Source organism: Euleptes europaea, chromosome 1, assembly GCF_029931775.1.
Source record: "Euleptes europaea isolate rEulEur1 chromosome 1, rEulEur1.hap1, whole genome shotgun sequence".
Taxonomy (NCBI): Eukaryota; Metazoa; Chordata; class Lepidosauria; order Squamata; family Sphaerodactylidae; genus Euleptes; species Euleptes europaea.
Genome location: NC_079312.1, coordinates 170,571,263 through 170,715,441, shown reverse-complemented (window position 1 = coordinate 170,715,441; position 144,179 = coordinate 170,571,263). Strand labels below are relative to the sequence as shown.

General features: G+C 47.9%; 2 protein-coding genes across 2 annotated transcripts in view; both read right to left on the bottom strand.

Moving 5' to 3' along the window:
* Nucleotides 1–1,161, bottom strand: part of PDE1B (phosphodiesterase 1B) — a 152,207-nt gene extending 151,046 nt beyond the window's left edge. The window contains exon 1 of the mRNA XM_056849515.1: nucleotides 1,045–1,161. Within this exon, the coding sequence (XP_056705493.1) occupies nucleotides 1,045–1,151 (107 nt within the window). The 5' untranslated portion in view covers nucleotides 1,152–1,161. The remainder of the gene's footprint in view (nucleotides 1–1,044) is intronic.
* A 48,315-nt stretch (nucleotides 1,162–49,476) lies between these two features.
* NCKAP1L (NCK associated protein 1 like) lies at nucleotides 49,477–141,435 on the bottom strand. Its single transcript, XM_056858405.1, has 31 exons — nucleotides 141,334–141,435; nucleotides 135,431–135,541; nucleotides 134,284–134,376; nucleotides 131,157–131,213; nucleotides 129,347–129,489; nucleotides 127,988–128,078; nucleotides 122,810–122,947; nucleotides 121,597–121,645; nucleotides 115,417–115,573; nucleotides 114,343–114,399; nucleotides 111,303–111,399; nucleotides 108,100–108,209; nucleotides 107,334–107,466; nucleotides 105,097–105,178; nucleotides 103,534–103,592; nucleotides 102,379–102,524; nucleotides 102,091–102,223; nucleotides 101,113–101,232; nucleotides 100,047–100,186; nucleotides 98,745–98,876; nucleotides 96,172–96,390; nucleotides 94,408–94,538; nucleotides 93,107–93,204; nucleotides 91,659–91,752; nucleotides 88,343–88,425; nucleotides 87,931–88,011; nucleotides 65,584–65,677; nucleotides 61,214–61,330; nucleotides 58,845–58,954; nucleotides 53,932–54,021; nucleotides 49,477–49,602 (listed from the first exon to the last, which is right to left on the bottom strand). Exons 1-31 carry the CDS (start codon nucleotides 141,433–141,435, stop codon nucleotides 49,477–49,479), a joined length of 3,393 nt encoding a protein of 1,130 aa, XP_056714383.1.
* Nucleotides 141,436–144,179: the final 2,744 nt, after the last annotated feature.

Genomic DNA, 144,179 nt, shown 5'->3' with positions numbered 1-144,179 from the left:
TGCTCTAGGAAGTCCCCAAACAAGACGCCTGCAGCAGCATTATCCTGCCTGTGTTCAACAGCACCTAATATCATAGGCAGGCTCCTCTGATCCTGGAGAGAACAGGTGTGCATCCTGACTAGGTATGCATCATGATAAATACTTCCCAGGTTTCTAGACATAAGAGAGGCCATGATGGATCAGACCAAGGTCCCTCACGTCCAGCAGTCTGTTCACGCAGTGGCCAACCAGGGGCCTCTAGGAAGCCCCTATCATAAGAACATAAGAAAGGCCATGCTGGGTCAGACCAAGATCCATCGCATCCAGCAGTCTGTTCACACAGTGGCCAACCAGGGGCCTCTAGGAAGCCCACAAACAAGATGTCTGCAGCAGCATTGTCCTGCACCTAATATAATGGCCATGCTCCCCTGATCCTGGAGAGAACAGGTGTGCATCCTGACTAGGTGTGCATCCCGACAAATACTTCCCAGGTTGCTAGCCCTCACAGCCACAGCAAACCCCGTCCATAAAAGGTGCGTTGCTCCAGAGACAGAGGACCTGATCTCACACTCACCGCCACTGACACATCAACAAGCGGCGGGGCAGGCGGGGAGGGGGGGGGTCGCACCAAAAATAAGCTCAAGACGGTTCCTATTAATTGCTGCGGCAAAAAATTAGCCCCCCAGCGGCGGAGCGCAGTAGCAGCCGACGACAATAACACGGCCTCATGAACTTGCTTGGGTGATGGGGAGGTGGGGGGGGGGATGCTGAGCCCGGCTAGCCAGCGGATACATACAACCCTGATCGGAGTTGGCAGGTGAGGGGGGGGGGAACCGCAACACTCCAAAACATAGGTCCCATATATGGACCCCAAATCCCATCGCTCCAGGAACCCAGCTGCAAACACACACCCGCACACCGCCAGGACTGATGGGGCTGCCAGATGTGGGGATGCAGGAAACGCCGGGAAGGGGGGAGAAAGAAGGGGTGGAAAGAGAAGGCGAGACGGGGAGGAATGAAAGCTCTCCCCCCCCAATCGGAGGGGGGGCGGATGAGGTTACTCACAGTGCCCGGAGCTTGACCCACATCTTCTTACTGGGGGCGGACCTCAGCTCCAGGGGGGAGGGGCAGCCCTCCGGGGACTCCAGGAGGTCGAGCTGCGGGGCGTCCATGGCTGGTTCTTTTGGGGGGGGGGAGAGAAAGAGACACGGTCAGCCCTCCAAGGTAGCAAGCCCCCGCCTTCCCACCCCATGGGGCTCCCTCTGTATTGGGGGGGGGGAGAGATTCCTCTGCTCCCTTCCGTCCCCTGCCCCCCTGCAGTGAGCCCCCCGGTCCTGTTGCTCCATCTCCCCCCCCCCAGTAACCCCCCAGTCCTTTTGGTCAATCTCCCCCCCCCCAGTGATCTCCCCAGTCCTGTGGCTCCATCTCCCCCCCCCCTCTCCAGCGGCCCGCGCGTTACCCCGAGCTCGCCTCCCGTTCTCAGCCCTACCTCGGGGACTCGCCGGTGTTTGTGTAAAAGGAGGGGAGGGGCTGGGAAACGGGGGGGGGGAGAGGCGGGATCGGGCTGGCGAAGGAGCCGCCTCGATCAGCCCCCGGCCGCGGCGAGCGGCGCCGCCAGCAGCCCGGCCGTGCGCGCACCGGCCCGGGGAGGGGGGGGGGCTGCCCCCCCTCCAGCGCCCACGCGCGGATCCGCGGGGGGGGGGAGGAGGGAAAACCCTCCTCCCCCCGCGGAGGAAGAGGAGGAGGGCGCGCCGGCTCTGCCTCTCCAAAGACAGGTGCCGGAAAGCGGCCGGGGGGGGGATCGGCTAAGATGCCCCCCCGTTGGGCCAGAAACCCCCTCCCCTATCTCGCCCCCCGCTATCGCCCCCCCCACTATCTCGCCCCCACCATCGCCCCCCCACTATCTCGCCCCCCCACTATCTCGCCTACCTATTATCGCCCCCCCACTATCTCGCCCCCCCACTATCTCGCCCCCTTACTATCGCCCCCCACCATCTCGCCTACCTATTATCGCCCCCCCACTATCTCGCCCCCCCTACTATCTTGCCCCACTATCTCGCCCCCCCACTATCTCGCCCCCCCACTATCTCGCCCTCTTACTATCGCCCCCCACCATCTCGCCTACCTATTATCGCCCCCCACTATCTCGCCCCCCCACTATCTCGCCCCCTTACTATCGCCCCCCACCATCTCGCCTACCTATTATCGCCCCCCACTATCTCGCCCCCCCACTATCTCGCCCCCCCACTATCTCGCCCCCCTACTATCTTGCCCCTCTATCTCGCCCCCCCACTATCTCGCCCCCTTACTATGCCCCCCCACTATCTCGCCCCCCCACTATCGCCTCCCCACTATCTCGCCCCCCCCACTATCTCGCCCCCCCACTATCGCCCCACTATCTCGCCCCCCCCCCCGGTTCCTTTCCGCCCGCTTCGTGGCTCCCGGGCCCTGGCCGGCCTTGGCTTGGCTTGGTTTGGCTTGGCCGGGGGGGGGGGGGCTGCCCATTACCCGGCTCGGCTCGCCCTCCCTGCCTGGCCAGAGCCCTGGGCGGCGGCGGCGGGGGCCCCACGCGGAGCGAGCCTGCCTGGCCGGGCGCTGCTGCGGCCGCCGCCTCCTCGGAGCGCATCCGGAGCCCGTCTGCAGGCCGGCCGGCCCGCGCAACTTGCGCCCAGCGGCCGCGGGCGGGGAAACCGCGGCTGGAGGGAGGGAGGGCGGCGGCGGGGAGAGGGGAGCCGCCGCTGGGGGAGCTCTTGGAGAGACCCGCCCCTGGCCAGAGCACCCCTGAGCATGTGCAGAGGTCTGTCCAAGGCGGAGAGTTTGGGGGTGCAATCCTCCACACGCATCCCCTTGGGATGCAAGTAGGGTTGCCCGCCGCCGGGTACCTGCTGGAGATCGCCTGCTGTTACCACTGACCTCCACCTGATACAGATCAGGTCCCCTGGAGAAAAGGGCCGCTCTGGCAACTGGACTCCCTGGCATTGAAGCCCCAACCCTCCTCAGGCCCCGCCCCCAAAACCTCCCGCCCCTAGGGAAGAGGGACCTGGCGACCCTAGACTCAAGGGAAGGACCTGATCAGAGCACCCCTGAGCATGTGCAGAGGTCTAGAAAAGGCAGATACCCCTTCGACCTTGGGGATGCAATCCTTGCTGGCATCTTCGACCTTGGGGATGCAGTCCTCCTCTGCACACATCCCCTTGGGATGCAAGTTTACTTCTAAGCAAACGGCCTAGAACCCGCCTTCATGAGAACATAAGAAAGGCCATGCTGGATCAGACCCAAGCCCATCCAGTCCAGCAGTCTGCTCACACAGTGGCCAACCAGGGGCCTCTAGGAAGACCCCAAACAAGACGACTGCAGCAGCACCATCCTGCCTGTGTTCCACAGCACCTAGTATAATGGTCATGGTCCTCTGATCCTGGAGAGAACAGGTATGCATCATGACTAGTATCCATTTGGACTAGTAGCCATGGATAGCCCTCTCCTCCATGAACATGTCCCCTCCCCTTTTAAAGCCTTCACATGGTTCCTACCCATGAAAAGACCTTTGCACGACAGGGAAATCCCTCGCGTGATGATGGTGGTGGTGAAAAGTGCAGTCAGGTCACAGGTGACTTATGGCGACTGCCTCCCACATTGGGGTTTTCAAGGCAAGAGACGTTGGGGAGGTGGTATGCCATTGCCTGCCTCCTCAAGACTGCTTATGATTTTTTCAAGGGAAACTACCCACCCCATAGCAGGTGAGTGGTCTCTTCACTGGTCTCCCTTGGATGTGAAATTGACATTTCATCTTGTGAGCCTCTTGGCCCTGCAGGTGGGCTGGTTGATTCTCATACCACTGCATTAAAATGACTATACAGTGAAGGTCCGTAGTGAGGGCGGCATGGTGTAACCTGAGATGGGGAGATCTCGGAAGCTAAGCAAGGACGGTCCTTGGATGGGAGACGGCCAAGGAAAAGTCTGCAGAGGCCAAAAACCATCTCTGCTTCTCACGTGCCTTGAAAGCCCCTTGCAGGAGTTGCCATAAGTCAGATGCAACTTGACGGCTATCCATGGATACTAATCCGAATGGATACTAGTCATGACTCATACCTATTCTCTCCAGGATCAGAGGAGCATGCCTGTTATATTAGGTGCTGTGGAACACAGGCAGGATAATGCTGCTGCAGTCGTCTTGTTTGTGGGCTTTCTAGAGGCACCTGGTTGGCCACTGTGTGAACAGTCTGCCGGACTTGATGGACCTTAGTCTGATCCAACAGGGCTTCTCTTATGTTCTTATGAGCTAGGTACAGAGGAAGGGACTGCACACTGAAAGGATCCTTTGACATCTTTGCAAGAAAGGACGAGAATACCCATTGTAGGTAGGTTTTTGCCTGGCTTAGTAAGGCATAGCAGTTTGTTTCTTCCTATGCAGAAGTGCTTGGTTGACCACTGTGTGAACAGACTGCTGGACTTGATGGACCTTGGTCTGATCCAGCAGGGCCTTTCTTATGTTCTTATGATAGGGCTATCCATGGCTCCTAGTCAAAATGAATACTAGCCATGATGCATACCTATTCTCTCCAGCATCAGAGGAGCATGCCCATTATGTTAGGTGCTGGAGTACACAGGCAGGGTAATGCTGCTGCAGTTGTCTTGTGTGTGGGCTTCCTAGAGGCCCCTAGTTGGCCGCTGTGTGAACAGACTACTGGATGCGATGGATCTTGGTCTGACCCAGCATGTCTTTTCTTATGTTCTTATGATTGGAGCTTCCTAGAGGCACCTGGCTGGCCACTGCGTGAACAGACTGCTGGACGTGATGGACCTTGGTCTGATCCATCATGGCCTCTCTTATGTCTAGAAACCTGGGAAGTATTTATCATGATGCATACCTAGTCAGGATGCACACCTGTTCTCTCCAGGATCAGAGGAGCCTGCCTATGATATTAGGTGCTGTTGAACACAGGCAGGATAATGCTGCTGCAGACGTCTTGTTTGGGGGCTTCCTAGAGCATGGGTTCTCAAGGGAATTCCCCCCGGGGGAATTTTAGGGTTACGGGGGGGGGGATTAGGACCACTACTCAGCATAGTGTGATGTCCTGTAGATTATGTACAATCTGTATAATTTTAGGGGTGTTTTTTTAGTTAGGCTATTTTGGGAAGGGGGGGAATTATATTTTGAACAATGGTGAAAGGGGGGAATGGAGCAAACAGGGTTGAGAACCACTGTCCTAGAGGCACCTGGTTGGCCACTGTGTGGACAGACTGCTGGGCTTGATGGGCCTTGGTCTGATCCGAACAAAAAGGAAAATCTATGCTGAATGTATTACCTTGCTCTAATCCAGCATGGTTTTTCTTATGCTCTCATATATGTATAATGAAGGGCTACTCACAGGCTAAGAGCACCGTGGAGCAGCAGAGTGGTAAGCTGCAGTCCTGCAGTCCAAGCTCTGCTCACGACCTGAGTTCGAACCTGAGGGAAGTCGGTTTCAGGTAGCCGGCTCAAGGTTGACTCAGCCTTCCATCCTTCCGAGGTCGGAAAAATGAGCACCCAGCTTGCTGGGGGTAAAGAGAAGACGACTGGGGAAGGCACGGGCAAACCACCCCGTAAACAAAGTCTGCCTAGTAAACGTCGGGATGTGACGTCACCCCATGGGTCAGGAATGACCCGGTGCTTGCACAGGGGACCTTTACCTTTTACTCACAGTGTATCTGAAAAAGGGGCTGGATGACGGGTGTGCCAAGTCGCATGTCACTAGGGGCTTGGGCTTAGTCATCAGATAGGTTAAGGCGGGAAATGGGCAGAGGAGGAGGGGAATTGTCCCTTCTAGAAGCTTTCCAAGGAAGAGTTATCCGTGGCTGGCCTGCGCATGTGCAGTTCCCCATGTGGGGCTGCGCAGAAGCCACGACAATGAAAAGCAGGGTATAAATATCTAAATAAATACAAAATAACATGCTGGAAGTTACTATTAGTCTTGGAAGGAAGAAGAGAAGACCAGCATGCTCTCCCCTCCACTGTTTTATTCCCACAACAACCCTGTGAGATAGGTTAGGCTGAGAGAAAGTAAGTTGCTCAAGGTCACCTAGCAAGATTCATGGCAGAGTAGGATTTGAAATTGATCCCTAGCCCAACACTTGAACCATTACACCACTTTTTTTCTCTTTGTTAATATCTGCCAATCATTCAGGTTTTTCTCCCTCTCCCATAATACTAGAACGTGAGGTCATCTGTTGAAGCTGGAGGGTGACAGATTCAAAACAGATAAAAGGAAGTATGTTTTCACACAACGCATGGTTAAATTATGGAACTCCCTGCCTCAGGATGGGGTGATGGCTTCCAACTTGGAAGGCTATAAGAGGGGAGTGGACATATTCATGGAGGAAAGGGGTATTCATGGTTATTAGTTAAAATGGGTACTAGTCATGCTGCATACCTATTCTCTCTAGTATCAGAGGAGCATGCCTATTATATTAGGTGCTGTGGAACACAGGCAGGATGGTGCTGCTGCAGTCGTCTTGTTTGTGGCTTCCTAGAGGCACCTGGTTTGGCCACTGTGTGAACAGACTGCTGGACTTGATGGGCCTTGGTCTGATCCAGCAGGGCCTTTCTTATGTTCAGGTTGCTGATAAAAACACAGGAGCAAGGCAGGCTGGGTTTTTGTCCAATCAGCTGGCAACACTACTTTGGAATGCTTGTTATCCTTTTCAGTTGAAGGCCTTTGGAGGAATGTAAGCAAGCTCCCTGCCCTTCCCGTCTTCCAGAGAGCAGAAATGACACGTTTTCTGACCATTTGTAGCTACATCATACAGGGTTGCCACCTTTTCCCAGGGCCCTGCTCCTGTGCCTTTAGCAGCAGCCTAGCATGCAGAATTGAAATACATGAACGGGGCAGAGATGACCAGCCTCTAGTCTGGCACAGGAGCAGAGCTGACGAAACAGCTGTCATGTAACTAGGGTGGGGGGTTTAAAAGATCTGCGCCTGGCACAGCCCACAGCAGATGTCAAACAGGCACTGAAGTTGTGCCCAATAAATGTGATACTTAAAATATGCAGTGCTTTCTTATCAGTACAAAATATATTCATGTTGGTAGAGGAGGACTAACATCTTTGTTCAGAGGCTTAGTGAGGGCAGCAGACCGGGCAGGGAACACTTTCTCATTGCCCCTGCAGCCTGAAACGGTCAGGCACATTCAGCTACTAGCAAGAAGGGGAAACTTAGAGGCTTATATCTTTGGCTAGGTGTTACTAGGGTTGCCAGTGGGGTTGGAGAAATGTGTCCTGGCCCCATGGCACAGAGTGGTAAGCTGCAGTACTGCAGTCCAAAGTCACCCACTTTGACTGGAAAGGGACTGGTGGTTATGGGTTGGGGCTGGGGTGGCCATCAGGCCCGGATAAAAACGTTCCATCCCTTTAACAGAGGCTTAACCCGCCCTGAGCCAGTTTGCTGGGGAGTCTAATTAATAAATACATAAATAAATTAACATGCATAAAATGGGCAGCTGTAGGTTTTCATGGCATGGAGGTAAAGAACGTCCCATTCAAGCCTCTATTAATAGAATAGGACAATTTTTTGTCTCCAGGTGGTTGGCAACCACATCTGGGGCTGAATCTCTAGCTAGGAAGAGGAGTAGGGTTGCCAACCTCCAGGTAGTGGCTGGAGATCTTTTGCTATTACAACTGATCTCTAGCTGACAGAGCAGAGAGCACTTTCCCTGGAGAAAACGGCCACTTTAGCAATTGAACTCTATGGCATGGAAGCCCCTCCCCTCTCCAAACCCCACCCTCCTCAGGCTCCACCCCCAAAACCTCCAGGTATTTCCCAACCCGGAGCTGGCAGCCCTAAAAAGGAGCTATAAACCAGGGAAAAAATTGGGCTGTCCAGATCTCAGCCAGGACTGTTCAACTTGCAGAGAGAGAAATGCCACCAGATGCAAACCAAACGTTTCCGTTGCAACACTGTGAAAACCATCCACATATCGAACCAGCACAATATTCTCATGCCTGCTCCTTGATGCTCTGTGAATTTTCGCCACGGACCTCAGGAGGGCATGAATTTGCAGAAGGGGGGGGGGGCGTAACACTGCTTCCAGGAATGAGCCTGTTAGCAGATTCCCGTTCGATTTCCTTTGGGGTGAATTCACAGCTCTCCCCTTCTTGGGTTTTCTCTGGGCCCCGGGGTTTATGTAACTTGTTTATGTAACAGGAGGGGTGGCTGGCTGGCTGCTTTGCCTCGCGTCACAATTGTGCTGTCGCTAGATCGGCCTCAGCCTGGCTACATCCATCTCCGCTGGTCTACAGGCATTAACTGACCCACACCCCCTTACAAAACCCAGTGGTTGCTTTGAATTTTTTTTCCAAAGAAAAACAAAAGAGTACAAAAATGTTCCAAAATAGGGCACACTATTGTCAGGGTTTTGCTTTTTAAAAAATATATTTTAAGCTGCCTCACAACCTGGAGAGTCTCTCTTTCACCTTTTCATCAGCTGCTGAAATGGAACAGCTTTAGTTTCCCTTCCTGGTCAGAAGAAGAGTTGGTTTTGATATGCCGACTTCCTCGTACTCTTAAGGAAGAATCACACCAGCTTACAATCCCCTTCTCCTCCCTACAACAGACACCCTGTGAGGGAGGTGGGGCTGAGAGAGCTGTGACTAGCCCAAGGTCACCCAGCTGGCTTCAAGTGTAGGAGTGGGGGGGGATCCAATTCACCAGATTAGTGTCCACTACTCACGTAAAGGTGTGGGATCAAACCCGGTTCTCCAGATCAGAGTCTACCGCTCCAAACCACCTCTCTTAATCACTACGCCACGCTGCCTCTCAGGTGATCCACTTTCCGTTTTTAAAAAAGTTGGTTCCTATAGCCTGCTGATTTTGTTACACTTCTTTCTGCTAAAGGGGCCAGGACCTGACTTGGATGGCTCAGGCTAACCTGATCTCATCAGATCTGGGAAGCTAAGCAGAGTCGGTCCTGGCTAGTATTTGGATGGAGGACCTCCAAGGAATACCAGGGTAGCCGCCCAGAGGCAGGCAATGGCAAACCACCTCCCAACGTCTCTTGCCTTGGAAACCCCGTGGGGTTGACAGCAAAAAAGGAGAAGTGCACATGTGGTCGGTGACCAGAATTTCCTTCCACGCCTGTTGTAATTCACTTGAGCAGCGAAACACAAACAGAAAGGGTAAGGGGCGGGGGAGGGAAGAAAAAAGAATTTAAAAAAATTAATCCACATCCAGATGGGAAACGCAACAATGTGCGGAAGTTGCAAGATGGGTGGAAAGTAGATAGGAGAAGCTGCAGCATCCGCATCTTCCAGTTCAGCAGCAGATTTAATAATGGGGAGTGGGGGACTGCCCTCTGGCAAGACTTTTCCACTGTACATTGGGGCAGAAGAAGAAGAGGTGGTCTTTATATGCCAACTTTCTCTACCACTTAAGGAAGAATAAAACCGGCTTACAATCACCTTCCCCTCCCCACAACAGACACCCTGTGAGATGGGTAGGGCTGAGAGAGTGTGACTAGCCCAAGGTCACCCAGCTGGTAGGAGTGTGTAGGAGTGGGGATCCTTGCTCTGGAGCAGCCGGGTGGAACTGCGGGCAATCGCCTGCCGAAACCACCCACGTGGCAACCCTATACAGGAATACAGTACTGCCAATGGGAAAGTATGGCGGGTGATGGATAGGGTTTCCAGGTCCCTCTTTGCCATCAGCGGAAGGATTTTGGGGTGGAGCCTGAGGAAGGCGGGGTTTGGGCAGTGGTGGTTTGGAGCAGTGGACTCTGATCTGGAGAACCGGGTTTGATTCCCCACTCCTCCACTTGAGCAGCGGAGGCTAATCTGGGGAACCGGGTTTGATTCCCCACACCTCCACACACAGTTGCAAGGATGCTGCTGGGACTGACGTGATGTCTTGCTGATCGGGAGTGCCGCCTGCTTGTTCTTCCGTGCAGATCATTCAAGGACCTGAGGGTCTGTGGGTGTGCACAGAATTTGGGAGCAAGTTAGATAGGACCTGGCAATGTTTCCCATCTCCACCTAGAACCAGCGTAGTGGTTAAGAGTGGTGGTTTGGAGCAGTGGACGATAATCTGGAGAACTGGGTTTGATTCCCCCACTCCTACAAACAAAGCCAGCAGGGTGACCTTGGGCAAGTCGCAGCTCTATTAGAGCTCTCTCAGCCTCACCTACATCACAGGATGTCTGTTGTGGGGAGAAGGGAAGTCTCCCTTAAGTGGAAGAGAAAGTCGGCATATAAAACCAACAACTCCTCCTCCTCCTCCTTCTTCTTCTTCTGCTCCTCCTCCTCCTCCTCCATAGAGTCCAATTGCCAAAGCTGCCATTTTCTCCAGGTGAACTGATCTCTATCGGCTGGAGATCAGTTGTAATGGCAGGAGGGCATCTTGGCCATCTTCTGGGCGTGGAGTAGGGGGTCGCTGGGGGTGTGGTGGGAAGGTAGTTGTGAATTTCCTGCATTGTGCAGGGGGTTGGACTAGATGACCCTTGTGGTCCCTTCCAAGTCTATGATTCTATGATGCTAGGTATTTTGCAACCTGGAGTTGGCAAGCCTAGATTCAAACCTGGGTCTCTCAGAGCCTAGTCCAACACTCTGACCATTGTACCAAACTGCCTCTCCGCACCATGCTGGTTGTAGTCTTCCAGCAACGTAAACTTGCTTCTTCCCAGTTCTCTTCTCCAGCCCATATGGCTGCCAACGTTGTTACCAGCCTTTGCTCCCATGTCTACCATAGCAGCCTGTTCCACAGCCATTGGCAGGTGATAAGCTTTCCTTACTGCAGAAAATGTCCCTTGCCAATCGGGCTGCTGTAGATGGCACAGGTGCCGATCGAACCACTCTTCCCCAGGTGAGTTGGCAGGTCTCCCAGCCTTCTGGCTCCTGCTCCGTGCAAGCTCTCAAGAGCTGTGCTAATAAGTGTACTCAGGCCTTAGGCTATAAGGAAATCGAGGTGCTTAAGAGGAATGATTGGTGTGTCCTTTTTTTCCTGTTTTGCTGATATCCCCAGGTGGGAAAGAGAGACTGAAACCTAAAAGCCATTTCCTCCATTTGTCAGGTACATTACCTCCTGGTGCTATTTGGTGCTACTTCCTAACAGAGCTTGAAATTAGCAGCTTCTCTCGCCTGGATATTCTTAGTTATTGTAAAAAAATAGAAAACCTCTCTGGGGAATAACCGCCTCAATTAATGCAATCCATCCTCTCGCTTTCTTTTCTGCAGGGTGGAGAAGCCAAACCATCCCAGCTCTGAGTCAACAGTAGGCAGACTCTCTCCACTGTTATTTATTAACCGCCGGTGGAAGAAATATCAAAAAGAGTGTTCAGCGGAGAGCTCAGCAGAGGCAAGAGGAAGGGCAGCCGGCTCCGAGTTCCTGTGCAGTTGAAGAAAGATCTAGGAGAGATCATCGCCCTGGTTAGAAATAGCTAGGGGCTTTAAACTATGATTTACTTTCGCACAAAAAACTGGCAGCAGGTGTGAGCCGAAGTTAAATGGGCTCTCGGGCACCCTCCCTTCCTCTCAGGAGTTCAGGCCGAGTCGGAAAACTGGCCTCAAAATCGAAATAGTGTTTCTTCAAAAGTCAGAACCAGTATCAAAAACTGTAAAAAAGTATAGGCTCTGCTTTGAGCCAGAGCGGTGTAGGGGTTAAGAGCGGTGGTTTGGAGCAGTGGACTCCGATCTGGAGGACCGGGCTTGATTCCCCACTCCTCCACATGAGCGGCGGACACTAATCTGGTGAACCGGCTTGGTTCCCCCACTCCTACACATGAAGCCAGCTGGGTGGCCTTGGGCTAGTCACAGCTCACTTAGAGCTCTCTCAGCCTCACCTACCTCACAGGTTGCCTGTTGTGGGGAGGGGAAGGGAAGGTGATTGTAAGCCAGTTTGATTCTTCCTTAAGTGGTAGAGAAAGTCGGCATGTAAAAACCAACTCTTCTTCTTAGCAGGGATAGTCCCTGTTTTCTGACCTTGTGAAACAGCTGTTTTGTCTTTTGAGAAGATTTTTGGGACACCTTTTTAAAAATGAGGTCAACCTGGACTGTTTGATTATTACATATTTATCTTACTGTTGCTCCATGGAGCTTGAGCGGGGCTCGTGAGGTCTCGCCTTCCTCCATTTTATCCTTCCAACAGCTCTGTGAGGTAGGTGAGGTGAAGAGCGCGTGACTGGCCCATGATTACCCACTGAAATACAGGGCAAAGTAGAGGTTTGACCCGGGTCTCCCTGGTCCTAGTGTGTCACTCCAAACACTGGCTTCCTTTCCATATCTACTTGTTTAGACAGTAAATGTGACTGAATGTTTATTGGATGTTAAGTACCACCAGATCCAATTTGAGATAAAGCTGCCTACAAGAAAAGCCCCGTGATGCTCATGGGAGGGGGGAATTCCATCCTCCCCCACCCCTCCTCTTTCTAGCTGCCCTGCCCATCTTCCAAACTGCCCTTCTGCACATAATAATCATCTGCTTAGCCCCATTCTCTAGGTTTATCAATCTGCAAGGGGGGCAGGTTCAGCTTTTAATATAGGATTAAAAATTCAAGAAGAAGAAGAAGAAGAAGAAGAAGAAGAAGCAGAAGCAGCAGCAGCTGCATATTCCATGATTCTTTGGATCATTTTGATTTGTTTTGACATCTGGAACTTTTTTTTACCACAGGTGGAAAAGGGGAATACGAAACAACACGAATGTCACATTATTTTCTTCTGCAAGCCCTCAGGACAAGGAAATAACACCTAGCATCCTGTTTGTAGGAGCAATCATTCTAGTTCAGATTGACAGGTGACATTCTCCCAAAGGAGGAAAAAAATATTGCTCTACTTATTGAAAACGGTTGCTGAGCTCCCTCCCTCATTGCCCCAACCAAGGGGGCTGCTGTTGGATCATTGCAAAGATGTTCTGAATGCATGCCATCCAGGACCTAGAAAAGAGCAGGCTGAACCACAAAGTGGAGCTTAGGGGTTTTATAGATGGCATAAAGAGGCTTGGAGATAATCTTTAGCTATTGAAAAAATGCCATAACCTCCGAAAATGAATGCAGGGGAATGCACGCATACCCAGGCCCTTGAAATAGCTAGATGTAAAAATGAGACCAAACTAATGACGGATCTAGCCTTTTTTAATATGAGAGGGAATCCATGCAGCTAAATATGTTGACCAAAGCTAAAAGAAATGTATGGAATGAGGGTAGGGTTGCCAAATTCTAGGTAGCACCTGGAGATCTCCCATTATTACAGTTGATTGCCAGATGACCAAGATCAGTTCCCCTGGGGAAATGGCTGCTTTGGAGGGTGGACTCTATGGCATTATACCCTGCTGAGGTCCCTCCCCAAACCCCGCCCTCCCCAGGCTCCACCCCCAAAATCTCCAGATATTTCCCAACCCAGAGCTGGCAACTCTAAATGTGGTAGATCCCCCCCAATTTTCTCATTTAACATTTGAATTTGGTTTTCAATTTGAACATATATACTATGTATAAGGTGCTTTAGATCCCTGGGTTGTTTTGTGGGTTCTAATATGAAGTCTTGCATGCTGTCAATCTGCAAATACTACATAGTGCTTCATGTTAATTGTCAGACACTAAATGCCATTGCATGTTACCTATCAAATGTCCTTATTTTTTTTAAAAAAAAAACAACAACAGTATATGCAACTACAGGGGCACATTAGTGTTTTTTTAATTCATAGTCTTTGATGTGAAGCCAAACAAAACCCCTTATGAACATATACCTGGGTTAAGATTGCCAACTCCAGATTGGGAAATATCTGGAGATTTTTGGGGGCGGAGCCTGAGGAGGGCTGGCTTTGGGGAGGGGAGGGGCTTCAATGCCATAGAGTCCAATTGCCAAAGCAGCCATTTTCTCCAGATGAACTGATCTCAATCGACTGGAGATCAGTTGTAATAGCAGGAGATCTCCAGCTAGTACCTGGAGATCTCTCACGTATAGCAAACATTCTAGCGCCATACAAAAAATTATCAATAGACACTGGCACCTTTGGCTTATGCAGAACAGCCTCCTTGCAATACCAACTGGTGCATTCTGACGTAGCGATTCCCCCGCCCCCTCCGCCAGTCGTCGGACACTTTAGATGCGGGTCATGTTCTGTGTGCATTAAGCTTACCCATGAAAGAATTTCACTCTCCCTCTTCTAATTTTCGTTTTAAATTAAAGCATTTTTCAAACTGTGGCACTAACAGGGTGGTTTACGCCATTACCTGCACATGCACAAAGCATCAGCAGTACGCTTCGACCCGTACGACTTCGGATCGGCGAGCAGGGCCCATACACTCGACGCACCACTGGTCCCCCATTTTCTTGAAAAAAAGCATAATGAGAATGATTTACAGTTTTTCGTAGTTTGGGCATACAAAGGTCACCGATACAACTCTAGCAATATACAAGAAAATTTATTACAACAAAAAATTAAATATATACATCTCTTTAAAACATTGGCACCTTTAGGCTTAAATACAGATTTTGATTTATCATGTTATTTATAAAACCCTCTTTATATTACTTAACATTCATCATAGTTATTTTTAGACACTTAAAAAGGAAACTTTTAATGATCTTTGCATCTTTAATGATTTTTCACATAGATACAGTATTCAACTAATAGGCTAACGAGTTACACCCACAAGCTAGACTTATGTACTAGGAAAGCACAGGCGTGAATAGAACAGACTATAATCATTTTGTAGACTGCATAGCAGCAAAAGGTAATATATACATTTTTTAAACGATAGCGTGTTTGGTTATGGGATATTTTATGCTTTGCACTTAGAAAATTATACTACTGAGTTGTTATAATAGAATTCAGAAAATGTGTGTTATTTTGGCACTTTAGGCTGAAGAAGCCATTATTGGTGAAAGTGTCTATTACCTGGAAGACATTTCCGTTCATTGTTTAGCACCAGCTTTTTTCCCCCCAATATCTTTTTATTGATTTTCAAGAAAGAAAAAACGGAAAACAAAAATTGATAGGTATATATGTACAATTGATACATAGATAGTAACATTAAAAAAAAACAGAACAAGACTGGGGAATGGAACAGATCCAACCTATCATACAATAATAATCTTAATATCTATAGCTATAATTATAACTATATTTATAACTCTGCCAGTTCAAACCTTTCTAGCCTGTTATACTGACGGTAAAATAATCTCTTAAGATTGTTAGATAGTCTAACCCAATATATATTTGAGATGTGCCTTGATTTATAGATTGTCACGCGCCTTGTATGTTAGCAATCACTTAGTCTTATTCTGTATATGATTGCTGGTGTTCTTTTTTTATTTTTCTCTTAAAAAGTTGTCGCAATAAACGTATAGAAAGGCTTCCAATTTTCTTGATAATGTTCTTGCGTTTTATCCATGAGATAGTCTGTCAATTTTGCCATTGTTATATAATCCAATGATTTTTCTAGCCAAGTTTGCACGTCTGGTATAGTCTCCGTCTTCCAGGTGAATGCTAACATTGTCCTTGCTGCTGTTACTAAATATTTAATCATGTCATGATACTCGTTTTTTATAGTGTCGGGAACTTTATTTAGAAGAAATAGTTTTGGGTAAAAATCAATGTGTCATTCCAAAATGTTTAGTGCCAGCTTGGTCCCTGTTGGAGAATGTCCGCAGCGCTTTTGGCTAGCGGTTTGCGATATCCGCTCGTTGGCATGGACCTAAGATAAGAGAAAGAAGGACTTGCTTCCTCATTCACGTGGACCAGCTCTTACAAAGACTGTTACTATACACGGAAAGTCCCACGGACTCATAGGGAAATGTTGAACATAGATTTTTGTACATTTTTGTCATTGAGTTTGTATTAATGTTTCCCTGTTTGACAATTGTTCACTTGCAGATATTGTAGCACTGTCTTTTGTATTGATTGTCTCTCTATATAATATATGTTCAGAATAAGAGCCGAGTGTTGATAGCTTTTGCATAGCCACTTTGCATCGCACAGTGATTAATTTTGGAGTACCTGGAGATTGGCAACCCTAACCTGGATCCTCTGCAATGTATAGAAGTTACGTAGGAGATGCACGGGTATCTTCTGGCAGCTATTATTTTGGACCTTGTTCCCTAAATGTAGAAATATTTAAAACCACTAGAAGAAAAACTGCATGCAAGTGTAGTCAGATATTAAATGCCACTCCAAAGAGATAGATTACCCCCTTTTATAGCAAGGCCTGGGCTGTGCTGCAAACAGGAAAAGAAAAGTGATGTTATCTGTGCAAAAAGGTGGCATGTAGCATTTCAAAGCCTGAATTATGACACGTGCTTGTTTCCCAAAAGGACCCATATATTTCAAAGCAATTTCAAATACAAGAAGGTGTGACTTTTTTTGTCTTGTATGCTTTTGAATGCATTAATGTGCATAAGGACTGAGAGCTGTACTGAGGTGATAAAAACATCAGCTTATAAATGGAATTTTTATCCCATCTTTCCTCCACGGAGTTCAGGACAATGTTCATGGGCCTCCCTTCCTTCAGCTTGGCCTCACAACAGCCCTGTGAGGTAGGCTAGGCTGAGAGTGAGTGACTGGCCCGAGATCACCCGGCAAGTTTCATAGCTGAGTGGGGATTTGAATTCAGATCTCCAGGGCAGGGATGCCAACCTCCAGGTGGTAGCTGGAGATCTCCCACTATTATTACTGATCTCCAGGCGATAGAAATCAGTTTTCCTGGAGAAAATGGCCACTTTGGCAATTGAACTCTATGGCACTGAAGTCCCCCCCTCCCCAAACTCCACCATCTGGGGGGGGGATAGAATGGGGGGACACATTAGGCTACTGGGAAAGGCAGGCAAGATCAACTTGTTCAAGTTTCTTACACCCACACATTCGGAGGATGCAATTCATTGTATCTTGCTTCAATAAAATTATCTTGACAGACACTGGGACAGCGTTGCCTTTATCCGTTTCTCAGCATGGTCGAGAACATTACAAAAGGAAATAACATACAGTTGGTACCCACTTATATCTCTTTATGTGCATCATCCTTCAAATGCAGTCAGGCATCAACAGGGAAAAATACCTTTTTGATGTCAAATGCAACACCCCCTCCCATGCAGAACGACTGAAAAAAAAATATATTCAACTTGCAAAATACAAAGGAAGATCTTGAGAAGAAAAGCAGGAAGCGCCTTTGTTCCGCTCTGGTTTTGTCACTTTGGCGAGGGTCACGTACGAATGTCCCGACGGGCCGTACCCAGGGCAGCTCCGAACCCCTTCCACGTTTTAATTGCCAAGCGGGCAAAAACATGGCCTTGAATTTTAAACACAAGAAACCGTGTGGGAGTGAGAAGGGGGGAGAAGTAACAGCAATTCTAGCGGGAAACGGAGGAGTGGAGGACAGCCACAAAGCCATGATTGACAGCTGTCTCTAAAATCATACGGTTAAATCAAATGGAAAAGGTGCAGGGAGGGAGAGCGACCGACACCCTGTAAGCCTGAACGCCTCCCGCTTCACAAACAGCAGGCGAGGGAAACAAACAGGATCACCCCACGACTTTGGTGGCTCTCGGGGGTTTCGACAAGTAAATTAATTGCGCCGGCTCCTGTACAAGCAGAAGGGGAGAAATTGCTAATACAAAAGGAAACTGTGAACACAATAGGGAAACGCAGTCCCGGCTCCACTACTGAGCCCACGCAGGCCTGCAAATTAGAAACATGGAAATGCCAAACACAGGGGAACGCACTGGCTGCGGCTACTCTCTTTTGTTGCAGGTTGGGTCATGCGCTTCCCACACAGGTTGAAAGTTCTCTATAAAAATGTACAAAGAGCCCCACTGGGTCACTCTGAAGGCCTCTCTATCTCAGCTGGGATGAATATCCCCCAAGCAAGGCTTTGTTAATCTGGTCCCTAAAGCTGTTCTGGGAACCCTGAAGAAGCCCGATCCGATTATTCTAGGGTTGCCAGCCTCCAGGTAATTGGGCTGCAATATTATAGTTAATCAAAAGTATGCAGTCACTATGGCTCAAGAATTTTAAAGAAATACAAACCAATAACACGAAAGCACAAAGAAGTTTATAACTGTTATGTATTAGTCATTTGTTACTTCACAAAGACTATGCAATTTGTAAAGATTCTAGTTGCAAGAAATTAGGCACAGCCGCTAATATTCTTATAGGCATATATAGCAACAGTTATGGCAAAGTACAATAAATAATAAGAACACAACAAGACAGGATTCCGGTATGTGTCCTGTTTCAAAGCAAATTTCTTCAGTTGGTAAGTATAATAGTCCCGTTAATTATAATTAATTTTCTTTTGAAGATTGCTTGTTTTAGCGTTGCATCTTGCTGTAGCCGTTTGAAGATTTTCAAAGCTTTTGAAATTTCTTTTAAGTAGTATATTCCAACGGTGATTCTATTATCAGGTAATTAGCAAACAGATCTCCTGCTAATACAACTGATCTCCAGCCGAGAGAGATCAGTTTCCCTGGAGAAAATGGCTGCTTTGGCAATTGGACTCTATGGCATTGAAGTCCCTCCCTTCCCCAAACCCTGCCCTCCTCAGGCTCCACCCCAAAAACCTCCCGCCGGTGGCGAAGGGGGACCTGGCAACCTTAACAAGTCAACTGTGACTTGACCAGCCTGGGCTTAGTGCCGGCGAGCACGCCGAGGAGGAGGAGGAGGCCTGTGGAAGCAGACCACAGCCGACTCCAAACACCCCGCCTGAAGAACAAGTACGGGCATTCCCAGAGACACAGCCACCTGCGAGCTCGGAGGCACAGCCAGAAGACCAAACGCCGGCCATCCCAGACACACAGCAGCCTGATATCTTGGAGGTACCCCCTGACCTCAGGGCAGTGGATCAGCCCCTGAGCCCCAAGTCCCCAACACCCCTGGAAGCACGCAGGAAGCAGCCGAGAGAAGAACTGAAAGGTAGACGATGCAGCCCGCGCTTGGCTGCGCACCAGGGACTGCAGCTGGAGAGTGATTGATTACAGAACCAAGCCAGAGACGCAGCTGGCACGTTCCTAGGGCATGGCGTAAAAGGCGTTGGGCAAAGAGCACTGGGTGTGGACGCAACCAGTTCGCTTCACTCTGACCTGTCTGATCCCTGACCTGATTACCCAGGTGAACTGATCTCAATCCTGACCTTGAACTGTCTGTGACTGACCTTGCAAATCTTTCTGGCTCCCTTTCAACTCCGGCACTCCTGACCACGTTTATCCTGAAGAGAGACACACATGAACACACACGAAGCTGCCTTCTACTGAATCAGACCCTTGGTCCATCAGGATTGCCTACTCAGTATTGCCTACTCAGACCGGCAGCGGCTCTCCAGGGTCTCAGGCAGGGGTCTTTCACATCACCTCCTTGCCTAGTCCCTTTAACTGGAGATGCTGGGGATTGAACCTGGGTGCTTTTGCATGCCAAGCAGAAGCTCTACCACTGAGCCACAGCCACACTGAACCCTGACACCGGAGACAGTGGTAACATACACACAAAGCTCCCCCCATTCCTACATCCTCATGTCAGAAAAACAAGCATCACAGGTTTTTGTTTTAATTGCTGATGGGCTGGTCTCAAAGGCACAGAATCCCTAGCAAGAGGACTCCCCTGGGTGATATCTCACATAATGGGAGATATTCACCCTGATAATACTAGTTCGGTTGCAAGATTTTTGGCGGAGGTGATGTCGCTTAAACATCAAAATAAAATAAGTGTGTAGGACAGTGATGGCGAACCTTTTAGAGACCGAGTGCCCAAACTGCAACCAAAAACCCACTTATTTATCGCCGAGTGCCAATGCGGCAATTTAACCTGAATACCACCCCCAGAGGGGGCCCAGAGGGAGAGGCTAGGGTTGCCAAGTTCCTCTTTGCCATGAGTGGGAGGTTTTTGCGCCTGAGGAGGGCAGGGTTTGGGGAAGGACTTCAGTGCCATAGAGTCCAATTGCCAAAGTGGCAATTTTTTCCAGGGGAACTGATCTCTATTGGTTGGAGATCACTTGTAATAGGAGGAGATCTCCAGCTAGTACCTGGAGATTGGCAACTAGTTCCTTAGTGTTTTCTCTCTACATATCAAGACAAATGGAAAGGTGTTTGGAGGATGGCTTGTGGGCACTTCAAAGGTGGAATAGGACTGCACGCCCCTCCGCCCGCACAGACCCAGAGGGCGCCGGAGAAGCCGCTGGAGGGAAAGAAGGAAGGAAGGAAAGAAGGGAAGGGAGAAGGAAAGGGAAGGGAGGGAGGGAGAGAAAGAAAGAAAGAAAAAGAGAGAGAAAGGGAGAAGGAAATGGAGCAAGGGAGAGAAAGAAAAGTAGGGAAAGAAAAGGACAGAGGGAGACAGAAAAAGAAAGAAGCCATTTATGCATGGGAGGTTTTGCCTTGTATTTGCCACTCGGTGGGGCGTGGCGGCGGCAGGCTAGTGAGAGGCGAGCAGGGTAGGGCAGAGGACACCTCCTTCGCACCCACCGGCCAGCCACGCCCCTCCACCCGCACAGGCCCAGAGGGCGCCGGAGAAGCCGCCGGCCATGCCGAGTGTGGGCGCTCGGCTTCTGTTCCCCGCTCTCCCACCCACCTGGCCGGCCACGCACGCTCCAGTGGCGGCAATGGCGGCAGCTTCTGTGGGAGAGTCCGGGGGCCACCGCCAATGATGTCGGAGGTTCCCCACCCCTGGGCTACAGCCTCCCCCATCCGGGGCAGGGCAGAGCCGGAAAGGCCAGCGGCTTGGAGGAACCGCGCGTGCCGGCAGAGAGGGCTACGAGTGCCGGAAGTGGCACCCGTGCCATAGGTTCGCCAACACGGGTGTAGGACAAGCTGAACGTTGGATCAAACTTTGTTATTTGAATGATCTCAGTTCCATGATATATTCAGGGGAATATATTGATTGTTATAGTTTTAATGATGTTTAGTAATTATGCTTAGTAATTATATTTTACTGTGTTTTGACCTTAAGTATATGTTCGGTATTGTAAATTGATTATTTGCTGTTGTATTGTGTATTATTGTCATGGTTAAGCTCAAGACCTTTGGTCAAAGGAGCTAGTAAATAAATGGGAAAAAAATGGCAAGAGGACTCTACTCCGCTAATCATGGAGGGCCCTAACCTTCAACTGACCTTAGGCTGGAGATACGGCCCACTGAGGAGGGGGGGGCAGCCCACCAGTTGAAGGTCAGTGAAATCCAGGATGCAGCTCCAGGGCAAAAGCCCCTGGAAATTCTCCTGTGCCAGGCCCCCACCAAAATAAATGACGCACAAGAATCTGCGATGTTAAGTAATGCCAGTCCAAAGCATTGGACCATAAAAGAATGAAAACATAAGAGATTTAGCAATCTGCTTTGTGTACCATTGGCAGCTGTGCCTTACTTAAGCCAATTGTCTCTTTGTAGAAAATATTACAGTCCCATGGAACGGAGCAGACGTCCTTTCAGGAGACGGCAGCTCCCCGGGCCTCTGCGGAACAGACATCCCCGGCTCTATAGTCATGTCTCATTGTGAATTTGATCTGAGCGCTCGGGCCCCAGAGGTCAGCACCGCGCTTTCCGTTCGGCTATGCGGTTATATATTACCAAACGCACGCGCACTAATGCTAGTTTGCACGCTTGCAATGTCTCAAAGCCGCAAAAGCGTTGCTCCGCCATGCCTCGCTGCTGCCTTCAGAAGCGGTTGGAGAACAGAGAGGAAGATTCGGGAACGGACTGTCGATGAGTCGGTAGAAGTCGGCCACTGCTGCCGTTCGCCAAGACTGGCAAACCCCTGAAGGAGGACCGCCTCGGCTTGCCAGTTTGATTTGCGCGAGTATTTTGGTGGATGGTAAACAGACTTGAATGGCGCATTGTAAAAACTGCACAGACAAAATACAGTGTGGTTGAAGAAGAGAACACCCTCCAGCGCTCCACAGGGGCGCGTGTCAAATTGCAACATGACAGGGGCCATTCCGAAATGGCTCTACTCAGAAGTCTCTCTTGCCTTGTTGGCTTGCTCTCAGGAAAGTGGCCTCATGTATGTGTTGGGAGCAGTCAAGTCGCTTCCAACTCATGGCGACCCTATGAATCAATGTCCTCTAAAATGTCCTATCTTTAACAGCCTTGCTCAGGTGTTACAAATTGAGGGCCGTGGCTTCCTTTATAGAGTCGGTCCATCTCCTGTTGGGTCTTCCTCTTTTCCTGCTGCCTTCCACTGTTCCTAGCATGGTTGTCTTTTCCAGTGACTCTTTTCTCATAATGTGACCAAAGTACGACAGCCTCAGTTCAGTCATTTTAGCTTCTGGGGTCAGTTCAGGCTTGATTTGATCTAGAACCCACTGATTTGTTTTTTTGGCAGTCCACGGTATCCGTAATACTCTCCAACACCACATTTCAAAGGAATCTACTTTCTTCCTATCAGCTTTCTTCAATGTCCAGCTAGGCAAGTAGGTGATGTTAAAGACCTCTAACCTGAGACCCTGGAGAGCTCAAAGGAATCTACTTTCTTCAAAGGAATCTACTTTCTTCCTATCAGCTTCCTATCAGTGGCCTTAGGCTTGAAGAATTATTCTCTTATCAAGGATTGTCCATGGAGCCCACCTCCCAAATGGTCCTCTATTAAATCCTCTGCCCCACTTGCCTTTCCATCACCTTGATCAGGAACCCATCCTGAACAGGCTCCCGAAGCCAGGAGGGCGTCACTAGACTGGCTGTAACAATTTCCCAAGAATATTTAATTGCACAGCGGATGGGGAAGTACTTAACTTCTAAACAGTCATCACATCTGGCAGATGAGATGCTCAGAAATCTGTGACCAGATCTTTCCAGCGAGTAATTGCCAGAAACGCCTTGCCCTGAAGCCCAGCCCCACGCAGAGCGGCAAAGGGTTGTCTTCCGTCACTGTGCTGCTTCACTTAACAGGACAAAGTGGCCATTTTCTCCAGGGTAACTGATCTCTGTCGACGGGAGATCAGTTGTAATAGCAGATCTCCAGCTAGTACCTGGAGGTTAGTCAAACAAGAACAGCACGAAGGCTCAGTTTCTAACAGAATACTGTTTACTAGAAGTCCTCCTTTATCTTTGAGAACTTATATACTACTAAGATGCTATTAATTCAACCATCAAAGGAAACTTAACACTCTAACAGTGCATTTTTGAAAGGAATGCCCACGCTAGGCTTAGGAGGCAAACTGGCAGCGTTGCCCAGCGCCCAAAACCCGTGCAACCCTCCCGTGCACGGGAGATACACCAGCAAAAGCTGGCATGTCTTTGCAAAAATAAAAAGGGGCATTCCCGAGCCGAAAGTGCTCAGGAGACCGACTAACGTCAGCCCCGCCCCACGGCCGGCGCTGTTACACCCCGGGAACGCCTCCCGGGATGCCAGGACGCCTCCTGACTCACCGCGGCGGCCTGTGAGCAGCGCCCAGCCCTGCACGCCGGCGTTGGGACCACTAACGCCGGCGTGCGCCTTCCAGGCGCCGGCGGTGTGGGCCCCTGCGCCGGCGGAGGCCGTAGTCGGCCTCCTAAGGGCTTTGGGCCCAATCTTCAGGAATGGGCCCTAAGTGCTAAAGGCATCAACTGCATGCCTACTCTTCACAACTCTTCCACAGTAACATTACAAATATTAAGAGTCCAAGTATTTCTTACAACAGTAAATAAACACAAAAATCCAGAAAGGACGGGTGTCCAGTGGTCCTCAGTCACGAGTGGCTGGTAGACCCCAAATCCTAGAAGACGCTTCTTACATCAAGGTAACGAACCCGGAGGGAAATCAGTCTGAATCTGAGCCTTCGTGCTGTTCTTGTTAGACTGGCCACTTTGAGTTTGCTCAGCGTAGGTTTTTTCGATTTGTTCTAGGTACCTGGAGGTTGGCAACCCTAGCTAGAAAAGTAACACTCGGAAAGGCCTCTTGACTTCTCTCATATGTTATTCACTCACTGAGAGGAGTGGGAAACGGAGTCCAGTATATATATTTATGATTACAGTCCTTTGACCAAACATAAAATGTTTGCAGGTACATTGCCTGGCCCAAACTGGCAGCATAAAACAATACCTTTTGGTTAAAACGCTATACAAAATAACACTCTCTTTAAAAACGGGTGGGAAACGGCATCTAATCAGCCTTCCAAAGAAGGGAACCATCTGACACAGGAAATCCCAGGATGTAGGGTTGCCAACCTCCAGATAATAGCTGGAGATCTCTTGCTATTACAGCCGAACTCCAGCCGATATAGATCAGTTCACCTGGAGAAAATGGCTGCTTTGGCAATTGGACTCTATGGCATTGAAGTCCCTCCCCTCCCCAAACCCCACCCTCCTCAAGCTCTGCCCCAAAAACCTCCCGCCGGTGGTGTAGAGGGACCTGGCAACCCTACCTGGATGGCTCCAATTTTGGCTCTCGGGATAGTTCCACTTTTGCTTTAAAGAGTCCACCAAAGGGGAGGGGGTGGACTAGAGAAACGGCTCCTAGGGAGAGAAGATTAATCCTCCCTCTTCTAAATCTCTCTCTCTCTCTCTCTCTCTCACACACACACACACACACACACACACAAATAGCTGCTCTTTGCCCCCAATGTGGGGCTAAGAGCTCTGGGGAGGATCAGGAAAATCACGCAGGGTAATGGATTAGTTCCCTCCTGCTCCTCCTGATCGCTACGGCTTCAGTCCCACTTGCAGCCACCAACATCTGCTGTAAAGTAAAAACACATGCACACACACAAAATCTTTTCAATTGTGTTTAGTTTGCCCCAGAATGAAAGAGGGGAAAGTAGACAGATGGGCATTTATTATCATCTTTGAAAAGGACGTCCTCGCAACATTGCAGATGAGGGCTGGGGATGTGTGTCCTGAATTTGAAACTTGGACTGCAGTACTGCAGGCTGAAGTGCCCCACATATTTTTTAAAATTTCTTCATGCTGAACCGTCACTCCAGACGTCACTGCAAAGCCGGCACATAGCTGCTTCACTTTTCTTAAGAGCCCCTTTAACGCGACCTTTTGTATTTGCTCCGCCCCCGCCTCGAAGCATTCACTGAAGGAAGCATGCAGAATCACAGCCTTGGCTTAGCTATGCAAACGACTATTGCTAATGGCTATGCAAACGAAGGAGCAGGTGAGGGGGGTGGAATTTGTTTGACTTTCTCCTCTTACATCGGGACTGTGAATAGGCATTGTAAAGGTCAAATTTTAAAAAGGAGCTTTGAGTGGGCATCAAAATCAACCCTGCATAAATGGCCTTAGTATGGAACGTGCCCCGGACTTCTGTTTTGCTTTGTTACAATAAGCTAATATGGCTACCTCTCTGCAATAGCAGTTGTCTTTAAAGAAAAAGAAAAGGGGGGAAAGGCCCTGCTGTGAGACAGCAGGAAAACAATGTTGGGAAAATGGCACTCATAAAGGGTCGACAATTGCACCAGTGTAGACTAGAGCTTTGCAGCAGGAAAATATACTCCCTCCCTTCCACGTAACCTGAAAATGCTCTTGGACTGAGTTCTTTCCAAAAAGAACACCTGGAAAGAGGATCATTATAGCATCTTTGTCAGGCTGATGCTCCAAAAACCCAACGTGCTCCAGTTTCAAAACCATAGCAAGAGGAAAATTCCACGCAGAAGCAGCCTAAGTCTGCAACAAGTCCCTGTTTCACATGAAGCTGCCTTATACTGAATCACACTCTTGGTCCATCAAGGTCAGTATTGTCTACTCAGACCGGCAGTGGCCTTCCAGGGTCTCAGGCAGGGGTCTTTCACATCACCTACTTGCCTGGTCCCTTTAACTGGAGATGCCGGGGATTGAACCTGGGACCTTCTGCATGCCAAGCAGAGGCTCTACCACTGAGCCACAGCCCCTCCCCAATCTCATTTCTGCAATGGCCTCCTTAGGTGACCTTGGACAAGTCTCAGTCCAAAGCTGCAAGGTTTTAAAGATCTCTATACTAATGTCCAATAAAAGTACTACAGGTTGAATACCCCTTATCCGGACTGCTGGGGACCAAAAGGGATCCGTATTTGTTGAATGGCTCAGGTTTAGAACCGCCACCCTTGGTAGTTCCAGGTTCTGACAGTTTTCCATGTCGGAATCAGCATGAAGTCCACAAGTAGGTAGTTGCTTGAGATGCACACATGTTTTGCTGCCATGGAGGCTGCCATGCACACATGTTTTGCAGCCCACCGGAGGCTGTCCAGTAGTATTGCCAGGTCCCTCTTCGCCACCGGCGGGAGATTTTTGATTAAAAGGGAGAAGCTTTTTCTCCCTTTCTCATAATACCAGAACGTAAGGTCATTTTAGGGTTGCCAGCTCCCGTTTGGGAAATACCTGGAGATTTTGGGGGCGGAGCCTGAGGAGGGGAGGGTTTGGGGAGGGGAGGGCCCTCCATGCCATAGAGTTCAATTGCCAAAGCGGCCATTTTTCTCCAGGTGATCTGATCTCTATCGGCTGGAGATCAGTTGAATTAGCAGGAGATCTCCTGCTACTACCTGGCAGTTTAATTATCACAAAATTCCACTGATGGTGCTGGTATAGTTATTTCAAAAGTAATACAGCACACTTGCTCAACTCTTATTCCAAGAAAAAAAAAATAAACAATTCTTTTCAGACCACAATCTTTGGCTGTTATTTGTCAATAAGTTCAAAGCACAACAGTGTTCACATTACACTTCCAATCATATATACTTATAGATGAAACGAAGCAAAACAAAACACAAGGAAAAAACCTTTCTGGTTATTATGTTATTTTTCAATGAAACCACAACACAGCAGTGTTAATGTCACACTTCCAATATCATATACATGTAAATCAAATCAACAAAATATACCCCAAAATATTCCAGTCTGTCCTTTATCAGTCTGTCCGTTATAATTCCAAAGGTTCCCGTCTGGAGATTCCACAACAGTAACAGCTTGTCGATTTCATTCATTCATGAATTGCAAGTCGCACATGTCAATTTCCTTTGTGGATTGCAGACAATGTATACTAGTGCTAAATGCGCTTTGTGTCCCCGAGCACGGGGATGCAACAAGGTTGCTAACTCTTATCTAATTCATCCAAAATGTTGAAAAAAATGAACCTTATCCCGAAAGATACCAGGTGTAATAAGGACGTGTCCTCCGGATATCAAACAGTTGGCAACCCTACTGTCCAGGCCAAAGAAAGTGGTAGAATGAAACCGTTTAAGTAAGATTGTACGAGGCGACGCAGCTGTTCCAGTGGTAAAAGGTAAAGGTCCCCTGGGCAAGCACCAGGTCATTCCTGACCCATGGGGTGACGTCACATCCCGATGTTTACTAGGCAGACTTTGTTTACGGGGTGGTTTGACAGTGCCTTCCCCAGTCATCTTCCCTTTACCCCCAGCAAGCTGGGTACTCGTTTTACCGACCTCGGCAGGATGGAAGGATGAGTCAAATTTGAGGCAGCTACCTGAAACCGACTTCCATCGGGATCGAACGCAGGTTGTGAGCAGAGCTTTTGACTGCAGTACTGCAGCTTAACACTCTGCGCCACGGGGCTGTTATGCTGTTCCAGTGGGCCCTAAATAAAAAAGGTGGCCCATAGTTTAATTTATGCAGTTGCGGCAATACAGGTTGAGCATCCCTTATCCGCACTGCGTGGGACCAGAAGAGGTCCGAATTTCGGATCTTTCCATATATCGGAATATTTTGGAATTTTTGCATCTACATAATGAGATATCTTGGGGATGGGACCCAAATCCATTTGCGTTTTAGATACACTTTGTACACATAGCCTGAATGTAATTTTAAACAATATTCCTAATAATTTTGTGTACATTGAACCATCAGAAGGCAAAGGTGTAACAAGCTCACCAGAATACCTGCATCAGTAGGGTTGCCATGTCCCTCTTTGCCACCGGCAGGAGGATTTTTGGGGCAGAGCCTGAGGAGGGCGGGGTTTGAGGAGGCGAGGGCCATTTTCTCCAGGTGAACGGATCTCTATCGGCTGGAGATCAGTTGCAATAGCAGGAGATCTCCTGCTAGTACCTGGCGATTGAAAAAAAGGAATATGCTTTGGAGACCTATACAGAAATCCTCTCGGTCCCTCTTTGAAATTGATATGATTGTTATAAACTTTTCTGATATGTGTAGCTGATGAAGCCATGTGCGAAACGTGTGCATGAACTAGACGACACGTCCGGGCACCTCCTCTGGCACCTCCTCGCTGTGGTCCTCTTTTTTGACATTTTGTGTCCAGCTACCGAGAAATACAGGAAAGTCTTTCATGGACAGCTATATTGTTTTTATGTGATCCATTGGACAATTTTTTTTGTCATATTGCATATCTTGCTGGACTATTTATGCTAATTGTTTAAAAAAATCCTGATTGTGTTTCCCTTAATCTTTGTACATATGTTCACTCCTTGCACTTACCTGCACCTTTATAAATTTATCTTGTGTTGATATTACTTTGTAGTGCTGTTTGGATCTTTTCCATCATCTATACAGCACTGAGCCTTCATTCTCTCCAGTACCTGGCGATTGGCAACCCTATGCATCAGCTGTTGAACAAGAGCAACAACAAACAACAAACTAACAATGGCAGGCTTTCAGTCTCCACCTATGATGCGGTGTACACTGTATTTGGTTTGTTTAGGTGAGAGGAAACATTGAAAGCAGGCAGCGCGGATCTGCTTGCATGCTGGCTCAAAGAGTCTGGTTTTCAGATCACTCTGGTTATTGGATGTCCAGATAAGGGATACTCTACCTGTATAGCAAAGCTAAATGTTTTTATAGAATATCTTTTTTTTTTAAAGGGAATTCATGCTAGCAGCAATCTCAGCATCCCAAGGTGACCACATGAACACACGAAGCTGCCTTCAACTGAATCAGACCCTCGGTCCATCGACGTCAGCATTGTCTACTCAGACCGGCAGCAGCTCCCCAGGGTCGCAGCCTGCAAGAGGTCTTTCACATCACTGACTTGCCTAGTCCCTTTAACTGGAGATGCCAGGGATTGAACCCGGGACCTTCTGCATGCCAAGCAGATGCTCTACCACTGAGCCACGGCCCTTTCCCAACAATGCAAACAGTTAAGGGTGCACAGAACACATAAAGGTATATTTTAGCAGTAACACACATGGGCCTCTCGCCTATGTATTTGTGGGGCCGCTCCAGAGGACCTAACTCATTACACCTTAGTCTGTCCTCTTTATGCAGAGCCCAGACTTAAATTCCTCGGAGCGTTTCTAAAGGGCCTAAATCTTTCTCTAGATCCAGAGAAGCTGCTCTTTCTACTATCAGACGCCAATCCTGAAGCTTCCCACAAAATTTCACTCTGTGCTTTAGCAGCCAAGAAAATCCGAGCTGAAGCTGTTTTTAATCAGGGAATTTAGCATATTTAATTACTAGCTTCTTGGGGTTCAGACTGTTTTAAAGTTATTTCAACGTTATTTAATGTTATTTTAATGATTTGTATGATAGATTGTGATGGCCTTCGGCCACAAACTTACTCATCATCATCAGTAGTAACACACAACGCACATGCACACTCATGGATTGCATACGCAGATGGCAGAATAATTCCCGAAGTCAGGCAGGGCTTATTCTTTCCCTGCTACGCCGTGGAAAGGTCACTGCCGGACGACGCTGTCAAGCCGACCATACACCTGCTTTGCAATGTGACCGAGGGAATCAGAAAGCCGGTTCTGCTTCAGGAGAGATACGCCACTGCGGCTTGGAAAGGGCAAGCTCACATATCACCGCGCGTGGACCCGGGGTCTCTGGCACAAAGTCGTGCGCTGAAATGGTAGGAGGCAGGGGGGAAAGGGGGAAGGCCATGTTGGAAGAGTTGCAATGTCTAGCATGCAAAGGAACTGAGAAGGAGACCCAGCAGGGGGAGGGAAAGGGGTCAGCTAGTTAGGGCTGTAAGGTTAGAAACCTTTCCACCCTTTTCCCACACCTCTGGTCTGTCCTTAGGCTGATATTCTTAGGGGACAATTTCATCCTCCTTCTCAGAAGTCCTTCTACCCATTCTCTCCCTACTTAGCTAGATAGACAGCCAGAGGCTCTGTCTCTCAGCTTTCCTATCCTAAAAAGTAGTTCCTCAATAAAGGCATCTTTGGTCATTTATGCATAGTCGCTTTAACCTCCTTTGCTCCCCGTTTCAGCCAGGATCAAATTTTTAAGTATGCACGATACCTCATTCCTTGGAAGCTCAACGCTGTTTCGACACAAAACGAACCCGGCTTTCCCCATTCCTCTTCTGGCCCGAATTAAACCATTCATCCTGGCTCATTCTGGAGTCACAGAGCGTGCATGCTCCGTTCTGGGGTGGAGCTTCCCCGCCCCACCCTTTCCCAACCCCCTCCTCAAAGCAGCATGCAGGGGAAAACAGAAGATTGGCTTCTCTCACAGCCAATCACAAAGCAGTGTGTAAAGAGGCGGGGATTCAAGTGCTTCCTGCTACCTTGGAGCTCTTTCTGAGCAAAAGAAAGGCTTTTTAAAAACGAGGCTTGGATTTCTCTCTCTCCCCCCCTTCTTTCAGATTGCTCCGTTTTTTGTTCTTAAAATACTTTTTTATGCGGCAGTTGGGTTTGGGGGGAAGGAAATCTTCTCTCACGAGGTAAGCCAATTACAGAGCAGCATTTAAAGGGGCAGGACTTGATTTGAGCTTGGGAGATTGCTTTTCTGTATTCATGGCTCGATTAGCACACAGTTTCGTCCCTGATCATTCAAGCCAACGCATACAGTTTCCCCCAACCCGGGTTACTTTAATGTGTGATGCACCCAGGTCCAAGCAGGGAGATCCAACCCATGCATAAAAGACCTTTATTTTTAATCAGTGAGACTGAACCTTCACTGCATACTTAGCATACTCTGCCAACATGCCATTTCTCTCCTTTTGATCCTGCCAGAATCTTGGGATCTGTGGTGCACGGAGAAGGGAATCGGGGAAGCATCTAAGCAATGGGCTTCACCCAGGCGGTGCCACTCGATTCAGGAACCACCAGGCCCAGCTTCAAAGGAGAACAGCCCAGGAAACGGGAAGATGCAAACAGAAGACAGGTGTGTCCACTCCGGCTGGGGAGATCTACAGTTTTCCTCTCTTCCCTGGGGGTTAGTTTCCAAGTCACCCTGTGCTAAGATGCACAGAAGCCGTGGTGACACAGAGGCACTGTGCAGCAATCCAGAGACAATCTCCTCTCCGAGCAATCTGCAGGTTCATTTTAAAAAATGGTTCCTGCAACCTGTAATAAACATCGTTATTCTCCCTGGCTTGATGCTTTCAGTCCCTTGGGTATTTTTTCCCCTGCTGGTTTCTAATGGCAGAATCCTGTTTTAAAAAAAAATCTGTCGAGCTTTCTGTTATCTTATTGCCAGTGTTCAATGTAGAACATTGTGGCTTTTATCTGTTCTTATCTCCTTCTCTTTCAGTGGCGCTTTTAACAGTAATTGCCATTTTTATGCCTCTGGGTTTTTTTTTATTTAAGCTATCGTTGCTTTCACAAATGTGTAAGCCACCTCACCAATACCTTTAATGAAAGTGCAGGTTACAAATATTGTAAATAAATAAGTAATTTAAAGAAAGAGGCCTTTTCTGCCATTTAATACGCGAACACATCAAGCTGCCTTATACTGAATCAGACCCTCGGTCCATCAAAGTCAGTATCGTCTAAGACTGGCAGCGGCTCTCCAGGGTCCCAGGCAGGGATCTTTCACATCACCTACCTGCCAATCCCCTTTAACTGGAGATGCCGGGGATTGGACCTGGGACCTTCCGCATGCCAAGCAGATGCTCCACCACTGAGCCACGGCAGTGCCCAGATTCTCAAGATGGCCTATATCCTACCATGCCGCTGAGCCAGGTTGCAGATCTTCTTCCAGCCGAAGTATCTCTTTCAGCAGTGAAACAGTCCTTTAAGTTAAAGGAAGGCTTCAGACTCAAATGAGAGCCAAACAACATAAGGTGTGTCTAACATGTAAGGAGGTCCAGGGGGAGAGGATATGGGGGAGACCCATCAGGTGATGGTGTTAAGTCACTTCCAGGGAAAAAGCCAGAAGTGATATGAGGCCTCTCTAGCAATCTCCAGAAACTCTATGGTGAAACCACAGAGTTTCTACCAATTCCTAGAACGACGTGACAGGAGAAACCTGGAAGTGACTTAACACCATCTCCCGAAAGCAATTGTTTTCCCCTCTCGCCAAGCAATGGGACCTGGGAGCAGGAGATATCCTGCTCGTTCCTGGAGGTTGGCAACCCCGTTACAGGCTGATCACAAAAGTATTTGCTAACATCAGTAAAATTATTCATAATACACATTCATCCAGAGCCATGCAGAAATCAAAGTAAGCTGGTACAGGATGGTAGGGAGTACTGATAAGAACGTAACCAAAGCGATACCTCCCTTCTTCTGAGCTCCACCCACCCAGAGAGAAAGAGTACCGGTACGAAATTTAAGTTACTTTCACCTCTTCATCCAAGCCTTCCCCTGCTAGGTAGACTACGTTTAATCAAGATCTAACATCTTTCCTCTTTGTAACGGTAAGACAGATAACGGCACAAAACTGGAAAACAGAACCTGTTTTCACTTTTCAGCCTAAATATCCAGCTCTTGACGATTTGGCAGCTAATCCTAATGTGAAAATTAACATTTCAGAACAAGCTAACCCCCAATCATGTTGCACCAGGTAAATTTTTCAGAACACGGGGACCACTGTTAGCATAAGATAACCACAATCTCCATGTAACGATGCCAGAGTAATGAAGCAAATTCTTCTCGAGAGAAATATTCTAAGGAACATAGCTGTACTGGCGGCATATTTATAGATCTCTTGTTATCATATGCAGAACACATTAATAGCAGCGTTCTTTATTGTTATATGTAAGAATATATTTGTACTGGAGCCAATGTGGTGTAGTGGTTAAGAGCTGTGGTTTGGAGCAGTGGACTCTGATCTGGAGAACCGGGTTGGATTCCCCACTCCTCCACATGAGCGGCGGAGGCTAATCTGGTGAACTGGATTTGTTTCCCCACTCCTACTCACGAAACCAGGTGGGTGACCTTGGTCTAGTCACAGCTCTCTCAGTCCCGCCTACCTCACAGGGTGTCTTGTGGGGAGAAGGGAAGGTGATTGTAAGCCGGTTTGATTCTCCCTTAAGTGGTAGAGAAAGTCAGCATATGAAAACCAACTCCTCCTCCTCCTCCTCTTCCTCTTCTTCTTAAAAATGTTTTAATTGTAAGTGATTGTGCAATATTATACCAGCCTATATGATAAAGGGGTTTGTTTCCCATTCACCAAATATTTGATAGGCTCACTTAAACTTATAAAATTCAGTTTCTCATTCCACACCTACCTGGCCCTTGCTTCTCTTTTGGTGCTATGATAGGGTTACCAACCCCAGGCTGGGAAATTCCTGGAGATTTGGGTGTACAGTATGGGGTTTGAGGAGGGGAAGGGACCTTAGTGGAGAGATCTCCAGCACCCACCTGGGGATGGGCAACCATATGCCATCCACATCCTACAGTCATTGCTTGTTCCCTTCTTGACATTAGGGGGCACTTTCTGTCTCCAGACCTTGCGTGAGGCTTTCCTCTCAGCTAGGGTTGCCAACCTTCAGGTACTAGCTGGAGATCTCCTGCTATTACAACTGATCTCCAGCCGATAGAGATCAGTTCCCCTGGAGAAAATGGCCGCTTAAATGGCATTTAAGTCCCACCCCTCCCCTATCAGCTGGAGATCAGTTGAATTAGCAGGAGATCTCCTGCTACTACCTGCCAGTTGGCAACCCTAGCAAAGAGGGACTTGGCAACCCTATACATCTGAAGAAGTGAGCTCTGACTTGCAAAAGCTCCTGCTGAAATAAACGTTGTTAGTTTTAAAGATTCCACTGGACATCTGTTTTTATTTCACTACAGCAGACTAAGACAGCTACCCCTTTGTATCAAACAAATTCAGCCTCACCTACCTCGTAGAGCCATCATGAGAGCCAGGTTGGCCAGGGATGGCATGGAAACCATGTAGACCACTCTGAGCCCCTTGGAAGAAGGGCAGGGTAAGAATAAGGGCAGGATGAACAAAGCAACGGACTGGATCAAGGCCCCAAACTGCTAGAACACTATTATGAAGACTTTGTGCTATAGCACCATTAAAGTCATTATAAAGAGCCAGCATGGCGTAGTGGTTAAGAGCGGCGGTGTGGAGTGGTGGACTCTAATCTGGAGAACCAGGTTTGATTCCGCACTCCTCCACATGAGCGTCGGATGCTAATCTGGTGAATTGGGTTGGTTTCCCCACTCCTCCACATGAAGCCAGCTGGGTGACCTTGGGCTAGTCACAGCTCTTAGAGCTCTCTCAGCCCCACCTCCCTCACAGGGTGTCTCTTGTTGGGTGGGAAAGGGAAGGTGATAGAAGGAGGAGGAGGAGGAGGAGGAGAGTAATTGTAAGTTGGTTTGATTCTTCCTTAAGTGGTAGAGAAAGTTGGCATATAAAAACCAACTCTTCTTCTTCATCATCCCATGCATTCCAGTGATGGGGACAAAACACCCACAGTCATTTCTCAATAGGGAAGTGATGAATCAGTAGGCAGTTGGGGGGGGGGCACACAGCTGTAGGCAAGGCCCATGTTTTAACACACAACAAAAGAGGGTGGACAGCCGGACATCTGTTGAGTATTTTCCTCATTATGAACAGTATATCTGTGAGTAGGGAAGAGATGCCTACTGCCGGGACCCCGGTGGGAGCAGAGTTCTCCTACTGGCTTTGCATGTACAGAAATAAACTCTGTCGCTGAAGGCCAGGCTGCTCAGTATCAGGGCTGTTCGGCAGGCACACCGATGCCATTCCCTCACACAGCATTTTATTTACCCTGTGAAGTAACCCACAGCAGCCGTTCTGTAACACGGGGGATTGCAATGGGAACTTTCGGGAAAAGTTTCCACTTATAGGTTTGCCAGCCACCAGGTAATAGCAGGAAATCTCCCGCCGGTGGCGAAGAGGGACCTGGCAACCCTATCCCACTGGGTTCTGGGCCATACCCAGTTCCTGGGGATCCTAACCATTAAGAATTAAGCTTGTTCCCGGCTGCCTAGGCTCTAGGGTTGCCAGGTCCCTCTTCGCCACCGGCGGGAGGTTTATGGGGCAGAGCCTGAGGAGGGTGGGGTTTGGGGAGAGGAGGGGCTTCAATGCCATAGAGTCCAATTGCCAAAGCGGCCATTTTCTCCAGGGGAACTGATCTGTATCAGCTGGAGATTGGTTGTAATAGCGGGAGATCTCCAGCTAGTACCTGGTGGTTGGTAACCCTACTAGGCTCCTCCTAGAGGTGTGGCAGAACGTCAGGAGATATTCCACGCCAGACTGCAACAGACTGTTCAGAAAGTGGGTTGGAATGCTGAGCACCGGTTATATCACAGTTCAGTAGGGTTGCCCCTTTAAATGCTGCTTTGTAATTGGCTTATTTTGCAGTGCTCACTGTGTGAGAAAATCCCCCCCTCCAAAACCCAATTGCTGCATAAAAAAGCATTTTAAGAACAAAAAAACAGCACAATCTGAAAGGAAGAGAGGAGAGAGATCCAAGCTTCGGTTTTAAAAAGCCTTTCTTTTGCTCAGAAAGAGCTCTCAGGAAGAAGGAAGCATTTGATTCCCCGCCTCTTTACATGCTGCTTTGTGACTGGCTGTGAGAGAAACCAAGCTTCTGTGAGCAGTGCTTTGCCTTCTGCACGGAGATTACAGCCAGGCTGAGCTCAGGGGAGAGGGAAGAGCCGTGTTAACAGAGGAATGGGAAGACCTGAACATTGTGAGGACTGGCAGCGAGGTCATTTCTAATGGATGGAAAACTCATGCAGAAGTCCAAGGAACAACCGAGTCAGACAGGGAGCGAATGTGAGTCCAAGTGCCCATGCATAAATGACCTGAGAGGCAGGGGCTAAATAAATCTTCACACCTATAAATTGCAGATGGGGGGATCTCAGGACTGAATATTTCTCATTTTGAAAAAAGCATCACCTTGCATCTAGAAGGCTAGAGTATCAGGGTTCTACTCTGATGACCATTAACCATTTTGATTGTTCTTAATTATTTTTTTCCAGACAGGTTTGATTTATAAACATTGTCACCCTTTCTGTGTCCTATAGATCTAGCAAAACAGAATTTTAATTCGTGCTCAAGACAAGGTCTATGGATGGTACAATTATAAAATAAAGCTCTCAACAAATAGACTTTTCATCTAAAAGCGTCGCTTCCAGCCTGCCTCCTCTCCACCCCCACAGCAGCTTGTCTGGGTCACAATGGAAAAATCTTGGAAGCCAGATCGACAAGGCAACCTCAAAGGATAAATACTAACAAAATGCCAAAATGCCACCAAGTCTGCAGAAGGACATCTCGCGAACTTGTGACATTTTTCTTCCCCTGAAGGCTGGATCAAAGGTTAATGGACTTGTACAAACCCAACACATTCCTCGTGGGTTCCCTGACAGGCTCGGTTTGACTTGACAGCCTTCTGCCGAGACATAGAACAGCAGGGGGCCAGGTAGGGAGATCCAAACAACTGTCAGGGAAAGCATATGGTGGCATGGTGTGTGCATCGGGCAGGAGGAGGAGGAGGAGGAGAGTTGGCTTTTATATGCCGGCTTTCTCTACCACTTAAAGAAGAAACAAACTGGCTTACAATCACCTTCCCTTCCCCTCCCCACAACAGGCACCCTGTGAGGCAGGTGGGGCTGAGAGAGCTGTGACTAGCCCAAGGTCACCCAGCTGGCTTCATGTGGAAGAGTGGGGAAACCAATCCAGTTCACCCGATTAGTGGACCGCCGCTCATGTGGAGGAGCGGGGAATCAAACCCGGTTCTCCACTGCTACAAACCACTACACCACATTCTTGACCACTACACCACACTGGCTCTTAAGAGAAATCAAGAGGGAAATAATAAGAGATTGGTCTTGAAATCTGTGCGCCAATTAAAAGCACCGAGGCGGCAGTAGCAGCAGCTCCATGAATTTTCATCGACTTCTGCGTTCCCCCCAGCTGATTAGCTTATATGCAGAGAGCTTTGATATGGGAGCTGTTCCACCAGCTTCTCCTTCCAGGTGCTTCTGCCACCGTGGCTTTCGTTTGCACACGGAGAAAGGCCCAGGTTCCTAAGGGACGAGGCGCAGCCGACTGCATGAAAGCCCGATTTGCATGTAGAGAGTCCCATCTGGCTCAGGACAATGGAGGACCTGGGGGGGGGGGGTGCAGCTGTTTGCCAGCTGCCTCTCAGACTGGCTTTGTGTCTGACGAAGCCTCTGTATACCCACACACCGATGTCGGTGTGCCGAATGCACGGGCTTCACCCTTCACCGACTTCCTCTGCCTTTGAGCAGACCTTGCTTAAGATACTGTTTCGTGAGCCTCAGTTCCCTGCCATTACAAATGCTAGAAGGGTTGCCACCTCGCTCCGTTGCAGTTCAAAACAAAAAAGAAACCACAATATTCAAAAACCAGTGGGAGAACATTTCAACCTTCCAGGACATTCTGTTGCAGATTTAAGAGTAGCAGGTCTCTTACAAAGGAATTTCAAAGGGAGATTGGAAAGAGAAACTGCTGAATTACAGGTGATATTCAAACTAAAGTCAATGCATTTACCTGGGCTGAATAAAGACCTTGCATTCATGGCCCATTACCAATGCTGATTTCTGCACACCCATCTCTCCCCTGGACATCACAGACTCTTCTGCATATCACACCTAATCCTATCAAGCCTGCTATTCACATTTACATACTGTTCCTCTACTTAAAGACCTATGGATTCACATTCTAGCTGTATCTGAAGAAGTGAGCTGTAGCTCACAAAAGCTCATACCCTACCAGAAAATATTTTTGTTAGTCTTTAAGATGCTACTGGACTCTTGCCCTTTTTGACTACTGCAAACAGACTAACACGGCTACCCACTGTGAATTGATCATGTGGTTTTGCAAATATATTTTTCCCCACTCGAAATAATCTGAATCGATTAGAGTACAGTTTGGTCTCTCATCATATGAGCCAATGCATACGGATAAACCAACTAGGATTAGATAAATGCGGGCCGAACCAAGGTAAGACCACGGAGATCCGGGCCATGCATAAAACACCTGAGGAAGTGGGAGCTGGCTACCACAATCAATGTGTTCGTGTTGAGGGGCTCACAAGAGTCCCTTTTGGTTTTCCCGTCCCTTGAAGTCTCAAGCAGCAAGATCGTGTATCTAAATCCATCCACAAAATGCAAAAAAGCAAGCTCACGGAGGCTCAATTTGCTTTGGGGACATGAAGGGAAGGGAAGAGAGGAGAGAATTCCTTTTAACCTCCTCTTAGTTTCACTACTGGAAACCAGACTCCCTGTCTTGTTATTAGCATTTGAAAAGAGATGGGGGGAGACTTGCCCTTTTAAAAACATGCATTTCGCCCCTTTAAAATGCTAATAACAACGTCCGGAGCTTAGTTTTAAATAGCAAAACTGAGTGCACGTTGGAGGTTAAGGGGTTAAACCTCCTCTCTTTTCCCTGCATGGCCTGAAGCAAACTGAGGCTGTACTGTCTTATACAGGGTCAATGTGGTGACTTACAGTATTTCTTAAATATTGTATATTTATTTAATTTCTATCCCGCCCTTTCCTGGCCAGAGCCAGGCTCAGGGCAGCTAACAACAGGACACGATTACGTTCATTAAAATATCAGCATAAAGACAGATAAATATATAATTAATTAGTGTTATAATAGTAACCTTGACTTGATAGAGAATTTTAAATGGTGCCCTGGTAGTGGTTCGCTCCCTCACTTGAGTCTAGTTTAAGCAAGTTGGAGAGGGGATCACTCTTACTTAGTCAGGGTGAGATTGGTCCAGAAAGGGGAGCCCTAAAAGACAGCTGGGAGGCATGGGATCTAATTGGGACCAGCAACGGAGACCAGCTGGTGTAAACCATCGCTATCCTCAACCGTTAGAGTTGCCAACCTCCAGGTACTAGCTGGAGAACTCCTGCTATTTCAACTGATCCCCAGCCGATAAAGATCAGCTGGAGAAAATGGCCACTTTGACAATTGGACTCTATGGCATTGAAGTCCCTCCTCTCCCCAAACCCCGCCCTCCTCAGGCTCCGCCCCCAAAATCTCCCACGGATGGCAAAGAGGGACCTGGCAACCCTAGTCCTGCATGACCCACTCGACAGAGAGTTCCACCAGGGCAAGGCCAGGGCCAAAAAAGCCCAGATGTAGGGTTGCCAGGTCCCTCTTCGCCTCCAGCAGGAGATTTTGGGGGCAGAGCCTGATGAGGGCATGGTTTGGAAAGTGGAGGGACTTCAATGCCATAGAGGTCAATTGCCAAAGCGGCCATTTTTCTCCAGGTGAACTGATTGCTATCGGCTGGAGATCAGTTGTATTAGCAGGAGATCTCCTGCTACTACCCGGCAGTTGGCAACCCTAATATATTGATATATATATATATATATATAACAAAAACTCAGCAGGAGGACGCAGAGAGGGACATAAAGTGGCAATGTTAATTTTAACAGGGAACCAATGCCCACCACCACCCCCAACAACCCATCCTCACTGTTTCCCTGCCTCTAGATTAAAAACCACTATAGGCTTTAATCGCCACCCCCCCTGCCAAGGTAAGTCCAATGCAAATTGTAGGCTTTAGCAGCCTCAATTTGCCTCAGGCCATGAACACCAATAAACTGCATTCATGAGCGTAGGGTGACTGCCTAAGTTGGCAGGGCGTTGTGCTGCATGCACTGCACCTCAAAAGCAAGCCCCCCTCCATCGAATACGTACAGTATGCAGGGCTACTGATTTGGTACCACCAGTGAGAGGCAGCTTGCAAGTTCACGGTAGGGTTGCCAACCTCCAGGTGGTAGTCAAAGCCGGCTACAAGTGCTACTCAGGAGTTGTGAATTCAAAGTGAAAGCACAAGCAAAAATAAACCCACAATAAAGTTACTACAATACAATGTTGCTGTTTAGAAAAATATATTGAGAATACAAATCTCACAAGCACAACCTCAGTTGAGCAAACAAGACATTTACAATAGGTCTGAGTTAGACCCAATATAACGACGCAAGAAGCGTTACACAATAGTAAATATAGGCGAGATGCTCAATTCGTTTCAAGCAAATACATATAAATTGCAATAATCAAGCAACGGAGCCGTTGCTTGATAGTTGCAATTTATATGTATGGACTTGAAACGAATCGAGCATCTCACCTATTGTCTTGCGTCGTTAAATTGGGTCTAACTCAGACCTATTGTAAATGTCTTGTTTGCTCAACTGAGGTTGTGCTTGTGAGATTTGTATTCTCAATATATTTTTCTAAACAGCAACATTGTATTGTAGTTACCTTATTGTGGGTTTATTTTTGCTTGTGCTTTCACTTTGAATTCACAAACCTCCAGGTGGTGGCTGGAGAGCTCCCACTATGACAACTGACCTCCAGCCGATAGAGATCAGTTCACCTGGAGAAAAGGGCCGCTTTGGCAATTGGACTCTGTGGCATTGAAGGGCTGTGATATTAGCCCTTTCTTTAGATATTTGTGCCCTGCTTTTCTTTCCGGGGGCGGGGGGTCCAAAGTGACTTACAACATCATTCTCTTCCCCCTTCCATTTTCTCCTCATACCCAGAACCCTGCGAAGGACGTTTGCCGGAAAGCGTGCAAATGGCCCAAGGTCGCCCAACGAGCCTCCATGGCAGAGCAGGGATTCGAACCTGGGCCTCTCAGATCCTACTCTGGCACCCCGACCATTGCGCCGCACTGCCTCTCTAGCACAAGCGCGGCCATGTTTGCTTACATTCACGTCTTGCGCTGCTTGCTGCTTCCTCCCCGCTCCTGCAACATTTACACTGCAATTTCCTTGCGGGCAGAGGCCTGTCTTTTGCTAACAGGTCACTTTGTAAAGCACGATTTACCCCCAAAACTTTTCGTCTCGCTATCATCTCTTTCGGTGTCTCTCTCGCCCTGTGCTTCTTCTTCCTCTCCTTTCATCCCGGCAATTCCTGTCATTTCGTATTCATCCGTCCTTGTACTCTCTTTTATCTGCTCGTGCCGATACCCATCACCATGGCATCGGCGCTTCATCGGTGTTATTCTAACAGGAGCGGCAGAAGCTGGGGGAGCATCTCTCTCTTTCTCTGTCTCCTCTGGTCATGCTCTGCGCCCCCTGACCCTTTCTGCATTTTCTATGAGGAAGGACTGTAACCAGGATAGGGATAGTGGCTACATTGCCCCACCTAAAGAATCAGTTTTCTCCCATCTGAGTTTTTTAAACGGGCTTTTTGATTGAAAACCATTTAATTTATATAGCCCATTTTTACCCCACGTTTCTTTCAAGGAGCTCTGGGCAGTAGACAACATGCTCCTTGAGTATACAATGCAGAGAGCAAGCATGGTGTAGTGGTTCAGAGCGGTGGGTTGGAGCGGTGGACTCTGATCTGGAGAACCGGGTTGGATTCCCCACTCCTCCGCATGAGCAGCGGAGGCCAATCCGGAGAACCAGGTTGGTTTCCCCACTCCTCCAGATGAAGCCAGCTGGGTGACCTTGGGCTACTTCACATTCTCTCAGCCCCACCTCCCTCACAGGGTGTCTGTTGTGGGGAGGGGAAGGGGATTGTAAGCCGGTCGGAGTCTCCCTTAAGTGGTAAAGAAAGTCGGCATATAAAAACCAACTCCTCTTCCTCTTCTGTCCTCCATTTTGCCCTCACAACAACCCTGCGAGGTAGGTTGGGCTGAGGCAGAGCGACTGGCCCATAGTCACCCAACAAATTTCCATAGTACAAATGGTCACCACACCTAAAAAAGGATATTGCAGAGCTTGAAAAGGTGCAGAAAAGAGCAACCAAAATGATCCGGGGACTAGAGCAGCTGCCCTATGAAGAACAGTCAAAACGCTTAGGGCTGTTTAGCTTGGAAAGAAAGCTGTTAAGGGGAGACATGATAGAGGTCTATAAAATTATGCATGGTATGGAGAGAGTGGACAGGGAGAAGCTTTTCTCCTCTCATAATACTAGAACGCTGGGTCATCTGCTGAAGGTGAGAGATTCAAAACTGATAAAAGGAAGTATTTCTTCACACAACGCTTAGTTAAATTGTGGAACTCCCTGCCCCAGGATGTGGTGATGGCTGCCAACTTGGAAGGCTTGAAGAGGGGAGTGGGCAAAATGGATACTAGTCATGATGCAAACCTATTCTCTTCAGGATCAGAGAAGCGTGCCTATTATATTGAGTGCTGTGGAACATAGGCAGGATAAACACTTAAACAGTGTTTGGTTTTTCCCAGTAAGATAAATTCCCAGGTATCTAACAGGCTCTTCTGACATCTTACATCCCGACAACAGCTGAATATTTTGTTTGTCATAGTTATCGACTAAGGCTAAACATTCCATGCTTTCAGCACCCATTTAGACATGCATTGGCCATGCATGCCAGCGCGGCCCTGGGATGCCGGCTTGGCCTCCCGCCGGTGTCCTGATGGCGCATCTCCATGCACCATCATCCCAGGGGGCATTCCCGGGGCGGAGCCGCCTTGAGACAGCTTCCTAACCCCCCTTCAGGCCGGGAACGCCCTCTTTGTCCTTACTTGCATTTGCTCAGTGGGACGCTATGGAGCGGTTCCACAGGGGTTGCAGTTAAGGGCAGCTTTCTGCCTGCAGGGAGGGGGGCTGTCTCCTCTGTTGGAGGCGCCGCCGCTGCGCTGCCTCCAGCCACCAGCGCAGCCCCTCCCCATAGGAATGGGCTGCCCGTTGCCCTTGAAATGTACTGCAAATGTCAGGGTTTCCCAGCCATTATTACTGATCTCCAAAAATGTTAAGAATAACTGGTAAATGTCAACATCTGCCCAAAAAAAATCTAGTTTTTAACATAACATACCGGCAGGCGTATTTCAAAGGTCCCGTTTTACAAAATTACCCTCCTTAAAACTAGCCAGCATGGTGTAGTGGTTAAGAGCGGTGGTTTGGAGCGGTGGACTCTGATCTGGAGAACCGGGTTTGATTCCCTGCTCCTCCGCACTAGGGGCGGAGGCTGATCTGGGGAACTGGATTTGTTTCCCCCACTCCTACACACAAAGCCAGCTGGGTGACCTTGGCCTAGTCACACTCTCTCAGCCCCACCTGCCTCACAGGGTGTCTGTTGTGGGGAGGGGAAGGGAAGGTGATTGTAAGCTGGTTTGGGTCTCCCTTAAGTGGTAGAGAAAGTTGGCATAGAAAAACTAACTCTTCTTCTCTCTTCTTTTTCTGGACCTTGAGGTGAACCTGTGTACCAATTTCCATTTAGGCCATTCTTTTTTGCAGCCCCTTCATGGTAGTTGGCATCTACTACTATTGCAAACTGTTCAAGCTTTCCCCATTTTTTGAAAGGAGCTTCCAGGAACCGCTCAGAAGACGTCGTCCTTTTCAGCCATTCAGAAGACCCGCAGAGGTGTTCTGTTCGAAAGGGATTTCCCCGAGGCTTGATTTTGTTTTATTCAGGGTTACATATTGTGGTTGACTGTGTTCCTTTCAGAGCCAGCAAGGGGGTGGTGGTTAAGAGCGGCAGATTCTAATCTGGAAAACCGGTTTTGATTCCCCGCTACTCCACATAAAGCCTGCAGTGCTGGGTGACCTAGCTGAGCCAGTCACAGTTCTCTCAGAACTGAAAAATAGGAAGCAGAGAGTAGCAATAAATGGTCAGTTCTCACAATGGCGGCATGTGAGCAGTGGGGTGCCTCAGGGATCTGTGTTGGGACCGGTGCTTTTCAACCTGTTCATCAATGACCTGGAGTCGGGGTTAAACAGTGAAGTAGCCAAGTTTGCAGATGACACCAAATTATTTAGGTGGTTAAAACAAAATCAGACTGTGAAGAGCTCCAGAAGGATCTCTGCATACTGGAAGAATGGGCATTAAAATGGCAAATGAGATTCAATGTAAGTGTAAAGTGATGCATATTGGGGCAAAAAATCCCGACTTCGCATATACACTGATGGGATCTGTGCTGGCAGCGACAGACCAAGAAAGGGATCTTGGGGTGGTAGTGGATAGCTTAATGAAGATGTCAACCCAGTGTGTGGCTGCTGTAAAAAGGGCAAATTCTATGCTGGCCATAATTAGAAGAGGATTAGAAAATAAAACTGCTGATATCAGGGCTTTTTTCACACAAGGCATAGTTAAATTGTAGAACTCCCTGCCCCAGGATGGGGTGATGGCTGCCAACTTGGACGGCTTTAAGAGGGGAGTATTCATGGCTACTAGGTAAAAAAGCTACTAGTCACGATGCATACCTTTTCTCTCCAGGATCAGAGGAGCATGCTGAATATATTAGGTGCTGTGGAACACAGGCAGGATGGTGCTGCTGCAGTTGTCTTGTTTGGGGGCTTTCTAGAGGCATCTGGTTGGCCACTGCATGAACAGACCGCTGGACTTGATGGCCTTTCATATGTTCTCTCAGTCCTTGCGGAGGCAGGCAATGGTAAACCACATCCCAACGTCTCTTGCCTTGAAAACACTACGGGGTGGACATGAGTCAGCTGAGACTTGAAGGCACTTTCCACCACCAATCAAATTCAAGAGCCAACATGGTGGGTGGTTAAGAGCAGCGGACTCTAGTCTGGAGAACCGGGTTCGATTCCCCACTCCACATGAAGCCTGCTGGGTGACCTTGGGCCACTCACAGTTCTCTCGGAGCTCTCTCAACCCACGCGGAGGCAGGCAATGGCAAACCCACCTCCCAGAGTCTCTTGCCTTGAAAACCCTACGGGGGTCGCCATAAGTCAGCTGTGGCTTGACAGCTCTTTCCACCACCCCGTTTAGTTGGCAAAGTTTTTAGTCTTCTGTAAACTCTGTATCTTACAGAGAACTGCCCCGAACTAAAGGGTCATCGATAGATCTTTAGATTAATAAATGAACAGATGCAAAACATAGCGTGGGCTGTGACAAACAAATACCCTCTGTAATTAAAGCCATCCATCGTTCCTGGCCTTGGCTTGCTTGCGTCTTGATCGCAGTGGTTTCCGTGCGGAGCGTGACGACTGCAGAACCTCATCCGGCCCATCGTTCCATTTTCGTGGGGGCTTTTGAATATTTAATTTTATGCGCGTTGAGTCAATTGCTCTTTGCAAATGGGATTGTTCATCACCAAACCAAACAAGAACCGTCTGAAATCTACCTTGAGCCTTAGCAACAGGGCTGGCTAGAAGTCTAATGAGGAGATGGACGGATTCCATTGGTTTGCCACAATACCGATGTTAAAATGCTGTTCCTTGCACAATACTTCTCACTTGTGGCATGTATAAACTGAGCTGCATTTGCTGAAAGAGGATATTTCCAGGAGGTCTATCTGATGAAACCATCTGGACCAGGGTGTCAAACATAGGGCCCTTGAGAGCTCTTATCCTGCCCGCTAGCCAGCCACCCCCCCCCCCCATTCCTCAGGTGTCAAGACTGGTAAATGAAAGAAAATACTGTATTATTGTTTTACACGTTTGTATTTTAAGTAAAAAATAAAGTAAAAAATAATATCATTAGTTGCCTTTGCCTGTGTCTTCAATAAAGTTTGCATCTCCGGTACCTGGCATTAAATTTTATGGTACACATGGCCCGGCCAAGGCTCATTTTTGCCATATCCAGCCCTCGTAACAAATGAGTTCGACACCTACGGTTGCCAGGTCCCTCTTCGCCAGCGGCGGAAGGTTTTTGGGATGGAGCCTGAGTAGGGCGGGGTTTGGGGAGCGACTTCCATGCCATAGAGCCCAATTGCCAAAGCAGCCATTTTCTCCAGGGGAACTGATCTCCATTGGCTGGAGATCAGTTGTAATGGCAGGAGATCTCCAGCTACTACCTGGAGGTTGACCACCCTATCGACACCCCTGATCTGGACAGTACAAAAGTCAAGGAGACACCGGACTCCTGGCCACCAGCTAGTTTTACAAGACGGGTGCCTGAAGGGGAAGGGAGCCTGAAGTAGCAAGGCTGCGAATTTTGCCATGAATAAGTTCGACGAATGAACTTACCATGGTCGTAGGCACGTCATGGCAAACATCTGGAGTAATGAGTTCCACAGCTTATCATGTGCTGGGTAAAGAAGTACTTCCTTTTCATCTTAAAAAAATCCCCACCAGTATAGAAGGAGGAGGAGGAGTTGGCTTTTATATGCCGACTTTCTCTACCACTTAAGGAAGAATCAAACCGGCTTACAATCACCTTCCCCTCCCCAGAACAGACACCCTGTGAGGGAGGTGAGACTGAGAGAGCTCTAAGAGAGCTGTGACTAGCCCAAGGTCACCCAGCTGGCTTCATGTGGGGGAGTGGGGAAACAAATCCAGTTCACCAGATTAGCCTCCGCCATTCATGTGGAAGTGTGTGTGTGTAAAGTGACATAAAGTCGCAGCCGAGTTATGGTGACCCCTTTTGGGGTTTTCATGGCAAGAGACTAACAGAGGTGGTTTGCCAGTGCCTTCCTCTGCACAGCAACCCTGGTATTCCTTGGAGGTCTCCCATCCAAAAGCTAACCAGGGCTGACCCTGCTTAGCTTCTGAGATTGGATGAGATGAGGCTAGCCTGGGCCACCCAGGTCAGGGCAAAGCATATATTATTAGACATATAATATGTAGCAGTTATGCATTGTTAATCATTTTTATATGGGTTAATTGAAAAGTTCAGCGTATACAACCATATATAATAACAATAATTAAATATTGTAATTCATATATCCTGTAAGGTATGAGATTATGCTTAGCCCGCACCTCCTTTTAAGCCTTGTTAATATTTTATATCTTAGATCTATAAATATTTTGTTAAAATAAGCAAGGGCATAGTTTTACACAGAATCGCTGCAAATAATAGTTGATAAATGTCTTGTCAGAGGTATGTAAAATGTGTACATTGTGTGGGGCCTTTTATGTTGTTTTGAAAATAAAAAATTACTTAAAAAATAAAAATAAAATAACTTAAGGCTCTTTACAGGGAAAGTTATCCTTTGCCATTGTCTGCACCTCTCCTCATATGACAATATCCTTTTTGGAAATGAGGAGACCAGAAATGGACAGAGGCTTCCAAAGGAGGCTTGCGGATTTGTTTTCTATCATGGAGGCTCGGCTAGTTCTGACTGGCAGAGCCGAAGAAGGAGCCAGGCTGTGCCTGGTTTCTGCTCAAGAGGCCGGAACTCTCTTCCTTGCTCCGAATGAAGTCCAAGGTATGCAATGCTGGGGATTCCAGGACTGGCAGTAGGGAAAGCACTGTTTGAAGAATCTTGTAGTGCAGAGTTAGGGTTGCCAACTTCCAGGTGGTGGCTGGAGATCCCCCGCTATGACATCTGATCTCCAGCCGACGGAGATCAGTTCCCCCGGAGAAAAAGGCCGCTTTGGCAATTGGTCTCCTCGGGCTCCACCCCCAAAATCTCCAGATATTTTCCAACCCAGAGCTCGCAACTCTATGCAGAGTCGATGCCAACAGGGAGCTACTGCCGTGAGGAGGGGGGAGTTGAAGTGGAAAAGCAAGGGAAGGGTTAAATGTGCATGTCTGTGCATGTGCACACGGCTCCTCCATTCCCTATGGTCACCCTGAGGGATTCATTACATGCATGGACATGTAAAGTGGAGCTCAGTCCTGATGGAAGACAGAAGAAATGAGATAATGCTTTTTTATTATTTCAAATGCGCTGTTCATAAAACTACTCAAAATGCTTTTTCAAAGGACACAGAAAGTTTCTTCAAGGCCTCTAGTCTACATCAAAAAATAAGCAGAGATGAGCAGGTCTGGGGTACACACACCACTGCAACGCCAAAAAGGGAAAATACCAGAGAAAGCATATGCGCATATTGCAAGAGATGGCACAAAAATTACACAATACAAATTAAGAAGAAGAGTTAGTTTTATATGCCGACTTTCTCTACCACTTAAGGGAGACTCACCTTCCCTTCCCCTCCCCACAACAGATACCCTGTGAGGTAGGTGGGGCTGAGAGAGCTGTGACTGGCCCAAGATCACCCAGCTGGCTTCGTGTGTAGGAGTGGAGAAACAAATCCAGTTCACCAGATTAGCCTCTGCCGCTCATGTGGAGGAGTGGGGAATCAAACCCGGTTCTCCAGATCAGGATCCACCATTCCAAACCACTGCTCTCAACCACTACACCACGCTGGCAAAAAAGGAGCACCAAAACATCTTAACAGGACTCAGGATAATGAGCTCAGTGCGCCTCTTCTTCAGCTGCATGTAAAAAGAAAATTAATCCATTTATCCTGGATAATACTTCTGTACCATGGGAAGTAACTGAAACCCCATCCAAGATCGACAGAAAATTACCACCGGGGAACAGTCCCAAGAGAACGAAGCCCTGCAGACCGTTTTCCTCTTCAATGGGTAAATTGCCACTTAAACTCTGCTGCTGCCGAGGTCACCGGAAAGAACAATTCCCTCCGCTTTTTATTAGACCAGGTGGCCTGTTTGTAAACTACTCGAACCAAGGCACATTTTCCGACGACAACGAATGTTTCTTCTTGCCTACAGACAGGTGTCCCGACTGAAGTTAATCCAACAGAGTCTCAGGCTCTTCAGAACGCAGTTTTCATTACCGCTAAATTTGCAGAGCTTGGTGGATATAAGATCATTTTACAAAATAACTGAAACGCATATAAGCACTGAAAGAATCAGAGTGGACAGGATTGGTGACTATCACAATTTGTTTTATTATTGATTTAGTGCTACTGCGGTTGGATATTGCTCTGTTAAAAAATGACAGGTCCTCGTCCTAAGGGGCACACTGCCCCAATTTGGACGGTGAGGAAAACAGACGACAGGGAGGAAAGACATAAGTAAGGATAACAAGGGAAGAGGGTACACATGTGCAGCCACGTGTATTTTGGCTTAATTTCTGATGGGGCGAGGACTAAAGGGTTAAGCCAAAATGGGGCTTAGATGGCATTCTTTCCAAATAAGTTAGAGCAGGGGTGTCAAACGTACGGCCTGGGGGCCGGATCCGGCCACTTGAGAGCTCTTATCCAGCCCAAGAGCCAGCCACCCCTCCACACTCCCGATCTGGGCTGGCGAGGCATGGCCTGGCCCGACCAAGAGACATTTGTCATATCCGGCCCTCGTGACAAATGAGTTCGACACCCTTGGATTAGAGTAAAGCAGCTTTAGGGAAGAATTTACTGATGAAGGAGGGGGGGAAGCTTGGAAACAAGAAGAAGAAGAGTTGGTTTTTATATGCCGACTTTCTCCACCACTTAAGGGAGACTCAAACCAGCTTACAATTGCCTTCCCTTCCCCTCCCCACAACAGACACCCTGTGAGGTAGGTGGGACTGAGAGAGTTGTGACTAGCCCAAGGTCAATCCAGTTCACTAGATTAGCCTCCGCCGCACATGTGGAGGAGAGGGGAATCAAGCCCGGTTCTCCAGATCAGACTCCACAGCTCCAAACCACCGCTCTTAACCACAAGGCATTTACAGCACAAAGTTGCATGGAAGCTTCAGAGAAAAGAACTCCAGTTTGGAAGCCAAAGAGGAGGGGAAAACCCCAAAGAGGAGTGAGGGGAAAAAAGGAACCTTATTGTAACTACTCGCCATCCTACTTATTCCCCCCTGCAAAGGGTTGGTTTTTTTTTTCTGCATTTGTGCTCTGGACAAACGAGCACGGCTCTTGCCTTTTAGCCTTAGAGGTGAAGAGGAAGATGCTCAGTGTGCGGGCAGACGGCTCAAGACAGATGCCCGGGAGACTTCGCGGTAAGCGTTACGCAGCAGCACGTAAGGGAAGCAGGTCTCCAGCATGTCGGTGGTCAGGAAGGACGACTCCTCCACGAGCTATGAGAAAGAGACCCAGAAGGGGGCATTAAGGGCAGTAAAACATGAAGAAATAATTTACAGTAGAACCAAAGTAGGGATGACAAGTACAATAACTAAGCGTAGCAATACTAGATACTGTTTATAATTTTAGAATTTAAAGTTCTGGTTGATTAGAAGATCGGTCCAGTTAAAGAATAAGATGCTTACATGATATATGTACCGTATTTTTCGCTCCATAGGACCTTTCGCACCTTTCCATAAGACGCACCTAGTTTTTAGAGGAGGGAAACAAGAACAAATCTTGTTTTCCTCCTCTAAAAACTTGTCTTATGGAGCGAATGCCGGCTGGGCGCGTGTGCGTCGGGACGGTGCGAGCCAGCGTTCCCTGCCCCAACAGCCAGCTGGGAGGTGGGCGGGGCCGCACAGAGCGAGCCGGCGCACGAGCCCAGCCGGCTTTGTGCAGCCCCGCCCGCTTCCCAACTGGCCGTCAGAGCGGAAAACGCCAGCTCGCGCCGTCCCGACGCGCACGAACCCAGCCGGCTCTGTGTGCCCCACCCGCCTTCCAGCTGGCGGGGCGCATAGAGCCGGCTGGGCACGTGCGCATCCGGATGGCGCAAGCCGGCGTCCCCTGCCCCGACGGCCAGCTGGGAGGCGGGCGGGGAGCACAGAGCCGGCTGGGCGCATGCGCCGGCTCGCTCTGTGCCCTCCCAGCTGGCCGTCGGGGCGGGGAACACTGGCTCGCGCTGTCCCGACGTGCACGCGCCCAGCCGGCATTAGCTCCATAAGACGCACGGACATTTCCCCTCACTTTTGAGGAGGAAAAAAGTGCGTCTTATGGAATGAAAAATACGGTAATTTAGAATAGTTTATCATAAAGATAAATCCACTGTATGATTTAAACGAGCAATCTCTAATTATTTACTGGTTCACTTATAATTATTTACCGATTTCCTTGGAAGAAGGTCTAGACTGTATGTATGTGTAGGTGCATGTTTTTGTAATGTTTAAATTTTTAATTAAAAATACTTTAAAAAGAAGAAAAAGGTGTTAAGCAGGGGCTTGGAAGAAGGGTGCGCCCGGCCTGTATCTGGCATTGTCAGCAGGCATTAGGGTTGCCAGGTCCCTCTTCGCCACCGGCGGGAGGTTTTTGGGGCGGAGCCTGAGGAGGGCAGGGTTTGGGGAGGGGAGGGACTTCAACGCCATAGAGTCCAATTGCTAAAGCGGCCTTTTTCTCCAGGGGAACTGATCTCTGGCGGCTGGAGATCAGTTGTAATAGCAGGAGATCTCCAGCCAGTACCTGATGGTTGGGAACCCTACAACTTCAGCATTTCCCGTTCTCCAGAGCAGTCTGTGGGATCATCTTCCCCAGCTTGGGCAGATGCAGCTAGTGGGTACTTTTGACTCAAGAATAGCTTAGTGGCCACCTCTGTTTCTGGCCTGCCTCAGCTATCAGCAGGAGCCGGGCAAGCCAATCGCCCCTCCCTGTCCCGTAAACAGCCTCTTTCCATTAACAGCGGCTAATACTCAAAAGGTGTGCACGTGGAGGTCGCGCCTCAAAATGGGGTCTGCAAAACCACTGTGCCCCTCCGATTGTAGCAAGCAACTGCGCACCCATGCTGGCTCCCTCGCATGCTCCGGAATGAAATATTTGCATTTAAATTGTTTTGCTACACCAGCCGTTCGCCCTGGCGAATATCAATCCCACACGGGGAAATCCGGGCCCTCCCCGGCTCAGCCGTCTCCTCCCATCAGCAGGAGAATCAATAACCATCTCCCGTTGCCAAGGGCGCTCTTAATGGAGATGTATCACCAGCACTGCTTCTGGCCCTGATGCGCACGGTCTTTAAGGTTGCTCTTCCCATTGGCCAGAAGGCCCAAGCCAAAAGGCAAGCAGGCGAGTAATCTTGGAGCTGTTTGGGGAACGACAGTGACCCCAATAGTGTGGGTCTGGATTGACAGTCCATCTCACATTTCCTTTCACTGCTGGGTCCCCAAGAGGAGACCACCCCAGGAATGGTCCATCTGCAGTAAAACTGGCCTTTGAGAGCCAGCGTGGTGTATTGGTTAGGAGCGGTGGTTTGGAGCAGTGGACTCTGATCTGGAGAACCACTGGGGAGGGGAAGGGGAAGTGATTGTAAGCCGGTTTGAGTCTCCCTTAAGTGGTAGAGAAAGTTCGCATATGAAAACCAACTTTTCTTCTTCTTCTTTGTGGAATTAACATGGGCCTCCTCCCCGTTCCCCACACACCAAACTCCTGGAGCTCCTTCCACCTCCTTACCCCCAATCATGTGGCTTGACTCACTGGCTTGAGCTACGTGAGCCATTTTCTAGGGCTGCCAACCCGTATGCAAATGAGCATTTAGGCATAACTTGATTATTACTTTTGGCGTATCTTCAAAGCGGCTGTTGAGGAGTAAACTACGGATAGAGTAACAGGCTTATCATTACCAGACAGCAGACAGATTAAGTGGTAGTCGTGAGAACATGCAGGAAAGTGTGAAATCAATTGAGTAATCAAAGAAGATCTTATAGAAGAATATAAATCACAACCGAATTTAAAAAATGGGTACACGTTTCTGTCTTTGCCTTTCCACACGGGCAGACTCTCTGTTCGATTGGAGTTTTCAAAAAACTAAGCCAAAAAGGTTGAGCTAAAAAAACATGAAAATTACAAATACATAAATTTTAATATGGTGCACAGTAAAGTTAAAACATGAACCCTGTGGTGCAGAGTGGTAAGCTGCAGTACTGTAGTCCAAGCTCTGCTCACGACCTGAGTTCGATCCTGCCGGAAGTCGGTTTCAGGTAGCCCGCTCAAGCTTGCTGGGGGTAAAGGGAAGATGACTGGGGAAGGCACTGGCAAACCACCCTGTAAACAAAAGTCTGCCTAGTAAACGTCGAGATGTGGCATCACCCCATGGGTCAGTAATGACCCGGTGCTTGCACAGGGGACCTTTACTTTTAACGTTAAAAACATAAGGCCTATATCATAGGCGAGTCATTCACAATCAATAAATACATGGAACTCATACACAGTTGATGTGAAGTCGTACAATGATCAAAGTAGGACCAAATACACATAACTGTGTATGAGTTCCATGTATTTATTGATTGTGAATGACTCGCCTATGATATAGGCCTTATGTTTTTAACTTTACTGCGCACCATATTAAAAGTTATAAATTTGTAATTTTAGTGTTTTTTAGCTCAACCTTTTCGGCTTGGATTCAACATTTTGGTTGAGTTTAATTTGTTTCCCCCCACCCTTTCGTTGGTGTTTTCAAAAATCTGCCAGTTAATTGGTTGAGGGGGTAAGGCGTTATGTCTGGCCAAGAAGAAAAGTCTGCGAAAAGTCGGAATGGTTAAGAATTCGAGATGATCTGGGAGCACTGGAAAAGATGGGGCGCTCTGTCTCCAGGAGGAGGACAAAGATATTTTATGTCAAAGCTTCAATACACTGCTGGCCTCCTAGATGGCTGTCTGGTAGCTGCGATCCGAAGTCTCATCACGAGAGCAGTTCCTCTGCAAAAGACGGAAGCCCAGAGGACCGTCTGATTTTTCTACTGCAGCATTTATCAACTCTGATGATTCCCCGCAGCCCAAGAAAATAGATTCGGGGGAGGAGGGGAAAAATAAATATGTATCTTCATGACTCTCTGGGATAAAGTCAGACAATATAAGACGAGTTCACAGCACATCTGTCAGCTCAGGGCAGACGCTAGCTTTTTAACTGAAACGACAGGCATACCCATGCATACTTCTCCCGCATGCTTCAGGCAAGCTTGTTGTGTTTTAAAAGGCAAAAGAACAAAAATACAGTAGGTGCAGTGGGGGGGCGGAAATCAGTGGGGCAGAAGAAGAGTTGGTTTTTATATGCTGACTTTCTCTACCACTTAAGGAAGACTCAAACCGGCTTACAATCCCCTTCCCTTCCCCTCCCCACAACAGACACCCTGTGAGGGAGGTGGAGCTGAGAGAGTGTGACTAGCAGCTGGCTTCGTGTAGACGAGTGGGGAAATCAACCCGGCTCACCAGATTAGCCTTGCCGCTCATGTGGAGGAGTGGGGAATCAAACCTCCAGGTCAGACTCCACTGCTCCAAACCACCGCTCTTAACCACTACATCACGCTGGCTTTTGCTGGTCAAACTGAGCAAATGACAGGACTCGGCTCCTGTACGCAGACCTGCCTCGGCTCAAATTTGACATAAACGACAAAGTGCTTCCCTCTCCCCCCCTCCCCGCCCCGTAGGAATCGTTGCAATGGGTGTGAAGTGACCCCAGTTAACGTTAAGTACTTTGGAGGGGAAACGCCTGTTCCAGCTGCTTCTCTCCTTGAGGACACTCACCAAGTGCATGAGCAGTGAGATGGACTCCTTGTTCTTCACTTTCAACTTGTCAACATCTTGCCCCAGCTGCAAGAGGCTCACAGAGGCTAGCTGTAGGCAGAGAGAGAGGCAGAGAGAGATCTCAGTCCATTTACTCGTGATTGACAACAGCCCGGGCACAAGATTTAATTGATTAGCTTGTGCCATTCAAATCAGGGCTCAGGCTGCATATTGATAAAAACACCCGGGTTCAGCAGGATTCAGAAAGTCACCAGCTTTGCACACTGGGAGTGTGTGTGTGTGTGTGTGGGGGGGGGAGGTGGTTGAGAATCTCCTGCATTGTGCAGGGGGTTGGACTAGATGACCTGGTGATCCCTTCCAACTCTATGATTCTAAACAGCCCTTAAGGAGTGAAATCGTGTGCCCAGAAATACCTTTGTTTTAAGGAAAGAAGTACAGAGCCCAAAGGAAGACATCTCAGGCCTTTTATGCAGGGACATTTCCCCGCAAGGGTTAACAACCTCCAGGTACTAGCTGGAGATCTCCTGCTATTACAACTGATCTCCAGGCAATAGAGATCAGTTCCCCTGGAGAAAATGGCTGCTTTGGCAATGGGACTCTATGACATTGAAGTCCCTCCCCTCCCCAAACCCCACCCTCCTCAGACTCCACCCCAAAATCCTCCCGCCAATGGCAAAGAGGGGCCTGGCAGCCCTATTCCCCACGGTCACCCCGCCGACTACTTCAGGGCTTCCTTTCGATTATGCATCTATTCGGCCCGTCTTTTCTGCCCGTCAGATGTCGACTCGCTCTCCCTGTAGGTTTTGCCTGTGTTTTCCAGGTGCTGTTTTATCCAGAGTCTGTAAAATGTGGACAACAGGCGCATGGAGAGCGAGGTGACCTCTCATGGTCGGGAAAGGCATGCATAATCAAAAAGAAGCCCCGAAGCAATCGGCCGGGGGGGGGGGGACTGCGGGGAAACATCCCTGCATAAAAGTCCTCAGTATCCTGTACCTGAGGCAGTTTGTATTTCAGTGGCGCCCCCGCTTAAAGAACAAACAAAATGCAGCCACAGAAGGGTGCAGTCTTGAGCAGGTGGAATAAAGTGCTTAACCCCCGAGAGCCATTTTCCCCTTCCCAAACTCCTTTTCTCTCCACGGGGAAAGGATAAAGGTCCTTGTAACTTTTATCCTGCAAGGAGAAATAGAGCTGGGGGCCAATTTTGAAAAAATAACCCCAGAGGGAAAGGTTAAGTAGCCTTCCCCTTCCTTTCTGGCCTTCCATTCAGGAGTCAGAGAGCAATCCTGAAGGAGGGGGGGTGTAGATCCACGGATACAAAAAAAAAAACTTTTTAAAAATAAAGAAAAAAGGGGGGAAAGGCCCCATTGTAATCAGCGAGGCTGCGCCACCAAAAAAGGCCACGCAGCCCCACTGCCACTCAAGGGGCATTCCTGGGGGGGGAAGGGCGGTGGAACCTGTTTAAAGGCAGCTCCACCCCTGGGAATGCTCCGTGAATGCCCCACGCCCCACTGGCGTATTTGCCCCCGCGCTGGCGTAAGTGCCACTTTATTCTGTGAAGTTGGCACCTAAGCTGGTGCGGGGTCATGCCGGCCCCAAAGGAGCTCCACCACCACCCCTTCAGAAATGGGCTGTCAGACTCCCAAGGCTACTTTTCATCTCTTGGGGCAAATATGTCACATGTGTAATTTGGCCCTCGGCTCTATCAGATCCCCGGGGATCAAGACGCTTGCGGCTCCTGGAGTCGTGGCAACGGACCGGCCTGGCACATCCCTTCCCTCTGCCAGTGTTAACCGGCTGACGTGTTTGAAATTGCTGCTCTAGAACACGGGCTGATTGCGAAAACAGAACCACGACACTATCCGCTCCAGTCATTTTGGAAATCAGTGTGTCAAACCTCCAGTCCTGGGAGGGTGGGATGCATTTGTCTGTTTCGACGAGTGTGTTGGAAATAATAAAAAGCATTGCCTCTTTCTTTTAAACAAAGAGCACTCAAGATGGGGGGGAAGCAATTACCAAATGCTAAACAGAAATTGTCATCTCGCCCCCACCCCCGAATCCTTGAAAAAGTACCTTTTCTTTTATGCAATATGTAAATTTAATCAGATCTGTTAAAAGCTGAGGACTCTTTTTAAGTGATTTGCAATTAAGCCAAACAGCGGGAGTGTACCTAATGCTGCCCTCCAAAGTAACTATTGTTTTTTTAAAAAAATAATGTTTTAAATAAATAAATAAACCTGCCCTGAGCCGGCTTGCTGGGGAGGGAGGGCTACAAATTTGAAACTAAAAATAAATAATGTGTTTGCTGCTTTTCCAGCGCAACAAGGGCGCTCAAGTCGGCTTCCTCTTCACAACTTGCAGCAACAATATCATCGAGGGTTACCATCTCCGGGCTGGGGAAAACCTGGAGATTTTGGGAGTGGAGCCTGAGGAGGGCGGGGTCTGGGGAAGGACTTTGATGGGGTATAATGCCATACAGTCCACCTCCCAAAGCAGCCATTTTCTCCAGGGGAACTGTTCTCTGTTGCCTGGAGATCAGACATTATCCCAGGCGATCTCCGGCCACCACCTGGAGGTTGGCAACCCTAACAGCATCCTCTCCAATTAGACTGCTAGTCTTGTTCTAGCGGCAGGAATTCAGTGAATAGAATCATAGAAGCATAGAGTTGTAAGGGACCACCAGGGTCATCTAGTCCAACCCCTGAACAATGCAGGAAATTCCAAACTACCTCCCCCGCACACACACCCAGTGACCCCTACTCCATGCCCAGAAGATGGCCAAGATGCCTTCTCATCATCTGCCTAAGGTGATAGAATCAGCATTGCTGACAGATGGCCATCAATCCTCTTCTTATAAACCTCCAGGGAAGAAGCTTACCACCTCCCAAGGAAACCTTCCAACGAGGAATTGCTGTTAGAAAATTCTTCATTATGTCTAGACGGAAACTCTTTTGATTTAGTTCTTAAATCAAAACCCTTCTCTGTACTTGCTTTACTTCCTTGCTGGAGGAAAGCTAAACTGATTGAATTGCTGCCTGTTAGCAAGAAAAAGGGTGGCATGGCGACTTCAAAATTCAGCCTACCATCTCTGGCCTTGTCTGCTAAGCTACTTCCGGACACCTCCTCTGCATTGAGCTGCGAGGAGGAACCGTTCCAACCGGTATGATGGCGGCAGGGATGTTCACTGCCGCTCTCCCTAACTGGCAGATCAATCACGTCAGAGGCCACAGGCCAGAAATAAGAAAGCCACGGTGCTTAGAGGGCTCTCTTTCCATCATTCGCAGCCAGCGGGATCAATTTTCCTCAGTGCCAGCGACACAGCAACGGTTTTGTGAGATACGGGAGCTGTCTGGTATATCTGCAAGGAGAAAAACGTATCTGGGAGACATGGCCTGGGGTTCCCTCCCTCCGCTTGAGCAGATGAGCACTTAAAAGTCCGCGCAGGGCCCAGAAGCAATCGCTGTCTCGTCCAAACTGCCGTCTTGGGACTCCTGGGAGCCCCGTCTGCGCTGCCTGCCAATTCTCAAAGATCCAAAGGAGATCATTCAATCATACCTGTGAATCAGTTGTTTGTTTGCCAGATAGCAGCCAAGTCTTTGAGTACTTCTCTGCTTATGGCTAGAAGGGAGTGGATGTTTTAGAATGAGCTGGGGCAAACCTTTGCTTCTGAGTGTCAGCTTCTTCTCTGCAGAATACTTTTGGGAATGGAGTAGGGGGTCATTGGGAGGCAGTTGTGAATTTCTTGCATTGTGCAAGGGGTTGGACTAGATGACCTTCGCAAGCAGAGTTACGCCCTTCTAAGTCCACTGAAGTCAGTGGGTTCTGAAGGATGCCAACTCTGTGCTTAGGATAGTTTAGAGCAGGCAGGTCAAATGTAAGGCCCGAGGGCCGGATCCACCCTCTCGAGAGCTCCTATCCGGCCCGCGAGCCAGCTGAGGCAGACACCAGCCCCCACTCTCGATTTGGGTTGGCGAGGCAGGGCCCGGCCCGACCAAGTGACATTTATGTCATATCCGGCCCTCATAACAATTGCATTTGACACCCCTGGTTTAGAGGGTAGCCGTGTTGGTCTGCGGTAGAATAGCTGTGCAGTAGAATAGCTAGATTCCAGTCCAGTAGCACCTGACACAGAAGCTATTTGCTGCGTGCGGGAGCCACATGGCAAACAACCGCTGGAGGGCACGAATATGGATTTAAATTAAAAAATCAGCACTGGAGAAAGGTTAAATTTCCCCTTAACCTAGTTCCACAACTTTGGGTCCAGTCCCTGTACTCAGGTGAGGCTTGCCAACTGCCTGGTGGGGGCGGGCAAAAGCCCGCCAATCCACCGGGGTGCCACCTGTCACACCTCAGCTGGTTGGCAGGCAAAAGAGGGCCAGCAGAGGCAGGCTGGGCCTGCCAACGTCACTTCCGGGAGTGGCATGGACGCTCTAGCAATCACCTCCAGAACTCTATGGAAACTACAGAGTTCCAGAAGTGATTGCTAGAGCATCTGCGTCGCTTCTGGGTAAACCTGGAAGTGACGGCGGCGCATTGTGCGGGACGCGCACACGTTGATTACGGCCGCCAGCCACACCCCACAAAGCTCCCACCCGCGGCGAGGAGCAACCTGACAGCCCTAACTCAGGTGGCTCTTTTTGTAAAAAATGGGGAGTGGATGGGAGGTACTGATTATGGATCTTCTGCGTTATCACTGAGTTTGATCTTAAGTCTCAGACTTTAGTTGGGGGGGTGTTGGGGTAGATAGCAGATTTTCTCCCAAAGGTTCCTATCTCCCCAGCCTGGTCTGCAAGCCAGGAATGAAAGCTCCCTTTATTGATCACATCTCCTTATTACAGACAGTATACCATGGGGGAACCAGGCTGAACGTTCTGTGTAATGAATGTGAGATTATATCGATCAAGAGCTTCTCTCACCATAAGGAATTCCTTCAGGTGGCTCTCGATATTCTTATTGTAGATGGTGAAGAGGGCGGCTGATACTTGGATGATAGCTTTAGCCAGGCAGTGGATGTTGTTGTTATAGCCTAAAGAGAGAGAGAGAGAGAGGATCTACATTAGTTCCAAACATTTCTAGATCTTGTGGTTCTGAACCCTGACCATTGCAGATCCACGAAGGAGTTAAAGCAAGGCAGGAAAAAATCCAGGTGAACTGAAAAATGGGACCTGGTGATTGGCCTCTGTGCTTGCTGAAGACTACCCAGTTAAGTTTGTTCCCTGACGTCTTCCAGTTCAGCGTTGCCTATAAGGATTTGCTTATTTATTTGCTTCATTTACAGTCTGCCTTCCCAGCTGACTCAAAATGGATTACAATTAAAAAAATAAGGCCATAGAACAGCAAAACTGTTGCACAATCCATTAAAAATGACAGAATAATACAGTCAATAAAACACAAGTACAACGCTGGAGAACAATACAGTAAAGCGTTGTATCACATACATAATAAACAGCAAAATAACAGTGCAATAAGAAACAAGTATAACATGTATAATGAAGACTGCCTTAATAGATCAGAATGCACCACGGAGAGAAAGCTGTCAAATAGAAGAGGGTGCCGAGTTGTTTTCTGTTGCCCCAGAAGGTTGGACCAGAACCAACAGGTTGAAATTTAATCAAAAGAGTTTCCGTCTAGACATTAGGAAGAAATTTCTAACAGTTCGAGTGGTTCCTCAGTGGAACAGGCTTCCTCGGGAAGGGGTGAGCTCTCCTTCCCTGGAGGTTTTAAAGAAGAGGCTAATGGCCATCTGTCAGCAATGCTGATTCTATGACCTTAAGCAGATAATGAGAGGGAAGGCAACTTTGCTATCTTCTGGGAATGGAGTTGGGGTCACTGGGTGTGTGTGTGGGGGGAGGTAGTTGTGAATTTCCTGCATTGTGCAGGGGGTTGGACTAGATGACCCTGGTGGTCCCTTCCAGCTCTATGATTCTATTATTCTATAATTGTTACTGGTATGGCTAGGTCCCTGGTATGGCTAGGAGGGACTCACGTCAGAAGCTCCGCATTTTTGCTGGGGGTGCATAAATGATCACAAGATACTCTTGGAATTTCTTCGGGGAGGGGGGAAGCCCCTGTGCATAGTGTTTTGAGAATACGACTGCAAATACTGTGCAGTCAGAGAGCAGCAGATCCAGAGGTAACATAAAAGGCCTTTGACAAACATAACTTGAGTGCTTCATCTTCCAAAGGAAACTAAGCTTTAAAAAGGGCCCTTGAATTTTCTACTGTGGACGGAAAGGCAGGATTCTGTACTATTAGTCTGGATCTGCTCTGAAAGCACAACATTGTGACTGGGAGCACATTTCACCAATGTGAGAATCTCAGCTTTCATCTCAAAAGTGGATGCAAACTCAAAAGTCTAGCTCTTGAGGTTAAAAAGACAGGCTTGAAAATGCACGGGTAATGACTGGTAAAATCTCTGAAGACTGGCAAGACCGGTGAGTGGCTAAGAGTGACATCCAGTGGAGAGGAAGTGGGGATTCACTGACCTGTATAATTTACCCCCCCCCCCCACACACACACACACTCAGAACAAACACATGTGGTTGTATACAGGGTGTCTGTTGTAGGGAGGGGAAAGGAAGGTGATTTTAAGCCGGGTTGATTCTCCCTTAAGTGGTGGAGAAAGTCGGCATATAAAAACCAACTCTTCTTCTGTACGTCATTGAAAGCTCGTAAAGAATGTAGGTGACCCGGGTCAGAATTCTCGACTTCCCCCCTTTTTAAAAAGCAGCCGAGGGGGGGGGGGATAAATATTATCTCAGCTTGTTAACATTCCTAGCCTAACCTGCAAAAGGGGGTATCGCTTTGACTACTACAACGTGTGTGCGTTAAGTGCCGTCAAGTCTCTTCCAACTCATGGCGACCCTATGATTCAAAGTCCTCCAGAATGTCCTATCTTTGACAGCCTTGCTCAGATCTTGCAAACTGAAGGCTGTGGCTTCCTTTGTTGAGTCAATCCATCTCTTGTTGAGTCTTCCTCTTTTCCTGCTGCCCTCAACTTTTCCTAGCATGACTGTCTTTTTCAGTGACTCTTGTCTTCTCATAAGATGACCAAAATACTACAGTGCCTCCACCTATTACCATTTAACATATGCTAGCAAAATGCCCACCTTGATCAGGCGATAAGAGGCCTAGCATCCATAGCACACTGCCAAGTTTACAGCATGCCCCACCAATCACAGATGGCCCAGCCCACCATATCTTGCCCCTGTCATTCTTTGATCCTGGTGGAGATAAAGGTGGGTTTGGGAAGCAAAAAACTAAAAGGCAGTGCCTTGTGTCTTACCATCTATCTCGGAGGTATAGACGGAGGAAGGGTCATTGGCTAGGAGCGGCAGAGACACGGCAACGAAGACCAGCAGCAGACAGGCAACCTTGTACTCCTCCTCGGGGGATGAGCCGTCTGTCAGGGAGGCAAAGGGGATGGTGTACAGTGAGAGATCTCAGTAATAAGCTGGATTTGTGCTCTCAGTTCCTCTCCCCGGCTTGGTCGCCTCGGCAGCCTTGCCAAAAATGTGGGGGCGGGGGTGGGAGAGTTCTAAAAAGCTGTGGCGGCTGTGACAGACCGAAAAATTATCTGATGGATGGAATCAGCAGGCTGAACATAACTGACACAGCTCGGCTTCGCTTGAATCGACATGGGCGCGGTGGAAAAAGAAAGTTTCGCTGCTAGCGTCTGCGAGAGAAGGGGCCAAAAGAGTCAGCATTCCTGTCAGGTCCTGCTGATGGGACTCTGGGCTACTCATCCAGAGACCCCAAAGTGAAGGGCATTACGTGCTGGAAGGGAAGGACTGTTAGATGTCTCTTAGCCTCGGACTTCACAGGGGGATTACAGAGAGCCAGAGAGAGAGATAGGTCTGGACCCAGTTTATCATTTCTTTCTACTGTTCAAATACTGTCCTTTGGATGTGTAGATTGCTACTCTCAGGGAATCTTCCTTCCTTCTGGCTGATACCTTCCCTCGCTGTCTTCTCCGTCTTTCTACCATGAGAGCAAAAAGAGCTCTCCTGCATCTCCATCCATCTTAGTTAGGTAGTTAGCTTAGAATGCCGTCTCTACCCTATCCTGTTTAGGATGGAGTTCCTTATAATAACAGACTCATATTGGTTCACTAAAATAAAGGAGACTCTGTGGGAACTTTTATTTCCTGAGCAGCAGAGACACACACAATTCTGTTGTGTCAGATATATACCGCAACAGTACTCTCCAGGTATATATCAACAGCTGCCCCCCTGTGTACATGTGTCTCTCTCGATTTGGTTTGTGAACAACCCACGTTCCCCTGCACCCCTGAACCAAGTAGGGTCAGGACTAGGGCTGTGCACCATTTTTTCCTGTTTTTTCAGGTTTGGGTGTAATAAACCCGGAAATTTTCAAAAAACCCGAAAAAGGCCAAATCGTTATATCGGCTTTTTTCGGACAATCAAAATTTTTCAGGTTTATTAAACTCAAACCTGAAAAATACACAGTGCAGAGCTGAATGCTGGGCTCCACGTGGACTTCAGAGGTGGCGGTGGTGAGAACTCAGCCAGCAGGTAAGGGGGAGAGGGAGGGGGAGAGGGAGGGAGGGGGAAAATAGCGGCAGTGCCAAAGTGGCTCCAAATAATGCACAAAAAATTGGCATTATTCAGCATCCGCTCTTCAGCTCCCTTTAATTGTCGCCATTTTTTTTCTGGTAACCCCCTCCCCCCCAAATACCGATAAGGTATTTTTCAGGTGGGGCTTGGTTCAGCTTTAGCCGAATGCACACCCCTAGTCAGGACACCACTGCCCCTTGATGGGAGCTCCTAGTTATGGGGTGGAAACTCCTGTGAAAAGAGGACCATAGATCTTGTGCAGACACTGGGAAGGTAGCCAATGCAGCAGGGAACAGTAAGTTACTGGGCTGAATATAGCCACACTAAGCAAGGAGGAAATAAGAGAGGTCGAATTTCTGAGAGGCAGGCTGGAGTGTGGAGGGAAATAAGCCCTTCTCAGAATGGGAAGTTTGCAGCATGTAGGATATAGCACAGGCAGGTAAGCAGGAAAGTTCTTTTTGCGACTAGTTTGTTTGGGATCCTCCGATATCGGAAGCTAAGGAGGCGATGTGGCACTTCCAGGGGTAAACCTGGAAGTGACGTAATTGTGTCATGCGGGGCCATGTGTGATCACCCCAGCCCCGCCCCCCAAAACCTCCCAGAGATGGAGAGGAGGGACCTGGTAACCTAGGACATGGGGAGGGGACCCCTGGACTGCTAGGAAGGGTGCTAGTGTTACAGCAAGGAGGGGCTGGAGTGGTGGCAGCAGTGAGAGGTGCATGGCCAAGGTGTGTGGACACGATACCAGACCTGTTCAGCTTGCTGAGAGGGGCATGTTTTTATGCCCCCATGCAGACACAGCCAATACTGGTGCCACCTATTGTAACCATCTGGACTTCCAAGCCCAAAGTAAAGAAAAGATAGACAAGAAACCAAGAACATGTGCCCCAAGGAGAACATAAAAACATCAGGAAGGCCATGCCGGATCAGACCCAGGCCCATCAAGTCCAGCAGTCCGTTCACACAGTGGCCAACCCATTGCCTCTAGGAAGCCCACAAACAAGACAACTGCAGCAGTATTGTCCTGCCTGTGTTCCACAGCACCTAATATCATAGGCATGCTCTCCTGATCCTGGAGAGAATAGGTATGCATCAAGACAAGTATTCATTTTGACTAGTAGCCATGGACAGCCCTATCATAAGAACACAAGAAAGACCATGCTGGATCAGACCAAGGCCCATCAAGTCCAGCAGTCTGTTCACACAGTGGCCAACCAGGTGCCTCTAGGAATCCCTCAAACAAGATGACTGCAGCAGCATTGTCCTGCCTGGGTTCCATAGCACCTAATATTATAGGCATGCTCCTCTGAGCCTGGAGAAATTGCCCTTGCAGGCTGCTCCCCTGCCCTGGAGCTGTTCTATAGATAGGGTTGCCAGCTCCAGAATGGGAAATGCCTGGATATTTTGGGGGTGGAGCCTGAGGAGGGTGGGGATTGGGGAGGGACTTCAATGGGGTATGATGTCACAGAGGCCCTCTTCCAAAATGTCCTTTTTCTCTAGGGGAACTGATCTCTGTCGCCTGGAGATCAGTCGTAATCCCGGGAGCTCTCCAGCTTCTATCTGGAAGCTGCAACCCTAACTTTAGAGCTTCAGTCAGCGAGGTGGGAAGTATCGGCCCGGGTGGTAGGATGCGGGTGGAAGAGCGGCTGTGTAATTGCATGCATTGCAAAAGGGGGGGGGGGACAATGTCTGCGGCTGCCAAGCAAAGGAGGCTTAAAAAGCAAGATCAAGAAAGCTGACATTCTTGGCGGAAAACCTGCGAGTGGGCCTTTAACACAAACAAACCAGTGACAGCATCCAAACAGTGACAGTTCCCTGGAGACAAGAGTTAAATATTTATTACCGCTGAGACGACTCACAGCCCTGGAGAGATTTCCCTGTGCGGTTCCTCTCCAAGTGGAGATTTCCTGGTGCTAAAGAAGCAGGGGGGAGGGGGGATGTCCCTGCATGGATGGTAAAGGGCATTTTACAAGCCCCTGCAGTTCTATCTTATTTATTTATTCACAACATTTTTAAGCCGCCTTTCCACCTGATCTGAGTTCCCAAGGCGGTGAACGTGAAGACATTAAAACATTTGCACAGTTAAAAACATTTACAATGATAAAACAATTCCATAAAAATGCATAAACAAACAAAACCAGAACCAGGGAGGAAGGCTGATAACCATAATTAGGGGTATGCCAAACGAAACAAGTCTTCACCCTCTGGTAGAAGACATCGATACAGGGAGACGGACAAAGCTCCCCGGAGAGGGAGTTCCAAAGTTTTTGGTGCTAAGTCCGAGAAAGCCCTTTTCAGGTCACCCCCATCTAGCCTCAGACGGCGGGGGCAACCACAGCAGGGCCTCTAGAGATGGCCAGAGTGAATGGGTATGAGAGTGAATAGGAGAAGGCAGTAATTGGTCGTTTATGCATGGGTACTTTCACCCACGTCTGCCCCCGGTCTGTCTCGGTTGTTCCTTGGAGTCATGCATGAGTTTTCTGTCCATTAGAGATAACCTCACTGCCAGCTCTTGCAATGTCTGGGTCTTCCCATTCCTCTGTTAACCCGATTCTTCCCTCTCCCCTGAGCTCAGCCCCGGTGAAATTCCCGTGCATAAGGCAAAGCGCAGAACATGCAAGCTTGGTTTCACGGCCAATTACAAAGGAGCATATAAAGAGGCGGGGATTCAAATGCTTCCTGCTTCCTCAGAGCTCTTTCTAAGCAGAAGAACGGCTTTTTTAAACGGAGGCTTGGATTTCTCCCCCCCCTTTCAGATTGCTTGTTTTTTTTGTTTTCTCTTCTTAAAATGCTTTTTTGTGCAGCAATTGGGTTTCGGGGGGGGGATTTCCTCTCACAATAAGTTCTACAAATTATGCCAATTACAAAGCAGCATTTAAAGGGGTGGGGATTGATTTGAGCTTAGAGACTGCTGGTACAGAGATTGGGTCCAGCCAGCAACGAACCTCAGGTAAAACTCCCAGGCATAAACGACCATTAAGGTACGTTGGTCTTCGGCTCTACATGGCTTCAAAGGTCAACATCAGCGTGACTTAAAACACGACAGGTCACGGAAAAGTTCACAAGCTCGTCTCCCTACCTTTTTTCAGATTGGAGAAGGCAGTCACCAAGGCTGGGTCTATGTCACAGGGGGACCCCGCAGCTGTGGCCAGCTCGAAGATGCTCAAGGTAACCTAAAGGAAAAAGTGGCAAAGGGCTGAACTAGACAGTGCCAGAGACACAGAGTGGCTGCCTCACCATTTAGTTCCCCTTTTCCTGTAATTTATTTACCACATTTATTTCCTGCCTTTCTCCCCAAAGCGGCTTACATCATTCTCACCTCCATTTTATCCTCACAACTACCCTGTGAAGTAGGTTAGGCTGAAAAATTATGAAGGGCCCAAGTTCACCCAGCAAGCTTCCATGGCAAACTGGGGACTCGAACCTGAGTCTCCCAGACCCTAGTCTCACACTCTAGCCACTACACCTTCTCCTCCTCCTCCTCCTCTTCTCCCTCCCTATCATCTGACAGCTTTTTATCTGTATCAGACTTCCCTGGATCTGAGAGTCCAGAAGACTCCCTTGTGTTTCTGTTCCCCAGTGGCACTGGAGAACAAACGCAACCTTAACATCAGTCAAGAGAACCAACACACAGGAGAAAAGAGACAAGTATGGCCAGCTAATACACACACACACACACACTTAAAAGACTTCTACTTTGACGGCAAATCACAGTTTGTCGTTAAGGCTGAACCACAAGTGTTGGGTCCCATTTTCACTCTACCCTGCAAACCAGAATTTAGCTAGCATTTACAAACTCGGTTTGTAGCGAAGACTGCCAGCCAGTTTGTGGTTTGGACTTAAACTGTGGTTTACCAGAAAGCGGCAGTCGTTGTATAGGTGGCCCCATATGGGGGGGGGGAGTGCACAATCCTGAGACTCCCCCAAGATCACATGGACACATGAAGCTGTCTTATACTGAAGCAGACCCTTGGTTAAAGACAGTATTGTCTACTCAGACTGGTAGTGGCTCTCCAGGATCTCTGGTAGAGCTCTTTCACATCATCTACTATCTCCCCGTGGTGCAGAGTGGTCAGCTGCAGTACTGCAGTCAAAAGCTCTGCTCACGACCTGAGTTCGATCGCGACGGAAGTCGGTTTCAGGTCGCCGGCTCAAGGTTGACTCAGCCTTCCATCCTTCTGAGGTCGGTAAAATGAGTCCCCAGCTTGCTGGGGGTAAAGGGAAGATGACTGGGGAAGGCACTGGCAAACCACCCCGTACACAAAGTCTGCCTAGTAAACATCGGGATGTGATGTCACCCCATGGGCCAGGAATGACCTGGTGCTTGCACAGGGGACCTTTACCTACTATCCTTTAAACTGGAGATGCCAGGGATTGAACCTGGGGCCTTCTGCGTGCCAAGCAGATGCTCTACCACGGAGCCATGGCTCCTCCTGATTTGACGACAAAGCAGAAGGATCAATCACCCGGTGGAGGGGGAACAAATCCAGGGTGTTTTCTGCCTGAATTGTGATTGTGATAGGCAAAGTAGAAATAGGTATGTCAGTAAGCTCAGTTGGCATGGTTTTCTTTGAGAAGGAGGAGCCCCATGAATCAGGCCTCTACATGGGTTACTAAATTTGCACATTATACTCTGCAGCAGGGTGTGATGGATGCCTGTTAACCTTCAACTTTGGTGCTGGCATCTAAGTTGTTTCCCTTCTTTTCTGTTGACTGGAGAGAGCAAGTCTCCTAGAGAGAGTGCTATGAGTTTCTGCTCTTCCAAGAGCCAAGGATGTTACCATGGACATCAGGAATTTGAGATAAGGCTCCAAAGGAACAACAGTATATGAGACTGAAAATTGGAACAGAAGGAACTAGCAGCAGGAAGCAAAAAAAGGTTCTTAGCATTTTTCTTCTCTACATATGTGTTTGTATTTTTGTTAATAAATAATTTAAACATGTCTTTCTTGGACCCATATTTTTTAATGGATGGGGCGGTGTCTCAACTCTTCTTCTTCTTCCCTCCCTATCATCTGAGCTTTTCTCAGAGTAGTGCAGTGGAAGCGTGCTGGGCCCATAACCCAGAGGTCAATAGATCAATAGTGAAGCATCTGCTTTGCATGCAGAAGACCTAGGCTTGCCAAACTCCAGATGACAGCTGAAATTCTCCCGCTATTACAACTGATCTCCAGGGGAAAGAGATCTGTTCACCTGGAGAAAACGGCCACTTTGGAAGGTGGACTCTATGGCATTATACCCCACTGAAGTCCCTTCCCTCCCCAAACCCCGCCCTCCTCAGGCTTCACCCCCCAAATATTCAGGTATTTCCTAACCCGGAGCTGGCAACCCTAAGAAGACCCCAGGTTCAATCCTTGGCATTTCCAGTCAAAAAGATCAAATAGCAGGTAGAATCATAGAGTTGGAAGGGACCACCAGGGTCATCTAGTCCAACCTCCTGCACAATGCAGGCAATTCACAACTACCTCCCCCCACACCCCCAGTGACCCCTACTCCATGCCCAGAAGATGGCCACGATGCCCTCCCTCTCATCATCTGCCTAAGGTCATAGAATCAACATTGCTGCAGATGGCCATCTAACCTCTTCTTAAAAACCTCCAGGGAAGGAGTGCTCCCCACCTCCCAAGGAAGTCTGTTCCACTGAGGAACCACTCTAACAGTTAGAAAATCCTTCCTAATGTCTAGACAGAAACTCTTTTGGTTTAATTTCAATGTGATGTGAAAGTCCTCCAGCTGAGACGCTAGAGAGCACCTGTGCCCTGACCCCAATAATCTGGCTCTGGACTCTGACATGGAAGCCTCCAAGGAAGAACCTGAGGATCCAGAAACATGGCCTGAGGGAGAGCAGGAAACTCCAGGGGACCCCTAAGCCATCCGTTCCAGAACTCACCCCTGAGCAAGCTGCAGTGGGAGCTTTTCCGCCAGAACTTTCCTCTCTCTTGCCCCAGGTCCTGAAGAAAGTATCTGAAGAAATGAGCTGCGACTCACCAAAGCTCATACCTTGCTAGAAATTTTGTTAGTCTTTAAGGTGCCACTGGACTCTTACTCTTTTCTACTGATCTGGATTGTCTGACTCAACCGAACGCATCTTCGTGTGTTAAGTCAGAGCGAGCATTTGTGATTCAAATGGTTCTCCTTGCTGTGTTATCTCTCCTTCTTCTTAATTGCTGTTTTCGTGACCAAAAGTCACACACAGCGAGCCATCACACACGAAAAGGGAATCCTAAGATTTACTCTTTGAGTTACAATGTGATTTCACTACAGCCTCCAAAAATTTAGCCACATGCAACGTTACTTGATGGTCTCCATCTCTTAGTAACCAAGACTCAGCCTCTAAAGAGAGAGAGAGTCCTGCTTAAGCAAAGGAAAAATCAATTCAGCTCTCAAATTTGAAAATTCAGGGCAGTCCAAATGAATATGATCAACAGAATCAATCTGGTTAGTACCACATCTGCCGAATCTATTAGACTATAGAATACTATTAAACCTTAACAGCATCGCCAATGGCAAGGCATTCAAACGCGCAAGCATAAGTGCCCTTCTATACTTTGGAACAGGTCATTCAAACAGGTGGTTTGGCATTTTTATCGGGGGAAGATTACTAACGGGTTGCCAGGTCCAGGTTGGGAAATACCTGAAGATTTTGGGGGGAGGAGTCTGAGGAGGGTGGGGTTTGGAGAGGGGAGGGACTTCAATGCCATAGAGTCCAATTGCCAAAGCAGCCATTTTCTCCAGGGCAACTTATTTTTATTGCACGGAGATCATGTGTAATAGCAGGAGATCTCCAGCCGCCACCTGGAGGTTGGCCACCCTAATTGAAAAGGGTGAAAATACTCTGTGAGCTCCAACCGGCATACTCTTATATTCATGCGCCCTCCAGTGTCTTTTAATTCACTGACTCAACCTTCTTGCTCCAAGACAACTGGGCTTCTTTCGCGCGGGTTCTTTGTTTCTGGTAGTTTGCGCCTGCTCACAAGGAGGCTCTATGAGACATGGGGCTGGGGAGGCGCCCTTCCTCTCCCCCCCCCCAGGCTCTATGAGACATGGGGCAGGGGAGGTGCCTTTCCTCTCCCCCCGCCCCCCAGGCAAAGCAGATTCCTGGCCTGCTAAATGTACGGACCATCAATGTGTCCTTCACATACCATCCAAGAATGAGGAGGCAGGTGGAGAGGGAAGAGAAAAGGGACAAGCCAACTGAAAGCTCAGTGCAGGTTTCATGTAAGCTGGCGGAGAAGGCAGTTGGGGCCTGGGGAAAGTGTTAAACATTTACAGCCGTTAAAAACAGAAGGGGCCAGCCCACTCTCGCCTGCTCGCTGAAGCAACGAGGCACCCTGTCTCCCGGCTGTGAATAACAGGGAATCCGCCCCCCCCCCTCCTCGGGTGGCCTTGTGCCAATTAATCACCCATGCAGTCAAACAGTGCCGCTTGTGCCTAAATATTTTCTGACTCTTAATTCACGGCTGTTCCTTCGTACCCTGACTTCTCCAGGGACGACAGGATTACAGAGTCCTAGGAAAGCCCCAGGAGCTCCCAAAATAAAAGAGGTCTGTGTGATATGGAGGATAGTGCCGAGTTGTTTTCTGTTGCCCCAGAAGGTCGGACCAGAACCAACGAGTTGAAATTAAATCAAAAGAGTTTCCATCTAGACATCAGGAAGCATTTTCTAACAGTTAGAGCGGTTCCTCAGTGGAACAGGCTTCCTCAGGAGGGGGTAAGCTCTCCTTCCCTGGAGGTTTTTAAGTAGAGGCTAGATGGCCATCTGTCAGCAATGCTGATTCTATGACCTTAAGGCAGATGACGAGAGGGAGGGCATCTTGGCCACCTCCTGGGCATGGAGTAGGGGTCACTGGGGGTGTGTGGGGGGAGGTAGTTGTGAATTTCCTGCATTGTGCAGGGGGTTGGACTAGATGACCCTGGTGGTCCCTTCCAACTCTATGAATCTATGATCTTCTGGGAAGCAAACGAAAGGTAAGGCTGTTCTCCCGCAGAGATCGCAAATAGAAGGCTGAGTCTTTCTGGCCAAGTTTGGTCCTAAATTAGCAAAAAACTGGATTGCGAAAGGAGAGCCAAGCTGTTCCACAGATTATAGCCGGGGCTGTGAGAATGCCGCAGGAGCACCTAAATAGCACTGAATTCAGCTCCTAAGTTTTCGTTTCTAGAGAAATTAAATTTATAGCCCTTATGGCTGCAATTGAGAGACAGCGTAGTGTGGTGGTTAAGGTGTCAAACTAGGATCTGGGATACCAGATCCTAGGGAGCCAGCGTGGTGTAGTGGTTAAGAGCAGTGGTTTGGAGAGGTGGACTCTGATCTGGAGAACCGGGTTGGATTCCCCACTCCTCCACATGAGCGGCGGAGGCTAATCTGGTGAACTGGATTTGTTTCCCCACTCCTACACACGAAGCCAGCTGGGCGACCTTGGGCTAGTTACAGTTCTATTAAGAGCTCTCTCAGCCCCACCTACCTCACAGGGTGTCTGTTGTGGGGAGGGGAAGGGATGGTGATTGTATGCCAGTTTGAATCTCCCTGAAGTGGTAGAAAAAGTTGGCATATAAAAACCAACTCTTCTTCTCTGCCATGGAAACTTGCTGGGTGACCTTGGGCCGGTCACACACTCTCAGAGTGGGCTCTGGAAAGAATTTGGACGGGAGACCTCCAAGGAATACCAGGTGTGCGACAATGAGGCAGGCAATGGCAAACCACCTCCCACCTCCCAGCGTCTCTTGCCTTGAAAACCCCACCAGGGGTCGCCATAAGTCAGCTATGACTTGGAGGCCAAAAAAAAAAAAAAAGAGGCTGCAATAGGCTTGAAAATGTCTGGGCAACCTACCTAGTACATTTTTACCCCACCTTTCCTCCAAAGCAACTCAGAGAGGTGATGGCTGCTGAAGTCTATGAAGCCAGAGGAGATGACTCAGTAAGATTTCCACTGGCTTGAGACAGCTCCCTACCCAGGGTCCCTTCTCCTCCCCATTAGCAAAATCTCTCAAAAACGTAGCTGCAAAGTGAAATAATGAAGAATGTAGAAAATTAAATCCATGTTAGATCCCAAAAGTATGTTGTTAAATATTCTGCCAGATAATATGCCAAAAATATATAATGAACTATTTAAGCGTCTGGTGACAGAGGCAAGAGTGGAGGGTGCCAGAATGTGGAAAGCCGAAGAATACCCGGGTATATAACCAAATGGACAAATAAAGTAGCAGATTAGGCAGCTATGGCGAAGTTCTTTAGTGAATAATAGATCAATCTCTGGATTTTATGAAAAATGGAAAGTATTTCTTGAGTATATTGTTATAAATTCATAAAAATAATAAACATTCTTTCAGCATCACAATTATCATCTGACGTTGACAGATTAATCTATTTGCCATCTATTTGCTACATGTGTATTTCCCAAAGAATGGCACTATATGGCCTGGTGGCCAAGAAAATCAGGGCGAAGCAAACCATGAAAGGTGGTAAAGCCGGATAGAGCCAAATGGGCGTATTTTAATTTTTAATTTTTGTATTCTTTTAATGATTCTGGTGTTGTATATTTTAACCTGTTTTAGATTGTAATGGCCTACGGCCTTATACAATAAACTTGACTTAACTAATAAAATGTAAGAAATTAAGTAACTAATTTACCATTGGATATGCAATTATACTATTCAAAGTAGGTATAATAGAACCGAAGTTATAAAGTTCCACTATAATGTTAAAATCCGATGTGTACATTTGTATGTTTTGTTGTATCTGTTTAAAAATTTAAAAAAAAGTTTTAAAAAAACCCTAGCTGCAAAGTAAAATAAAAACTGCACGTGTGGTACAGATATTTCTTCACGGTACTTCACTATTCCTGAAAGACTGAGAACGAGCAACTCAACAGGGTAAATGCCACTGCTTTAAGCAGGAATTATTCCAGGGTTTTTATATTATTATTTGAAAGCTGGTTGAGTTCCAGAAGTAAGAGTGTTGGGCCCAGATCCAAAAAGCCTGAGTTTCAAGGCTCAGCTCTACTATACGTTCTCATAAAAGTCATTTTCTCTTGGCAAACAGTTCCCTGTTTATAACATGGAAGTCCAAGCGGCTTGCCTCACAGGGCCGTTTAAGAAGATGAACAGAATAAAAACCCTTGGGAAATTAAACACATCGTATAGAACAGGTGTGCCAAGAAGAAGAGTTGGTTTTTATATGCCGACTTTCTCTACCACTTAAGGAAGAATCAAACCGGCTTACGATCACCTTCCCTTCCCCTCCCCACAACAGACACCCTGTGAGGTAGGTGGGGCTGAGAGTGTGTGACTAGCCCAAGGTCACCCAGCTGGCTTCATGTGTAGGAGCGGGGAAACAAATCCAGTTCACCAGATCAGCCTCCGCCGCTCATGTGGAGGAGTGGGGAATCAAACCCGATTCTCCAGGTCAGACTCCACCGCTCCAAACCACCGCTCTTAACCACTACACCACGCTGGCTCTTAACCACCAAATCATGCTGGTCAAACATAAGGCCCGAGGGCCGCATCTGCCCCCTTGAGAGCTCTTATTCGGCCCACCGAGCCAGCCAAGGGGGCCACCACCCCCCCACTCTCGATCTTGGCTGGCGAGGCATGGCCCGGCCCAACCAAGTGACATTTATGTCATATCCGGCCCTTGTAACAATTACGTTCGACACCCCTGGTATAGTAGGTAAAGAAGGGATTGTTATTAGATCTTGGGAAAACTGAAGCTTTCACCAAAATTAAAAAGTGCATTAAAGAGCTTGACTATAACAGCACTACTTTTCGTGCTCCCCGCGTTTGTTCATCTCAGTTTTTTCGGAATACCACCACCACGTGGTTTGCCTGCTTATACTTACTATCTGACAACTCCTCGTCTTTCTAGAGCCTTCTGTTTAGCTAGACTGATTGCTAACCCCTCTATGGTCATGCAGGGCAGGATTTTGAATATACCATACCCAGACAGGACCTGTCCTTGCTCTTCTGGCTCTGTTGATTCATTAGCTCATGCCCTCTTGGAATGCCGCTTTTATGAGGAACTGCAATCACATTATATCTCTCCCCTTTTTACATATAAATCGAATGCCTCTATCTCTGACATAATGCCTTTTTTATTAAGTGACAGGGATCCCAAGGCTAGATTTATTTCAGTCCTTATATCCCTCAAACATTATATTTATGCTGCTCAAGATCAATGGATCAAGGAGCTTCTAAGGGATAAAGGTAAAGAAGGGATGGATCACACTGGAGCTTGGGGAGGTTAGGCTATGGATGGGACGGAACACCAGTAAGAGTGAGGTGCTAATTCCCTCTCCCCCACCCTGCTTGACTATTGAGTACATCAGCATTGCTAATTCACTTATACCCTGCTTTTCTCCCGTGTGTGTGTGTGTGTGTGTGTGTGTTGTGCCGTCAAGTCGCTTCTGACTCATGCCGACTCTATGAGTCAGTGGGGGTTACCGCACTTGTATTCCCACCGATGTATTAAGAGTTTGAAAACGTTATAAAAAATACTGTCCGCACTTTGTTTGGCCCCTTTAGCTGTGAAGACGTCTTCCAACCATTTATAAGCTGTGGTATCCAAAAACCCTTTTAAAGCGATGTTTTTTTACAACATTTTCAAACTCTTAATACATTGCTGGGAATACAAAGTGTGGTAACCCACAATGTCCTCCAAAACATCCTATCTTTAACAGCCTTGCTCAGGTCTTGCAATTTGAAGGCTGTGGCTTCCTGTATAGAGTCAATCCATGTCTTGTTGGGTCTTCCTCTTTTCCTGCTGCCTTCAACTTTTCCTAGCATGACTGTCTTTTCTAGTGACTTTTGTCGCCTCATGACGTGACCAAAATACAATAGCCTCAAAATATTGTCGAAGGCTTTCACGGTCAGAGTTCATTGGTTCTTGTAGGTTATCCGGGCTATGTTATCCAAGACCACGGTTACACAGCCCGGATAACCTACAAGAACCAACAATAGCATTCTAGGGTCAGTTCAGGCTTGGTTTGATCTATAACCCACTGATTTGGTTTTTTTTGGCAGTCCATGGTATCAGTAACACTCTTCTCCAACACCACATTTCAAAGGAATCCAATTTCTTCCTATCAGCTTTCTTCATTGTCCAGCTTTCACATCTATGGGAATTCAAAGGAACTTCCATTCTCCCCTCCTCTGTTTCATTCTAACAGCCACCCCTGTGAGGTAGGTTGGGATGAGAAACTGAACGACTGGTCCACGGCCACTCAGCCAGCGTCCATAGCAGAGCGGGGATTCGAACCTGCATCTCCCAGATCCTTGCCTGACTCTTTAATCACTACACCACCCTGGCTGTCACGGGGCGAAAGAGACTTACAAGTGCCATCACGGGAACACATGAATTGACTCCTGGATCACACCAATGGACCCCCTAACCCAGCATCCCGTTTAACACAATGGCCAACCACTGACTTCAACAGAAGGGTGCCGCACTGCTTAGGACAGGGGAGGGGCCGTGGCTCAGTGGCAGAGCATCTGCTTGGCATGCAGGGGGTCCCAGGTTCAATCCCCGGCATCTCCAGTTAAAGAGACCAGGCAAGTAGGTGACGTGAAAGACCTCTGCCTGAGACCCTGGAGAGCTGCTGCTGGTCTGAGTAGACAGTACTGACTTTGATGGACCAACAGTTAGGTTCATGTGTTCAAGAGCAGGTTTGGGGAGGGGCTGTGGCTCAGTGGCAGAGCATCTGCTTGGCATGCAGAAGGTCCCAGGTTCAATTCCCAGCACCTCCAGTTAAAGGGACTAGGCAAATAGGTGATGTGAAAGATCTCTGCCTGAGACCCTGGAGAGCTGCTGCCCGTCTGAGTAGACAATACTGACTTTGATGGACCGAGGGACTGATTCAGTAGAAGGCAGCTTCATGTGACCATGTGACAGTGCTGTTGGATGGCCATGTGCAATGGCGCCACCTAATGGACGCCTTGTTGCAACATGAGGCTCAGCCGGGACATCCTACAGGAGACACCCAGAGCTGTGTGTTGGTTCCTCTTTCTTTAAAGTAATCTGGGGTGGAGGGAGGAAAAGGAAGGGAGATTAAGAAGCAGCTTCCTCTTCAAAGGGGGGGGGGAAGGGAGAAGATTGCGGAGCCAGTTCTGCCCACATCCCCAGAGAGATGCTGCTTTGAAAGAAACCCAGAGAAGAGGTGACGTCTTTAAGCAGTTGAAAGGGGACCGTGGCGAGCCGCAGGGAAGCTCAGCAGTGGCGCGTGTAGCTACGCAACCAGGGCACGAGTTCCTTCCAGCTAGCAACTGAGCTGGGCAACCGCACTTAGCCAACCAGCCCACCCGGGGTATCTGAACATGCCAAACCCGTGAATAAACAAGGCTCCTTGAAGCCTCTGTCCACGCTGCAGCGCCAAGGTCAGCGCTGCCGTGCCTGCGGAGCCAGCCCTTGTCAGTAGCAGCAGGCAAGCAAGCGCACACACCTAGGTTCAAACAGCAGAACGGTTGCCATGTAATACTTTCTAAATTAGGCGCTCGCAGGCTGCAGAAAAACCAGGGAGCGCGAGAAGTGAACACTCGAAAGCCCGTTTAGAATTTGGCCTCAAAGCAAATGCAAAACATGCACTAGAAATCAGACTTCTTTGAACGTGGAGTTTTGTTTGAATTTGCAGGGGGTGTTTTGTGCAGCCTTTGGAAAGGAGGGGAAAGCATTCTATTGGATCATGGGAACTGCAGTGGTGTGTAAGGTTGGGATCCGGCACAGGACAGCCCAAAGGCGCCCTCGCTTAGATGGACACACACACAAGGCCAGATATCAGAGGAGCACCAGAGAATATGATCCCGCTACATCCTGTGTAAATATGATCCGGCTACATCAGGCGTGGTGTAGTGGTTAAGAGTGGTGGTTTCAAGGGGTGGACTCTGATCTGGAGAACCGGGTTTGATTCCCTGCTCCTCCACATGAGCGGCGGAGGCTAATCTGGTGAACCGGTTTGGTTTCCTCACTCCAACACATGAAGCCAGCTGGGTAACCTTGGGCTAGTCACACTCTCTCAGCCCCACCTATCTCACAGGGTGTCTGTTGTGGGGAGGGGAAGGTGACTGTCAGCTGGTTTGATTCTTCCTTAAGTGGTAGAGAAAGTCGGATCTACCTGGAAGCAAGGCTCATTTCACTCAAAAGGGCTCACTCCCAGGAAAAGTGTCCTTACGACTGTTGCCTGGGTTGGCAGAGCTGTGAGGAGGTGGAGGTGGAGGAGGAGGAGGAGAAGTAGAGATGGTTTTTATACCCCAATTTTCTCTACTTTTACGGAGTCTCAGACCCGGCTTTGCAATCGCCTTCCCTTCCCCTCCTCTCCCCTCCCCACAAGAAGAAGAAGAGTTGGTTTTTATATGCTGACTTTCTCTACCACTTAAGGAAGAATCAAACCGGCTTACAATCGCCTTCACTTTCCCTGCCCACAACAGACACCCTGTGAGGTAGGTGGGGCTGAGAGAGCATGCTTTGCCCAAGGTCACCCAGCTAGCTTCATGTGTAGGAGTGGGGAAACAAAACCAGTTCACCAGATTAGCCTCCGCTGCTCATGTGGAGGAGCGGGGAATCAAACCCGGTTCTCCAGATCAGAGGCCACCGCTCCAAACCACTGCTCTTAACCATTACACCACGCTAGCTCTCCAACAGACACCTTGTGAGATATGTGGGGCGGAAGAGTTCTGAGAGAACTGTGACTAGCCCAAGGTTACCCAGCAGGCTTCATGTGGAGGAGTGGGGAAACCAACTGGGTTCACCGGATTAGAATCCACCGCTCCTAACCACAACACCACTTAACGTTGGTGAAAGTCTCTTGATGCCAAAGGAATGTGCCATCCACCAAAGAATATGCACTGGTAGGATCTAACCCAGGCTAGCCTGATCTGGGCAAATCTCAGAAGGCAAATAGGGTCAACCCTGGCAAGTATTTGGATGGGAGACCTCCAGGGAATAGCAGGGTTATGACGCAATTTGAGGGCTGAGCGCTCTAATCTGGAGAACCGGGTTCGATTCCCCACTCCTCCACATGAGCGGCGGACTCTAATCTGGTGAACCGGGTTGGTTTCCCCACTCCTACGCGTGAAGCCAGCTGGGTGACCTTGGGCCAGCTGCAGCTCCCTTCGAGCGCTCTCAACCCCACCTGCCTCCAGTGGAGGACTGGGGTCTAAAAATATTGGTTGCCAGGAGACATAGGGGGCCCACCCACAACTATACAGCTATCGTTTAATTTTTATTTTTAACATATTGTCTAATGTTTAAGGGGGCCCACTTCATCAGGGCCCACGGGGCCCACTTGCCGTCGGGCAAGCTCACTCAATGGCCAGTCCGCCACTGCCTACCTCACAAGAGTGTCTGTTGTGGGGAGGGGAAGGGAAGGAGATTGCAAGCCGGTTTGATTCTCCTTAAAAGGTAGAGAAAACTGGCATATAAAAACCAACTCTTCTTCTTCTTCCCTGTAGCTATAGAGCTGGGAGGAAGCTTTAACATGAACGGTATAGCACAAAGGACCGCAGCAACTATGCTGGAAGGCATATATAACGGGGGGGGGGGGAGTTACAGGTAAGTGTGGGTGGTTGCTAGGTAGCCAAACTTATGCTCCCTATAATTCCCTCATGTCAAGACTTAGCTCGGGGATGTGTCGAGAAAATGACCGCCTGGTCACCTGCAGTAACAGCATCCCCGCATGGTCAGTTTTGACTGCCATCCTGCATTCCCGCAAGTCTGTTGTGCCGGGTGTCTCCAGACCAGAGTCTGATTTGCGCCCCGATTGTTATTCTGTTCAGGAGAGACGGGCTCCGACACCGTCCAATCCGTTTCCCCTGCAAACCGACTGAAGATGCAAATCAGGATTGCCCTATTTATCCGCAGGACCTTACCGCTAATAATAATTGTAATTAACTCTGAGGCGGCGGGGAGGAGGCCGTGGGTTTAGACAGAGAACAGCACTACCCGCACAGCCTGGGAATTAATCAGCCTCATCATTTATATTCTTCACGCACATCCTTTGGCTTCCAGGCTTGTCAAGGTAAGCTTAGGGACTGCGATGAGCTCCAGAGCTGGTGAACAGCTGCCCCTCGTGGCCAGACCAAGAAATTCAAGGAGTTCAAGGTTAAGAGGCAGACAGGTAGGAGACGAAGGCCATGTATGCCTGGCTGTTTCCTTGTGGTCACTCCACGGACTACATCGGGGCTTTGCTTTGCTTATGTTTGCATTTTCTGACCGTCGGAGGTCGCCTTGCTCTCCTCCCCACCCCCCGCGTTTTCTGGATGCTGGCTAAACACAAATCCAGAAAGTGCGGGCAAAACGCGCAGAAACGCAGGGGGGAGAGCGAGGCGACCTCTGACGGTTGGACAATGCAAGCATAATCAAAGCAAAGCAAGAGCCAGCGTGGTGTAGTGGCTAAGAGCAGTGGTTTGGAGTGGTGGTCTATGATCTGGAGAACCCGGTTTGATTCCCCGCTCCTCCACATGAGCGGTGGACACTAATCCGGTGAACTGGATTTGTTTCCCCACTCCTCCACATGAAGCCAGCTGGGTGACCTTGGGCTAGTCACACTCTCTCAGCCCCACCTACCTCACAGGGTGTCTGTTGTGGGGAGGGAAAGGGAAGGAGATTGTAAGCCGGTTTGATTCTTCCTTAAGTGGTAGAGACAGTCGGCATATAAAAACCAACTACTTCTCCTCCTTTGCCCCGAAGCAGTCAGCAGGGTGACCGCAAGGAAACAGCCATGCATAAATGGCCAAAGTAAATGACTAAAAGCAAGAGTCTGCATCTGTTAATGATTCCTGGCTTTAACGTGGAAGCAGGATGGCCCAGGCTAGCCTGATCTCGTCAGATTTCAGAAGCTAAGCAAGGTCAGCCCTGGTTAGTATTGGATGGAAGACCCCCAAGGAATAGCAGGGTTGCTGTGCAGAGGAAGGCACTGGCAAACCACCTCTGTTAGTCTCTTGCCATGAAAACCCCAAAAAAGGGGTCACCATAAGTCGGCTGCGATTGACGGCACTTCACACACACACACAGAAAAATAAAACCAGGTAGGCAATAATACCACAAGCAAACAATGTAAGGGCAATCAGGGTTGAAATGTATACAATTGTTCTGGTTGATCAGTATATAATAAATGCCCTGATACGGAAGGCCCAGGCTAGCCTGGTCTCGTCAGATCTCAGAAGCTAAGCAGGGTCGGTGTTGGCTAGTACTTGGATGGGAGACCACCAAGGAAGTCCAGGGTTGCTGTGCAGAGGCAGGCAACGGCAATCCACCACTGTTAGTCTCTTGCCTTGAAAGCCCTACTGAGTTACCATAAGGCGGCTGCGACTTGGCGACGCTTCACACACCCACACGTCACATAAATGCCCTGACCTGAAGGGCCCAGGCTAGCCCGATCTTGTCAGTTGTCAGAAGCTAAGTAGGGGCCACCGTGGTTCGTATATGGACAGGAGGCCACCAAGGAAGTCCCGGGTCTCTTCACAGAGGCAGGCAATGGAGAAGGGCATTTGTGTGCGCCAAGTGCCGCCAAGTTGCTGCCAAGTGCCGCCAAGTTGCAGCTGACTTATGGTGACTCCGTAGGGTTTTCAACGCATGCGACCGACAGAGGTGGTTTGCCATTGCCAACATCTGCATAGAGACCCTGGTAGTCCTTGGTGGCCTCCTGTCCAAATACTAACCAGGGCTGAACCTGCTTAACTTCTGAGATCTTAGGAGATTGGGCTAGCCTGGGCTATCCAGGTCAGGGTATTTATTTACAGCTTTTCAATGTATTATCATGAGAATCTTTTTTCAACCCTGAAAAGGATATCTGTATCCAGGCTGGCATCAGCATATACTGGGGCGGGGCAGCTGCTGGGGCCCGAGGTTTCTAGCAGGGCCCACTGCTGCTAGCACCTCCTGCTCACTCCCTTGCCAGGGCTCCCCGACCAACATGCCTTGCTGCACCCACTGCTCGATGCCACAGGGGAAAGGTGTGCAGCTGTGCATATGGGCAGTGAAAATGCTTGTGAGCAGACACAGGAAGAGGAGGAAGAAGAAGAAGAGTTGGTTTTTATACCTCAATTTTCTCTACCTTTATTCTTTGTTCTAATCTATTTACCAATAATGTATGATTTAAAAACTGCAATACTAAATTTTATCTTTATATTGAATAATTAATTTTAATTTCTTCTTAATTAATACATGTAATCTGTAAATGATATATAATATTTTTCCTTGATTGTAATGAAGAAATTAGTATGCAACAAGCAGATTATTACTAGATATAATATAAAATAACATTAAGATTAGAATTCTAAATGCAAAGGACTAAACAAGTAAATAGAAAGATGGAGGAGGATGAAGGGGAAGTTTTCATTTATTAATTACCTAATAATGATATATTTTCAACACTATACTTTGGTAAGAATGTCTATGGAGTTATTTTTGAATATTTGTTGAAAAGCTTATATATGATTTTATGGGAAATAATAAAAATTCTTTGTTTAAAAAAAATGTTCTCTACCTTTAAGGAGACTCAAACCGGCTTACAATCGCCTTCCCTTCCTCTCCCCTCAACAGACAGACACCTTGGGAGGTGGATGGGGCTGAGAGAGTTCTCAGAGAACTGTGACTGGCCCCAGGTCATCCATCAGGCTTCATGTGGAAGATTGGGGAATCGAACCCGGTTCTCCAGTTTAGAGTCCACCGCTCTTAACCGCTACGCAATGCTGGAAGGATACACATGCAGGTGGGAGGCATGGAGATGGGTGGGAGAGAAGGAAGGCTTAAGTGCCTGGTGGGGGGCAGAGGAGGGTAGGGAGCCCCAGGAACCCTCAGCTTAGGGGCCCCCAAAACCTAGAACTGCCCCTGATCTGTATTACTAAAGGCTGCCCACGTGGTGTAGTGGTTAAGAGTGGTGGTTGGGAGCAGTGGACTCTGATCTGGAGAACTGGGTTTGATTCCCCGCTCCTCCACATGAGCGGTAGAGGCTAATCTGGTAAACCGGATTTCTTTCCCCACTGCTACACATGAAGGAAAAGTTGAGGGCAGCAGGAAAAGAGGAAGACCCAACAAGAGATGGATGGACTCAGTAAAGGAAGCCACAGCCCTCAATTTGCAAGATCTGAACAAGGCTGTCAGAGATAGGATGTTTTGGAGGACTTTCATTCATGAGTTGGAAGCGACTTGACGGCACTTAACACACACACACACACACACACACACACACACACGAAGCCAGCTGGGTGACCTTGGGCCAGTCATACTTCTATTAAGAGCTCTCTCAGCCCCACCTACCTCACAAGATATCTGTTGTGGAGAGAGGAAGGGAAGGCAATTGTAAGCTGCTTTGAGACTCCTTAAAGGTAGAGAAAATTGAAGTATAAAAACTAGTTCTTCTTCTACACCAGCGTGGTGTAGAGAGCCAGCATGATGTGGTGGTTAAGAGTTGCAGACTCTAATCTGGAGAACTGGGTTTGATTCTCTATACCTCCACATGAAGCCTGCTGGGTGACCTTGGGCTAGTCACAGTTCTCTCCGAACTCTCAGCCTCACCTACCTCACAAGGTGTCTGTTACGGGGAGAGGAAGGGATGTAGTGGTTAAGAGTGGTGGTTTGGAGCGGTGGACTCTGATCTGGAGGTTTGATTCCCCACTCCTCTACATGAGCGGCGGAGGCTAGTTTGATTCCCCATTCCTACACATGAAGCCTGCTGGGTGACCTTGGGCTAGTCACAACTCTTAGAGCTCTCTCAGCCTACCTCACAGGGTGTCTGTTCTGGGGAGGGGAAGGTGACTGCAAGCTGGTTTGATTCTCCTTTAAGTGGTAGAGAAAGTCGGCACATAAAAACCAACTCTTCTTCTTCTTCTATATTATGGGAAAGGGAGGGGGATTGGGGCTGACAGCGTGTTGCCTAATGGCTACGCTCACCCTCTGCAGCTGCTGGGAACAAAACACACCACAAAAATCACAGAGGAGGGCTACCGCTTCCTTCGGTTCCCCATCTTTCTCAGAAAGCTCTTTCCAGCTGGACCGTGGAACGTCTGACCCCCAGAGCTCAGATCTCCCCATAACTATCTCCGCTCCGCAGGGTCCGGGGCAGTGCATCACTAGGAGCTGGAGTACTCCGGAAATTCTCAAGGGCGCGGTGTCATTGCCACGACAACATCGACTAGAGCAGAGCTGGATAAGTCACGGCCTGTCAAAGGATAATCGGCACCATGGGAGATGAGCGTGGCCAAAAAAAAGGTACCCCGCTTCCTCGGCAGTGTGGAAAGAATTGAAATGGGACAGAGGCACGGCTTTGGAGCATCGAGGGGGGCGGGGGGGGGGGGGCTCAAACTATCTTGGCTGATGCAAAGATGTGAGCCTGTATCCTCCCTTCCCTCTCCCCTGCGGTTTACTGCAATGGTGTGCCGATCCAGCCGTGCAAAGTATACACAATTGGAACGACAGCATGAGAAAAGCCCTGCTGGATCAGACCAAGATCCATTAAGCCCAGCAGTCTGTTCACACAGTGGCCAACCAGGTGCCTCTAGGAAGCCCACAAACAAGACAATTGCAGCAGCATTGTCCTGCCTGTGTTCCACAGCACCTAATATTATAGGCATGCTCCTCTGATCCTGGAGAGAATAGGTATGCATCATGACCAGTATTCATTTTGACTGGTAGCCATGGATAGTCCTATTATAAGAACATAAGAGAAGCTCTGCTGGATCAGACCAAGGCCCATCAAGTCCAGCAGTCTCTTCACACAGGGGCCAACCAGGTGCCTCTAGAAAGCCCACAAACAAGGCGACTGCAGAAGCATTGTCCTGCCTGTGTTCCACAACACCTAATATAACAGGCATGCTCCTCTGATCCTGGAGAGAATAGGGTATGCATGACTAGTATCCATTTTTACTAGAAGCCATTTTTACTAGAAGCCTCTCCTTCATGAACATGTCCACTTCCCTCCAAGCTCTCCAAGATGGCAGCCATCACCACCTCCTCGGGCAGGGAGTTCCACAATTTAACCATGTGTTGTGTGAAGGAATACTTCCTTTTGTCTGTTTTGAATCTCTCACCCTCCAGCTTCGGCAGATGACGTTTTACCCCGCATTCTGGTATTATGAGAGGAGAAAAGCTTCTCCCTGTCCCCATTCTCCATACAACACGTAATTCTATAGACCTCTATCATGTCTCCCCTTAACCACCTTCTTTCCCTCAGTTTTTTAAACACTCCTCATAGGGCAGTTGCTCTAGCACAGCACAACTGGGCTGGAACACATTAACATAAAGCAGCAAAATTCACTACCCTCCTAGACAGGAGGTTCACTGCAAAGGTGGTACTAGACATCCAGGGGCTCCTTGTATGGCTCCTGACTGCCCTAAGCTTAAATCTGCAAGTTCCACACCATTGGACTGCGCTCACGGCAGCGGCAAGGAAAAACGACGACGCCCCATCTCCATTCATTCAAGGTTAACGCGATTACATTTTAATTAGGAGATCTGCAATTCTGCACCAGAGAGCCCCGTGGCGCTGAGTGGTCAGCGGCAGTACTGCAGCCAAAAGCTCTGCTCACGACCTGAGTTCGATCCCGACGGAAGTCGGTTTCAGGTTGCTGGCTCGAGGTTGACTCAGCCTTCCATCCTTCCCAGGTTGGCAAAACGAGGACCCGGCTTGCTGGGGGTAAAGGGAAGACGGCTGGGGAAGGCGATGGCAAACCACCCCGCAAGCAGAGTCGACCTAGGAAACGTCGGGATGTGACGTCACCCCCTGGGTCAGAAATGACCCAGTGCTTCCACAGGGGACCTTTACCTTTTTACCTGCTAAATGTAATGGGAGTCACTTCTTTGCAAGCATAGCTGGATTCTGGGCATTGCTTAAGGCATACGCCCTAGAGATGTTAAATCAGACTTACCCCTGGGCATATTTCAGCAGGATTTGCAGTGACCAGTCTCACAAACTGTTTACTTCCCTTGCCAAATTCAGTGAAAATTGCTCCCACATAAACGAGCAGAGGCTTGCAGGCTTAAACTGAAATCTTAAATTCACCTAGTGCATTTTTTAAAAATTTCACCCTTCCTCCAAGAAGCCCACGGTAGTGTACCTGATTTCCCCTTCTGTTTTACCCACTGTTTTATGGAGCCCCGTGGCGCAGAGTGGTAAGCTGCAGTACTGCAGCCCATGCTGTGCTCACGACCTGAGTTCGATTGTAATGGAAGTCGGTTTCAGGTAGCCGGCTCAAGGTTGACTCAGCCCTCTGTCCTTCCGAGGTCGGTAAAATGAGTACCCAGCTTGCTGGGGTAAAGGGAGGATGACTGGGGAAGGCACTGGCAAACCACCCCATAAACATAGTCTGCCTAGGGGACTTCCTGTAGAGCGTTTGGTCCGAGCGCCATTGTTTCCTTGGGGCTCCCAGGAGACACCAAGAGTCGTTTAGATTTGGAGTGCAAAAAGCACCCCAACTCGATCCTAAATAGTGGATCGGGAAGCAGGAAATTCCCCTGCAGCCTTCAAGAGCGGTTTGGACTCCCATATTCTCTGAGAGAGCTTTCATTAAGCCTCTCGTAGATTTGGAAGCTGTCTTCGCCGGCACATAGGGGCTACCATTGCCACGGACGACTCTTTGGCCTTAGGCTTTGACCTCCTCTATACATTAACATCAAAGAATCTATGAAAAGAACAAGAAGCCTCACCTTTGGAAGTCAGAGTGAGTAAAAAGACACTTTTTGCCTTTATCTTGATTGAGAAGACCTGAATGACGATAAAAACACCTACGAAAACTGGCGACTCCCTGCCCAGCGTAATGAGACTTTTAAAATAAACAAATGCCATTAAATGAACTGACTAAGACCTTATCAACTTGATCAATGAGTAGACGCAATAAAAGGGACTTCTGAATGACTTTACAACTACCAATTAAATGCTTTGAGGGGAGGGAGGGAGACGAAAACCTTCCCCCCCCCCCACTTCCGGATCTCTTTGATTCAATGTCCAGCCACGTCGCCTCTTAAGACCGGAAGATAATAAGAAGGGCTTTGTTACCATCGAAAAGACAGGGCAGACTGGAAGACTTGAAGTGAATCTCCCCGGTGTAACCATCAAATCGTTCCTATCACTTAACCACCGAGAGGAGACGACGCAGGGTCTATGATACTGCAGTTTCCTGTCTACTTTCTTTTCTTTATCTGTGCCGCTTTGAAGCGTAATTGAGGATATCTTGAAAATTACAAAGCCTGCTTCTATATAAGAATACAAGCAGATATGTCAAACAAGAGGATGGAAGAGATGTTACTCAAACAAATGGACATGTTTGCAGTGCAACAAGATTTAGTCTTTGAAAAACAACAAGCGCTCTCACATCAAGTATTTCAACTAGCTGAGGTGATGAATATCCTATTTAAATCAATTAATGGAAAACTGGACACTATTATTGAGGAGATCCACGATATGAAGACCCAAGATACGACAACAATTATGTCAATGGAAAAAAAAGATTTTACTAAGGAGATGACGATTGAATGCTATGTGGAAATGGTGATAAAACCTGGAAAAAATGACAATGAATTAGAACAATCTATTTTTAAAGAGGTAGCTGCAAGTGACCAGCTGGCAATGAGAGAGAGCAACATGAGAGAATTCAATACCTCTACAATCTACTTGTCTGAGTTACTGCTGACAGGAGGAACATTATTATCCCAAGAAAACACTTCCTGGCAGCCAGCGATGGAGGGAGATATGACGAAGGATTTTACCAAGAAGCTGCTGGAAATTTTAACAAGAAGCCAATGGATACAATCACTGGGATCTTCTTTTACATTTTCAGAGGCCAGAATTGCAGCTACTATACTGAAAAACGGGGGGTGGGGATTGGGAAATAAAGAAGGACTGGCAGATCCCCTCCCAAAACAAGATAATGGCTAAGATGATGCTTATTTTTAGGGTGTAAGGGAGGCACGGTGGATTTACTTTGATGAATTTCTAATGGGAAAAATTGTTTATGTATTGATCTAATCCCTTTATTATAGAATAATAGAATGTTATATAGAGACAATGATGATAATATTATAACTAGGTAGGACTTGAAATTGCTTATAGAAGTAGTATAGATAGCTTAAAGCAAGTCTGTATGAGAGAAAATAAGGATTAGAAATTAATTTGAAATGCAAAAGTGTTAACCAGTAGAATTAGTGACTGAAGAAGATGCGGGGAAGTCATATATAGCAGATAGCATTGAATACTATAGATAACATATTCTCAGTAATAGCAATGAGTTTTTTTTGTTACAAGTAGTTACAACTGAATATATTGTTGAGATATGTTTATTTTTGTTGAATTGTAGAAAATAATAAAAATAATTAAAAAAAAAAAAACAGTCTGCCTAGGAAACGTCGAGATGTGACGTCACTCCGTGAGTCAGGAATGACCTGGTGCTTGTACAGGGGACGACCTTTACCTTTTAAATTCTGCACTACTGACAAAAATTACATTTTTCTTTTTTGTTGCTACTGTTGAGGAAAATGGAAGTCACAGACAAGGAAAAAATGGGATTCACATAGCATTACTGTTAGTAAAGGGTTCTTGCAAACGAGGTCAGGCTGCACTGTTTTGACTTACCTGAGCCACAACAGCACCTGTACTTGACAGAAAAGTAGGACACCTGGACTGTCTGTCAAGTGGGGTTGCTGGCCAATTTCACCATATTTCAACTGGTAAGTCCTCATTTCGAATTTGTCTCCCCTTTGTGTGAATGTAACCGACAAGTCTTCATTTTGGTGACATAATTTGTTTCCCCGCCTCAGTTTTGCCCCATTCAATTTATAGTTTTAACGTGTTTTTCTGTGCATAAATAATGTATAACAAGAATCTCCTACTTGTGAGGATTCACAGGGGAAGGGAAATCCCATCTAACTCTCACACATGAAGCTGCCTTGTACTGAATCAGACCCTTGGTCCATCAAGGTCAGCGTAGTCTACTCAGACTGGCAGCGACTCTCCAGGGTCTCAGGCAGAGGCCTTTCACATCACCTACCGCCGCATCCTTTTAATTTGAGATACCAAGGATTGAACCTGCAGCCTTTTGCGTGCCAAGCAGATGCTCTACACCTGAGCCATGACCTCTCCCCTGCCAATCTCCATTTCCTCCTGTTTTAATTTTTATTTCCCTCCTCCAATTCCCTGGAGAATCAGGTTTGATTCCCCACTCCTCGACCTGAGCGGAGGAGGCTAATCTGGTGAACTGGATTTGTTTCCCCACTCCGACACATGAAGCCAGCTGGGTGACCTTGGGCAAGTAACACTCTCTCAGCCCCACCTCCCTCACAGGGTGTCTATGGTAGTGAGGGGAAGAGAAGGTTATTGTAAGCCGGTTTGAGTCTCCCTTCAGTGGTAGAGAAAGTCGGCATATAAAAACCAATTCTTCTTCTTCTAGAAGACAGGTCATGTTACATATTCCTGGCATTTTTCATAAGAGCGAAATTGTATTGAAAATGTACCTTTATATCCATATCGGGGGTTACAAATTCCTTCAGGCACTCAATGGGGCCCATCAGAAAAGGGCAGTGGCTGGTGAAGACCTACAGAAGCCACAACACAAGAGATGAGACAGAAAGCATGGGATTAATCTTCTTGCTTGAAAGCTGTATAACCCTCCATTGTCTCTATTTTATTACATTTATATCCTGCCTTTCTGCCTTGGAATTTACAGACAGGTTCCCAAGAGGTCTCCCATCCTTGTGCTAACCAGAACCAAACCTTCTTAGCTTCAGAAAGGATGTTGCATCAACCTTTCAAATGGTTAATCTGTGCCTAACTCCTTATATCTGTAATGATGGAGAACAAAGGAACGCATCTGGTCTCTGGGTAAGTGTGGTTGCGCATGCATGCGCCAAATGTGCAACTACTCACTTCTTGAAGGCCCTCCTGGGCCAAGGACCGGAACCACAGAATCTCCCCGATGATGGTCATCCTCTTCAGCACATTTTCTATGGCTAGGGAGAACACAGGACTGATTAGTTTTAGCTCTGTCTGCTGTCTGTCTACGTACCATCCATCCATCCATCCATCCACCTACCTACCATCAGTCTATCTCTCTCCATCTCTATCTCTCTATTGTTCTGTCTATCTACCTAGCTACCATCCATCCATCCATCTCTCTACTTACCTACCTACCATCCATCTCTCTCTCTCTACCTACAATCTCTCTCTCTCTCCCTCTCTCTCGCTATCTATTGCATTCAGCATTATTATTTTTTACTTAACTGCTCTGAAGTCATTCCAGTTGCTCATAGGGAACGGGTGCTAAATTTATTGACAGTGGCAAGAATTATTTTAGCTAGACATTGGAACACCCAGATACTTCCTAATTAAAAAGAATGGCTGTTAAAAGCCTACGAAACTCTGAGAATGGTAAAATTAAGTACGATGCAACCTTTTGGGAGCGCAAAGTAAGAAGAAGAAAGTGGGCAACCGTTAATTGGACATTTAAATTTAGTTACTGAGTAATGCATAAAATGGTGTGGTTTGTTAGGTAGAAATGAATAGTGGCTGGCAGCCCGACCCCGCGAAGCTCGACCCCACGAAGCTCAAGTGGTGGGCAGGGGCCTCCGGCACCCTGACCAGAAGTAAATACAGTCGAGCCACAAGTGGCTCCCTGACGCCGGCGAGAGGGCAGGAACAGGACAGCTGGCTGAGGGCTTTAAAAGCTGGCTGGGAACAATCAGGGAGGTTCACAGAAGATGCAGCGGGAGGGAGTTGCAGAGACACGAGAGTCGGGGCTGGAGAAGGGCGCAGCGCAGAGATGACCTGCCAGGAAAAGGAGGTGGGAATGAAAGCCCAGGAAGGAGATGCGGCAGCCTAGGGACCCGGGGGACAACAGGCTGGGAAGCTTGGGGCGGGGAGCACAGGGGGAAGGGGAGTCCTGACTGCCCAGAAGGAAAGGCCGACCGAGAAGCGGAGGAGTAGTGGGTGAGCGGAGCACCCTAATTGGGGATACAACCAGAGTAGGGGGAAGTTGGCGATGGGACTCATGTATCTAGGACTGGAAAGAAGAAGAGTTGGTTTTTATATGCCGACGTTCCCTACCTTTTAAGGAGAATCAAACCGGCTTATAATCACCTTCTCTTCCTCTCCCCACAACAGACACCTTATGAGGTAGGTGAGGCTGAGAGAGCTCGAAGAGAACTGTGACAGGCCTAAGGTCACCCAGCTGGCTTCGTGTGTAGGAGTGGGAAAACCAACCCGGTTCTCCAGATTACAATCCGCCGCTCTCAACCACTTCACCACTCTGGCTCTCTGAATGACTTGGACTGCAAGAAGGACTGCTCAGTTGGCAATGGGATTCACGTACATAGGACTTGGTCTGGAGAAAGGACGCAATTCTTCTATTGGGCTGGCAGGTTGGGATTTATGGACTTCGGAGAGATGGTGCAGAGGATGGCCTATTGATGCAGGGAGGGGTTAGCATGGAAGGCGGTTCAGGGAGAACGTATTTATGTATACTTTGTGTGTGAAGGTACCATGGGAGTGGCCAGGGAGGATCCACGTTAAGGCAGCCCCTTGTGGAAAGTGCAAGGGAACACACACAAACACATGAAACTGCCGTATACTGAATCAGACCCTTGGTTCATCTAAGTTAGTATTGTCCACTCAGACCGGCAGCAGCTCTCCAGGGTCTCAGGCAGGGGTCCTTCACATTACCTACTCGCCTAGTCCCTTGAACTGGAGATGCCAGGGATTGAACCTGGGACCTTCTGCATGCCAAGCAGAGGCTCTTCCACTGAGCCACAGCCCTGGTCGGAGGCCATAAGTGACTTCACATGAAAGGATCTCAGCTGATTATCAAACTGAACATTGTTTTGCATAATCATAATTTATGTAATGATTGTATAATGGATAATATATGATTTTCAGAAATAAAGGCAGCTCGAAGCAACCAAGGCTCAGCAAAAAAAGCTTGATTAGTTTTAATCTTTTAAGCTCCGCTAAGCATGTTGTCCAGAATTTGTAAGGTCGTTTCGGGGGGGGGGGGGGATAAACCTGCATAAACGTAAGCATATTTTCGAGAGACTCTCTGTTCATGTTGTTTAAGGTGATTGCTCTTTTATTTATTTATGTTATTTTTAGTCCTCCTTTCTCACCGAGACTCAAGGAGGATTGCACGGTGTAAGCCAATACAATCGACAGGACGGGACATCCAATAAACAAAGCAGTAGGGTTTGGAGTGCAAAAATCTCAAAACAAACAGAAATCTGAAGCAGAGCTGAAACAAAACATAAGCGTTTAAAAGATGCCATAATTACCTAGTAGCAGCACACTCACGGCAACAGACAGGTAACAGAAGTATAATCTACAGTCCCTATTGCTTTACCAAAGCATCTTTCTGAACCATTTCATTATTTGGGGAGAGTAACGTCTAGGACTCTTACGGCACAGCCTGTTCCAGCGGTTTAACGAACTCCCCATAAGCATATGCAAAGCTGAAATCCTTTTTTGAGCATTTGCAGCAGCTTAAAAGATCTATTGCCCCCAAGCAACAAAAATATTTTTCTTCACCAGTTGTTGATTCACGTGTGGTGTAAAACCACTCACACCAAATTCATCCCCACCAATGGCTGCTGGGGGGGGGGGAGGAGGAAGAGGAAAAGGAGTAGGAAGAAGAGTTGGTTTTTACATGCCAACTTTCTCTACCACTTAAGGAAGAATCAAACCGGCTTACAATCACCTTTCCTTCCCCTCTCCACAACAGACACCCTGGAAGGTAGGTGGGACTGAGAGAGCTCTAAGAGAACTGTGACTAGCCCAAGCCACCCAGATGGCTTCATGTGTAGGAGTGGGGAAAACAACCCAGTTCACAAGATTAGTGTCCACAGCCATATAGAGGAGTGGGGAATCAAACCCTGGTTCTCCAGTCCACCTGGAGAACTACCGCTCTTAACCACTTAACCACTATACCACACTGGTAGTATCTGGAGCACAGAACTACACAACAGAGTGGTGGAGGGCAATATCTAGAACAGGGTTGTCGAATTCAATTGTTACGAGGGCAAGATATGACGTAAATGTCACCAGGGCGGGCCTAGCCATGCCTCACTAGCCCAGATTGAGAGTGGGGGTGGCTTCCTTGGCTGGCTCCCAGACCGGATAAAAGCTTGCAAGGGGCCGGATCTGGCCCACGGGCCATATTTTTGACACCCCTGATCTAGAACTTTCACGTGGCATTTACCTGTGAGACGGGGTAGAAGCGCTGCCATCTGCTCCACCTGGTAGAAGTTAGAGCGGATCTGAACGAGCACATCCATATTCTCGGTCACCAGTTTCTAGAAGAGGGAAATCTTTGAAAATGTAGCATATGGATGGAGTTCCAGAAAGACAATCAATACCAGCAACAATCTGCCAATGTATGGCATGTTTTAAGGACCTTACCATACATGTCGTGTCAGTTACACGTTCAGAGCCTCCCAGTGATTATCTAAACTTAATTTTCAAATATGCTGGGCCCTGATTCAGGTCAGGAGCAGGCGTTTAAGCCACCACTGCCACATGTTATTTTCCTGACCTAAAACAGCCCTAGGGAGCTACTGTCTGACACCCAAGTTTAGTGCAATGGGTCAAATATCAGCTGCCTGGTGCTGTTTCAAAGCCAGAAAATGGTGCAATGATAAAGCTTAAAATCTCTCTCCTTTGTGTGCCAGAATCCTAACTCAAACTGGGTCCCTGCACACATGAAAATTAAGGTTTAAAAACTGCTGGGAGCTGGCACAGGTAAGGCCCTTGGTATTTCCATTATGGTGGTGGTGGAAAGTGTCATCAAGCCACAGGCGACTTACGGCGACCCTGTAGGGTTTTCAGGGCAAGAGACGAACAGAGGTGGTTTGCCGTTGCCTGCCTCTGTGCAGATACCCTGGACTTCCTTGGTGGTCTCCTATACAAATAATAACCAGGACTGACCTTGCTTAGCTTCTGAGATCTGATAAGATAGGGCTAGCCCGGGCCATCCAGGTGAGAGCACTGTACTGATGCTCTACAATGCTGGAATGGGGTTCCTGGGTGGGCAAAAGGAGATGGGAGGAACGGAGGAGCTGATGAGTGAGCTGCAGAGAGAGCCATGGAATTGGCAACTGCTACAGAGGAGGAGACACACAATGCTACCAACACTGTGGTCCAAAACACTTCTCCAGCCGGCAGAGACTATATATAGTCTGATTGGGAGCATGGCCCTACCACAAGACAAGACCTACTCAAAAATGTAAAGAAGAAGAGTTGGTTTCTATAGGCCAACTCTCTCTACCTTTTAAGGAGAATCAAACCGGCTTACAATCGCCTTCCCTTCCTCTCCCCACAACGAGACACCTTGTGAGGTAGGTGGGGCTGAGAGAGTTCGAACTGTGACTAGCCCAAGGTCAGCCAGCTGGCTTCATGTGGAGGTGTGGGGAATCAAACCCAGTTCTCCAGATTCGAGTCCACCACTCCTAACCACTACACCACGCTGGCTCTCAGGTGGTGGGGCGGAACAGGAAGTAGATATAAGAGTCAGAAAGAAAGAGAGACTGGATAGGAAAGATCTATTGAACATCTTTACTCCCTTCTTCTTTACTCTTATCCTTGCCCTGTTCTCTGCTGGTCTCAATAGCTGCCTGAGATGACCCACCAGACAGCAAATCTTTTTTTTACCTTCAGCTCTACCATTTGCGAGGTAATATGCCACATGAGGTTATCGCTGAGGAACTTCATCCCATAGGGCCCCAGGAGCTCAGCCAGCGCTCGCATCTCTGCATGGGGAGGAAAAGAAGGCATCAGTAGGCCCTCTTTACAGTACCGTAAGAGCCCGCTGCGCTGGGAGCCGCTGTGTGAACAATGCCTTGATCAATTTTTTTTTCCCGAGCAGAAGCAAAGTACAGGCTCTTCCCTTTGATGACAGAAGCAGAAATCTCGGGTCACTGACTGAACAGAAAGGCATAAACTGTCCTGATTTGGGGCACATTTCTCTGCCCGGATTGGCTGAAAACTCAGATTTCTGATGACCAAGAACCATATATAATTTCTTTTATTTTTTAAAAGGTAAAGGTCCCCTGTGCAAGCACTGAGTCATTCCTGACCCATGGGGTGACATCACATCCCGACATTTACTAGGCAGACTTTGTTCATGGGTGGTTTGCCAGAGCCTTCACCAGTCATCTTCCCTTTACCCCCAGCAAGCTGGGTACTCGTTTCACCGACCACGGAAGGATGTAAGGCTGAGTCAACCTTGAGCTAGCTGCCTGAAACCAACTTCCGTTGGGATTGAACTCAGGTCGTGAGCAGAGCTTGGACTGCAGTACTGCAGCTTAACACTCTGCACAACGGGGCTCACTATTTATTTTTTAAGGATATGTCAAATCCAAAACATGAATATTTTGCAGGAGACCACAGCCAGCCAGGTGAGAGTGTCAGAGGCCTTTTATGCAAGGACGTTTCCCCACGGTCCCCCCCCCCACTGCTTTTGGGCTTCTTTTTAATTATGCATGCATTTTATGACCGTCAGAGGTCGCCTCGCTCTTCCTGCACGTTTTGCCCATGTTTTTCAGATGCTGGCTTAAATAGCATCTGGAAAACACGGACAAAACATGCGAAAAGAGCGAGGCGACCTCTGACGGGCAGAAAAGGTACGCATAATCAAAAGGAAGCTCCAAAACAGTCGGCGAGGGCAGCTGCAGGGAAACGTCCCTGCATAAAAGGCCAGACTCTCCTCTGATTGACTGGACTTCCCAAGCCTCAGCTATCATCCTGTCTTTCCTCCACCCCTCTGTTATACATTGCCTTGCTGGACTTCATCACCTGCTAGAACCTCAGAATTCATTTGAGCCCACATGGAAGCCACACCTTTCCATGGGACATCAATGCCCAAGAGCCACTTGGGGAGATGTGTCCACTCGTCGGCTTGATGACCGGTGCTGATTCAAGACAAGAGTCCCTGGGGCAAAACCAGCACCTACCGGAGACATCAGAATACTCTTCAGCACTGAAGGTCCGCTCTCCCTCTTTGGGTACGCTGACAAAAGCATGCATACCAGGTGAAAGAACAATGGTGCCCATGCTCGCCTGGCGTAAAAGTGACTCCAGGTACCTGGGAAGAGAATTAAAAGAAAATGCTACCCTGAAGGCTTCTAGGCCTTTTATGCAGGGACGTTTTCCCATGGTCACCCCCAACCGACTGCTTCGGGGCTTTTTTTTTGATTACCCATGCCTTATCCACCCATCAGAAATTGCCTCGCTCTCCCTGGGCGTTTTGCCCACATTTTCCAGATTCTGGCTAAAACGGCATCCGGAGAACATGGGCAAAATGCGCAGGGAGAGCGAGGCGACCTCTGACGGGCATGCGTCATCAAAAGGAAGCCCCAAAGCAGTCGGCAGGGGTGACTGCAGGGAAACGTCCCTGATTAAAGGGCCCCAGTGTCCTGTTGTCCCCATTTATTTATTTTTATGTATTTAATATTTTTGTACCTCGCCTTTATTCCCATTGGGGACCCAAAGCGGCTCACGTCGTTCTCCTCTCCTCCATTATATCCTCACAACAACCATGCGAGGTAAGTTAGGCTGAGAGCGTGTAACTGGCCCAAGGTCACCCAGCGAGCTTCCATGGCACTAAGTGGGGATTCGAACCCAGTTCTCCCAGGTACTAGTCCTACACTCTTAACCACTACACCATTCTGGCTCCCATCACAGGACTACATTATGTGAGCGCATATTTTCATAGTGGGTGCTGTGGCTCAATTTGTAGAGCCTCTGCTTGGCATGCAGAAGGGCCCAGGTTCAGTCCCCGGCATCTCCAGTTAAAGGGACTAGGCAGGTAGGTGATGTGAAAGACCTCTGCCTGAGACCCTGGAGAGCTGCCGGTCTGAGTAGATGAGACTGACTATGATGTACCAAGCATCTGATTCAGTAGAAGGCGGCTTCAGGTGTTCATGTGTACTGATGTGTACCATTATTTGTATTTTTAAAGAGATTACAGAGTTCAGTTATGCTTAAAACTCATGCCTGTTTCTTGTGATTCCAGATGTGGGACTGCAAGATTCGAATCCAATAGCATCTTAAAGACCAACAAATGATGAGAACCTTGATTCTCAAAAGCTGATCCCCTGGAAATCTAGTTGGTTTGTAAGTCGTGGCCAGACTCAGATCTTGGTCTGTAAGTCACTGCCGGACTCAAATCTGGGTCTGTAAGTCACTGCCGGACTCAAATCTGGGTCTGTAAGTCACGGCCGGACTCAGATCTGGGTCTGTAAGTCACGGCGGGACTCAGATCTGGGTCTGTAAGTCACGGCCGGACTCAGATCTGGGTCTGTAAGTCACGGCCGGAATCAGGTCTGGGTCTGTAAGTCACGGCCGGAATCAGGTCTGGGTCTGTAAGTCACGGTCAGACTCAGATCTGGGTCTGTAAGTCACGGCCGGACTCAGATCTGGGTCTGTAAGTCACAGCTGGACTCAGATCTTGTTCTTCTATTGCAGACCAGCTTGACTACCCACCGGGAAACTATCCAGATGTAACTGCTCCACGATTGGGAAAAACGCTCTACACTTACTCAAGGGAACTCTCTAATGCAGTAAATATTGCAGGGCTGAGCTTTGGCGTCTGGAAGAGGTAGCAGGATAGAACCCGGGGGGGGGGGCACATGATGCCCTACCCATTATCACGGGCAAACGTCGCTACAAACCCTCCCATTCCCCCCCCCCTACTATCACCATGCCTCGCCGCATACCAGTTCGTATACAGCGTGGTGAGGGTCTGCTCCCCTGCAGCATCCAGGGGCTGGGTCTGCTGCAGAAGCACGTTGCGGAGCAGACGCCCGGTGTCCAGCCCCACGCGATGCATCAGGGAGATCAGGAACGTCGCGTATGCCTGCACGCCGGCCAACACCTCGGAGGGGCGCGCTAACTCTGTAGAGCCCGGGGTCGCCTGTGCCAGATGCACCAGGGCCCTGGAGGAGAAAGGAAGCAGAAAGTGCTGCGCACGGACCCCCAACAGGACAAGTAACAAAGTCATGTCAGGTTTGGCCCCTAGGCGGATGCCCTTGGATTCTGAAAGACAATCTAGGCGGATGCCCTTGGATTCTGAAATACATTCTCATGGCTTCACGTTTGTGCCAGTCTGTTCCAATTTCCTTGCCATTTTTCTAAATAATCGCAGGATCACAGAAAACATAAAGATGAAAGGAGCCCAGCAAGCCGCCGAATACAACTGCCTGCCCTGGAAATTAATCTCTCCTGACATTTAGGTGCCCGAGAATTGAGCTGATGAGAATAAAGCCAAAGCACTTGAGCTGGTGAAGTGCTTTGCAATTTAGCCTGCCCTTAACACCGCTCAGATCCTCTTCGAGATGATTTACTGCATTAAAAAAAGAACGATTTGCAAAGATCTCACAACTTCAGCTCTTGGATCGTGACCTTCCCAGACCTATTGCTACATGAGAACAGAGGCCTTTAAAAATGTTGCGAAATAAGAGAGAGAGAGACAGAGAGCGAGAGAGAGAGCTCACAGTTAAGGTTTTGAAAGGAGACCTGGGAAAGATGTCATCGCTTGGACAGAAGCATTTAGACAGCTATTACAAGCATCGGGGGGGGGGGGGAATGGAACAGGTGATAATACCAGCAGGTGGGGGTCTGCTTGCTCTTTAATGCACTAAGTAAGACTCATGAGTGGGAAAGGTAGGCTATAAAGGAAGTTAATAAAAAATAATAATGAAAATCTCCCAGAAGTAGTAAGGGGGATTCTATCCTCCTGGCCTTCTAGAAAGGCTGAAAAACAAAAATTATTCCAGAAAATATTTTGGGCGGCTTAAGACGAAGCAAAGGGGAAAATGTTGAGTTAGCTAAGCATTTGGTGATTTTATATTGGTGTGTTAATGCATGCATATGTATTGTTTTAATATATCATTGTTTTTATCTCCAAGACTGTTCAGAGGTTAATACTATGGCTGTTACCCACCTCGCTCAGGCATGTAAATATTTAACAGGAATAAAAAAATAAATCCCCTGGGGCACCGCTATGTCCTCAGGGCATAAAAACTTAAGAAAGGCCATGCTGGATCAGACCAAGGCCCATCGAGTCCAGCAGTCTGTTCACACAGTGGCCAATCAGGTGCCCTCAAACAAGGCGACTGCAGCAGCATTATCATGCTTGTGATCCAAGGGAAGAAGGAAAGTACAAAGAATGGAGAGTCTAATAATGAAGTTCTTTCCAGTCTTTCCCAACACATGTCCTTGAAACAGCTTTCTTGGTAGCTGAAACTGGTTGAAAGATTTGTGTTGGGTAGGCTAGAATGCTTGATTTGCCAAATTACCGCTAGAGTGACAATCACTAGGCTACAAACCATAAGAACATAAGAAAGGCCATGCTGGATCAGATCAAGGTCCATCAAGTCCAGCAGTCTGTTCACACAGTGGCCAACCAGGTGACTCTAGGAAGCACAAAAACAAGACGACTGCAGCAGCACCATCCTGCCTGTGTTCCACAGCACCTAATATCATAGGAATGATCCCCTGATCCTGGAGATAATAGGTATGCGGTGGAAGAAAAAAAAGGGGAATGAAACCCAACCTAAAAACAAAAGCTGGGTACCCGAGGTTGGGTGAGAGGAAGATTTATATAAGTCTAAGTAGAAATATTACAAATATAATTTATTAGAAGCGCTATGCAAAATTTAAAATTCTTTAAAAGCATTAAAATAGCACAATGGCAAAACTTAGGTTGATATCTATAACCACAAAACCAAACGCATTTCGGCCTCTAGGGCCTTCATCAGTGGTTAGTTAAAACCTTTTCTTAAATCTGCACACATATATAGAAATACAATGATGTAAACAATTGCAAATACAAACAGTTTAAAACCCAACCAGGTAAGTGAATATGTTGTAAAGTTTATTCTCAATTATTCAAACAACTGGTATATTGGGTTGTTGTTGTAATACTGGTTAGTATAAGTCTCTCGTATATTTTGTGTGCAGATATCAACCTGCTTCACCACGGTCCCGATGCAAAAGGAGAAATTCCACCCACCCCCAACTCGCCTGCTCCTTCGTTCGTTTGCAAAGCCATTAGCATGTGCATAGCTAACTTGCTGCTGTTGTTTTGTATGGTTCCCTCTGGTTATTCTTCGCAGCAGCGGTGGAGCAAACACAAAAGGTCTCGTTAAGTGGGCTCTTTTGTAATGCAAAGCAGGTCTGCTCCGGCTTCCCAGTCACTTCCGGAATGACGGTTTAGCATGCAAAAATAAAAAAAAAGTCTGCGTTGTGTGAAGAAATACATCAGCATCACATCCCTGACTTCCTGTACCTGTTGAGACGCGTCTCCAGCTGGCTGCTGAGGTACTCCGCCGGTGTCACTGTGTGCTCGAAGACAAGGAAACTGGGCACGTGGTTGAGGGTCCAGCAAAGCTCGGTCAGCGTCAGGTGCAGCTTGTCTAGACTGGGAAAAGAAAAGGTTGAGGGTCACGAAGCCATGGGTAGCAATTGCCAAGGGGGAGGGCAGCACAGCAGGCAGAGCAGAGCAAGCAAAAACCTATTAAGTCCAGACGAGCAGGACGATTCTCTGTCCTTGGCATTAATGCCTTCTGATCATGTAGAGCAGCAGTTCCCGAACGTTTCGGGCCACCGACCCCTTGGTTCTACAAACTCAACCCCAGTGCCCCCTACCCTACCCTATAAAAAGCGTTATTCAAAATAGGGGTTTGCGTGACTTACTAAAGAAGATAATAGCAGTAACATTTCAAAACAATAACCTTAACCTTTATCCCTTAGAAGCTCCTTGATCCATTGATCTTGAGCAGCGTATAGCTAATGTTTGAGGGATATAAGGACTGAAACAAATCTTGCCATTGATAATGTAGCCTTGGGATCCCTGTCACTTAATAAAAAGGCATTATGTCAGACACAGAGGCATTAGAGTCATATGTTAAAAGGGGAGGGATATAACGTGATCTAAGTTCCTCATAAAAGCGGCATTCCAAAAGGGCATGAGCTAAAGAATCAATAGAGCCAGAAGAGCAAGGACAGGTCCTGTCTGGGTATGGTATATTCAAAATTCTGCCCTGCAAAACCATAGAGGGGTTAGCAGTCAGCCCAGCTAAACAGAAGGTCAAAACAGTAACAATTAATTGCACATCTATTCAAAATCAAATTAAAACTTTTTAGTTGAAATTTAGTCAACAAAACTGATGAACTTGATCCAATGGTACCAGCTCTTCCAAGTCTGGAAAAAAATTCAGATAGTTTCCATCACATTTGCCAGCATGGTGCCATAGCTTGATCTACTGTAAATTAGTGAGCAACACAGTTGAAGGGGCCCACCTCTAGCGCCCCCCTGCTCCCCCTTGCCTCTTAGTGCCCCCCTAGGTAATCCCACCACCCCCAGGGGGTTTTACTGCCCCCTTTGGGAACCACTGATGTAGAGCTACAGTTGTTGTTAAATGTCTTCTGCTTTTTTAATTGTGGCCCACTCTGTCCAAAAAGCTTGTCCTCAATGTCATCCAGGAACTAGGCAATGAGAATAAGGAACTGGGAATAGGGAACGAAATGGGAACTGGGAACCAACTTCAGCCTCCTGCTGTACGCCAAGATATAGTCTGGTAGGTCTTACTTGGTGACCAGGCTGCGGTCCTTCCGGTGGCTCTCTGCACCCGGCTTATCCCTCTCTGGCTCTCCCTTCTTGGCTGCTGCTTTGCGGGCTCGCTTGTTCCGGGCTTTGCTGATGGTTGCGGCACAGTGCTTGGGCAAGAGCTGGTGGGGGTCAAAGACGCAAGGGTTGTTACACGCAGGCAAGACAAGCTGGGTTCCAAAGCACAACGCCCGGCGGGGGAGAAGCGTTCCAGGGACCAGAGTGGTGTAGTGGTTAACAGCGACGGACTCTAGTCTGGAGAACCGGGTTCGATTCCCCGCTCCTCCACATGTGCGGTGGACTCTAATCTGGAGAACCAGGTTTGATTAAAAGGGAGAAGCTTTTTCTCCCTTTCTCATAATACCATAATGTAAGGTCATTTTAGGGTTGCCAGCTCCCGGTTGGGAAATACCTGGAGATTTTGGGGGCGGAGCCTGAGGAGGGGAGGGTTTGGGGAGGGGAGGGCCCTCAATGCCATAGAGTCCAATTGCCAAAGTGGCCATTTTCTCCAGGGGAACTGATCTCTATTGGCTGGAGATCAGTTGTAATAGCAGGACGACTAGCTAGTACCTGGAGGTTGGCAACTCTAGGTCACCTGCTGTAGCTGGGTGATGGGAGATTCAAAACAGATAAAAGGAAGTATGTCTTCACGCAATGCGTAGTTAAATTGTGGAACAATGGCTGCCAACTTGGAAGGCTTGAAGAGGGGAGTGGACATGTTCATGGAGGATAGGGCTATCCATGGCTGCTAGACAAAATTAATACTATTCATGAACCCTCTTGTATTTCAGTGACGGCCAGCCAACGTTCTTGAGCTCGACTGCCAGTGCAGGAAAAGGGGCTGGCAGAATGATCAGTTCCCGCCATTTCCACCCCTACTTGTTTACATGCTAGAATTTCTGCAGTGGAAATAGTTCCATCTCAAGTAGGTCGAACTGTATTGAACTCTGCAGAGACCCTCCCCCTTTCTCTCTCTGTTTCCTGAAGATCTCTGTCTGCCTCCTAGGCCCACTCCCCAGCATCCCCAAAAAAGGGTCTGGCATCTCACCTGCTCACTCAGGTTCCGCTGTTCCGCACAGGTGTCTAGGATGCACGAAGAAGCCTGCCGGGCGATCTCTTCCAGGAAGTTGTTACACAGGCCTAAGGCACAGCTCCGCAAGTGAGGGCACTGGGGAGAAGGAGAGCCAGAAATGCTGTTTACTGCCTCCCTAGGAAGCTCACTAGAGAGCCAGCATGGTGTAGTGGTTAAGATGTCAGACTAGGACCTTGGTACCCCAGGTTCGAATCCTCACTCACGCCATGCAAACTCGCTGGGCGACCTTGGGCCAGTTGCAGACTCTCAGCCTTGACCCTGGCAAGTATTTGGATGGGAGACCTCCAAGGAATAGCAGGGGTGCGACACGGAGGCTGGCTATACCACGCAGCCAACCCTCCTGCAAACTACACTAGAGGTCATTGACCAACACTGAAATGCTACAAGTCTGCAAAGCCACAGAAGGCGGTACTGGGTGAAGTATTTTTTATCTTTCTTTTTATTTTTTAAAAAGGGCAGTTTGCTAGCATTCAGGGCTGTGAAGCAGGCTTGAAAGGGTGTGGCCGACTGAAATCTCAGAAACCAGCCTAATAAATCTTCCAGCAGTCGAGAGATGGGAGTTTTTAATGCCCTGCGCAATTCTCTCCCCAACCCTCTTGTGACTAGCAAAAAAGCAGACTAAATTATGTGAAAAGGGTATATGAAACCCCACAGAATAAATCATTCAAGATAAAATTATGGACATTTGGTTTCTTTGCATAATGTATGCCATTCATAATTTATGCCGTTCTGGGTAAAAAAAAATTGGGATTGCTCTGGGGGTGTGTGAGTGGATTTTTACAGGGTTGTGAGTGCTGATTAAAGAGAATCCAAACTACAAGGACAGGCAGAAAACCCAAATTGATGTACCCCAGGAAGAGCATCTCAATGGAGTTCCCCCCCATCAAGTCAGTCCTGAATCCGTTCCTCCTCAGGGTCCCATGGCATACGCACCTCTTCGGGGCACAAAGAATGGGCAGCATGGGCAAAGTTGGCACAAAGAAGCGGGAACGCAATGGCGTAACGCAGCATGGATGGTTCCTCCATAGTGGATGCAAAGAGTTTTTCCATGAGGTGCATGTAGAAGCTGTCAAAGGAACAGACGTATCAGCAACCCGGTAACAACTGGGCACACCTGTCCCTCCTCCTGAGCTGCCTGTTTGTTTGCGAGTTGAAAGACTTTTTGCACACGCAAAACCATCTCTGCTTTGTGAGCTGCCTCCCCTTTCCCCAAGCACATACCAGAAAATGGAAAGGTCAGATGTCTCTACTAACAGCTCTTCCACACTGTCCAGCATCTTGGTGTGAAAGACTATGAGGTTCATCACCTTGGCTACGTCGGGATTCTCCCGCAATTGCAGGGGGGCCTTGTTGACACTGGTATATGCCTGGAAGGGGGGGGAAATGGAAACCTTTGGGGAGAAAGACCCTCATGCTATCGGAAGGAAGAAAGATCATGATGGGTAGCCGTGTCAGTCTGTCACTAGCAAGAAAAAAGAGCAAAAGTCCAGTAGCACCTCAAAGCCTAACAAAATTTCATGCAGGGTATGAGCTTTCATGAGCCAGCAATGCCCTTCCACCCTCTACATTGGACAAACTGGCCAGTCCCTGCAACAAACACTGAATGGACATAAGTCTGACATCAGAAACCACAAAATTCAGAAACCAGTGGGGGAACATTTTAACCTTCCAGGATATTCAGTTGCTGATTTAAGAGTAGCGGTTCTCTTACAAAGGGATTTCAAAGGGAGATTAGAAAGAGAGACTGCTGAATTACAACTAATAATGAAGATCAAGACAATGCATTCTCCTGGATTGAAAAGAGATCTGGGGTTCCTGTCTCATGACCAATGCTAATTTCTCCATGCCTACAACCCCTCTGCATATCACACCTAATCCAATCACGCCTGCTAATGTCATTTACTTGCTTTTGACGTTTACATTGCCATGCTAGCTGTATCTGTAGAAGTGAGCTGAGGCTCACGAAAGCTCATAACCCTACCAGAAATTTTGTTAGTCTTTAAGGTGCTACTGGACTCTTGCTCTTTTCTATTGGGAGGAAGAAACTAACCCTTTGCCCTGAATACTCAGGATAGGGCAATGTTGGTCTGAATTACAGGGTCATATATTTAGTACTGAATCACGCTATTACTCAGAACTTGAAGATTTTCAAGTGAACATGTGAACCGCCTCAATTTAAGTGTAAGTAGGATCCTAGCCAGCATGGTGTAGTGGTTAAGGTGTCAGACCAGGATCTGGGAAACCCAGGTTCGAATCCCCACTCACGCCATGGAAGCTTGCTGGGTAACCTTGGGCCAGTCACACCCTCTCAGCCCCGATCCTGGCAAGTACTTGGACGGGAGAGGAAGAGACATTAGGACTAAACTGTGGCCTTACCTGTAGCCTGAACCAATCCAGTCTCAGCCCAGAAAATTCAAAATTCGCCTTTTCATTAACTGCAGGAAAGAAAAATATCAACAGAAGCAAAGCGCTGGAACGTACTACCTGGACTTCACAAAAGGGAAAAGCTAGAGTTAACTGAAATGGGAAAACAGTCCTCGCACCCAATTTGCTTTAGAACGGTTATATTTAGGCCTTTCCCGCATGCATTGCTTACCCCAGATTTTCCACATGGTCAATCTGCGAGGCTTGGAATCGTATTACACAATTTTTTTTAAAAAAAAAATGTTTATTTTATAATAAGAGGGATACATAAGGGAAAGGAGAAAAAGTAAGGGCATCCAACATACAATTGAAGAATGAAAAATTCGCAAGCATGTCTGGCAGACTACATTGCCCTGCTTTTCAACGGTATTTTAGAATCAGATAATCGCCTGGTTATGTAATAAAAGAAAAACTCTTCAGGCCAATTGTAAATATAATATAATCGAAGAGTAATCACCCTTAGTGTCTATCATAACACGATTTTTGTCCGCACACCTCACCTTTGAAGTTCTGTTTTCTGTTTTCCTAAATGAGTTTTATCCTGATTTCACTTTTCCCCAAAAGTGATCTTCTCTGGTGGGGGAGCGTCACGTCATCTGCGGCATCGTGGATGATCGCACTGGACGCTCCCCCCACTTCCCCCTAATTTTCCTGTGCGTATTTATGCATGCGCTTTAGTGCTGATGTAACCTACTATTAGGCAGGAAATGCCCCTATGCAATTGGAAATGTTTGAACTCAAAATGGAAGCCCGAAACCGAAGCATTCCGAACAATCCACCATTAGGCCCTTTCCCCCACCCCCAGTGCGTTCGTCCAATTTGCTTTGAGCTCGTGCACCATCGAACTATCGCAAAGTTAACAACATACGCTAATTTATTCCTTCCCCTGGTCTGTTTCTTGCTCTTCAGCCATTCAACTTCCCATTTACTTTGTATCCACTGAATTGTGTGCAACTGGAACAATATTTTGAAGAGGTTGTGGTCATCGTGGGGAGGGGGGATAGGGTGTGTGTGGCTTGATCGGGGAGGGGGAGAGGAAGCTCGTTCGCTGGAGATCGCCTTCAGCGAGCAAATGCTGATTCTCCTCGCGAAAGGCAACCTTCACTGGCATGGAGGCAATTTTGAAGAGTTTTAACTGCTTTTGCTTTGCAAGCCACAAGATTTGGGGGGGGGGAGCTAGCTTGGAGCTATCCAGGGCAGCGTTTACCTGGAGGTTGGCAACCCTAGTGTAGCAACCTTGGAATTCCGTGGTGGTCTCCCATACAAGTGCTAACCACAGCCAACCTTGCTTAGCTTCCAAGAACTGATGAGATCAGGCTATCCAGGGGCTATCCAGGTCAGGGCAGGTCAGGGTTTAGCAGAAAATGAAAACAATCTATGCCCAACTTGCATAATAAATTTGAACTGCAGCAAACACAGACTTTTGTTAGTACACCATGTGAACGACCCTTAAGGAGGATTAAACAGGTGTTCTGCAGGTGCTTGCTCTCCCCCCCCACCTTAACCCCAAATTACCTTGTTTGATAGACAGGGAAGAGAGTGAGCTGACAAAGGATGACATGATCACTGACTCTTCTTCAGGGCACACCGTCAGGTCCTACAAGTGGGCACACACAGAGGGGGAGATCATTTATTTCGGATAATGGCCGGTCATCGGCAGCTCTTTCTTCAATCCTGAGCTGCTTGCAAAAACTGGATTTTAGAAGTACTACAATAAGAGCACATAGAGTATGTTCACCTCTATACCTAGGTCTAAACTTGCCACAATCCCTCCCAATGTATTTTGATTTTCTGACAATCCCGAAATACAGACGATTATTTATGTTGGCTAGATTGAATGCCATCCCATCAGGGGAGTTAATGGGTCGTTTAAATAGGGCACCATATTGTGAAAGAGAGTATGTCAGTGTGGTTCTGACCAAATACACACTCTTCAGCATTCCTTCTTTAGCTGCGACCTGCTCAATGAGGCTAGAGACAGATGGATAAAGCCTTTTATCTGGGAATCTGTCTGTGAATTGGATAATTTGAGGGTTCTTAGCAGGAGTGGATTTTAACACTATATTGGCAGTCGCCAAGTTTCCCCCCAAAGTCAATCAAGATAAAAAATACGAAATTTCTTATGGTTTATCTAGATCAAAGCTTCTTAAACTGTGGGTCGCGACGTAACTGAATGTCGGGGGGCATGAAAAATTTGCTTTTGTCTTTAATAAATGGTAAAATTATATGTATACTCAAGAATTTTTTTAAATAAATTTCTTTATGATTTATTATCAGTAAATGTTTGATTTTGTATGCCTATTTTATATACCTATATACCTGGGGTTGGGTAAAAATTTCTTGGGCGAAAAGGGGTCACGAGTGGAAAAATGTTTAAGAAGCCCTGATCTAGATAGTTCTTTTTCTTTTCCTTTAATTTTTTATCTCAGTGTGACCTTGTTCGGGGCCATATAGACAGCATCACTAAAGTATTTCAGATAATGTGATTACTTGAACGAGCGGCACTTTTGGTTTTAACACTACGTTGTCACAGATGCATGCGGGAAGAGAACCGACCCATAAACACAGGTAGTAGCTGGAAATCTCCTGCTATTACAACTGATCTCCAGCCGATAGAGTAGAAATCAATTCACCTGGAGAAAATGGCTGCTTTGGCAATTGGACTCTATGGCATTGAAGTCCCTCCCCTCCCCAAACCCCACCCTCCTCAGGCTCTGCCCCAAAAACCTTCTGCTGGTAGCGAAGAGGCGCCTGGCAACTCTATGTTAAGGCCAAAATTTGAAAAGGCAGGAGCAGTTTTACTTGGACTGAATTACAGGACATAATAATTCATGAATTATTTTCTTATATGTCTACTGAGTAAAAGGGCTGTTTTTTTTTAAAGTTAAAAAGCTTAAAATCCAAGGAAGGGGCCTAGAGTAGCCCTGGGGGCGGGGTGAGCCTCTTTCCTTCTAGTCTAACTCTGGATGTGTGAAATAATTAAACGAAGTACCCCGAGGCGTTAATTAAATAGCAAAATTCTTCACAGCCGTCTTACCTTAGCTTCAAAGGAAACCTGCCCAAACTAATACAAGAGCGGCCTTCGCTGGCTCCTCACCCTAGGTCTGAAACTTCACTACCTTCTGTGGTTTCTGTATTCCCTTTGCAGAGTCTCGCAGGTGGAGGCCAAAAGTACAGAATCCTCCTGAACTCTTACAAGTGGCTTGCTAGAAAGTTCTGCCTGGATGTTGCTTGGCCATTGACAGCTGCTCACAGAGTGACCTTGGCCCGGTCGCTAGGATTGCCAGGTCTCCATCCTCGCTTAGATAAGTAGAAGGAAGCCTTTTCTTTGCCTTTACTACTGAGGGTGGAGTTCTCCTACAATAATAAAGGTCTATTTCTTTTCTATTTTTTTCTAGAAGAGCCCCATGGCGCACAGTGGTAAGCTGCAGTACTGCAGCCCAAGCTCTGCTCACAACCTGAGTTCGATCCCGACGGAAGTTGGGTTCAGACAGCCGGCTCAAGGTTGACTCAGCCTTCCATCCTTCCGAGGTCGGTAAAATGAGTACCCGGCTTGCTGGGGGTAAAGGGAAGATGACTGGGGGAGGCACTGGCAAAACCACCCTGTAAACAAAGTCTGCCTAGGAAACATCGGGATGTGACGTCACCCCATGGGTCAGGAATGACCCGGTGCTTGCACAGGGGACCTTTACCTTTTTTAAAATTTCTTTTCTAAGTAACAAGCCTCCACCTGCCCGTCTCTTTTTCCATACCTGGATGATGTCGCTGAGCACCAAGGCATCAAAGCGGGACAAATACTGGACGTAGTAGCGCTTAATGAGGTTCTGGTGGCGTCGAAGCAGGCAACGGAGTTCCTCCATCAAGAACAGAAGCTCGGCCAGGTGGCTATGGGAGATATAGGTAGGATGAACCTGACTGCTAGGCATACACATGTGCTTGCAGTTCCAAGACCGATTTGCCTATTCTCAGTACACCTATGACAGTAGGGTTGCCAGCTCCAGGTTGGGAAATCCTAGGAGATTTGGGGGCGGAGCTTGGGGAGGGTAGTGGGAGGGGACTCTGCAGGGTATAATGGCACAGACTCCACCCTCCAAAGCAGCCATTTTCTCCAGGGGAACTGGACTCTGTCATCTGGAGATCAGCTATAATTCCCGGAGATCTCCAGGTTCCACCTGGAGATTGACAACCCTAGTGCCAGGCCTTCCTGCATCTGGCTAAAACACTTTCCCAGATCCATCCTAGAATTAATCTTCTGCTCAGTGAAGAGCTCACAGAGAGATTCTTAATGTCAAGGAAAAGCAGTAAATGAACACCTGAAGCTGCCTTCTACTGAATCAGACCCTTGGTCCATCGAAGTCAGTACTGTTGATTCAGACCGGCAGAGGCTCTCCAGGGTCTCAGGTAGAGGTCTTTCACATCACCTACTTGCCTCGACCCTTTAACTGGAGATGCTGGGGATTGAACCTGGGACCTTCTGCATGACAAGCAGATGCTCTACTTCCCTGGCATCATCATTACCTGTCGGAAAAGTCTTCTGGGTTCTTGCCCTTGCTGACGTGCTCACTGTGGCGGCAAAGCCAGGCTACTTCGTCCCGGCAGAACGACAACGCCATGAAGACGTAAACGACCTAGCGAGGTGGAAAGAGAAGGCACGTTAGGTCAAGATCCTTCCCAAGCCTGCAAGCAGCTCAGTCGAGTCGCCTGGGAGATCTGTTATCCAACTAACGGTTTGTGCTCCAAACTTCAAACTTTTTCCTCGTTCAGGATAGTCAAACTTTTCTAGTCGAACGGTGGCCTGGGGCACACAGCAATATCCACTTTTACCTTGACACACTTAGGCCATTTATGCGTGGGAGGTTTTGCCTTGGATTTGCCGCTTTCTAGATCCAAATTCTCAAAATTCCGCATGGGTGCTTATTTTTCAGTTTTGAGAATTCAGATGGGGGAAATGTGCATCTAGAGAGTGGCAAATCCAAGGCAAAACCTCCCCTGCATTAATGGCCTTACAGTATAATCCAGACATCGTATGATGAGTTATGGTTTACAGACTGGGGGGGGAGGTAACAGTGTTCGGGATCAGATGAGGAACAGGACCCCAACGGAAGGTGTTTGGGGAACAGAAGGTTTATTTCCCCCCCTCTGGTTTAAAGGGGAATGCCATGAGTCATGCCGAATTGAGTATAACATCAGCAGACCGACACAGCTGGTCAGGACACTTTTACAAATGATGCTTACAGCGTGGTGTAGTGGTTAAGAGCGGTGGTTTGGAGCGGTGGAGTCTGATCTGGAGAACCGGGTTCGATTCCCCACTCCTCCTCGTGAGCGGCGGAGGCTAATCTGGTGAACCGGATGTGATTCCCCATTCCTCCACATGAAACCTGCTGGTTGACCTCACAGCTCTGTTAGAGCTCTCTCAGCCCCACCTACCTCACAGGGTGTCTTGTTGTGGGGAGGGGAAGGGAAGGTGATCGTAAGCCGGTTTGATTCTTTCTTAAGTGGGAAAGTTGGCATATAAAAAACCAACTATTCTTCTTCTTCTTCAAGAAGGGTCTTCTTTTGCTTGGGTTGTTTGTTTTTGCATTTCCCACACTTCCAACTGAAAATAAACCTACACTGCTTATAACATGAATTCAACATAAAAATCAATCTGCTTCAGTTTCTGGAATGGATTAACAACGTCCACGAGGAGCACATATCGAGTTAAAATTGGCTCTTCAGAACAAACCACACATACCAACAGCAGAGATTTTCCCCTTGGTTGGGTTCCAATACCGGAACGGAATCCCATGGGGGGGGGGAAGCAGCTTGAGAGGATGAGCTGGAGATATAGAAGCAGTCTCTCCAGACCCAGGCATGCAGGTTGAGAGCTTTCCTGGTTGCAGTGTCACATGAAGCTGCCTTATACTGAACCACACCCTTGTCCATCAAGGTCAGTATTGTCTACACAGACCAGCAGCGGCTCTCCAGGGTCTCAGGCAGGCCTACCTGCCTAGTCCCTTGAACTGGAGATGCTGGGGATTGAACCTGGGACTTTCTGCGTGCCAAGCAGATGCTCTGCCACTGAGCCACGGCTCCTCCTATTAATGTGCACCAATTAGTATAATTTGGTTCAAACGGCTTATCCACCTGCTCGCCCGGTTGCAGCCAGATATTTGGATTTCTGATTTTAACGCCACTGGACATTTTTTGTCCTCAATTTTTTAGAGTGTACCAGGCGGTTTTAACTGTAGTTATAATGTTTTTATATTTTTATTAATTCTGGGTTTGTGAACCACCCTGAGCCCGGCCTCTGGTTGGGAAGGGCGGGGTAGAAACGTAATAAAATAAAATAAATTGCTATGATTTTTATTGATTTTAGTGTACAGTGCTGCTGAATTTTATGTTTTGGGTTGTTTTAACGACTGTTTGCTGCTCTGAGCCCGGCCTTGGCTGGGAAAGAGAGAGGGGGGTATAAGTTAAATAAAATAAATAAATAAATGTGCCTTGTTTCTCTAAGGGCATTTTTATAATTTTTATAGAGGTCGGTCCCAATCACTCGTAAAGCAGGTATGCTTTTCACATCTCCCCAACAACACTGCGTTATATGTGATTGGGGCAGGTGTGGGTTGAAACATACAGGTATGTCAACAGGACACACAGCTGGGCCCTTCGTTTCAATTATCAAAATGCCCTGACGCTAACCATACACACTTATGTCTGCAGCCAGGAGAGGCGAAAATGTGCTTGCTCATTTGTTTTAAAAGGTGAAACAATACCTGCGGCTATTTTTAGATTCCCTGTTCTGCTGAGCATCGTGCATACAGTGTCGAACAATACAGCTGATGGCAACCACATACATATGGAGCAAGTCAGACATATAGGTCGGCAACCCCCACCCCCATGCTCGCATTCATGCTCCCACACACACACTTGCACAGATGTAGGGGCACTCATACCGTGGACGGCCAAAAATAAAATTCAGTGGGTTATACATCAAATCAAGCCTGAACTGACCCTGGAAGCAAAAATGACTAAACTGAGGCTGTCGTACTTTGGTCACATTATGAGTACACAAAAGTCACTAGAAAAGACAGAAGGAGGAGGAGGAGGAGGAGGAGGAGTTAGTTTTTATATGCCAACTTTCTCTACCACGTAAGGGAGAATCAAACCAGCTTACAATCACCTTGCCTTCCCCTCCCCACAACAGACACCCTGGGAGGTAGGTGGGACTGAGAGAGCTGTGAGTAGCCCAAGGTCACCCAGCTGGCTTCGTGTGTAGGAACACATCCAGTTCACCAGGGGAAACACATCCAGTTCACCAGATGAGCCTCCGCCACTCATGTGGAGGAGTGGGGAGTCAAACCTGGTTCTTCAGATCAGAGTCCACTGCTCCAAACCACCACTCTTAACCACTGCACCACCCTGGCTCTGCTAGGAAAAGTTGAGGGCAGCAGGAAAAGAGGAAGACCCAAAAAGAGATGGATTGACTCTATAAAGGAAGCCCCTCAACTTGCAAGATCTGAGCAAGGCTGTTAAAGATAGGACGTTTTGGAGGACAGTGATTGACAGGATCGCCATTAGTCAGGAGCGACTTGAAGGCACTTAACACACACGCAGGTGCACTCACCTGCACGCATATATTTGTGTATCCCCACAACTGATGTGCGTTATGTGCCCTAGTGTTTCTGCAGATGGTCTCGTTGCCCAGACATAGCATTTGCCTCTTGCCCATCTCTACTTGCCTTCGGCCCCAACAGTCCCGGTTCGTTGGCCAGGATGGCCTCCATCTCCCACATGGCATTTCTCAAGAAGTTACGCCGGCCCCGATGCAGCTGCCCGCTGTGAAGACATCAGCTTGAAGGTTGGAGATGCCGGTCAACTCGTATCCCTTCTGCTATGCCATAAACATGTACCATAGGTAGGGTTGCCAACCTCCAGGTACTTGCTGGAGATCTCCTGCTATTACAACTGATCTCCAGCCAATAGGGATCAGTTCATTTGGTTAAAATGGCCGCTTTGGCAATTGGACTCTATGGCATGGAATTCCCTCCCCAAACTCCGCCCTCCTCAGGCTCCACCCCAAAAACCTCCCACAGGTATTTTCCAACCTGGAGATGGCAGCCCTACCCATAGGATATGTTCTGCAGATCTCATCCATGCAAAGAAAGAGAGTTTGTGTGGTACAGTGGTAGTTAAGACTGAGATCTGGGAGACCCAGGTTCAAATCCCCACTCTAGGGCTGGATGGAGACCAAGCCCTAGGAGGAAAGGCTGAGGGAGTAGGGAATGTTTAGTCTGGAGGAGAGGAGGTTGAGGGGAGACAGGAATGCTCCCTTGAAGTATTTGAGGGGCTGTCACTTAGAAAAGGGCAGGGAGCTGTTCCTGTTGGCAGCAGAGGATAGGACTCACAATAATGGGTTTAAACTGCAGGAGGAAAGGTACCGGCTGGATATTAGGGAAAAATTTTTTACAGTAAGAGTTGTTCAACAATGGAATCAGCTCCCTAGGGAGGTAGTGAGCTCCCCCTCGCTGGCACTCTTAAAGCAGAGGCTGGACAAACACTTGTCAGGGATGCTCTACGCTGATTCTGCATTAAGTAGGGGGGTTCGACTAGATGGCCTGTATGAACACATGAAACTGCCTTCTACTGAATCTCATACCCTTGGTCTATCAAAGTCAGCATTGTCTACTCAGACCGGCAGCGGCTCTCCAGGGTCTCAGGCAAGGTGATTTCTGTCACCAGCAGATGAGCTTTTGAAGCTGTGGCAGCTGCATCAGGAGATGCCGTGTGGACCCCAGGGCCCTTGGGAACTGCCGCTTGTCAAGAGGCCAACTCCAGGGCCTCTGGGAACCACTGCAACCGGGGCAGGAGGTGCCGCGCAGGCTACAGGGCCCCCAAGGAGCTGCCGCAGCAGGCGCCCGGGAGACCCTGTGCACTGAGAATGCAGGGCAGGGTGAAGGACAACAGGTAGGAGCAAACACCAGCCCTGCTGAAGATTTGGAAGTAAACACAGAATCACCTCCTTCGGCACAACCAGATGCAGCTGTAACTCCACAGAAGCAGGACCCACCCAGCTCACCTGAAGCCACTCAACAGCACAGGCAAAAAGGGAGAATGGAGTTGCAAAGTAAAAGGAGAAGTGCACGCCTACAGGCACTAAGAAGACGGCTCCAAGACTTGTCTGAGGATGAGAACTAAGGCAAAGAGAAACAGCTTAAAACCATGCTTGGAACAGACGGACGTTGCAAAAGCAATTGTTGCAAAAGGATTTCTGACTTTTGTTGCTGACGCTACTAGACATTGATAAACGGACTTCTGACCCTGCGGACCGGACTTTTGACTTTGCCTCTGCACGCCGACTTTATCTTGGTTGCCAGCTCCCGGCAGACACCCCCCCCCCCCGATTCCTGCATTCCTGAACTACTAACAGCCTGCTCTCGAGACCAGTAGCCGGCAGTAACTCGAGACGACCTGGCCTAGCACCCCCACCTGGTCACCAGAGCCTCAGGGACGGAGGAGGAGGCGAAGACATAGGGCCTTACGGGGCTGGAGGCAGAGTGCTCGATTGGCAGCTCGGTACCGACCCAGCACTGACAGCGGGGATGAGTGCTTGCAGGAGCAGGTCTAAGGTGGCTGGCAGGTGCATGATATTACAGGCTGCCTGAGTGGTGTGCTGTTTAAAAGCAGTTGGGAAGGGCGGAGCTGCGTGGAAGCAACACGTCTGTCCACTCCTGACCTTGCTGAGAACGGTCTGCTCCGTCTGGACTTTGGACTGGACCCTTGGACTTGCCCCTGTGAGAGTTGAAACTGTTCGGTGTGCGTGTGCTGGGGGACCACGACAACCGGCAGTGGAAGTGTGGAAGAGCTGGGCAACAAAGCAGCACCATTCTTCACAAAGTGGCACCCTGCTAATTATAGAATCGTAGAGTTGGAAGGGACCACCAGGGTGGTCTAGTCCAACCCCCTGCACAATGCAGGAAATTCACAACTACGTCCCCCCCAACACCCCCAGTGACCCCTACTCCATGCACAGAAGATGCCCAAGGTGCCCTCCTTCTCATCATCTGCTTAAGGTCATAGAATCAGAATCAGAATGGCCATCTAGCCTCTTCTCAAAAACCTCCAGGGAAGGAGAGCTTACCACCTCCCGAGGAAGCCTTTTCTACTGAGGAACTGCTCTGTTAGAAAATGCTTCCTAATATCTAGACGGAAAATCTTTTGGTTTAATTTCAACCCGTTGGTTCTGATCCAATCCTTTGGGGCAACAGAAAACAACCTGGCACCCTCCTCTATATGACAGCCCTTCAAGTACTTGAAGATGGTTATCATATCCTCTCTCAGTCTTCTCCTCTTCAGGCTAAACATACCCAGCTCCTTCATCCTTTCCTCATAGAACTTGGTCTCCAGACCCCTCACCGTCTTCGCTGCCCTCCTCCGGACACGTTCCAGCTTGTCTACATCTTTCTTAAATTGTGGTGCCCAAAACTGAACACAGGATTCTAGGTGAAGTCTAACCAGAGCAGAGTAAAGCGATACCATCACTTAGGCCCACTGAGTTCAATGGACTTACAAGAGTATAACTCTGCTTAGGACGGCACTGAAGAAGCAGGAGCAAAGGCCGGGAAGGAAAAGATATATACCAGGGATGGGGAGGGGGGATGGTGAGAGATAAGCTGAGAAGGCCTGTTTCCTTCGTAGGTCAATTTCAGGTCCGGACAAAGCCGAGCAATAAGAGGTGAAGTGCAGACAGGGCCACAGATGGGAGGGGATGGATGTTCATACCTGTGCGCCAGAGCATATTCCTTGCATTCTTTGATATCAGCTATACGTTTCCCATAGCTGCAGAGAAAGAGAACCAGAATACAGGCTGAGCATCCCTTATCCGGACTGCTTGGGAATCAGAAGTGGTCTGTATTTCGGATCTTTCCGTATGCTGGAATATTTTGGAATTTTTGCAAATACAAAAATATCTTGGGGATATCTTGGGGATGGGACCCAAATTCATTTACGTTTTATATACACTTTATACACATAGCCTGAATGTAATTTGAAACAACATTTTTAATAATTTTGTGTCCACTGAACCATCAGAAAGCAAAGGTTGGCCATTGTGTGAACAGCCTGCAGGACTTGATAGGCCTTGGTCTGGTCCAGCATGGCTTCTCTTATGTTCTTATGATAGGGCTAGCCCTGACCTGGATGGCCCAGGCTAGCCTGATCTCGTCAGATCTCAGAAGCTAAGCAGGGTCAGCCCTGGTTAGTATTTGGATATGAGACCACCAAGGAATACCAGGGTTGCTGTGCAGAGAAAGGCACTGGCAAACCACCTCTGTTAGTCTCTTGCCATGAAAACCCCAAAAGGGGTCGCCATAAGTCGGCTGCGACTTTACAGCACTTTACACACATACACATCCATGGCTACTAGTCCAGATGGATACTAGTAATGATGCATCCCTGTTCTCTCCAGGATCAGAGGAGCATGCCTATTATATTAGGTGTTGTGGAACACAGGCAGGACAATGCTGCAGCAGTCGTCTTGTTTGTGGGCTTCCTGGAAGCACCTGGTTGGCCACTGTGTGAACAGACTGCTGGGCTTAATGGACCTTGGTCTGATCCAGCATGGCCTTTCTTACGTCCTTACGGGTGACCAGGTGCAAAGAAGGATAACATAACATTTCTTTAGCGGAAGAGAGATTTTCATTACTTGTCTCTTCTGCAAAATTATTCAAAAAGGTGGGGACTCTTGTAAACTGGCTGCTTTAGCAGTGCTCCTTCCTGCTGGGGTGGGGGGCAGGAAAGGTACATAATCCAAGTGGGGGTTCCGGTGTAGGAATGGCTCTCCCCTCGGTGCCTTACCCTTTGATGCTGCTGAAGGCCTCCTCAGTGACCTTGTGAATTGGAAGCACCTCATCCCGCACAAGAGTGATGTAGAGCGAGCCCCGGAGAGCCGCCCGCCACAGATCCAGGCAGCTCTGCGTGGAGCCCAGGCAGCTGTGGCACAGCAAGAACCCGACTGTGGGAGTGGAAGACAGTCAACAGTCAGAGGAGGAAAACAAGAGACTCAAGAAGCTTTCGGGGAACCTGTGTCTCACGTCAGCTCTAAGCAGAGCTGCCAGATCTTCGACTGGAGTAGTGGTTAAGAGCCAGCGTGGCATAGTGGTTAAGAGTGGTGGTTTGGAGCGGTAGACTCTAATCTGGAGAAGCGGGTTTGATTCCCCACTCCTCCACATGAGCGGCGGACACTAATCTGGTGAACTGGATTTGATTCCCCACTCCTCCACGTGAAGCCAGTTGGGTGACCTTGGGCTAGTCACAGTTCTCTCCGAACTCTCTCAGCCCCACCTACCTCACAGGTATTGTGGGGAGGGGAATGGAGCCTTGTTTACTCACCATGACAGCTCCTTCTGTTCTGGGTTGAAGGGCATCTTGTCAATCGCGGGTATTACCATCACGTGCCCAGGGAGGCAGGACTAAAAAATTTTTCTTCAACTTCCTGTCTCCCTGGGCGGAAAACCAAGCTAAATGAGACAGGTAAGTGCACACAAGCATCCAACAATAACAATGTGCTTATAAAAAACAGAACTGCGAACTCCATGCACAACGGCACATGTAACAAAACAAGGGATAGAACTCCTAGGAGATGGCGGACATAGGGAGCACCCCAGGTTGCAACTGCATGTCTTGGAAAACTACCCTTTGGAAAGCTCCCAGCCTTTAGTCACCTATCACCTGGAATAGATCGTGTCTTGGATTTAAATGGGTGGGCAAGATGCCCTTCAACTCAGAACAGAAGGACCTGTCACGGTGAGTAAACAAGGCTCCATTCTCGGTTCTGGGTGGAAGGGCATCTTGTCAATCGCGGGATATCCAAGAGCTGGCATACTGGGTGCGAATTAGGACTGATCCAAGACCTGCTGCAGAACCCTTCTGCGTCAGCAAAGGCCATGGAGTCAATTTTATAATGTTTGATAAATGTAGAGGCCGTAGACCAAGTGGCTGCCCTACATATCTCGTCCAGTGAGGCTTGCCTATTGAAGGCCGCAGATGTAGCTGCTCTGCGCACCGAGTGTGCAGTGATGCCGGCAGGTGGTGAGATCTTGCTGGCCTTGTAAGCCTCAGTAATGCAAAGTCTAACCGAAGAGCTTATAGTAGAACTAGACATTTTCCCACCCTTAGATGGATTGGTCAAGAAAATGAAAACCGCATCTGAATTTCTAATGGGAGCAGTGCATTTTAGGTACACTCTTAACAACCTTCTCAAATCTAGATTGTGCCACTCTTTTTCTTTGGGATGGACTGGATTGGGGCAGAAAGAAGGTAAGTGGATTTCTTGCGCTCGGTGAAAAACGGAATTAACTTTGGGAATGAAAGTGGGGTCCGGTCTAAGCACCACCTTGTCTCTGTGGAAGATACAGAGGCCCTCCCTTGCGGAAAGTGCCCTCAGCTCAGAGACTCGGCGGGCAGAGGTCACCACTGTGAGGAAGATGGTCTTCATCCTCAGCATCTTTAATGGAATTTCCCTAATTGGTTCGAATGGAGGGCGTGTCAAGGCCTTGAGGACCACATTGAGGCGCCAGGTAGGGAAACGGTGGACTACTGGTGGCTTGGTTTGAACCACTCCCTTCAGGAAGGTTATAATGTGTGGGTGTTTGGATAATGGCAGGCCATCGTAGGAGACCAACACGGTGGACATGGCTGCCACCTGTCTGCGTAGGGTGGAGGCTTTAAGCCCTAGTTCCACACCTTCGTGAAGAAACTCCAGGACCATGGGTAGCCCTGGAGACAGAAGGTCTATGTTCTTGCGCCTACACCACAGTACAAAGGCCCTCCATGAGGTGTTATAAATCCTTCTAGTAAAAGGCTTCCTGGCCTCTATCATGGTGTCTACCACTGCTGGGGTGTAGCCCTCTTCTAGAAGGGACCTCCTCTCAATTTCCACGCGGTTAAGCACAGCCATTGAGGATCTGGGTGAAACAGGGGGCCCTGATGGAGTAAGTCTGGGATTGCTGGAAGTTCCCAAGGTATCTGAACCGATAGTTCCCTTAGACCGGGGAACCAAGGTCTCCTCGGCCACAGAGGAGCAATGAGGATGACATTCGCTCCCTCCTTCCTGATCTTCCGTAACCCTTCGGAAGGATGGGGATAGGAGGGAACGCGAATAGGAGTTCCTTCGGCCAAGGAGACGTGAGGGCGTCCATGCCCTCCGCCCCCGGGTGGAAATAGCGTGTGAGGAACCAGGGTAGAAGGTGGTTGTCCGCCGAAGCAAAAAGATCCACCGTGGGCTTGCCGAACCTCTCCGTGATCTGACTGAAGACAGACCTGTTGAGGGACCACTTGCCCTCGTCCAGTACCTGCCGACTCAACCAGTCCGCTTGAAGGTTGAGGATCCCTCTGACGTGCTCTGCGGAGAGAGATAGCAGGTTTGATTCGGCCCAGTTTAAAATGAACTCTGCTGCCTGATGGAGTCTGGAAGACCTCGACCCCCCCTGCTTGTTGAGGTAGGCTTTGGCCGATATGTTGTCTGTTCTGACCAAGGTGTGTTTGTGTTGGAGAAGGTGCTTGAAGTGTTGTAGGGCTAATCTGATGGCTCTTAATTCCAACAGATTTATGTGGTCTCTTTTCCCGTGGGGACCAGAGCCCCTGGGCTGTAAGATTCTGACAGGTGCCTCCCCACCCCTCTAGGCTGGCATCTGTATACACCTGCACCTGATCTTCTACTACAAAGTGCAGACCCTGGTTGAGGTTGCTGCTCTTGCACTACCAGAGAAGTGAGCGACGGAATGTTATAGGAAGGGGAATTGTCTTGTCCCTGCTCTGTGTGATCAGGTCTTGATATGGTTGCAATAGCCTTTGAAGTGGCCTCGAATGTAAACTGGCCCATGGAACTGAACTGAGACAGGCTATCATTTTCCCCAGTAATCCTGCTAGTGTCATGATTCTGCCCCGATTGGAGCTGATGGTGGAGTGTACCATGGCTTGGATCTTGGTGATTTTGTCCTGAGGCAGGATCACCAGATTCCTGTGTGTGTCCAGGATCACTCCTAGATGTTCCAGTCTTTTTGAAGGAATCAAGTGGCTCTTCTCCTTGTTCACGAGAAAGCCGTGAGTGGTGAGGATGTGAATCACCCTGGAGGTGTGAACTAGAGCTTCCTCTCTGGATCTTGAGCATATTAGTATGTCGTCCAGATAGGGGAATATGGTTATCCCCTCCTGACGAAGCAATGCCACCACCGTCACCAAAACCTTGGTGAAGACGCGGGGGGCAGAGCCCAGTGCGAAGAGGAGTGCCCTGAATTGATAGTGTCTTGTTGTAGCAGAACCTGAGGAACCGTTGGTGTGATTGGTGTATAGGGATGTGGAGGTAGGCCTCCTTCAGGTCCAGGGAAGTTAGAAATTGGTCTAATTGTAGGGCTTCTAGAATGGAACAGAGAGATTCCATGCAGAATTTCCTGTATCGGACTCTCCTGTTCAAGTGCTTCAGGTCTAAGATAGCTCTCCAGTCCCCATTTTTCTTGGGGACTGTAAAGAAAATTCAATAAACCCCACTCCACTTTTTGGATTGAGGGACTGGTTCTACGGCTTGAATTTAGAGAAGGTGTGAAATGGCCTCTAGTGTCCTCTGGTGTTTTCCCTTCCGTAATGATCTTGGGGAATTTACGAATTTGTCCCTGGGAATGCTGGTGAATTCTATGAGATAGCCAGAGCGAATTACTTGGGACACCCAGGCATCCGTGTATACTTTGTCCCACACTGAGTGGAACTGCATGAGCCTGCCCCCTATCTCCAGAGTCCCGGCGTCACTGTTCTGGGGGTTTGGAGAACTTATCCCCTCTGCTGTTTGCAAACTGTTGGTGTCCCTGTGGGGCACGAAAAAATCTGTTACTACGAAAGGAGCCCCTGCTGTTGTTACTTCAGGCTCCCCTCCTGTGATCTGGCCTGAAGGGCACAAGAGTGTGTGCGGATCTAAAGTTGGGAAAAAAAGAGGAAGATCTACCCTCCTTTTTGTAAGATCTGGGGAGCATCTTCTTTTTATCTTTGTTCTCGACTAGAATCTTTTCCAGTCGTTCCCCAAAAGGTTTTCCCCCTGTGTAGGGGTAAGACATTGTCAGGGTCTTGTTTTTGATTTCATTCTGCCAGGGGCGAATCCAGAGTGCCCATCTTATGGCAATACTGGATGAGGTAGTTCTAGCTGCGAAAGACATTGCATCCAGAGAGGCGTCAGCCATAAATGCAGAGGCCTTGAGGAGTCTATTAAGCCCCTCTGAAAGTTTGCGGTTGTCCCCCGTATATAATTGAATGATTTTTCTGAGCCACACTATGGAGGCTCTAGCCATGACAGAAGTCATTGCGGAGGCTTGTATGGCCAGGGTCGAAGCCTCATGGACCTTTTTGGATAAGATCTCAGCCTTCCTGTCTAATGGGTCCCTGATTGTCCCCATGCCATCCTCGGCTGGTAGATCCGAGGAATGAACTGCTGCCACTGGAGCGTCAAAGAGGGGCAGTTGGAAAAGAGACATGGCCTGTGGGACCATGGTGTAGAGCTTTTTGGTGCTGGCAGGGAACTGCCTATTAGCCAGGGGCTTGTCTAGTTCGGTTTGAGCTTGGGTCTCAAAGAACTCTGGGAATAGGATTTCCCAGATACGTGGCTTGGTGCTTGGGAAAAACTCCTTTGCCCCCTTCTTTCTGGCTTTGGGTTTAGAATCTGTCAAGGGGTCTGGGTCCTCACGGAGGTCAAGAGCAATTAAGGCCTTGTTTAGTAGGCCTTGAAAATCCTCAGCTAAGAAGAGGCGAGGATGTTGTTCCTCCAAAAGGACTGGCGTGTCCTCGTCGGAGTCAAACTCCCCCTTCTTCTCTGCTGTCAGTGTCAGATACTACTGAGGAGACCTCTTCTATAGCCTGGAGAGGTTGGGTGGAAGGTTGGGCTTTTAACGCCGCCTTGGTGCGCCAGTGTGATCCTGAGCGCACATCTTGTCCCCCTTGCCCCTGTTGTGGAGGGTTGGAAAGGGAGTGACTTGAGTCATTGCCCTGGGTAATGGGAGCAAAGGATTCTCTGAAGGCATTCAGAATTTGGGCCTGTTTGTCTAGCAACCCATTAAATAGATTGAGCATTTCCCTCCTAGTAACCGGAGCATCAGGCTCAGAAAGCAATACGTTACCCCCCCCCTGTTGAAAATCTGATGAAGCCGAAGTGCCCTCTTTGGGCGGACTCCGTGAGGCCAGGACTGCGTCGGGAGCCTGCTTCGCGTCATTTTCAGGCGGCTCCTCAGAGCGCGCCTTCTTTGAAGCGGACGGCCCCTCCGTGCCGTGCGCCGCAGAACCGCCGGTCCGGCCACCACTGTGCTCCTTGCGACGACGCCCTGTCGAAGCGACAAGGGCCGCATCGTGATCCTCCTCGGACAAAAGGTCCGAGCCGGAGTCTCTCCTGCCGTCCGCCATCTTGCCCAGCGGGGTGAAGTGGGAACGGAAAGGCAAGGGGAGAGTTGCTGGAAATAAAGAGGAACATCCGCGGCTGAAAAAACCACCGGCGAGAACAAGGGGAGATAGAATTTAACAGACAGGGGGTAGAAGATAGAACAGATAGTGACACACAGGGAAGTTATTCCTAACAAAGACGGAGTTCTGAGACGAAGCTGCCACCCTTAACAAGGCAGGACGGAAACTGGGTTTCCCGCCCAGGGTGACAGGAAGCTGAAGAAAAGATTTTTAGTCCTGCCTCCCTGGGCACGTGATGGTAATACCCGCAATTGACAAGATGCCCTTCCACCCAGAACCGAGAAGTGAAGGCAATTGTAAGCCGGTTTGATTCTTCCTTAAGTGGTAGAGACAGTCGGCATATAAAAACCAATTCTACTTCTTTTTTTTGCCATCAAGTCACATCTGACATGTTGACCCCTGGTGGGGTTTTCAAGGCAAGAGACCTTCAGATGGGAGAACTACTACCGTCTTGCCAGCTGAGCTAAGATGCCAAGCTTAAGATCTGGCTGGGATCCTCTCTAGCCCAAACGTAAACCGGCATGGACAAAAAAGACAACTTACTCGCAATCCAGCGCTCAAGTAACTCCAGGGAAAGGTATTCACAGGCCATCTGGGAAGGAAAGAATTAGAACTCATTTTTATGCCCACGTGGATCCAATGTCACCCCAGGTACTTGGTTTCTCTGGCCTCCCTCCCCTCGCCCAAAAAGAGCTTTTGCCTCAGCAGCCTCTCCTGGGCAATCTAGAGTTATGTGCCTTTGAAGTGTGTTCTTGTATCACAAATCGCCATTGTTCACATCCTAGCTCAAAGGCTCAGGGAATTAGAACTTGACTATCACCATTTATGCCTGGGAGGTTTTACCTTGGATTTGCCACTCTTTAGATGCACATTTTTTCCCATCCGAATTCTCAAAACTCCAAAATAAGCCCCCGTACAGAGTTTTGAGAATTCAGATGGGGGAAATGTGCATCTAGAGAGCAGCAAATCCAAGTCAAAACCTCCCATGAATAAGTGGCCAAGGAGTATAATGCTGACACCACAATCGAAATCCATCCTTTTGGCACAGGACAGTGAGGGTGTTAACTAGAAGAATACATTGTTCTCCATCAAGCAGCTGTGCACGAGAAGACCCTGAGCAAAATTTGATTCCCGAGTGCACAGGGACCTAAATCAGAATGAGCCCATGGCACATGGGGAGAGGAGGCTTAAACACCGTCCCAATAAGGTTGCCAGGTCCCTCTTTGCCACCGGCAGGAGGTTTTTTGGGGCTGACCCTGAGGAGGGCGGGGTTTGGGGAGGGGAGGGACTTCAATGCCATAGAGTCCAGTTGCCGAAGCGGCCATTTTCTCCAGGTGGACTGATCTCTGTTGCCTGGTGATCAGCTGTAATAAGGAGATCTCCAGCCACCACCTGGAGGCTGGCAACCCTACTAATATGGGGGAAAGGCCACATTTACTTAAATTTTACTCAGAATTCCCAGCAAATGTCTATTTAACAGTCCACTAGGTGGGCCTAGGACAGAACCAGGAGCAACGGATTGTGTAGGTAGGCCCTCTGAACCTACATAACATGCTGAGGGATACTGAATGTCTGTCACTGAGGGGTACGTTCCACACACCCTGAAGGCAACTGTGACAGTTATTAGCCCCCCCCCCTCCAAGAAAGGGATTGTTGTGGACAGGAGGACCTGACGGTTTGAGGATCCTCCCGAATAAGCTAAGTGTGTTGGAGAGGCAGGCACAAAGTGTCTTTGTCCCACATTACACCGGCTCACCGTGTCCGAAGTGGCAGGAGCTATCATGCCCGCGGGGTTGCTGATCAGACTGAAGAGCTGGTCTCTTCGCCACTGGTCAGCCGAGTGGTTTCGACGGGCGAAGAGGAAGTGCAGAGAAAGAAGGGCGTTGCTGACAGCCTGGCAAGAGAGGGAAGAGATAGCTAGTAGAGACATAGAGTCATAGAGTTTGAAGGGACCACCAGGGTCATCTAGTCCAACCCCCTGCACAATGCAGGAAATTCACAACTACCTTCCCCCCACACCCCCAGGGACCCCTACTCCATGCCCAGAAGATGGCCAAGATGCCCTCCCTCTCATCGTCTCCCTAAGGTCACAGAATCAGCATTGCTGACAGATGGCCATCTAGCCTCTGTTTAAAAACCTCCGGGGAAGGAGAGCTCACCACCTCCCGAGGAAGCCTGTTCCACTGAGGAACCGCTCTCACTGTTAGAAAATTTTTCCTAATGTCTTATTGTTTAAGATAGATTATATATATTTGTTCTGTATATCTCTTATTCTACTGGATAACTACTACATCTAATACTCTTCTGTAGTGATATTTAAAAAAACATGCCTTTTACATGGATAACATATTTGCATAGTCACAGTCTTTCCTTTTTTACTTCCAGCCCCATTCATCCCCACCATCGTCAGCGAGCTTCTGTGTACATTCGGAACCCAAACGTTAAATACAAAAACGAACAAGCGTATAGCAAGAACCGAATCTAATCCTAGGGAAAACGACAGCTCATTTTGGCATTATGAGGGAAGCTGAGGCTGGGAACATTGAACACGCTCCAAGGAGGTGCAGCTAAGCACATCACATATGCGCTGTGATCATCTGTGATGAGCTAGATCTCATTGATACGACCTGTTTTGCTTGATGTTCAATCTCTGGCATTTCCAGTTAAAAGAATCCCAGGCAGCACATCCTGGAAGCCGCTGCCAGAATGAATACATAATCCTGGGGGGTGAGGAGGAGAAGGAGGAAGAGGAAGAAGAAGAGTTGGTTTTTATATGCCGACTTTCTCTACCACGGGAGAATCAAAATGGCTTATAATCACCTTCCCTTCCTCTCCCCACAAAAGACACCCTGTGAGGTAGGTGGGGCTGAGAGAGCTCTAACAGAGCCGTAACTTGCCCAAGGTCACCCAGCTGGCTTCGTGTGTAGGAGTGGGAAACAAATCCAGTTCACCAGATTAGCCTCCACCCAGAGGCGGATCTACTGTGAAACTAATGAAGCTTAAGCTTCAGGGCCCCTAATCCCAGAGGGAGCCCCTGAAGCAACTTTTTTTTTTTTATGAGTGAATTTCTCAACAAAATCAATGGGGTTTTTAAGCGATAGAATCATAAGAACATAAGAAAGAACATATGAAAGGCCCTGCTGGATCAAACCAAAACCCATCAAGTCCAGCAGTCTGCTCACACAGTGACAGGACCACCTCTCTTCCTGTACCCCCACCGTGACAGCTTCATTCATCTGCACAAGGCCTTCAGCAGATAACCTCCTGCAAATGGATAAGATCAATAACTGGCCATAAGAACATAAGAAAGGCCCTGCTGGATCAGACCAAGGCCCATCAAGTCCAGCAGTCTGTTCACACAGTGGCCAACCAGGTGCCTCTAGGAAGCCCCCAAACAAGACGACTGCAGCAGCACCATCCTGCCTGTGTTCCACCGCACCCAAAATAATAATGCCGATTATTTTGGGTACTAGAGAGAATAGGTATGCAGCATGACTAGTATCCATTCTAACTAATAGCCATGAATAGCCCTTTCCTCCATGAACATGTCCACTCCCCTCTTAAAGCCCTCCAAGCTGGCAGCCATCACCACATCCTGGGGCAGGGAGTTCCACAATTTTCCTATGTGTTGTGTGAAAAAATACTTTTAACTGTTTTGAATCTCATAAGCCAATGGGTTGAAGTACTTAAGGATGACCTTAGAATATGCTCAATACCCATTTCATATGGCCTCAAAATGTCCCTGTAATTGATCAAATATCAAACTTTTCTCGTGGGCTTGCAGCACCCAAACCCCCCGCTGTATGGGCTCTCTGAGCTCACCAGAATCTATTCATAGCCTACATTTTGGCAGCTGGGCCCTTAAATCCTTTGTTGGTGCACAACTTAATAGTTCTATAGTTTTATTTCATCAATCACTGTATGGCACATTTTCAAGGACTTCACCCCACCACCCTGTTCTCCACCATTTGGGCCTTGCGGGCCTCACAAGGGCAACAAGGCCGTTTGGACCTTGTTGGATATGGCCCTGTTGTTGCTGGTTGTGAAGGGGCCCCCATAACAGTTCCAGCTTCAGGGCCCCAAAAATGTAGGTCCGCCACTGCCTCCACCGCTCATGTGGATCGGTTGGTAATCAAAATTGGTTCTCCAGATCAGACCCCACTGCTCCAAACCACTGCTCTTAACCACTGCACCAAGCTGGCTCTCACTAACTAAGGGTCTGGATTTGGTATAAGGCAAATTAAATTTATTGTTTACGTGATGTTGTCCTCTTTTTTTAGTGGTTGTGGTTTTTTTATTGTTTTTATAAGAGGGTACAGAAAATAGAAAAAGGGATACAGGGAAAAGAGTCAAATCTAATTCGTCTTCCGAGCATTATATAGTCTAAAATATCATCATTCATCTTAAGCATGTTAAGTATTACTATCTGCACTCATTAAGTAATTTCTAAATTAATCCTCTAAACTCTTTTGTTTTTAGTAAATGTTCATGGCACGTAATAATCATACAAAGGTTACCATTTTGTCATAAATTCATCCATAGAACTCATTTTCAGCAAGTGAGTTAGCCTGGCCATTAATGCAAAATCCAAAAGTTTACTATTCCATTCTGTGATAGCGGGTATTGTGCTTCCAATATCTAGCGTAGATGAGTTTAAATGCAGCAGAAGTTGCATACTGATAAAGTTCTTTATTGGCAGAGTTCACTCGAGAAGGGGTTATACTCAACAGCATGTATTTAGGTTCCAATTCGAAATTTACTCGCAACACTGGGTGAAAACGCATGGACACTTTATCCTCCTTTAATCCCTGTTTCAGCCAGGATTCAGCCAGGATTGAACACATGCGTTTTGCCTAATGTGCGTTCGATCCTGGCTAAAACAGGGATTAAAAGAGGATAAAGCGACCATGCATTTTCGCCCATTGTCTGAATTTCTCTATGAATGTTTCGCCAATACCTTTGGCTTTTAGTGCAAGTCCACCATTGGTGGGAAAATGTCCCTGCGGTATCTGAGCACTTCCAACACTTGGCTTGGTCTACTTTATACATCTTTTGGAGTTAGATGCCATCTGGTTGTGTTTTAATGGCTTTGTTTTGTTATCTTAGTTGTAAGCCCACTAGAGCAGGTCTCAGGAGAGGAGGCATATACTTTTTTGGAACTAAATAAAAATAAATATTTATTTAGACATTTAGCCCCTGCTTTTCTCCCCTAGGAGCCCCATGGCGCAGAGTGGTAAGCTGCAGTACTGCAGTCAAAAGCTCTGCTAACGACCTGAGTTTGATCCCGACGGAAGTTGGTTTCAGGTAGCCGGCTCAAGGTTGACTCAGCCTTCCGTCCTTCCAAGGTCTGTAAAATGAGGACCCAGCTTGCTGGGGGTAAAGGGAAGATGACTGGGGAAGGCACTGGCAAGTCACCCCGTAAACAAAGTCTGCCTAGGAAACGTCGTCGGGATGTGACGTCACCCCATGGGTCAGGAATGACCCGGTGCTTGCATAGGGGACCTTTACCTTTTTTTCCCTCCCCTACGGAAGCCCAAAGTGGCTTACAATTTCGTTCTCCCCTGCTCTGTGTTATGAGTATGCCTTATTTGATACTAAGTGAAAACCAGTGTTCTTGTACTTGAGCACACAGTATTCAATTTAGTGGATGTACTGCACTAGTGGATTTATTGTATATGAAAATCAGAAGCAGTGTGTGCTAAGACGCTCTCTAAGCCGGGGTCCCGGCAGAAGAAGGTGTTTTTTATACCCCACTTTTCCCTACCTTTTTAAGGAGACTCCGGCTGGCTTACAATTGCCTTCCCTTCCCTTCCCCACACCTTGTCAGGTAGGTGGGGCTGAGAGAGTTCAGAGAGAACTGTGACTGGCCCAAGGTCACCCAGCAGGCTTCATGTGTAGGAGTGGGAAAACAAATCCGGTTCTCCAGATTACAGTCCGCCGCTCTTAACCACTACACCACGCTGGCTCACCATGTGGTGTCCATGGGTGCCATGGCGCCTGCCAACACCTTTTCTGGTGCCCACCAAGTGTTTTTTGGAAGTGGGTGGGGCCAAGTAGAACTTTTGCCCAGCAAAGCTTCCGGTTGACTATTGTAGATTTGATTGGCTGTGCAGAGTTTTTATGATGTTGCTTTGTCAGCAGCTGCCACCACAACACAAGGATCTGCAATGTGTTACTGAAGTTAAGCTGTGGCAAGCATTTTGCAGCTGGCTCCACCTCCAGTGGCAGCCATTTTGTTGCTACGACCACCATGCAGTGTCAGAATTCCAAACATGCCCACAGGCTCAAAAAGGTTACGGACCCCTGAAGTCATTTGCATGGAAGGGTTTTTGAACAGGGCTAAAAGAGCCTCCACCGCCCAGTGTTTTTATGATGGAAACATCACCCACCCAATGCTCCTCCATCTGTTCTTACCCGCTGCGCATGCATGCAATACTTCTACCAACTATGAAGATGGAGCATAAGGAAGAATCTATGTTCCCAAAAGATACTCAAACCTGAGAGGCCACGCCTTGTACTGAACCAGACCCTTGGTCCATCAAAGTAAGTACTGTCTACTCAGACTGGCTGCGGCTCTCCAGGGTCTCAGGGAGGGGTCTTTCGCATCACCTACCTGCCTAGTCCCTTTAACTGGAGATGCCGGGGATTGAACCTGGGGCCTAATGCATGCCAAACAGATGCTCTGCCACTGAGCCACAGGCCGTACCATGCTGCTAAAGTGCGGTATATGCAATGCAATTACACATGCAAGCCCATGTGTTCACAATGGCACAAGGTGTGGTTCACACATGGTTCACAACCATACCAGCTGCCCGCGCAACCAGATGAAAAGGTGGCAGCGCTATCGTGCGTATTTTGCAGCAGATGGACAAGAGATGCCAAACCCAGAGTCTCTAGAAGAAGACCACCTACCGGTGCCACAGCAGCTACTCACCTTGGTGTGCGGTCCAAACTCCTCCATCAGCTTGCGCAAGGGATTCTCGTACTCCAATATCATCTGGCCCAAGCGAGGGAAACTGGGGTCACTGTAGCCGGGGGAGAAACGAGTCAGAGGTGTTTCCCAACAGAAGGAGATGTGACTTCTGACAGTGCCCAAGTATTTCTGTGCAAGAGCATGGCTAGAGGACACTATGGTTTACTTCTGAAGCTCCGAGTTAGAGTCTACATCAGGGGTGTCAAACTCATTTGTTAGGAGGGAAAAAGAAGAGTTGGATTTTATATGCTGACTTTCTTTACTACTTAAGGAAGAATCAAACCGGCTTGCAATCACCTTCCCTTTCCCTCCCCACAAGACACCCTGTGAGGTAGGTGGGGCTGAGAGAGTTTGGAGAGAAATGTGACCAGCCCAAGGTCTCCCAGATAGCTTCATGTGTAGGAGCAAGGAAACTAACCTGGATCACCAGATCAGAGGAGGAGGAGTGGGGAATCAAATCCAGTTCTCCAGATTAGCCTCTGCCGCTCACGTGGAGGAGTGGGGAATCGAACCCGGTTCTCCAGATCAGAGTCCACCGCACCAAACCACTGCTCTCAGCCACACCTCCATGCTGGCTCTCATGAGCGTCCGCTGCTCATGTGGAGTGGGGAATCAAATCCAGTTCTCCAGATTAGAGTCCGCCGCTCTTAACCACCACACCACTTCCTGCTCTCCTCGCAGGGGAAAATCTCCTTGTGGAAGAGCCCCCAAACAACTCATGAGAATGCAGATTTCAGCTAAACATTAATTAAAAGCTTTCTAGCTGAGGCAGCATTCAGTCACTCAATAAGGTGGTTGGTCTGGCTCAAGGAAAGGCTATCTTTAACAAAACATCCAAATCTCACAGTCACAACGTGATATGAAAGTCTGGGATGATTATCAAGGAAAGACTAGACAGGTCTCAAACAGGTGATCTTAGGAGACAGGAGGCACAGCTAGGTGGTGGGTACCCAAGGTTGGGTGGGATAAATACACTGTTTTACCTAGTTGATAACTGCACACACATTTTATATGGAAGACATATACAGCCCAGTATAACAACTTAGACAATCTAACTAAGTGTTTGTATACTCTGAAATATACTATACAACCTACATACATGCATGGTCCGATATACAATTGTCTGTATATGTATATACCTGTAAATATGTGTGTATGTTTTACATGGGTATCAACTGACCACTGAGGAAGGCCAAACAGGCCGAAACGCATCTGGCACGTGGTTGCAGTATATCAACCTAGGATATTGCCATTGTGCAGTTTTCACAATATTTTAAAATAATTTTTATCCTGACACGGCACAGCCAGGTGGGCCATGACCTGGTTCCATGGATCATCTCATGGGCACAGTTATACAAGCCAACCAGGGCTTTGCGGTCATCAATACGGCAAAGGAGCAAGATGACAGAAGCGTAGGTGACAATCAGGTCCAGGTAATTCTTGGTGAAGTCATAGTTCGCGTGCTGCAGGAAACAAAAGAGAAGGCTCATATACATCATATATATCAATATTGATCTATCAATATATCGCGTGCGTTTTTTATCCTGCCCTTGGAGCTCCTCAGGAAGGGTTCACGGCTCAGTGGTGGAGAATCTGCTCGGCATGCAGAAGGTCCCAGGCTCAGCCCTCAGCGTCAGATAGTTGGCATTATGGAAGACCTCAGGGTTGGACTGTGGGGGAACAGTTGCTAGTAGGGTTGCCAACCTCCAGGTACTCAAACCAGTAATTTCAACTGTAGGTATAGTTGTAATCAAAAACACAGTTGTAGGCTATATTATTATTATTTCCATAATGTAACATAAGTACACATCAACAACAACAAAAATGCTGCAGAGCAGGCGTTAACAGAAATACATATAGATATAGCAAAGTCTTCTTCTTGAATTAAGTATTCTTGAATTAAGTATTCTTGAATTAAGTACTGAATTAAACAAAGAAGACTTTGCTATATCTATATGTATTTCTGTTAATGCCTGCTGTGCAGCATTTTTGTTGTTGTTGATGTGTACTTATGTTACATTACGGAAATAATAATGTACATATAACAAAAACTATTTGCTTTTTTCATGCCACATGTTATATGCTTTAAATATAACACATTTGGTTTATTTATATAGCCTACAACTGTGTTTTTGATTACAACCTCCAGGTACTAGCTGGAGGTCTCCTGCTATTACAACTGACCTCCAGCCGATACAGATCAGTTCGCCTGGAGAAAATGGCCACTTGGGAAATTGGACTCTACGGCATTGATGTCCCTCCCCTTCCCAAACCACGCCCTCCTCAGGCTCCACCCCAAAAAACCTCCCGCCGGTGGCGAAGAGGTACCTGGCAACCCTACCCACCTAGAGTTGCCAACTTCCAGGTACTAGCTGGAGATCTCCTGCTATTACAACTGATCTCCAGCCAATAGAGATTAGTTCCCCTGGAGAAAATGGCCATTTTGGCAATTGGACTCTATGGAATGGAAGTGACCTGGAAGTCCTACTAGAGATTAGGAGGTGCTGTGGAACCAGGCCTAAATGTGTGACCACTGCTATAGGAAGATGCCCAGAAACTATTAGGGCCATAAGGGAAATTTTTCTTTCCCAAGGTGTCTGTTGTGGGGAGGGGAAGGGGGGGCGATTGTAAGCCGCTTTGAGACTCCTTAAAGGCAGAGAAAAAGAGGGGTATAAAAACCAACTTTTCTTCTTCTTCTTCACACGACGAACATGTGGACTGTCGACAGATGTGATTGGGAGATCCATGCTGAGAACTTCATTCCCAGGACAGCATTGGCTTGACTCGGATCAGGACCATGAAGCATGAGGAGACTGCAGCCTTCTCCTCCTACCATTTTCCTGACCTGCAACATCCACCGGTATATGTAGGGTTCCCCAAAGGATCACGTAGCAGCTACCAGGGATGTCTCAGGTCAAGAAAACGGTGTAGGGAGGAAAGCTTAAACCCTCCTCTCCACGCTTTCAAAGTCCTGACCCAAATCAGCTCCACACGTGACTGGGAATTAAGTTCCTAGTCTACATGTTTGCCACATGGATTTTGCTAAGTGCCCTTATTGTACTCAGTGAGTGGCTAGTAGCTCTTTAACAACTGGAAGCCGACGACCATGTTTTATTCCAAAGATACTCACAATGTCGAAGTAGCACTGGCTGGCATCAATGGTGTTCAACAGTTCATAGACATGATCCTAAAACAGAAAAGCGGGCTTGTAAGACAGAGATGTACCACCAGGCATATGGCTGAGGGCAGCAACGCTTTATGGATCAGCTGGCTTCCCAATACTTCCTATCCTATCTTAACTCTTTCCATGAGATACCTTCTCCATCCCTGATTCTGTATGCCCTTCTGGCCTTAGGCCGGTGGGCTCCCTGGGGGATTTGGCCTGAGTTTCATCGTTACCAAACCTCCTCGGCATATTTTAAAAGTAGGTTTAGGTATAGGTTTACTGCACACGGCCACAGGCCTTTACAATCTAAAACATTATTACAACAGGTTAAAAAAATGAATAAAATCCAGAAAATGATAACATCCTCAAATTACGCCCAACATTCCGTTTCTCATTAAAACAATGTATATAAAACAAGAAAGATCAAATTCGGCTCTAACCGTCTTTTCGTCAAAGAAAAAAGTTCTATTTGTTTACTGGCTTTCTTTGCCCTAGTTTTCCTGCCCGCCAACGTGTAAAGCGCGGTTTTTCGGGAGACAAAAGAATCCACATGATATTAAAAAAATTAGTTCATCAGCATCAGATAAATCAGAGTGTAGAGTAGGCTCAATATACAGAAGACAAGCCAGGATGTAATGGGCTAGATCTTCCACTGAGCTGTCGCATATACAAATATGTTGAATTAGTGGGTTTTAAGAAATGTATTTTATAGGGGTTATTGAATTAGGGTGTCTTGTATGTTTAAAATTCTCGTTTTAATTGATGTAATTATAGTCGTAAACTCTTGTCGGAAGCCACCCTGAGCCCGGCGTCGGCTGGGGAGGGCCGGGTATAAATTCAATACCTGTCCGTTTGTTGGGTAGGATTGCCAAGGTGCTAGCTGGAGATCTCCCGCTATTGCAACTGATCTCCAGCCGGTAGGGATCAGTTCCCTGGGAGAAAATGGCCACTCTGGCACTTGGGCTCTATGGCATTGAAGTCCCTCCCCTCCCCAAACCCCGCCCTCAGGATCCACCCCAAAAACCTGGCCAAGAAGGACCTGGCAACCCTATTGGCGGGGCCGGCCCTGTGACCAGCATGGAAAAATGGTATGCTATGGTGGATGGAGGAGCTACACATTATTGGTGGGAAACTCTGTAAGCTTTGTAGTGTAAGGATACTTTTCTGCCTACGTATGACCCACTGTCCCATCCTAACTGAAACCAGGCTGGCAAATATGTGTGTGTGTGTGTGTATAAAATATATGCATATATATAAAACAGAATAAAACATCTTTCCCTCCACATCCCCCACAAGCTGCCTGGGAAACTGCTTTGAAGACAGTGACAAATGTTTGTGTTTCTGTCCTTAGACATTAAAGATCTATCTCATTATACATTTGGCTGTAAACTCTATATAGCATTAGAGGCAGAAATGAACGCTTCATTTTTCTTTTTTGGTCCCTTCAGTTCCTGAGAAGCTGGTTTTCTTATTAGGCACGAAAGTGTCAAGATTATTTATCTCGATGCTACCTTTTCTTCTCTGGTGAACGCTTTGTGTACACGAATGTGACTTTGCATTCTCATCTTAATTCTATTTTAGCAGGCCTACATCTATATTCTATTTTTGATTTGTTTTTTGTTCTAACTAGGTTTTATATCAAGTAGGAGGGAGATCATATTGTTCTGATTTTATTTTATAGCACAGACTAGATTTCTTTTTAACAGCGACATCTAAATCACATCGCATTGGGCTGCCTTTGCCCCAGGCCGTCCAGTGAACTAATTACAGGCCAGGGATTTGAGAAGAAACCTAAGCAGAATTTTCTTCCAGGTGTTCACGATATGCAGGAATGAAAAGTCTGCCCTGCTCTGCAGGTCACTGACAACTAACCTGGAAAGGTGCACATCTGGATGACTCCTGCCTGTTCCTCCACACTGAGCAAGAGGTTATTCCCGTTTCACGAAGCATGTAGCAGTAAAAAAGAAAAAAAGCAGCCCCCCCAAAAAAGAAGTTTATGGCTGCAGTTCCTTAACTAATAATGGTAAAAGTAAGGAGCACTGATAAGTTTCACAAATATTAGAAATCAGTAGTGTTGTACATATAATAGAAGAGAGGGAGGGAGGAGGTGCAGTGCTACTAGACTCAATGGGCACTTTCACACATGCCAAATAATGCACTTTCAATCCCCTTTCAATGCACTTGGCAGCTGGATTTCACTGTGTGAAATGGCAAAATCCACTTGCATACCACCATTAAAGTGCATTGCAAGTGGACTGAAAGTGCATTACTCAGCATGTGTGAAAGTGCCCAATCGTTTCAGGAATCCAGACAGAAACAGCTAACTTTACTGGGCAGCTGACCAATGGCATAACGTTTGCTCACCACTTCTTGCCCAAAATCTGTAACTCCTTTGCCCCCATGATATCCGGCTGCCATAACCTGTCCAGAATAGTATTCTGAAACGGTGCAGCACTCAACGGGGGCAGTTTTCCCGGTTGACACATCCAACAGAGTGATGACAGAAGTTATACCTGGAGAATTTCCACTTTCCGCCAAGATTTTCTCAGGTGGATTCGAACATAAGAAAGGCCCTACTGGATCAGACCAAGGCCCATCAAGTCCAGCAGTCTGTTCACACAGTGGCCAACCAGGTGCCTCTAGGAAGCCCCCAAACAAGACGACTGCAGCAACACCATCCTGCCTGTGTTCCACAGCACCTAAGATAATAGGCATACTCCTCTGATACTAGAGAGAATAGGTATGTAGTATGACTAGTATCCATGTTAACTAATAACTATGAATACCCCTTTCCTCCATGAATATGTCCACTCCCCTCTTAAAGCCTTCCAAGTTGGCAGCCATCACCACATCCCGGGGCAGGGAGTTCCACAATTTAACTATGCGTTGTGTGAAAAAATACTTCCTTTTATCTGTTTTGAATCTGTCACCCTCCAGCTTTAACAGATGACCTCACGTTCTAGTATTATGGGAGAGGGAGAAAAACCACTCCCTGTCCACTCTCTCCAAACCATGCATAATTTTATAGTAAATTATAGTAAATCAAAAGGAAGCCCATCCTGGGAAGACCCCAGCCTCTGCTAATACTCACCCGGAATTCCAACACATCCACAAAGGTCTGGTAATAGGCAGTGAGTGCCCGGAAAACATCTGCTTTCTCTTTGTGTACTGGCCCCAGATGTTGCTGTAAAGAAAAACAGGGTGTGAATAAGTGGAACTGATCCTTCGGAAAACATCAGCTCCATGAGGCCCTATGCAGCCTTCTTGTACTGGGGCACCAAAGGGTTGCCAACTCCAGGTTGAGAAATTCCTGGAGATTTGGGGGTGGGGCATGGAGCGGGCAGAGTTTGGGGAGGGATTTCACTGGAGTATAAGATAGTCAAGCTCCAAAGCAGCCAGTTTTTCCAAGGAAACTGATCTCATAATTCCAGGAGACTTCCAAGTCCCATATGGAGATTGGTAGCCCTACGAAGGCTTGTTCAAAAGTAACACAGGGAATGCTCTCCTCTGAGAACTCTGTCTGGCCCTTAATTTTGTGGCATTCTGCTGCATGATACAGGACTTTTAAAAACTGAATTTTATTTTATTTGCTTAATTTTAAACCACTCAGTTGGTTCTTTCACTGTTTAATAGAGAAGAAAGAGAACGCACTATGAAATACTTTGAATAACTAAGGTTGCAATCCTAAAGCCACCTTTCTGGGAGCAGGGTTGCCAACCTCCAGGTACTAGAAGGCAATCTCCTGCTATTACAACTGATCTCCAGCCGATAGAGATCAGTTCCCCTGGAGAAAATGTCCACTTTGGCAATTGGACCTTGGGCAAGTCACAGCTCTCTTAAAGTTCTCTCAGCCCCACATACCTCATAGGGTGTCGGTTGTGGGGAGGGGAAGGGAAGGTGATTGTAAGCCAGTTTGAGTCTCCCTTAAGTGGTAGAGAAAGTCGGCAAATAAAACCAACTCTTCTTCTTCTTCTCCCTGGAAATTGGCAAACCTAAGTCTGATTCAGTACAAGGAAGCTGCATCTTCTTGCACAGAAACAGAGCGTCATGCTAGTGCCAAGAATAAATCCGGCATCCGAAGGTCTTCTTTGGTCCCTGGAACGCACTTAAGATGCAACTTTCCATGCAAAAGCTGCTCTTATTTAAGCCAGGATATGGACAGTGCCGGAAAGAGAGAGCTCTGTTGCCAAAAGCACAGAGCAGACCTGACTCTCCCACCCCGGCTCCGAGGATCTCACCGTGCTGCTCCGTATGTCCACGTTAGGGAACTTCTTGTTGATGTACTTGATGCAGGGCTCCATGGCCTTCTCCGTGAAGAAGGACGGCTTGGCCCGGGGATCGGTGCATGTCTGCAAAGATAAACCAAAAGCTCCTGTCGTCTGCTGTCTCTCGTGTGAACAGTTACCACGGTCACGGCCTCTTCTCTAACAAGCGGGCCCAACTCAGGCCCTGGATAATCTTTCCCTTTGCTGAAAAAAACCATGGGTCGAAAAAGCAATGCAAATAACCAGAAAGGGGGGGGGGGGAAGACTGAAGACTTACAAGACAGTCAGTTTCTGACCTTATCCTACATAAGCAGAACACTCTGGGGAAGCAGATACAGACCCCCTCTCCCTCTATGCTCTGTCATGACCACTTCACTCATCTGTAGGGTTGCCATCCTCCAGGTATTAAGCACAGGAGCGACACAACAATGCAGTTACAAAATGCAAAAAGATTCTATTGGAAAATATTGTCGAAGGCTTTCACGGTCAGAGTTCATTGGTTCTTGTAGGTTATCCGGGTTGTGTAACCGTGGTCTTGGAATTTTCTTTCCTGACGTTTCGCCAGCAACTGTGGCAGGCATCTTCAGAGTAGTAACACTGAAGGACAGTGTCTCTCAGTGTCAAGGGTGTAGGAAGAGTAATATATAGTCAGAAAGGGTTGGGTTTGAGCTGAGTATTGTCCTGCAAAAGTATTGTCCTGTAAGTATCAAGATAATGTGCTAATGAGGGTATGGTATGTTAATATGGAACCATTGTATCCTGAAGTGATCTGTTAATGTGTGTAATCCAAAGCTAATCTGTATGGCTATTGTTGAATGTTGTCTTTGTCTGGAGGTTTTTCAGGGCAGGAAGCCAAGCCTTATTCATTCTTAAACTCTCCTCTTTTCTGTTAAAGTTGTGCTGATGTTTATGAATTTCAATGGCTTCTCTGTGCAATCTGACAAAATAGTTGGTAGAATTGTCCAGTCTTTCAGTGTCTTGGAATAAGACCCTGTGTCCTGTTTGTGTCAGTCCATGTTCAGCCACTGCTGATTTCTCAGGTTGGCCAAGTCTGCAGTATCTTTCATGTTCTTTTATCCTTGTTTGTATGCTGCGTTTTGTGGTCCCGATGTAAACTTCTCCACAGCTGCAAGGTATACGATATACTCCTGCAGAGGTGAGGGGGTCTCTTTTGTCTTTTGCTGATCGTAGCATTTGTTGTATTTTCTTGGTGGGTTTAAACACTGTTTGTAGGTTATGTTTTTTCAAAAGTTTCTCTATCCTATCAGTGACTCCTTTAATAAATGGCAAGAATACCTTTCCTATGGGAGACTGTTTTTCTTGAGTTTTCTGATTTTTGTTTGGTTTAATGGCCCTTCTGATTTCATTCTTGGAGTAGCCGTTTGCTAGCAGTGCGTGATTTAGATGATTAGTTTCTTCCTTGAGAAACTGTGGTTCACAGATCCGTCTTGCACGGTCCATTAATGTTTTGATTATTCCTCTTTTCTGTCGGGGGTGGTGGTTGGAGTTTTTGTGTAAGTAGTGATCTGTGTGAGTTGGTTTCCGGTAGACCTTGTGACCTAACTGAAGGTTTGTTTTACGGATGACAAGGGTATCAAGAACAACATTGTTGAACAACATTCAACAATAGCCATACAGATTAGCTTTGGATTACACACATTAACAGATCACTTCAGGATACAATGGTTCCATATTAACATACCATACCCTCATTAGCACATTATCTTGATACTTACAGGACAATACTTTTGCAGGACAATACTCAGCTCAAACCCAACCCTTTCTGACTATATATTACTCTTCCTACACCCTTGACACTGAGAGACACTGTCCTTCAGTGTTACTACTCTGAAGATGCCTGCCACAGTTGCTGGCGAAACGTCAGGAAAGAAAATTCCAAGACCACGGTTACACAACCCGGATAACCTACAAGAACCAATCTATTGGAAAAGTTACACATAGTAAGCAGCAATGGGTCTAACAAGATCCCATATCTATAACAGCAAAGTCCAATAGTCACTGATGTATGTATTTTCAAGATAGTTCAGCAGAAGAAATATTGTTTTCCAAAGATGACTGGGAATATGGCCATTTCAAATTTCTTCAATACAATTCTTCATCAGTCCCCAAACATCAAGAAAACTTGATTCATATCATTTTTGACTGCAGTTAAAGATACAAGATAGTCACCACGTTCCACTTAGGATACATTCAGTGCAGCTGAATCTTCAACTATCTTGAAAATACATACATCAGTGACTATTAGACTTTACTATTATAATATAGGATCTTGTTAGACCCATTGTTTTTGCATTGTTGCTGCTTACTATGTGTAACTTTTCCAATAGAATCTGTTTGCATTTTGTAACTGCACTGTTGTGTCGCTCCTGTGCTCATTTGCTAACTATATAGTATCAGTACAGTGGTGTCTCTTTTTTCCATTATCCTCCAGGTACTAGCTGGAGATCTCCTACAATTACAACTGATCTCCAGCCGACAGAGACCAGTTCACCTGGAGAAAATGGCCGCTTCGGCAATTGGACTCTATGGCACTGAAGTCCCTCCCCCTCCCCAAACCCCGCCCTTTTCAGGCTCCGCCCCAAAAATCTCCAGGTATTTCCCAACCCGGAGCTGGCAACCCTAGCTGTAATCCTAGGAGATCTCCAGCCACCACCTTTTAGGTTGGAGATCCTGGCCCCACAAACCCTGTTCCTGGGGTGGGGGTAAGGTACCTGGAGGTTGGCAACCCTAGGTGGTGGGGGTAGGTGGGGACCACAAGGAACAGGCTTTCAGAGGGCATTTCGTTTTAGGCGGCAACCAGATTGCGCCGTTGCTACCGCGAATGAGGAACCCTCATTCAGCCTACACCCAAGAACAGGAAGCAGCTGCCAGCATGAGCTCCTTGTTTGCATCGTTTTGCTGAAGAGGTCCAGGGCCTCAGTCAGCTGCGTTTCTATTTCCTTCCTGTCAGGCCTTCTTTAGCCCCCAGATAAGGAGAAGCCGACGAGCTGAGAGCAAGCGGCATAATTTGGTGCGCTGGAGAGAGTCTCAGGCTGATCCCAATGAAGCTGGATTCACAGAAATATCGCTGGGCGACTGTGGACTAGTTTCTCCGAGTGTGCTTCGCGGAGTTGGGGGGAGTTAAAATGGGAACGCCACATGCAATGCGTCATGAGGTGGTAGAGGGGTGAAGCACACATGAACACATGAAGCTGCCTTATACTGAATCGGACCCTTGGTCCATCAAAGTCAGTATTGTCTACTCAGACAGGCAGCGGCTCTCCAGGGTCTCAGGCGGGGGTCTTTCCCATCACCTACCTGCCTGTGGAATGGAACTTCAGATTGAGGGTGAGGGATCAAATCATTCAGAGTTCTCCTACAGTAATAATTCCCTTTCAAAAAGAAAGCTACCATGGCCTGTAAAGAACCTGGATGGCATACTTCATTCTCACAGGCTTTTTTTTTTGGGGGGGGGGGATATCTGCAGGAAGTTTTTACACAAGGGAGCATTAAAAATGTGCCTCTCTCTACACACACAACCTGAAATTGTATGGCTACTACCTCGTTCCATTTGCATGTCTAGACCAGGCCTAAGATGGGCAAGTCTGAAAAGGGTGGGAGGATGAATCCAAGGATGGACAAAAAGGAGGGGCTGAGATATGCAGGCAAGAAGAGCCAGCGTGGTGTAGTGGTTAAGAGCGGTGGTTTGGAGCGGGGGACTCCGATCTGGAGAACTGGGGCTTGGTTCCCCCACTCCTCCACATGAGTGGTGGAGGCTAATCTGGTGAACTGGATTTGTTTCCCCACTCCTACACACAAAGCCAGCTGGGTGTCCTTGGGCAAGTCACAGCTCTCTTAAGAGCTCTCTCAGGCCCACCTGCCTCACAGGTTGTCTGCCGTGGGGAGGGGAAGGGAAAGGTGATTGTAAGCCAGTTTGATTCTTCCTGAAGTGGTAGAGAAAGTCGGCATATGAAAACCAACTCTTCTTCTTCTCAGACATTCAATTTTGGCATTCCAACTTAGGGTTGCCTGCCAAAGCAAGATATTCCTGGAGAGAGAGCATGGGTGTGTGTGTGTGTGTGTGTGATGCCTTAAGAGTCCACCCTTCGAAGCTGCCATTTCCTCCAGAGGAACTCGTCTCTGTAGTCTGGAAGTCAGCTGCAATACCAGCCGACCTCCAGACCCAGCCTGCAGGTTGGCGATCCTCATCTTCTGCTTTGAGCCCCTACCAATGGGCTCTATTTCAATGGGCTTAGACTGGAGAAACTCTGCATAGGATTGCACTCTCAGAGAGACAGCATTGGTAAGAAGACATTTGTGATTTCCACCCACCAGTGCCATAGAGTCTCATGGCTCATGTCTGTGACCTCACTAGTTAATTCCTAGGACAACAATGTCATGTGACTTTTTTCTAGGGTTGCCAGTTCTGGGTTGGGGAATTCTGCGAGATTCTGTCCCCAATGGGGATCCAAAGTAGCTTACAGCAACATTCTCCCTTCCTCCATTTTACCGTCACATCAACCCTGTGAGGTAGGATAGGCTGACAGAGAGTGACTGGCCCAAGATCACCCAGTGAGCTTCCATGGCACAGTGGGGATTTGAACCTGGGTTTCCCAGATCCTAGTACAACAGCCTAACCACAAAGGCTCTTCTAAGTTGGAGGCAGGAGGGGGGGCAGATAGCATAGCCAAGGGGAAGGAGATAAGATTGCAAATTGACAAGGAGGACAGGAGGAAGGGTTAAACAAATATCTTCCCGAAGAACCATACCCAGGAATCTGTGAGTTTCTTCCCTTAACCCTTACGCTGGTCTTTGACTGTAACAATAAAGATTGACTGATTTCCCTTAACCCATTTAGAAGCAAACCCCCCGCCCATGAACTGAGTCTCCTCCTCCGAAGGAAGAAGAGTTTATTTTTATATGCCGACTTTTTCTCAGCCTTTTAAGGAAGAATCAAACCGGCTTACAATCTCCTTCCCTTCCCCTCCCCACAAGAGACACCTTGTGAGGTAGGTGGAGCTGAGGGAATTCAGAGAGAACTGTGACTAGCCCAAGGTCTTAAGAACATAAGAAAGGCCCTGCTGGATCAGACCAAGGCCCATCAAGTCCAGCAGTCTGTTCACACAGGGGCCAACCAGGTGCCTCTAGGAAGCCACAAACAAAATCACCCAGCTGGCCTCATGTGGAAGAGGGGGGAATCAAACCTGGTTCTCCAGATTAGAGTCCACCGCTTCTAACTACTACACCATGCTGGCTCTTGAAACTCATATGAACACACATGAACACATGAAGCTGCTTTATACTGAATCAGACCCTTGGTCCATCGAGGTCAGTATTGTCTACTCAGACCAGCAGGGGCTCTCCAGTCTCAGGCAGAGGTCTTTTGCATCACCTACTTGCCTAGTCCCTTTAACTGGAGATGCCGGGGATCGAACCTGGGACCTTCTGCATGCCAAGCAGATGCTCTACCGCTGAGCCACAGCCCCTCCCCAACTCAAACAACTGCTAAAGGAGGCATTAGCTCTCTTCCTCGACACTCCCAACCCATTATGTGGGGTAGAAGGAAGAGGTTTCACCTGCCCACAACTGGTTCAAATCAGAAATTGTGTCTTTCAGTCAACAAAGCCCTGCTTCTAAATACTGCCCCCTCAAACTAGGAGCGGTAGCTGAGTTTCTGATTTTCAGTCTCATACCCCCTGTCTCTAACAACTGTCCTTTCTATCTCACCCCAAGCAAGGAGTAGAACAGGAAACACGCCCTGCCTTTTAACCAACCAGACTCCACAACTTCCTTCCCCATGAGCTAGGCTTGGATCTGCCCCCCAAAACCCCCCCCAAAGAATATGAAGACCTACAATGGGTCACGCCAGTTCCTACCTTTTTGATATTGTACAAACGGATGAGGACCCCTTTGCCCCTCTCATTGAGGATTGTCAGTTTCTCAGCAAACTTGTGCTGGTACACGGAAGGAAGAGACATCTCCCCCAAAGAACCGGCCGCCAAGCACCCCTTGCTCCCCACGGGGACGCGAGCCCCCAAAAGTAGAGTATTGCAAGAAGCGCCAAAGTCACGGGGAGGGGGGTTTGCACTCAGCGACGTGAGGAGCCACACAGCTTCTGAGTCAGCGTTGGGTCCCCAGCTAAATGCAAGCTTCTCTTTAACACTTCCCCTTTGAAAAGTGGCGAGCGCCACTTCCCTTCTCGGGCTGGGGCTTCCTGTGGCCAGGGTGCTCAACGTAGCTGATCCATCTCAGAGCAAAAGTTCTACGGGTTACGCTAGCTACGGCCTGTTGTCGCATCCCCAAGAACAAAAGCCATGTAGTCCCTGTTGTTAGGACCAACCAAAGAGACGCAAATCATTGTACTTTCAAGCTCATCAGAACTCTTCCTCTTCCTGATGAAGAGCCCTGGCGAACTCGAAAGCTTGCACACTCTTTTGTGTCGATTTCATTGGTCCTAACAAATGTTTTGTGTCGATTTCGTTGGTGCTAACAAAAGGGGTGGATTTTGTTCATGTTTGGGGATTCGGTGTGGATCAATTTGGCTGTCTACAACACCTTCTGTTGCAGGATGCCGCCTTCTTAATCAACAGATCGACATAATGTAAAAAAAACCCAAAAACAAACCACAGACAGATATTCCACCACAGATGTACCATATCTACCATAACACTGAGATTACCACATTTTCTCCCAGTAGCATCCTGCACCTTTTAAAATCCGCATGGAAGTCAGACAGAAATTCTACAGGGAAAGGAAGGGGAAAGTAAATTCCACAAGGAAAGGCCACCTGCTGTATTTCTGTTAATTATGGAAGTATAGTACTAAGCTCAGACAAAAAGATACAATAATACTCAAGCAAACTATGCAAACATATATTGTGAAAGACGTGTAACATCTACAAACAAGTGAAAACAACTATAAATATATATACAAGTGAGATCAAAGTAGAAAGTCTTGAGCCATAGCCATTTTGAGCAGCCTTTTGGCACAGCAAGACTGAATACCTATTTCTGTATCAGATTGCTACTATTGCATCTACAAAGAATAATTATACAATATTTATGAAGACTTCAGCTGATGAAGCTGCAGTTTTGCAGTGAAAACGCTTGAAGAGCATCCGGACCGTGTTACTGTTCCATCCTCATCCAGCTTTCCTCGTGTTGAAAACAACCTTAAGTTAAGACATTCACTCACCTTGAAAAAAGAAAAAAAAGACTTTCTACTTTGATCTCACTTGTATATATATTTATAGTTGTTTTCACTTGTTTGTAGATGTTACACGTCTTTCACAATATATGTTTGCATAGTTTGCTTGAGTATTATTGTATCTTTTTGTTTGAGCTTAGTACTATACTTCCATAATTATCCCTGTAGTACTTGTGCATATTTTCTCCAGTATTTCTGTTAATGGCATAGCCAGCCTTCCCTGGAAAAAAAGAAAATAACCTTATGCTTTTTCTATGAAATTTGTATCATGCCCTTCTTCTAAGGAACTCCAGACAGCACACCTCTAAGCTGTCTAATGGGCAGCCCATTCCTGGGGTGGGGGGGGAGGGTGGATCCGCAGCAGCTGGGAGCAGCACAGCCATGCTGCCTCCTCAGAGGCTTCCTGGCCACCCCAGAGAATCGAATCTTTAAAAAAAATACAGAAATAAAGGGGGAAATGCCCCACGGCACACAGAGGGCACACCACAGCTCAAGAGGGCGTTCCCAGGGTGAAAGGGGAACTCCCCAACGCGAGCGTGGCCTGCCTCTTCTGGGATTTAGGTCCTGCTGCAGTGGCTACAGCAGCCCACGCTGCTCCAGGGCGCCCAGGTGAAGGCGTGTGTGCCTCCAGGGCAGCATATGTGCCCGTCATCCCAGGTTAAAAAGGCATTTGCGCTGGCGCAGGGTCACGCTGGCTCCTGTGGCGCTCCCGCTCCCCAGGAGTACACTCTTAGTCTTCACAACTACTTTGTGAAATAGTTTAGGCCAGAGACCCTGCTTGGTCCAAAGCTACCCAGTGAACCCAGGTCTCATGGGACCAAGCCAACAATCCTGGGCACACTCATCTGTGAGTACGCCCCACCGAATTCTGTAGGAGTTCATGCCAGAGTCAGATAAATCCATATTCCTACCATCATCATCATCATCCTGAGTCTGGCAGGTGGTATCAGGTGCAGAAGGAAAAGTTAACCCCTTTCCTCTCCAGTTCTAAGGCAAAGGGATTGTCTGGCACATGGCTAGGGTTGCCAGCTCCGGGTTGGGAAATATCTGGAGATTTTTGGGGCAGAGCCTGAGGAGGGGGGGTTTGGGGGAGGGGAGGGACTTCAATGCCATAAAGTCCAATTGCCAAAGCGGTCATTTTCTCCAGATGAACTGATCTCTCTATCCGCTGGAGATCAGTTGTAATAGCAGAAGATCTCCAGCTACCACCTGGAGGCTGGCAACCCTGCATGTGGCAGACCCTGGCATGTCTACTTACAAGACACGTAAATCAAGAGCATAAGTCAAAGTGGTGGTCCTTGAGTTTCTTAAACTTGAGAACAGCTGGGCTCAGGAGGAGGAAAAGTCATGTGACACTATTGTCCTAGACATTAACCAGTGAGGTCCCAGACATTATTAGACCCTGAGCCTTAATGGCACCGAGAGGTGAAATTAACACCACTGTCGGGGGGGGGGGGCTCAAAGCAGTTAAAGTTGCCAACCTCCAGGTGGGACCTGGAGTTCTGCTGGTATTACA

What these genes read in the sequence shown, in the direction of transcription:
- NCKAP1L (XM_056858405.1), bottom strand. Translation starts at nt 141,435, where the DNA reads ATGTCTCTTCCTTCCGTGTACCAGCACAAGTTTGCTGAGAAACTGACA. An exon ending in AGTTTGGACCGCACACCAAG is followed by an intron (nt 122,948 to 127,987) that starts GTGAGTAGCTGC and finishes CTCTCTTGCCAG; the next exon opens with GCTGTCAGCAACGCCCTTCT. An exon ending in CCCAGGAGGGCCTTCAAGAA is followed by an intron (nt 88,012 to 88,342) that starts GTGAGTAGTTGC and finishes TGGCTTCTGTAG; the next exon opens with GTCTTCACCAGCCACTGCCC.